The sequence below is a fragment of the Gossypium raimondii genome, chromosome 8 (genome assembly GCF_025698545.1).
Source record: "Gossypium raimondii isolate GPD5lz chromosome 8, ASM2569854v1, whole genome shotgun sequence".
NCBI lineage: Eukaryota > Viridiplantae > Streptophyta > Magnoliopsida > Malvales > Malvaceae > Gossypium > Gossypium raimondii.
This window is the reverse complement of record NC_068572.1, coordinates 61,440,425-61,547,791: the sequence shown is the minus strand read 5'-3', so window position 1 is coordinate 61,547,791 and position 107,367 is coordinate 61,440,425. Positions and strand designations below refer to the sequence as shown.

Here is a 107,367-nt window from a genome sequence, read left to right as displayed (position 1 = left end):
CAAAAATTTACATGTATGAAAGTACAATTATATTAATAAATTTAATGATCAAATCGTTTAAAATAGTAATCATACAAAAATATGCAAAAAAAAAGTTTAGTTTTTAAAGGTTTATCAAATTTTGACTTTGTAAAAGTAAAAAAAAAAACACTGATATTATTTTAATTTCATGTAGTGGGTTGTTAGGAGTTAGTCCAAATTTAGTATATGGTATGTGTATAAATAGAGTGTGGGTAGCATTTGAAAATCACACTTAAAATACATTGGAAATTGAATGAAATTATTTTCTTCTCCCTTTCAATTTCATGGGTCAGTAGCATTTTGCTTATTCATTTCCATTTCCTTGTTTCTTTAAAACGAAAAAATAAAGGGTAAATTATACCATTAGTCACTAGATTATGAATAAGTTTTCATTTTGGCCACTTAACTAAAAAAGTTATAAATTGGTCACTTAACTATTCAATTTTTTCATTTAAGCCACTGGGTTGTTAAAATCAATGTTATATGGCTTTCTCTGTTAGCACTGCCCGCACCAATCAAAAGCTCTCTTTTCCCTTCTCTTCTACAATTTAATTTTTTTCATTAAACAACTTTGGCGTCACAAATTTGCAAACCAAAACTCAGATAACTTTTTTCTCTGATCTTTGACACTGACCATCAGATCGACTTGGATCCAGGGTATGTTTTTCTACTCTTTGATGGATACTGATCTATCGTACTGGTCGTCAAATTGTTGCTTGGAACTCGCTAGCGGAACTTTTTGAAAAAAAACTTAACAATCGAGCGACTTAAATAAAAATTTTTGAATAGTTCAATGGCTTAAATGGAAACATTCAAATAATTCAGTGACTAAATTGTAAATTATTTTAGTTAAATGACCAAAAAAGAAAAATATGCATAGTTTAATGCCTAGTGGTGTAATTTACCAAAACTAAAATAATGCTAAAATGATGCAAATGTATGAAGTTACGGCAACATCAACAATAACCTTATAAATACTTCTTGCACATGTCCAACTCCCATTAGAGTAATGGGCTAATGGCACTTCAACAATTTGAATAGTTGAGTCCAATAAAGTATTTAAGTTTAAAAACATTTGAAATATTGAAATGTATAGATAGCATTTACTCAAATATTCGGTATGTTTAGTTTTCTTGTATTTTTCTATTCGTTTTTTGTTTCCTCATTTGAGAGTTTGCTTCCACTTTATTTCGGTGTATTAGAGAATTTTCTTTGTGAATTCTCGTTTTTTCGAGAGATAAGTTGACTTAAGCGAATTTGAAGCGAATGAATCTTCTAAAGTCGCACGGTTTGGCAGGCTAAAATTTTAGTCCCGTATCAATGACATAAAAAAGTCAACCTTATGTAACTCTCTTAATCTATTATAAATGATCTTTTTCTTCATCTGCTCCCTCCATTCTCTAACCACTTCCCCCTTTCTCTCTCTCTCTCGACTCCCCTTATTCTTCCTCGTGATTCTCCGCTTTTAAGGTGAACCAACATCTCTAACCTCCTTGTCACATTCTTATATCAATAGTATCATTGAGCGCAAATGATCTAATACTAAAAAGAAGTTGCATGCAGAAAATCATAAGAAATAATTTGAACTCGTGAGTGCTAAATACGAATCTGTATCCGACATAATAATCACAAAAAGACATTTCAAAGTTATTTTTATGTTTTTAAAGAGTTCTAAAAAAGTGTATCCATATACCCATGCACGCACACATTCCACACAAGCAAGAATAACATGAAATCTAATTCTTGAACCCAATAATTAGTTAACAGAATAAAAAGAGGATAGAATATTGAGTAAGCGTAGAACATACAAAATTCAAACCATAGAAAATGGAGCAATAAAAAAGAATATGCAATAGCATTATTCAACCATGAATGAACATGAAAAATCCTTTAATAAATAAAATAAAACCCTAGAGAATCAACAAATTAAAGCCTAAGAATACACTAGACATGAAGTCAAGAACCAATATATATATATATAGGAATTAAAATTTGAGAGAAATTTCATTTTAATCCCTTAGGACGAAGTTACTTTAGAGATTAGAAATGAACAATAAAATATTTAGACTCAAAGTGCAAATTCACCGTCGTATTAACTCGTGATTGTATAAATTTCGAAAGGAGCTGTATAATCATTTTACTATTTTTGGGTGCTGAGGCCACCGCCTGCCTGTCTTTCTCGTTGGGTATATGTATGACGGATTTGAATAAAATGAATAACTTTTTAATTGTTTTTCAAAATGAAACCCCCCCCCAAAATAAAAAGTTTAGGCACTCTATCTTTATCCTATTTGAAAATTTGAAATTTAGTCCATTTTTTTCAATCTATAATAATTTAATTCCTCTACTTCTTGCTTATATAGCTCCATGTGATTATAAATTGACCATGTGAACAATTCTTTTTAATTTTAAAACGACACATAATTCAATTTAACGAAATTTTTTAGCAGTATTATCAATTGAATTCTCAGTTATTAAATCACAAGAATAGAGAAATTACATTCCTAAAATTAAAAATAAAAGGACTAAATTTTAAATGTATAAGAAGTAAAAGGACTAGAACTTAAAATTATACCAGAAGCATTAACATTCGCTTTGAAACTAAGCTTGAGCTGGCAAAGATTGGTACGTTTTCAAAGATTACAAAATTCAAAAAGAAAAAAAGATTCTCTAAAAACATCTCTTAATTTATTTTGTTCACATGATAGTAAATGGACCCATGTAATGAGAGTCAACGGTTAAGATGCTATAAAAGAGAGGTAAAAGTAATCAAATCTAACGGTAGTGAGAGTCGCGTTGATTTAAAGCCAATATGGCCTAGCGCTAAGACCCCTGAAAAGACCCTCTTATATAAACCCTAGCTATTGCCGCCGTCTCTTCCCCCAATTCTCTACGTTCCATTCCTCTCGGTTCTACTTAACGCAAATAGTTCGAGTTTCGTAATCAATGGTGACTCCTCTCCCTTTCTCTTGATATTATAATTTTTTTGCTAAATTTTTGCTCTTTTTTTTTGTGTGTGTGTGTATTTTGCTGATTTGGTTTGATTTAGAATCTGGAATGGTAATTTATGATTTTAATTTTGATATTTTTTGTTCTTTTTTTTTTTTGCCTTATTTGTGGTGCAGGCTTTACCGAACCAACAGACTGTTGATTATCCGAGCTTTAAGCTCGTTATCGTCGGCGATGGAGGCACTGGTATTTTTCTTTTTTCTTTCACTGCTCGTAGATTGTTGTTTTATAAGTCTTTTTTTGTACGGAAAGAAAAAAGAGAAATATTTGCTATTTATTTTAGTTATTGAGTTCATTTATATGAATGGTTAAAACCTTGTAAGCAATGATACGAATACGAAATGATCATACGAAGCACGATAAAATTTGTTTTTATATAGTAATATACAGTGAAGATTTAGAATTTTTATTTTTGATTAAAATATTAACATGTAAGTAACTTTTGAAATCTTTAATCTTGAAAACACCTTAATATGATGTTAATGCTCTCAAATTTTGAATTATACAAAGGTTTAGATTACACTTTGTGATTCATTGGAATGAAAGGCTTTTAAGTTCATCCGAACACTATATTATGCATTGTTTTGAGCTTATTTGATCGTGTTACAATGGGGTTTTGCAGGAAAGACCACATTTGTGAAGAGGCATCTGACTGGAGAGTTTGAAAAGAAATATGAGCGTAAGTGACTACGTTGTTTTTGATAAAAAATCTTGGTTTGATTGGCTTGTTATGAAATTCTTATTGGGATTGCTTTATTGATTTGATTGTGCAGCAACTATCGGTGTGGAGGTTCACCCTTTGGACTTCTTCACTAACTGTGGGAAAATCCGATTCTACTGCTGGGATACTGCTGGACAGGAAAAGTTTGGTGGTCTTCGAGATGGTTACTAGTAAGTGGTTTTATGCATCATGAATGAGTTTTAACTTGTTGGTGTTTGTTTGCCATGCATCATGGGTTCATATCTATATCATGATGTTTGCTTTATTATTTTGTATGATCCTTAAATGAATGTTAACATGGCAAAGTAATTAGTTTTAGTTATGGTTTGAAGATTCTGTTTTTCCTTTTCTGCACCCATCAGCTTATATAAATTTAAATGTTTTATGTGTTGCTATTATTGCTTTATTAAGTGTTGTATTCTCCATGCACATCGTGTTGCAGTATCCATGGGCAATGTGCTATAATTATGTTTGACGTTACTGCCCGTTTGACATACAAGAATGTTCCTACCTGGCACCGTGATCTTTGCAGGTGTGTTGAAGTTGTCTTATTGTTTATGGTTTCGTTTTTGGCTTTTGTGGATGAACTTCACGTTAACTATGTTGTATCAAATGCAGGGTGTGCGAGAATATTCCTATTGTTCTATGTGGTAACAAGGTTGATGTTAAGAACAGGCAGGTTAAGGCAAAGCAGGTTACATTCCACAGGAAGAAGAATCTGCAATACTATGAAATCTCAGCCAAGAGCAACTACAATTTCGAGAAGCCTTTCTTGTACCTTGCCCGGAAGCTTGCAGGGTAACCTAACTTACCTTTTCGTGCTTGTAATAATGTTTATATGCCAATGTTTTTGATTGTTGCCTAATAATTATATCTGTTTGGATGATTTTAGTGATCCTAATCTTCACTTTGTGGAGTCGCCTGCTCTTGCTCCTCCTGAAGTACACATCGACTTGGCTGCACAGCAACAGTAAGTATTGCTTGCCAAAAACTTGTTTTTACATTTTTCATTTCGTATTGCTGTTATCAGCTTGGTTATCTGAGTCAGTTACAAAAACTTCTTTATTAGTTATAAAACTGCAGCTATCTGAGTCTACCAACTTGAACTGAAATTTGAATGACATGCTCGATTTACTTAAAACCTGAACCCACAAATAGTTTAAAATCTGAATTCAATCTAGATTTTTCTGATTCGAACCCAATCAAACCCGCTTAGTTGACAGGTCTTTGGATATGTACGTCCGGAAGATATGTGAAAATAAAACCATTACCCTCCCTCTTTCACATCATCATACTCGTGTCTAGTTTTATGTGTCGGACATATACTTGATGTTCAACACTGATATATATATCGGTATTAAATCGAACATTATGATATATTGATTGCTCCCCTTTTTTTATCATTCGAAAATCAAACCCTTTGATATATTGGTGTTAAACGGAAGGCTGTGTTTTTGATTAATCCGTTTTGATAATGACAGACATGAAGCTGAGCTTGCAGCAGCAGCTAGCCAACCTCTTCCAGATGATGATGATGATGCATTTGAGTAGAGAAGAGAATAACAATATTAGCTTTTTCACTGCCACTGCCTGAAGTTTGGGGTCTAAAAAAACAATTTCGATCTCCTTTTTTCATTAAAATTTTCGAAAAAATCATATGGGTGCAGGGTGCAGGGTGCAGGGTGCAGGCTGAGTCTGGTGTTTGTCAGCTATATTTGAGAGTACAGTTTTTACCATTTAGACCAGTTTCTTTTGTCTTTGTTTTTTTCTTTTGGGTTATTGGATTTGTGTTCCCTTCAGCATGGATTTTGCTTTTATAGTAAAATCCCTTTCCTTTATAAGAACCAACAAAAAGAATTCCCTATAAAGAATGTCCCCTTTCCTTAAAATGCTACATGGATTTTGTCTTGTTTTTATTAAGTTTATTCATCGTTTGTGCCTGTTATAATACACATTCATTAAATAAAAATATCGAATTTAACAATAATTTGTCTGATCGTATTTGGTTTTAAAATTTTAATTTATTAATTATTTAATGAAATTTTAATTATTGAAGTCTTATTAATAGTTTTTTATTAAAACATCTTCAATTGAAATTTATAGTTTTTTTTATATTTCGTTAAGATAAAATATTATTTTAGAGAATTAATTTAGCATATAATTCATTGAAGAAAATAAGAATACGGTGAAAGTAAGTTCAAATATAAATTATTAAAATTTAAGATAATTTGATTTTATTTAAATTTGAATGATTTAAACCTACATTCATTAGAATCAGAATATCAAATTAAAACAAACCAAATTGATTTATTGGAGCTGGGACTACAATATAATTATTAATTAAATAAAAGTATTTTCAATAAAATAACGACTGTAAATTAAATTAAATTCAGATAAAAATAAACTCAAAAAAACTAAATAAAAGCTCCTAATTTTTTTAAAAATAACCCCCCTAGTTTGAGTCCCCCGACTGTCGAAAGAAGTTGGCTCTTTAATCTCTATCGTTGTCGGTTCGGAGCACATCAAGACGACCTAATAAGGTCTATAAAAATGCTGTCTGAGTGAATTAAAACAAGCACTAGTCAAGATGCCCACCCAGCCTCCACATGGTTCCAACCAAAAGGTGAGGGGGCAAATGAGAGCTGGTCTTACCCATTGCCAACATGCTTACACAAGGTGGGGTTCTTTAGGGTATCCAAAACGACACTGTGTCCCCAATTTTCAGACGATTACTGTCGGTGCTACGATAATAATTTTTTTTTTAATTTTTGTACAAAAAACCTCTCGAAATCAATTGGCAATATTGACTAACCCTTTCGTTACAAATATTTTTCGAAATTGTAGACAGTTAGTCATGAGATATACTTCATTTCTATGAGCGGGTAGCAAACTCCGACCACACCATACCTCAGTTAGCATTGTTACTATTGTAACAATTAAGAATACATGAGTTCGAGCACGCTTAAATGTGTTTTTTTTTCAGTTTAAGAATTGAGAAGGGATTATAGTTAAAAATATGCATTGCATCAAAAAATAATTTTTTGTAAAATTTAAATTGGAGTATTACTATTTGAATTCAAATATAGATTAATTAAATTTTTGTTGGATATTCAAATCTTATAAAAATTTTCTAAAATTCAAAAACTAAAAAATTATGGATTTGGATATCCTACTTCGTTATCTGCAAAAGAAAAAATTTGATTTCAAGGACGAAATCAAAATCTTTTGAGGAATAAAGATAAATTTATAAATTTTAGGGATTGAAAAGATTTGTTTAAAAAATTAAATTAAATAATTAATTTTTGTAATGGCAAAATGTTAACTTCTCAAGGATTAAAAATTAAATTAAATAATTAATTATTACGAGAGGCCCTTAAAAGTTAATTATTATGAGGAGTCAAACTTACAAAAATAAAACGGATTCTAATAATAAATATCTAAAGGTTAACATTTACTTTAGTTTTTTTTTGAACAATCTCAATATAAGTTCGATCATATTTTTTTTGTTACACAATATCTAAAACTACCCATAATCACTCCTCAATCCATAAATAGAAGATAATACGTTTCAGCACATTTAAACCCATATTCTATTGCATTGACAAGAATGAATATCCGTATTTATCTGAACTTATGTTATTCATTACCGTCCTGATGGGTGCTCGAAGTTTTGGCATTAGGGATCCTCCAATCTCAAACTTGACAACATGCCATTAAAATTTTCTACTAAGATTAAGAAATAGACTTGACATAGAGCACATATGCCTGCATGTGGATGATTGCCTATATATGTTTTCAAATTTGGGAATTTATTAATATAAAAAAGAATATCCGTAACAATCCGATTTCAGTCGGTATAAGAAAAATACAATTTTTAAAAATGAATTCTATAAATTTAATTAGTGAAATTATAAATAGAAGGATTTATGTGTCTAGTACGAAAATATGTTATTAGATGGTCAAGTAATTATAGTATAGGTACTAAATTATAGAAATAAATTGGTATTGAATTTTAATTTACAAAATGTAAAGGGACTTATATAACAATTTAATCAAGGATCAAATGACTATTTGGCCTTTATTGGTTCATGAATTAGTGGGAAAAGATGATCTTACCCATTCATTATACTTAGTTGACTAACATTAAATTATGACTAATATTTTAAAGGTTAATTAAGCTTAATTAGCTTAATTATACCACTAATTATTTGTATGTGTGTATATATATATATATATATATTCTAGTGGAGGGAAAGAGAAGATATATCCCATCATCTTTTCCAAGTGTGCTGTACCAAGCTAAGAAAAATATGAAGAAATTAGGTTTTTCTTTCATCACATTTTAGCTAGCGATGAAGTGGAATCGTTGAGGGTCAAAGGTGAGGGCGAACAACGGATGGTGAAATTGATCTCGGATGTGACTAGATGTAGATTTTTGAGTAGTCAAGCATCTAATTCAACGGCTCAGCACGATATTCATTTACTACCTTTTTTTGTATGTGTATATGAGTTCGAGTTATATCGCATGCACTTAGGACATTTATGACATGAAATTGAGTGTACATTTTGATATATTTGGTAATTTGTTCTAAATGGTTTATAAAGTTGAATCTTACCATTTAATTAGTAACTAGTTATGTTAGTTAATATGAGTTTGAAAGTGGTAATAGGTTGCTCGAATATGGATATATGAATTTCTATAATTTTGTGGTGTTTGATTGTATGTATTTGTGTAAAATTAAGAATTGGAGATTGAGGTAAAGCTTAGATATATTTACGATATAAATTGGTATGTTTTGAATGTTTGAAATTGAGCATTTTAGGTCATTTTATCTTTAAGTCTCAAGAAGATCATGTCTCGAGATTTCATTAAGGAAATAGCACTATTTGATTTGTTGAAAATAGCCTAGGTCTCGAAACTACTCTTTTAAGTCTCGGGACAATGAAACATCTAACGCCAAATCTTGAAACATCTAAACATCAAAGAAACAATAAGAAAAATAGGAAAAACAGAGGAGGCATGTCTCGAGACTAAATCATAACATTGTCTTGTGACATAAAATAGAAATTTGAAAATTGAATTTGGGTTTGGGTTTGAGTTCTAACTTTGAAATTGCCCCCATAAATTGATGGAATGAAATCAATGAGTACTATTTAAATGCATGTATATGAATTCAATAGTTGATTGTATTGAATGTATTTGTGTCATAATAGTTTGAGTTGCTTTGATCTGATGATCGGGTCGGATATGGGATGTCACAATATCTACCATGTACATTATTATTTCTCAATGATACGGGTCCAAATCCTAGCAAATGGCTAAAGCCCAAAAACACAAATAAGCACAATAAATCGATTCACAACACAACCCCAACATGTTGCTTTAGCCCAAATATAATCGAACCAGGTTCAAGAGATGTTTGCACACGTGTCACCTAAAATAACAAAAGAAACTTCTACGAGCTGAGTAATGAGGAGTGGTAGTTAGATCCGAGCACAACTCTAAGTAGTCAAACAATACAATACAATTCACGCCGCCTGCACCAATTCAAAAACTCTCCCCCCTTCTATTTTTCAGTTCAGTTTTTTTTCATGAAACAACTTTGAACCAAAATCCAACCAACTTTCTTCTCTGATCTTTGCAAATAATCGTCAAAAATAACAGTATAATGACACTTCTGAATAGTTCAATCACTATTTTGTAATTTTTTAAAGCTGAATGGCTAGAACATAAATTTAATAAAAGTTAGGGACCTTGAATATAGTTTACCTTATAATAGAGTATGATATAGGGGTTGGGAGGAGGAAAAGCTTAGCACTTAATAATAGATAGTAACCCTTCGTGGCAATCCCTTATCAATGTTGAAAGATATCAAATTCAGTTAACGTACATAAGAGGGAACGTCAAATGTACATATACCTAGGTGTTAGATGATAGGATGGGTGTTATGCTACATAAATGTAAAATTACAATTTATGATTAAGTTTTTTTTTAACAATATCATTATAAGTTCTGATCATATCTTCATTTTTTTTACACACAATACTTAGAATTACTTATAACTTCCCCCAACTAGAGGTGTTTATGGGTCGGGTCGAGCCCAACAAAAATTTCAGGCTCATTTTTCAGGATGGGCTCAGGTATAAAATTTTGCCCAAGCCCGACCTGGATACAAATGCTAAAATCCAAGTCCTGCCCGGCCGTATTAATTTCTTTTATATAATTTTTTTTTAAAAATATTATATATAAAAAATACTAAAAACATTAAAATAAATGTTTCTCAACAAATTGGAAATAAGTTTAACACTAAGATAAATGCAACTTAACAAGCAAATGCCTTTAAAATAGTAACAAAATTAACAACAAAACAAGAGTTATACAAATATCCAAATAATAACAACAAAATAATAGCAACATAATCGTGAAATGGTAGCAAAATAGTGAAAAACAACAAAAAAATAGTAAGAAAATAATAAAAAATAAAAAGAAAATAGCAAGAAATATCTGAGGCCCCACCCATTTTCTAAATGGGCATTATTTTTTACTGAAATCAAATTTTTGAATTTATATTTTTACTTAAATCCTCTCACTTTTTAAACGGGCCATATATCTGTTTAATATCGGATATGGTTTGCTGGAGTGGCATTTGTATAAATTTATTATATTTTCTTCTGCCTCTAATTATTTTCTTGGCATATGATATGATTCCAAAATCATGATTCAACTTTTAATTATTTGCTTCTAAAAATTGTGTCTAATCATTCAAAAAAATCATGTCAATTCATGCCTTTTATAACTATATATTTTAGTAATATTTTGTCAGTCCTGTTATCAAGTGACAAAATTCAGTGCTACATCAAATTAAAATTTATTATATAATAAATTGATAATATTAGTATTATGTCATAAAAATTTAAATTTTATTGATTAAAATATAAATTTATTTAAATATAAATGATTAATTTTTAAATTTATTTAAAAATGTTTTTTTTACTTGAATAATATAAAATAAACATCTTTTTTTAGTTAAACAACATATAACTAATATTATTTATCAAAATGTAATGGATTCTACAATGTCATGGGGGACAGGGATGTGTCTGATACCAAATCGAACTCATTTGTGGTTATTTGGGTAGTAACCGATATTTGGGGAATCGATAAGGACAAAATATGTTTTTACCTATTCTTGAAGTGGTCGGTTACTCACCAAATCTATGTCTCACCATCAACACAAACACATTTTTCAAAAAAATTATTTCAACACCTAAATCGATATTGTTGGTGGCAATTTTAGGCACAAGCTTTTGTATTTGTCTAGATCGTCACCAACTATGTTGATTTGGTGCCAAACCCACCTCTCTTCATGGCACTGTAAAATCTATTACAATTTTTTATAAATAATCTTAGTTTTATAGTATTTAAGTAAAATTTATTTATTTTGCATCATTAAAAGTGACAAAAATAGAAGGAAAAAAATACTAACAAGTGATCTAGATGTAATGGTAAGGCACATTATACTTTTAAAAAGAGGATTCAAGTTCGAACTTTGAAGAAGACATTATTAGGATGAACAATTACGAACCTCGTATATAAACCGTAAAATGAACATAAATATACTAAAAAAAGAAGAAGAAGCAAATTGCACCATTATGCAGGCTTTTCCTTTGTTGATGTCCAGAAACGTGTTAAATGATTTTGTAGAAATAATATTTATTAAATTCTTTTTCCATAAACGGTATTTTTGTATCAAACATAATTTTTATTTATTAAAATTTGTTATTATTTTACTTATTAGGTCAATATATTTTGTTTTTGTTTTTCAAAATTTAAAATTTTAGTTTTTTTATAATCATAAAACGTTTACTTATTTTACTAAAACTTTAAATTTACCATTCAACTAAAGTTTTATATTAGTTCTAAAATTTTACGCATTAAATATATTATCACATGTGTAATGGTATATTAGCTTGTTATTTCGACATAATACTCACAAAAAAGTCACTTTGTTTTAGTTTATGGATTCAACTACTACAATTGAGTCGGGACTAAAATATCAAAATTGAAAAATATAAGGACTAAAATAATCAAATTGGAGAACAAAGGTTAAAGTTGCAATTTACTCATAGTATGAGACTGATAACAAAATTTGACTTAATGATTTAATTGCTATCATGTCGGTCAATATTGAAATTTTAAATATACTGAATATTATAATTGAAAAATCTCTAACTTACACATACTACAATCACCAGTAGCAAAATTTAACCAATTTTATTCATTTTTTATGCATAAATAATGATATTATATTATTTTGCTATATCCATGAGCCAAATTACATAATTTATAACTTTGATTTGTCATTAAATTTTATATCTATATATTATATATTTTATTTATTTCAACCATATAATTAAACAAAATCTCATAGGTAAAAGTTCCATGAGGATTGAACCTTTAAACTATTTCAAATACATATTTATTAAATGTGTTCATCATAATTGACTCGATATTCGATTCAGATCGATCCGATATTTTTTAGTCAAATCATGTAGTTCACCTGTATAAGTTCGTACCATCATGCAAGCGAACTAATACTTAAGAGACACGTGTTGACCCTGAAATAAGATACATATTGACATGCATGAGACTTATTTAATCTTAGTACGTCAAATCAAATGATCAGAAACTAAGCTCCAACGAAAACCCTCAATAAACCCATAATAAGAAGTATTTTCAAATTAACTTCCCATTTAATGTCTTAAATTGTAATTTTTCGGCTCACCTAAGAAGGGAAATTTCACAATTTTCCACTTACTAAATGCAGCAAACATTTGTTCATTTCCGTGATATGACATTTCTGACTCGAAATTTGAGGTTATCACAACTACTCCCTTTTTAGCACGTTAGTTAAATGGAAAATTTCAATTAAGTCATTTCAACATAATATTTTTAATTTCGCCCCTTCTTCAAAAATTTTTTCAATTTTATCTCGGCTTTCGATACAAAATTTTGAGTTCATCCTAATTAGAGGGAGTTGAGTCTACTCAGTTTCGAGTCGCACCACTCCCAATTACCATATGCGGGTCTTGTCTAATTTTAGTTTGAGTTTTTATCTATTTATACTTGAAAACTCTAAAAACAAGAAATAAGATCTATTCAATCTCGTTATATTAAAATATTTTTAAAAAATCAGAAAAAATATATAAAATAAAAAGAGAAATGGGTTTGAAAGGTTGGTTAGTTTGTCTAATCTAAACATATATTTAAACCTCTTAACTTTTTGTTCTTTTGTGTTTTCTTTTTAAGTCAAGACAACACATTTGTCACTAAAAAAAGAAAAAAGAAAAGAAAGAAAGACCTTTTTAAAAAAGAAAAATATTGTAACGGTTGAGTTATGTAATAAATTTTGTAGGGACCTAAGGAGGGGCACATGGCCCCAACATGTCTTGGGTGTATTAAGACAAGATTAAGAAAGGAGCCTTTCTGTGGGTACCCCTAATGTTGGGTCCAAGTAAAACATATTTCCCCCACAAACCACAATTGTGAAACCCTAAAATAGACACCCTTGTTTCCCATGTGGACCAATTTAAGACTTACATCCCCAAACTCAAATGGTTCAATTATAAAATTGGCCCTCGAATTATACAAAATTTTTATCAGAAGTGGTACCTAAACTACCAAATTTGTCTCATTTACCCTAAATCACGATACCAGCTAATAAGAATGTGTCATGTGTCATGTGTCATGTTTTTATTGGACGTCATATACTTTTTGGGCAAAGTACGATGAAATTGAAAGTTTAAGGATTTTTTTCGACAAAAAAAAAAAAAACTTTGGGTATCTAAGAGGAAAAAACGATATGGTTTGAGGACCCATTGTGAGATAAGTCAAACCAAAATAACTAACGAAGAGTTGCAGATGTTGAGATCCAATTTTCAAATTTGTTAAATATCGATTTTTAGAGATAATTGCAAAAACCGACTTTCCAAGTTCATCTTCCGAAGCTTTAATTGAATGATAAATTTGAGATTTGAAATTGGAGTTAGAAACTAGACTATTGATGTAATGAGGACTTTTAAAAAAATACATTAATTGGACCTTTATTCTAACACCAATGAATGAGAGAATGAATTTAAGAACAAGTTGGATGATTAATTAGTGAAGTGAGCTCATTAATTTGATAACAATAAATAGATATGAAATACATTCAATTATTCACAATTAATTATAGTGCTTGTGGGCCTCAATTTCTTCTGACTTCATAACTACTCAATTCCCAATTTGATGAACTCAGTTCTTTTGTTTTTATTGCTTAAGATGCAACATAAATAATATATATATTCACATATGCTATACATGCTCTTTTATATAATGGGGTGTCTTACTAGGTAAGGTTGACCTTATTTATCCAATCTCGAACTCAGGAACGAGATCAGAAAAATTTTGAGGGGTCGAAATTAAATTATATATTTTTATGATGGTAAAAACATAATTTTATTATTTTGGAGGGCCAAAGTGCAATTTTATCTTTAAAAATTTAAGAGGCCTAAATGGAAGGTTTGGCCATCCCCCTGGGTTCGCCACTGCTTGAAGGCTTGTAAAAAATTTGCTAGGGTTTGAATAAAATTATTAGACTCGAAAAATGAGTTTGATTGAAAAAAGTTAATATGGGTCGGACTCCAGCTCGAACATTCAAGGTCCGTGCTTGATTGGTTTTCTAAGTTTGTAAGATACCATATTATCTAGTTTAATATACAATACATTAAAAATCTAAATAAATGAAAAACAATAAATTATTAAATATTATATAAATATTTTTTAAAAATTTAAAAATAATATGGGCGGACCTAAAATGAGATTTGATTAGCTATTTACAGACATGAGTGGGGTTAAACAAAATTTTAATATCATATTTCCGTCAACGCTAAAGTTAAAAAAAACCATAAAAGGTATTAATATCGAGCTTGACCCAAACTTGATATGACCTAACCCGAAAACAATGTGAAACCTCAAAATACAAATTAATGTGATCCATTTGAATTCTTTTAAAAATTAAATTCCAATAATTTGAGAGCATAAATTGTTATTTATACTTTTAACGAATCAAAGATGACCATATATAGTAAATTATGTATAAAATATGTTTATGGTAAAAGAATATGTTTCTTTTATTAACTAAAACAACTGTTTTTTATTAAATCAATCAATTTAGTCCTCTGTATTATTAAAAAATCAAATAAAGTAAAGTTTTAACAAAATTAAAATTTACCATTTTTAAGTGTAAAATCATAAAAGCTTTTAATTAAGAACAGTAACTTTATTAAAATTTGGTTTTAATTATTTGATTGTTTTAAATAATTTAAGGACTAAATCAATCCATTTAATAATAAAGGACTAATTTGATTCAATCCTTATAATAGAAGAACTTGTATGGTAATTTTACTTTTTTTATTAAGTACACATACCCAATAAAGGGTTCACATGTACAGATGTACTTAATCCTTTACTTGTATATATATCCTGTAATACTGTTACTACATAGTTCACAATGAACATGTGAAAGGGCTATACAATATGGATGATCAAACGGTGAATGTGTTTTAGTGTTAAATAGATTAATTTAATCCTTACATTATTAAAAAGAATTAAATAATAGACTTAACATTTTCTTTTAAAAATACCACTTACAGTTTAACAAAGTTAAATTTTTAAAATTTTTGTCGCTCTGTAAATGAAATCTTTTGTTTTGGATTTGAACTACAATTGAAAAAACTAAAATTTAAGATATTTTTTTATACAGTAAATGTTAACTCTATTGTAATTTGAACTAATTTGATCCGATCCCTATAATACAGGGGTTTTTATAGTACTTTTTCCAACACCAAACTCGAATTTAACTTAAAATTTTAATTCAGTCGGTTCATACAATTCATCTTGAAAAATAGCATTTATGGTTCAAAATCTCGTCAGCAATCGCTCGGACCGCTATAAAAGTTCATGTATCGTTGTTTAAAATAATATTTAAAAATTCGGTGCTGAAAGACTTTACCTTTACATGCCGGATAAACCGCTCGACTCGTAAACAGGTCTACTAATAGGAGAAATAGATAAACCCTAAAAATAAATATACACCCAAGACACAGGTTGGCAATCGTTGGTTACAAGGGATTGACTTAAAAAATAAACAAGAAAACAAAGACATGCAGTGGGAAGCAAAAAAGGGCGGCTTTTTTCCCCCAACAAACTAAGCTTAAAAAACTTGAAAAAGTTTTTGTTTTTTTATTTATTTTTTAATTTTTTTTGCCTATGTGAGACAGGGAAGATATTGTTGTACTTTGTTTTTTTTTTTTTAATTCCTTGTTTCATGCCACTATTTCTGATTTTTTATTAAAAAATTATAATCGTAAAATAAACATAGAAAATAATTATATGAATTTTTTTGAAATTATGCTAGTGGTTCTAATAGAATCAATCGTTATAAATATAAGAGAAGCCTGAAACCGGAGCTATAAATTTTGTTTAAGGAGGTCGAAATAAAATTATAGAATTTGAGACGAGAGAGGAAGCTAAAAATTTTGTATTGAAAATGTTTGAATTAAATTATTTGCTTTTCAAAGCCGTCGTGCAAAATTTTCATTTAATTAAAGGAAAAAAAAACTTGAATTAATTGAATGTTTTAATTTCTGGAAGGCCTTTGAACCCTAGTTACGCTACCGGTGAGAACCTGCACACATTTATATAATGTGGAATTCGAATATGAAATGTTAAAGTTTTAGGGTCTCGACTTTGTTATGCAAATATCTTAGAAACCTCAAATGTATTAGATAGGGTGATACAAGAAATTTTGTTTAAAGTACTGAGATAAAATGTTATATAAAACCTTACAAGAAATGTATATTTCGTTGAACCAAAGTCAAAAAAGTTTAAATAAAATATTTTGATTTTTAAGAAGAATTACAAAGTAATTTTACTGTTTAACTAACGAGTCGATGCTCCTACTCGACTTTGGTTTACAGCATGAAATTAACAAGTGTTAGATATAATAATAAGACAGATTTTAAAATGATTAATCTTCATAAATCGGAATTAAGTTGTGATAATGATAACAATGGAGAAATCAAAGAGAAGTTGAAGGTTTTGGCTTCAACAACATGTGATATGCTTTAACACTTTGGGTCTTCCTTGTACGGTATTAATTAATTAGTTTCCTTCATTTTGCCTTTTTGTGTTTTTTTCTTTATGAATTTACTTCAACAACAATGGATGTTTATTTATATATCTTCAACACATTTGAACCCATATTTTCCTGTATTGACAACAATGTTCATGCCAGTCGAGCTAAGACTCAATCGGTAGATTTATTTTTAAATTAGTTAAGGTTAAATCATTATTTGTGGTTTAATTTTTTTTATTCAAGTTGGTCTTTAAATTTGGTAACTGTTCTCATATTGAGACTTGAGCTTGACAATTATTTTCACATTGGAACCTGAAGTTTAAGGTTTTCAAAGAAATATCAAGGACTGACTTGAACAAAAAAAAATTTCAAACCCTAATGTGAGAGTAGTTACTAAATTCAAGACCCAAATTAATTATCCGAGTTTCGTTAATTATTTAATTCAAGAAAATTTATTCTATAATAATATTTGATTAAAACCGATCATAATTCAAGAAAACATTATTTTAATTGAAAATTTAGTGGATGAAAGTGCAATTTTCAGTTTGAATGTTTTTAAATGCATTATTATAATAAATTAAAATAAAGGGACATTCTTACAAAAGAATGTACTTTCCAATACCTTGTTATTCGAAATATATATATACTAGCATTAACTAAATTTTTACATCCAATGGGGTAAATTTTTATTTTAACTCTATTTATTGAAAGATGGACCAACCAAAACTATTTCATTTTTATTTATTTATTTATTTATCATGTTTTGTGTAAATAAGATATCTTAAACATCATATAATAGACAAATTACTATGTTTAAATAGAAAATGAAAAAAATATGTATAGAAAGAAAATGGTTATATTTTATAGAAAGTCCTTGTACTGTACATTTTGACAAATTTAGTTCTTCCACTATAATATCATCATTTCTAATCCAAAGAACAAATTTTATTACATTAATTTTAATTACGAAAAATGTCGAGATGCATATGTCATTTCATCACATGTTTTAAAAAAATAAAAATCGAATTATATAGTAGAGAGGTGGAACATAATCGGAGCTGGTCCCTCAAGATTTTAGAAAAATTTCATTAACTCTTTAAATCTTTTAGAAATTCTCATTGATCCACTCAAGATTTTAAAAAACTTAATTAAATCCCGTATTTTTCTAAAATTCTCATTAAACCTCAATTTATAAAATTTTTTATTTATACCCTTTTTAGAATTTCAATTAAACTCCACGATACCGAACTAAACCCAACAAAGAAACACCCACACAATACATTGTCCTTCCATAAAATCAAGAAGGTAACGATAAAAGTGTTGTGGAGGCCTTTATATTAAGAGTTGGATTACATTTTTTCTTCCTACTCAAAAAATGGGTAAATAAGTCTTTGTATGTTAGATAAAAAACAAACAGGTTCTTTTATTAAAAATTTTATCTATTTTTACTATTAAAAATAAGTCATTGTACGTCAACAAAAAGGTACACGTAGCATGTCACGTGTAACTATCTAGTTATTTCATCAGTTACGTCAATTTTTAATAGTAGGAATGAATGATACTTTTAACAAAAATGACTTGTTTGCTTTTTTATTTGACATACAAAAATTAATTTACCCATTTTTTTGAGTAAATGAGGGTAAAACGTAATCTAACCTCTAGTATAGGCACTTTCATGGTAATTTTACCGAAGGTAACATTTATTCATATTGATATTTATAAAATTTAAAAAAAAAATACAAAATCCTCACGTTGATCCTTTATATGATTCCAATGGCGTCCCCTACGCCGTTGGCCTTGCCTTCCTTATAAAATCACTTTTCTTCTTCTTCTTCTCTTTCTCCTATAGCCAACTCAAAGGTCACCCAAAAAGCACACCAATCTCTCTCTCTCTCTCTCTTTTTCTCTTTTTTCCATGGAAGTAATGTTACAGTGGCCATCGAAGATTGTTTTCATCACTTCCATGGCGTTACTCATGGTGGTGATGATGATGAAAGTGGTGGTGTTGTTATGGTGGAAACCAAAGAAGATCGAAAGCCATTTCTTAAAACAAGGGATTAAAGGCCCACCTTACCATTTCTTCATCGGCAATGTTAAAGAACTTGTGGGGATGATGTTGAAAGCTTCTGCAACTCCCATGCCTGATTTCTCTCATAATATTCTCCCAAGGGTCCTTTCTTTTTATCACCATTGGAAGAAAATCTATGGTAATTTTAATCAACTATTTCATTCATTTATATATATATATGTACTGTAATTCTATGGTTTTTCAAGGTGATTTAACGCTTTGGGTTTTGATTATTATCATCAAAATTGATCGATTTCTTCAAAATTTTCACTTTTTTTTCCTGAATCTGAAGCTTGTTTTTCTTCTCTTTTCATCCCTTCTTTTCTATATATATAAACCTGCAGTGTTTTTGCACTTGTCTGTCACCTTGGTTTATATACATATACATATATATATGTCATCTTTGTTTTGTTCTTGGTATTCTCTTTGAAGGTTCCTACACTATAAATCTATAAGCTTAATTTTCCTTTTGAATTAATGGCTGCCATTTTTTAATTTTCTATCGTTTTTTTCTTCTTCTGCAAACTTTGTTCTTCCAAGCTCCAACTTCAAATTCCTTTTGTTGCAAAAGGAGTTAAATTATGGTTTTGATTGTTCAACTAGGTTCAAATAAACGATTTTGTCTCTCTCTCTCTCCTTTTTTTTTTTTTTTAATTATGTTTCTCAAAATCGTATTTATACAAAGGTTAAATGCCAAACTTGAGCATAGTTGAGGGACCAAAATCAGAATTTAACCAAAGAAAAACCTTCTTTAGTTTGATCACTTTTAACTCGTTTTTCTTATTATAAATCCAAATCTGAGCATAGTAGTGGGACCAAAACCATAATTTAACACACAAAAACTTGTTTAGTTCATCACTTTTAACTCGTTTTTCTTATTATACATCCAAGAGCATAGTTGAGGGACCAAAATCATATTTAACCAAAAAATTGTCTAATTTCATCACTTTAAACTCGTTTTTTTTTTACATCCAAATTAGAGCATAATAGACGGACTAAAATCAAAATTTAACCAAAAACCTTGTTTAATTTCTTTAGTATTAACTTGTTTTGCTTACTATATATTCAAATTTGAGCATAGTAAAAGGACCAAAATCATAATTTGACCCAACAAAACCTCATCAACTTTTTTAACTCCATGTTTTTTGCAGGTACACCATTTATTGTCTGGTTCGGACCCACGGTTCGGGTCACAGTGTCGGATCCTGATCTGATAAAGGAAATCTTCATCTCCAAGTCCGAATTGTATGAAAAAAATGAAGCCCACCCTTTGATTAAACAGCTTGAAGGTAATGGCCTCCTTAGTCTAAAAGGTCAAAAATGGGCTCATCATCGCAAAATAATTACACCCACTTTCCATATGGAAAATCTCAAAGTAAGATTCGAATTTCGAATTGTTATCGATTACTCACCCAACTGAATCAACCTGTATTCCATTTTTAACTTAATGTTCCTTTCTTTTTCTTTTAATTGTAGTTGCTTGTGCCGGTGATGACACAACGAATGACCGATATGCTAGACAAATGGTCCGCAATGTCGGCCAATGGCTCTAGGGACGTTGAAATCGACGTCTGCGAGTGGTTTCAAACGCTGACGGAAGACATCATTACGCGTACCGTGTTCGGTACTAGTTACGAAGACGGGAAGGCTATTTTTTGTTTACAAGCTCAACAAATGGTACTCGCTGCCGAGACATTTCAGAAAGTGTTCATCCCTGGCTATAGGTAAAAACCAAATTAGGGGCAAACCAATAAATTTTTTAAGGCCAAAATGAAAATTTTTTCATCAATCAAAGGGCTCAAACGATCTAAGAGGGACTAAAATTGAAGTTATACTATTTTACTAAGGGGCAGCTTCTACCCCTAGACCAAATTCTCGAGTGCTTAGATTAGAATTTGAATTTTGATTCTCAAATTTTAGGTTTATGCCGACGAGACGAAATATAAGGTGCTGGAAATTGGACAAAGAGATTAGAAAATCGTTGATGAAATTGATCGAAAGCCGGAAATCGGAGAATAGAAGAAGAGAGGACGGAGCGAAAGATTTGCTGGGATTAATGATCGAATCTTCGTATTCAAGTCCAGATATGAGTGTGGATGACATAATTGAAGAGTGCAAGAGTTTTTTCTTTGCAGGCAAACAAACCACATCCAATTTGCTGACGTGGACAACTGTTTTGCTAGCAATGCACCCACAGTGGCAGGTGCAAGCACGTGATGAGGTGTTAAAGGTGTGCGGATCACGTGACTTACCCACCAAAGATGATGTTGTCAAATTGAAGACGGTATCGCCTCTCCCTCTTTCAATTCAAAAGACAAAATTTAATGTCTTTGTCTCTTTATGCTAACAATGTTATTAGTGGGATTAAGATTTTTAAATTGAAAATATAAAAATATATATATAAGGATGGGTGGTATATTTTAATTAACTAAAAAATATTTTTGATATTGTGTTGTAAATTTTGGTATGCAGTTGACTATGATATTAAATGAATCACTTCGGTTGTATCCGCCAACGATAGCCACAATAAGACGAGCCAAATCAGATGCTGAGCTTGGGGGTTACATGATCCCACGTGGGACTGAACTTTTGATACCAATCTTGGCCGTTCATCATGATCAAGCCATATGGGGCAACGATGCTAATGAGTTTAACCCAGGCCGGTTTTCCGAAGGTGTGGCACGTGCAGCAAAACACCCGATCGGTTTCATCCCGTTTGGTCTTGGGGTTCGGACATGCATTGGACAAAACTTGGCCGTTTTACAAGCCAAGTTAGCCCTTTCAATTATACTTCAACGGTTTACCTTCCGATTGGCCCCAACTTACCAGCATGCTCCAACGGTTCTCATGCTACTTTATCCACAATATGGAGCCCCAATCATCTTTCAACCTCGATGATTAAAGGGTCCTAATTATGTTACTCGAACTCAGAGTTTAGTGTTCATTCTGAATATATGTCTCACACGGGTATATTTAATTTACTAAATCTTACATGTATTTAAATAATCACAAGAATTATCGAACACAAAGTTAAAAGAAAAGAATTTGAGTAACATAGCACATCAATACATCTTTTGTGTAGTATTCATTCGTGTGTCTCACTTGAAACCCCATGATCACAGTTTTCTTACCAAAAAGAAGGTTTAGCACAAAACTCTTGATTCTTGTTTAAGGTTAGGATTATTCGTCTAGTTTAATAAGTTGTGTATTCGTTCATGTCCCATTATTTTTCTCTTGTGTATTTATATGTATATTTTGTAACACAATTTTGTAATGTTGCATCGCGATTGATGATTTTCTTTTTCAATTTTCAGCAAAACCTAATTATGAAAAGAAAATATTTCTTATTGTATTGTATAAAAAATAATAATAATTGGCGATCAATAAAAGGTTTATTACAATTGATATAATTACTTATTGATAATAAATTACTTTCAAAGAATTACTTAGAATTTAAGCATCGACATTAACTTAATTTCCATTGTAGTTTATTAACATAAAAGTTTCCCATAACTCAATAGCTTTCATCACCAGAGCCAAAAATTATATGAAAGGGTTTAGGGTCTTAGACCTCTTCTTGCCTACTGACTAAGACTTAAGTTCAGTTTGACATAAAACTTGCTACATCCAAAGAGAGTTACCCAGATAAAAGACTACCATTTGCTCCCCAAAAAGTTCAAACCCGGGAGGATTCTATGAATAAACGACTCTAAACTATCAAACCAACCACAAGAGTTCAATGTAAATCAACTTAAAATCTCATTTTATTATTGAAAATAAAATTTTTATAGTAAAATTATTATTGAATATAAGTTTTAGGTGTAGATCTCGTAAATTTTATCACTAAAGATCTAATTTCAAGATCTTCAAAGGAAAAAAAAATGGGAAAAGTTATATTGTAAGTCGTAAGACCCAAACATTCTTTTTTAAGAGAAGGATTTTATGGGAAATGGTAAAAGATTTATGGGTTTCAAAGATCAAAGATGAAGTTTCCTAGTCATTTACAAAGAGTGTTGTTTTAAGTACAGTTTGACGTACCCAAGAAAAGCATGAAATTGTTCTTTTAAGCAAAGGTGACTGTAATCCAGCATGCAAATGCACTTTCTTTTTGGTAATAATAATATATAATTTGTTTTAATATTTGTCTTCTTTTATGGGGCTTAGGGGATTTGGGGTTTAATTAGATATAAATTGTCTCCTCATGCACCTTAAAGGACCTTTAATTAGTTTCATTAAGAATCTTGATCTTTAAAATTAAATAAAATGAAAAATAAACAAAGGGACTCTAATTAAGGATTTTGATGGTCCCTAAGAATCATGTGGTTTTTGGGTAGATTTCAATGGGACATGCCCTTCCAAGAAATTTCATATATTTATACGATGTTTTAAGTTAGAGAAGATAAAATGAGAACTGTTTGATGAATTTTGAATCACTCCGCTTTAAATGAAATGGATTTTTTCTTTTGAAAAAACAGATGAAAGGTGGGGCAGGTTCGAATGTAAGATGACACATCTATTCAAATATGAGATGATCATTCCATTTAGTAAGAAATTAAATTAAATTAAATTATAAACTTTTTACAAAATCTTAGAAAGTAGATAAAATTCAATTTTAGAACTTTAAAATCATGCTAAAGTTATTTAAAAATCGGTTTCTAGGTGTCAGGACCAAAATTGAACCTCGAAATGTTAAAAGGGTTTAAAATAAGGTCAAGTACAGCGCAAACAACAAACACAATTAGCACATTTGGGATAGTAAACATCCTTAACCATCAGGCCATCACATATATGCTTTACTAACCACATGAATAGATTATAAATAATATTTATGTACCCAATCGCATAAAACCAAATATAAATAATATTTTTATGTACTCTTTCCCCCATGATTTAATTAAAACCCGAATTATATAAGTAATTATTAATTAAAGATAATCCCCCCCCTAATCCTACTCTTTAATTTTTTTAATCCTTCTTTAATTCTTCATTTGTGTTGTTTCTTAAGCATATGCTCCCCCACCTTACTATAAGACAAATTTAACATTCTATTATATAATTTAAAATTTTTGTTAATTAATTATTAGTTTTTTCGTTCTTTTTTTTTTTATGATGTTTGTCAGATTTTTAATACTTAATTATCTTAATTATCTCTCTCTACCCCCTCGTCTTGATTTTGCATATGAGAGACCTCATATAATGAATAATTAAAGAGTTAAGAGTTCGATTTACTGGGTATAGTTCAATTGGCATCAATGATGTTGTAAGTTTGAGCGCATCTAAGGGCATAATATCCTCTAATTCAATTAGTTAGGATTTAGGGAGGCTACAAGTAATTTAAAATGTCAATTATGAACATTTGTTAAACCTTTTATGCTAAATTCAGATTCATTGTAATGTTAGTTTTTTTGTTTCGTAGCTATTAAGTGAGTGATTTTTTAATTTTAAAATATCACATAATGAATTTAACAGAAGAATTTTAATGGTGTTTACAATTAAACCTAAATTTTAAAATCTAAGCAGAGATGAATTAAATTTCAAATATGCAAATAGTACAAGGACTTGGAGCATATTTAACCTAAATGTATATTTATGTGCATATATATTTTGATTTCCAATTGTTGATACAAGTAAAGGGCAATAAAATAAATTTTATAGATCACTCCTTGTAAACAGTTAATTTGTAGTGGCAAATGAATTAATTAAATGTAACCTTACCTTAGTTTAATTCCAATTTGTCTCCATTTATTGCATTTTAATTTTATATTTTATGCCAATGTAATTGAGCTGGCTTTTGATTAAATTGTGAACTTGTCTGGCTTCTCTTGGACCAAATAGCAAACACCTTCTGCCTTCCCATCTTGGGATGATTAATATAATTTGCCCATTTTTATTTATATATATACATCCCCATCACCATGCCACCATCTCTCTCAATTACTCTATTATTTTTTGTATGGGATCATAATCTATTATAATAAACGTCGATAATGGTAGTAGAACGATCGTAAAGTAATAAGAAAAAAAAACATACAAATTTTACGTGAAAATCCTTTCGGAAAAAGTTCATGGGCAAAGGGCGAGAAATTCTCTAATCTTGAAAAACGAATGATACAAGGAGAATTTCGACTACATCTATTTAAGGGTTGAGAAAACCTGCTTTAATCAAAGTTAAATAGAAGAATAATAGTTCTATACGGATTCAACTTGTGCTGTATGGTTCAACCCCCGGCTCTTCACTCCCACATATCCCTTATTTTGCTACTGTATTTATTTCTTTAACAAGTGACGGGATTTTAGTCACACAAACTCTAACATAATCCATATGTGAGATTTTTAAATATATATGTATATATATTTTCTGGTATATTCTGCCATTTATATGATTGCTTGGGATTATTATTCATTATTCATTATTAATGTTATTAATTTTTTGGGTATTTGCCAGTTGTGATTCCTATGCTAATTATAATTTATTTTATCTTAAATATAATAATGTGGAAAAGCTGGAAGCCCTCATGCTTACTAGAGGCAAAAGCAATGTTAGTGTTATTTTAACCTATAGGAAATAATAATTTTTTATACTATTAGTATTTTAATATAAGTTAGAGTTATTTATGAGTTGAACCACGATTCTTAAAAAAAGTTTTATGCTCATGCTAGAATGAGGTTTAGTTGTCGCATTAGATCTTTCTTGTTAAAACAGTTGATTGCTATAGAAATCTGGCGACACACAATTTCGTCAGAAGAACTTGATTTCATTGTCTCGCATAAGAATCACACCTAGTGAGCTTATCTGCAAAATATATATTGAGAAGGGTCGCTAATGACATTCATGAATCTATCACATTCGACAGGTCAATTCCAGTAATACCTTAGACTAACAGTCACTACACTATCACGACATCAAGGGGGCTAGGGAACTTGATTTTAATTATAATTTAATTCATATCTGGTATGAGTTTAAACTTAATAACTTCTTATGCAATTCATACAATTAATTTTATTTTTTAATGAAAAAATTATTTAATTATTTGGGTAAGACTAGAATTGAAATGAATGTAATAGAAGTTATGAAAAAGATGGGGATACTTAAACATCTACAGAGTAGAAGCACTGTCATATGATGGTCACATTGAAAATTTTGGGACCAAAATAAATGCCCCAAAATTCATTTTTTCCATTCTTTAAATAAGAATTGAGGAAGTGACAAATTGTCATTTGTCACAATTATTTTGGGGTTGCCTTCACTGTTTGCTCATTTCTATGTCATAGAAAGTAGCATTGCATGACATTGTCAATATCTTAGTGTTGTTTGAAATTGAGCTATATCAGTGGGTCGGATTAATTGTATTAGAAATCGATTAGTACATTAATTTGAATAAAGAGATTGAACTGACTTTTGAGTCATTTGTTTAGAATTGATAAAAAATTAAAAATCGAAACAAAAAATCAATAGTTGAATCCGTTAAACTGATCCAACCAATTGAACTAAGAAAATATTTTGACAAACTCAATCGTCGGTCCTATTTTTAAAACATTATGAATACCTCGCCACGCAAATTCATCCTATTTGACAATAAACTAAAGTTGGATTTCTATTCACCTAATTTCACTCAAACTTCAATTCTTTTGTTTTTTGTTTTTAACATTAATCTGATTATAGGTTCTTATCATATCTGCTATTTTTGATACAATACCTAAAACTACTCATAACCCCTTTCTAATATAAAATTTCCTATAGAAACTTAATTCGAATTATATAAATAACTCTTATATGCAACTATATATTATAAGTGTCAAACCAATCTAATATAAAATTAGCATATGGTTCCCAAAGATGTCACAATCCACCATTACTTATATGGTTAAATTGCCTACATATTTATTATTTTACCTTCAATGTTTGTTGCAATTTAGCATGAAAAAAACATTGATGGAAGTGGTTCCTTTCCATGGGGACTTGCAAAAAAATAAAGAAAAGAAGTAAGAGGAAGAATCCAGTAAAGGGCCCAAAGGAAAAGAGAAAATGGTGTATATGATGGGGTGCATCATCACATGGGAGTAACAATGGTGATGAGAGACAAATGAGACAATGGCAGAGGATTTGGTGAGCCCCATTAATGCACAACTTTCTTTTTTATTTGAGATAAAGGGGTTGTTCAAGAATCCAACACGAATTGAAGAACTGATATGAAATTGTTTACTATTCTATCAATAATTCAATAATGTTTAAACAATAGAGCCATAATCTAAAACTATTTTGGGTATTATTACATAAAATCAATAATTTTGTATTAAGAGATTCGCCGACTCTAAGTAGATTTTTCGGTTGACCTCTTAGCAGGTTTTTTTTTTATCTCCCAACTCATCTGTAAATTCAAGTGCTTAAAGAGGCAATGTGTTCGTAAATTGAAAATGCCCCATCAGGTGCCTAATGAGGAAAACCGTACACATTGTGCATTGTTGTATTTTTGCATATAAATGCCTTATACACTTGTAAGTCACTGAATTCGAGTCCAACCATAAAATTATGATTAAAATATGATTGTATTATTAAAATAAAATGATAATTTATTTAAATATGAATGATGCATGAAATAATAAAATAGTTTAGATTGATAGTTCAGAATCAGACTGTCTTAAAATTGAAGTATATATAGGTGACCAAAGGAATGACACCTCAGGAAATATGCTGCCCATTTCAGTGACAAACCCACCTGTGCCATTTTCTTTTCTTTAATGCTTCCTCAACTACACCAATATCAGATTTTATTTTGGTTAAAATTTTCCTACAGTCCTTGTACTTTTCAAAAATTAGGAATTTAGTTCTTATACTTATATTTTTAGGAATTTAGTCCTTCTATTTTTTAGATCTCAAAATTCAAGTCCAACTGTAAATCCTGTTAATTTTTTTTTTGTTGAATTCAAGTTAATTAGAACATCTTTTTTAATTACATGGCTAGCAAGTGAGATTTTTTATTCCAAAATGTTACAAGAACAAATTTAACAAAAATTAAATTAACAATGTTAATAGTTGGACTTAGATTTTAAAATTTGAAAAGTATAGGGACTAAATTTTAACATTTTATTTTTCCTTAATGAATGTATATTTATGGGCCTGGATTAGACTTTTTTAGAGGTTGGGTGTGGTTTGTTTTCTTTTAATTATTTGGTAAAACAGCTATTTCATCTCTCTTAGTTTTGATATTGAGCAAACTAGTTTCTATTAAGAAATTAAAGTAATTTTATCTCTGTTAATTTCGAAAGTGAGTAACTAAAGATTGCTAATCACTGAGTTAATATTTGTTGTCTATTGTAGATGATTTGATTGATATCATAACAAATTTAGCCCTTGATGTTTGAATATTTTGTGTAAGTGTTAACAAAATGTGTAAATGTTGCGGGTTAAATTTGTTAAACCAACCAACACGGTAGAGTGTGTAAATGTTTGGGGCTAAATTTGTTAAATCAAGACCAAATTGATAGAATTTGTAAACTTTAAGGACTAAATTACCAATGAAAATATGTACAATTGATGAAAAACATTAACGCTATGATTAATTGTCACTATTTACTCACTTCCGAAATTGACAAAGATTAAATTACTCAAATTTCCTGAAAGATACCAATTGCTCAATATCAAATTTGAGAAAGGTTTTTTTTTTTTAACCAAATTATTTATATATGTTGATACACAAAAGGGTTAATGGAGTTCAACATGATTCACCCACTCCGGAGTAAGGACGAGCAGAGAGTCGTACAATAATTGAACTTATCATTTCTAATCCTCGTAAATTTAACTTTTTTTTCGTGTTAATTCTGTCAAATAATTTGATATGACTTACATTTTAAAACATGGGATTGTTTTTTATATACATATTAACATTTCTTGTACAATGAAACATTTTTTTACACATTAAAACAAGTGCTTTAGGAAGGACCAAAAATGAATTATAAATTTTAAAATATTCAAGTGTAAATTTATCATTATACTAACTTATCACTTCACAATTTTGAAGGGACTAAATGAGAGATTTACCATATTAGGAGCCAAGGACCTGCCTACGCATTTTAAAAAAGAGAGAGAGAACACATGCGACGTCACTATATGTTTTAAATCATAAATCCCATCAAATTATTTGAAAAGAAAATTGGTATTAGAACTGAAAATACACATTTGGAAAAGTACAAAAAACTATATATAAAAATTAAATTATAATCGAGGGACTAAATATACCAAAAATACATAATATAGGGACTTTCCATATAATTTAAACGTTTAAATATTACATAATTAAGCAATTAGTGGCGTTCTCCGATCATATTTTACCATCTGCAGGTAAAGAAAAAAACCAGAGAGTGAAAGCACAAAGAAACAATACGACCGGAATTAGGTGAATCACTTTCTCGCCCGTCATGTCGTGGTGGCGATTGTAAGCAATTTCTTTTTTGTTAGTCCCGGTGATCGGATCACCGTACTCCGGTAAGCGATCGTCGGATGTCGTGGTGGCTTTGAGAAGTTGAGACGTTGCCATGGTAGACGGCGGCAAGTTGACGAAGATTTCGTCGGAGATTAGCCGATTAGTGTTTGATAATGACGATGATCTCTGCATATTCTTCACCGTTGATAAAAAAAAAAAAAGCGTGGATTGAATTGAAGAACAAAAGATCTTATACATGCATATATATATATATATATATATATTGTTCAAAGCCTGGATTTCAGCTGGAAATTGGAAACTGAAATTGGCATTGCTTCAAGATCCAAGTAATGATATAAATAATGGGTTAATTTACTATTCATCCCAAACTATTGCTTAAATTCTAAATTAATCCTTAAATTTTTAAATACTTAATTGGGTAGCATATCTAACATGTGGTCAAAATTTATGCATGTAGTTGTCGTATTGACAACATGAATTAATTTAACGTGTTTTTAAATTTTAGTCACATTATTTGTTTTCGTTAGAAATTATTTAATAGAAAAGACGTATTAAGACTCGAGATTAGATATGTTCGTGTGCCGTGTCACTTGCCTAAGCATAAAGTACGAGGTTCAAAGATTTTATTTTATTTTTAGATATTATGTAATTTATATCATAAAATTCAATATATAGTAATAAAATTCTATGTAAACATTAAAAAATAAGTTAAGTTGTCTAAATTTAAAATTTTAATAAAAAATCATCTAAAATATCAAGTTAAAACTAATATAGTCGGGCCTAAGACGGCATTGAGTTAGTCATTTACAAATATGAATGAGCTTGGGTAAATTTTTAAGCCGAATTAAATTTGGGTAAGCATAAAATATACTAATATCTACTTTAGATGTGTTATTTCGTAACACTCTTTTAGCTAGAGTGGTGTTTTCCAAAGATGTTATGTTCTTTAGATTTAAATCGACATTTAACGCTTAAATTGATGTCGGGTTGATGCAAAGACTTTAACTAATACAAATATAATACTTTGAAGATTTAATTAAAACGGTTTATGGTTTTAGAAAACAATTTAAAATTTGAGATGTAGTTTGAGTACTTATGGTGTAATTAACCCATAAATACAAGTTGTAATTAATTAATTATTTATTTGCATGTTGTTTCAACGGTTACCGTATTTCGCTTAGCTGAAAATTAGCAGCTTGGAATGGAATTAAAGGGGGCAATGCATGTGCATGTGATGCACAGAAACGTTTACCGCAAGGGATTTTCTTTCTTTTGGTACCAAAGAGTGGAGCTTGATTGTTACATTAGTTCTCGATTAAATTCGAAGTTGAATCGAGTTTGATTTTTTAATGAGAATAAATCTTTCACAATATAATTATTTTTATTTATAAAATCTGAACTGGTGGTTATACTTTGTTTGAGGGAAAAGTCAACTTCTCCCGAAAAAAATTTCAAAGTGGACTTCTTGACAGGCTAGTATTAAATATTACCTCTCAACTCTGACAAAAGTTTGAGTGCCTAAGACTGCCTAAAGAGGTAGTGGGTTCAATAGAGTGGAGTACCCGATCTAATTGGTAAAATAGTAGCCCACAAATGACTTATATAGTGTAGAGCGCAGATTCAAATCTTACTAAGCGTAAATTTATATATATATATATATATATATATATATTTTTTTTTTTTGTGAAAGGTAGATTTATGTCTAAACTCAAAAGTACATTTAAAATATGAAATTATTTGAATAAAAGAATGATGCTTAAAATGAGTTTTAGCCAAAAAAAAGAAAGATTTATTTAAAATATGATTGAGTTTGAGTTTCAACATTCAAAATAAACTCGTGCTAACCTAGCATGTTATATATTTTTGTAAAATATTTTTATTTTATATATTACTTAATTTATATCACATAAAATTAAATATAAAATAATACAATATAATGTAAAATTAAAAATATATGTTAAATTGTCTAAATTTAAAATTTAAATAAAAACTATTTAAAATGTTAAATTAAAAATAATATATATCTTGAAAATATAATATAAGCAAACTTAAAATAAATTTAGGCAAAATTTTAGAACTGTATTTCGAGCTGAGTCAAGCTCGGGCAAACATAGAGTATACCAATATCATACATAAATCTAACATTTAATACAATCTGACATTTAATACAATGACCTTCAAGATACTTTTACCCAAATCCAGCCGATATCAATGATATTTTTACCCGAACCCAGCCCACAAACACGGTAAAAGGAGTATTCATGATCGAATCTAGACCTGATGTCAATCAACACTTCATTTCAATGAAAATCTTTACGTGAATATCATAACAGTTCTCAAATGAACTAGAAACAATTATCCCTCAACTGCTGTTGAATGAGAAACAAATTATTACAGCCATGAAGACGAACAAAGCAAACAACTACAAGATGTAGATTAATATGAACATGGAAAACACTTTGCGATTGAAACTCCGATGTTTGGACGACAAAAAGGATCCCTTACATGGCGCTGCCAAGAAATCAAACCACTGTCGCCTTACATGACGCCACTGCAAGGAATGGTAGTCATTGTTGATTGTCAGGAGTTGTCCGTCTCCTTACACGCCGCCGCCGCCAAGAAAACGAACCACCATCTGAAGAAGACTCATCATTGTCCTCATCTCCAATGGATCCAGTTTCCCCATCATAGCTTTCTCCCCAGTGTCTTGTCGATCTCCTCCTAATACTTGATTGAGCTCTCGTCCTTGATGTGCCGGACCAGCTAGACCCTGGTCCAAATGCTCGAATGAGGAAAAAGACGGTAAGTAAACTTCCATCGTCGATTGACAAGCTGTTGTAATCATCAGCCCTTTCCTCCCCAAATGAAGATTGCAGTGTGCTAAGCAAGTCCCCGAGGTCTCTCTGGCGTTCCAACCTCCTCCAATTTCGTTGTCGCTCAGGGTCAGCCTCTGATGGGCGCACAGCAGGGTGCTCGAGTCTTGCATGCTTCCTTAGGTCTTTATAAGCACCAGCGAAATTGCATGTTTCAGAAGAACAGCTTCTAGGTTTAGCATTCATGACTTGGCGAGCTCGCTCTACAACGACCCAATCTTTTATCTGACCACGACATAGAGGACACACTAATTTTGACAGCACTGGGTTCTCAAGTGAGACAATAGATGGGGTGGAGGGCCCTTCCTCGGTTCTTTGTTCCGGCAAATCAGTGATAGTTAATTCTAGAGTTGCAGCCGCCGTTGGTGATACAGTTCTAGTTACAAGCTGAGCTTCTTCTAGTTGAGGATCTGGTGGTGTTGTTGCTGAGGCATCCATAAATGACTTGCGAAACTGATCGAAACAGTTAGAGTGGCGATAACTTGTATCGCACATGTATGGACGGCAACCCTTCTCATGGGAAGAACATATGAGGAGAATCGCATTATGTGGATGCTCCATACAAACAGGGCACCTGGCTTCTTCCCATTCCTTTAGATTTTCCTTGATTTCTGAAGAGAGTTTCGGTGAAAATCGATGACTACAGCTGGAGCTATATGGAAAGGGAGATCTCTGATACCCATCAAAAGACAACGAACGCTCTCTTCTCTTTGGCATGTTGAAACCTCTAATGTACCAGCACAAAAGAAAAACATCAACATTAATTTTTACATGCTATACACAAAAGGATAAAACTCAACAGAAAACGAAATGAGCTAAGACGCATATGAGTAGAATAAAAGAAAAAACAGAAACCCAAAGATACAATGTATGAGAATGGATTAAAAGAAACCTCACAAATATATCATAGATGATCAAGGGAAAAAGGGGGGAGGATATCATATATTTAAAATTAATCTTAACATTGTCTAAGGTCTAGCAATAGCAAATAGATGTCACACAAAACAAACTCTATGGGCCAAGTAGCCTACATTCAACGGCTCTATAAAAGGGACTGATCTTGTTAGTTAAAATTGTAAAAGAGATTATTTCAAGACTCCATTACAATTAGATTTTAGAACTGTGACCACTCTCATGACATCATCCTTACAAGGCTAACATTGTAAGAACTAGACCCTAACAGCTAACAAGAAAGTCACCATTGGCTGCCAATGGCATAAGCAACAAAATTAAGCTAACCCGATTTAAGACCAAGACATTAATGCCGGGCCAAGTTAATAACATTCCGATGAAAGATTATACTGAACATAATCTAATTTGCTCCCCCCACATCAAAATCATTATTATATAGCAATGACAAATCAGGTCAAACATTAGTCTCCTACATAATTCGAGCAAAATTCCCTACCCATGGATAAATTCTCAGAACTCCAATTGGAAACTAGAGCCAGGTTGGTTCAAGAAATAATCCTATACAACTAAAAATAGCCTAAGCCACTTCGATTCAAATACAAACTCCCTTCCAATCCACTCTTCAAAGCATCATATAGCACCATATCTTCAGCTAACTAAAGATTCTTTACAACATCTTATTCCACATTTACCAGGCCTTAAACCAAATTCAGGAAATAGGTCTCTATTGCAAATTGAAGCTCAAAATCAATTTTAAAAAAAAAAAACATAATGCTGTTTTTCAAGTTTGCTTCTCTGGGTCAGTCATACTACTGTCTTAAGACTAGAACAAGATCAAATATCCATAAACAAAGCCACTTCCGACATAAAACACAAAATGCCCATACGCCATTACATAGTCCAACATATCTTTATTTTCTGGCCAAACAAGTAACTCGACATGATATAGAACTTATCAATCCTCGCACAGAAACTCAACAACAATGTTATCTCAAATACCCACCAATTATAAAAATGAAAATTGAAAGAATTAACTTCACATTTCACATTATAAGAACTTCAATTGAACTCACCGGACACTAGACTGGTTCACAAAAAAACCCTACATGATTTAAACAACTAAAATAGCCTAAACCACTTCCATTCAAATGCAAACTCTCCCTAACAACCCACTTTTGACAGCATTATATGGCATCATATCTTAAGCTAACTCAACATTCCTTGCAACATCTTATTCCTCATTCACCAGTCCTTAAACCAAATTCAGCAATTTGAAAAACCTTAATGCTGTTTTCCATATGTTTGCTTATTTGGGTCAGTCATACTACTCTCTTTAAGACTAGAACAAGATCAAAATATCCATAAACAAAGCACGGCCAACATGAAACCCCAAAATGGCCACAAAGTATCCGCCATTATATTTTCCAGCATCCCCCCCCCCCCGCCAAGCAAGATTAACCCGACGCCTAGGACTGAAGATTTAAGGACTTTAGATTCACATTTCACAGTATAAGCTCTTCAACTACTAAATTTCCAGTACCAAAATTAACAAATAAAATTAACTTCAAATACAACCAAAAATATCAAGCTCAAAACCTTCCCCACCCAAAAAAAGCCTTTCACAGTTTAATCGAGAACCCGATCAAGGAATAACAAGATAGGATGCAAAATCAGACCATTCGAAACGCGAATTAAAACGAAAAATTAAGAGTTTTTTTTTTGAATTAAGTAATTACCAGCTACTTCAACAAAGTGACTTCCGATTAGATTTGGAGGCTTATATTTATTCTTAAAACTAAATCCAACCTCTTTTCTTTTTCGAAATTTAAGAACTAAAAGATTTCAAATTTGGGTAATTAGGGATTTGAAAAGGGGAAGAAAATATAGGCAAACCTCTCTTTCGAGAGCCTTTCGTGTTCACTTTTATTGGTTTGGGCTCTCGAAAGTCGATAAATACGAAATTAAATATGTCGGTTCTTAAAAATTAAAAATAAATAAATTTCAAAAATAATAACAAATAAACCTTATAATCTGCCATTAACTTACGGATTTAGTCTAAATTAATTTCATATTTTTAATTTCTATATTTTTTAAATTTTAAAATTTTAAAATTTTAATCCTCGTTAAGTAAACTTCGCTATTTCTAAAATATGGTGTAACAAAAATATTATAGTATATATAATGTCATTTCATCATTAATTTTATATATTACTCGTTAAAATTCCAGTTAATGGATTAACATTATCATTTATACCAAGACTGAAATTTTAAAATTGAATCGTATTAGGACTTAAATATGATTTAGTTAGAAAATATAGACTAAATTTAACTCTATGCACAGATAAAACTAGTGATTGAATATAACCAAATAGATTTAACTAGTACTCTTTGGGTCAAGATTAAACTTTCAATTTGAAAAGTACAAAGATTAAAATTAATCAATTCAAAAATACAAAGACTAAAATCGATCGAAGTATAGAGACTAAATCTATAATTTTATTCTAAATTTTAGAATTTAATATGACATCAACAATTTCATTCTAAATTTCAAAATTTTCATTTAAATTTAATTTTTTAAAATAAAAATACTGAAATTCAAAATAAAAATAAAAATACATACTTCACTTTCATACAATCTTTTCCTGGAAAGTTCGGTTTATTATTATTAATTTTTGTTAACTAATAAATTCGGAAACAGGACAAGTTTGAACTTTGAATTTTCATCGCTCCAAAGCTCCTTTGTAATCATCTTCTTTTCTTCTTTGGTCGCCCGCCATGGCAATTAGCCTTAATTACCATCTATTTGCAGGCAACCCTTTAAGATCCAAAACCCCTAAACTCCATGACCCACTCTCTCTTTCTTCATCGTTTGAGTCCCTCAAATCCCATCTCCACCAAAACCCAGAAACCCACCCTCCAAATTCCCCATTTTTCAAGGTCTTGCTTTTCAAAAAGGGCAGGCCATTGGTTTCATCTTCTATCGAAGAGGAGGATGGTGTTGCACCTAGTTGGCATCTTGGGTGGATCGATTTAGCTGATTGTAAAACCATCTTGGGCAAACACGGGGTTCAACTCACTGAGTCGTCTTTGGTTTATTTAGGCTCAAGAGCTGAAGAACACGTTGTTTATTGGGCTATGGATGTGGTTGAAAATGGTGAGTTGGCTACTGAATTGAGTAATAGGAAACAGCTTTGCTTTGTGGAACTTAGGACACTGATGACGGCTACTGATTGGACTGATTCGTGGGTTATGGGTGATTTAGCCATTGCTGGTCATGTAAGTAATTTTATTCATTAATTGCATCATGTTTTTTTGGTAATTTTTAGTGTTCATATAAGTGAATTGATGCCATTGAAAGCTTTGTTAAATATTTTTATTAGGGAAGGGCATTGCTCGAATGGCATAATCAATCAAGATTTTGTGGACATTGTGGTGATAAAACAGTGCCCAAAGAAGCTGGGAGAATGAAACAATGTTCTAATGAATTATGCAAAAAGAGTGTTTACCCTCGTCTGGATCCTGTAAGGCCAATCCTCTTATATTGCTAAAAATGGTCAAATTCTGTTATTAATCCTTGTGGATTTAATGCTAAAAATGCTCAAATTCTGCTATTAATCCTTGTGGATTTAGTTTTCTGTATTCTAATTTGCTCAGTTTTAGTTCTTATTCTTTTTGAAAGCTCCAATGAACCATGCAAGAGGATTGTTACCCTTGTCTTGATCCAGTAAGGCAAATCCTCTTTCTATGCTTAAAATGGTCAAGTTCTGATATTAGTCCTTGTGAATTTAATGCTAAAAATGGTCAAATTCTGCTACTAATCCTTGTGGATTTAATGCTAAAAATAGTCAAATTCTGCTATTAATCCTTGTGGATTTAGTTTTTTGTACTCTAAATTTGGTCAGTTTTAGTTCTTATAGTTTTTGAAGCTTCAATGAACCATGCAAAAGGATTGTTTACCTTCGTCTTGATCCAGTAAGGCAAATCCTGATTATATGCTAAAAATGGTCAAATTTTGCTATTAGTCCTTGTGGATTTAGTTTTTTATTCTCTAATTCGGTCATTTTTAGTTCTTATACTATTTGAATTGGTTCATTTTAGTCCCTACACTTGGTGCAAGGACTAATAGCGGAATTTGACTGCTAAGAACTTTGAAAATGTTAACTAATGGATTCGCAGGGTGTTGTTTCGTTGATGTTTCTAACTAATGTTTTCTTTGACCAATATAGGTTGTAATTATGTTGGTCATCGATAGAGAAAACAATCGTGTGCTTTTAGGTCGACAGTCCCGATTCGTACCTCGTATGTGGAGTTGCTTAGCCGGATTCATCGAGGTAACCTGCTCTGGTAACTCTCCGAGTTCTTTTTCAAGTTGCTTGTTTTTCGTGATTATATTCTTGATATGTTCTATTGTCTTTAGCCAGGGGAAAGCTTAGAAGAAGCGGTGAGGCGAGAAGCGTATGAAGAGACGGGTATCGAAGTTGGAGAAGTTGTCTATCATAGTTCTCAGCCATGGCCCGGTATTGCTTTTGCAAAGATAGTTTATATGCATAACGTGTTTTCCGTTTTCTGTTGTCATATGATGTTTGTATTTCGTAATACTTAATGGCAAACCATTTATACGCCGATGGTAGTTTAGTTATCCAGCCGGACATTAGGCTACCATAGGACTAAATCCGGTCTGAAAATGGTCTTCGAAAATTCTCTCTTTTGTATTTTCTATCCTGTTTTTATCCGCATTCATGCCTGTTACTTTTTGAACTTACTAATCTGATCTGTTTTCAGTTGGTCCAAATAGTCTTCCATGCCAGTTGATGGTCGGGTTCTTTGCATACGCGAAATCTCACGAAATAAATGTGGATAAGGAAGAACTAGAAGGTACTTGAACATGCTGAAATGTAATGTCGTTTGCAGTTGTTTGATTAGGTTTTAAAATCATAATAGCAGTGAAACTTTATGTCTACGTAGATGCTCGGTGGCACAGCCGAGAAGATGTGAGGAAGGCATTGAGATTTGCCGAATACAAGAAGGCGCAAAGATTGGCTGCAGCTAAGGTAGATCAGATGATCAAAGGAGTTAAAAAGCGACGGAGTTCATCGGCAGGTTATCTTGCGAAAAGTGGGGAATTCGCTCCCATGTTTGTTCCGGGACCGTTCGCGATCGCCCATCATCTCATCTCGGCCTGGGCTAATCAAGATCCACCAACCGGCGCCAAAGCTCAAATGAAAAAACCGCCTAGCGGTTTTGTTTCGAAACTATAGCCGTGCCAATTCTCTTCCGAAAGCTGCAGAAGATCCGCCGTATGCCTCGTTCTAGTGCGTCTGTTAAAAGGCAAGTTTATATAATCGACATTCGGGGTTCAAGGTTCCCTCAGTTTATCACCATTATTAATACTTCGATGTCATGATCTTAGAAAAGAGTTGGGAATTCTACGATGTTTGTGTATTAGAGTTCAACTGATTATGTAAGTGTTCACCTCATCTTCAACTCGGAAGATGTCTTTTCTCGATAAATTTGTTCGTATAATCGTTTTCACCTGCGAACGAGTAAATGGATTATAGATTTCGAGATTTGAAGTTCAAACTTGTCAAATGCTTTCACCAAGAGTAATTGACACGAACCAACTGTTGCTGACGACGGAAGGAACATAGGATTGTCGAATACGGATATACATATGATATTACCCTTTCATATATCTATAAGATTTTACGTACTCGATACTCTTTTGAGAGTAAAATTTTGGATTTGAATCTTATGAACGGAAAATATAGCAGTGCAAGAGCTTGTTCTCGTAACAGGGTTCGAACCTGATTTGACTTTGAATTTGAGTCAAAGACATAAAAAGTAAAAGGGTCAAGTTACACCATTAATTATCTAATTATTATCGTGTTTTTGTTTGACCACCAAATACAAGAACTTTTAATTTCGTCACTAATATTTTCAATCGGTTTTGTTTTGGTCACCCTCAGTTAATGTGGTTTTTTTTAATCAAGATAATAACATATTTAGTTCTCAACACTTGCACGTTATATCAAATTAGTTTTAGTTCTAAAGAATTTAACAAAATTTAACCCTCCATGTTTACTAATTCTATCAATTCCAATTTATGATGAAAATGTGTTTGAGGATCAAATTGATTGAATTTATAATGTAGAGGTTAAATTTGTTGAATTATTTAGAATTAGAATTAAATTGATAGAATATGTAAATATTGAGGATTAAATGTGCTATTGTATCAATTAAAAATAAGTTAATAATCAAATGACTAATGAAGGAATTTACCGACAAGTGGATATGGGTGCAATGATAAGTTATATTGTACTACAAGAAAAAGACCTATGTTCGAACCTTAAAGACGACATTGCTAGAAGGAGCAGTCACGTACTTTAAACATGGACCACCGTAAAATGGATATAAAACTAAAAAATAAAAATGAAATTTACCTAAAAGAATATCTTAGAAACCAACTCTAGCAAGCACCATATCATCCATCTTTCCTCCATGGAAACTGGAAATTCGTTACATTTTCATTTTATTTTATTTTATTTTTATTTTCAAATTGCTTGCTTCATTGAACAACAAACAAAAATGGCTATTTTCTTTAAGAAACTGGCCAAATCCACTTCAGCTTCCTTCAACACTGCATTTGTAGGTAAACCCAAGTCTGGCTCTGCTGTATTTAGCTTCTCGGCAATTACAGATAGGGCTGGTGGATTCTCCACTTACTACTATATATCAGAATCAGAGTCAAATTTGTAGAGTTTTTTTTTTAAATTATAATCTGAGTTTTGTTTATTTGTATCTTTATTGCAGTGTGGGATGATTAATGGTAATGACCTAATGGATTTATTTATATTTGCATCTGAAATGATAAAAATGTATGTAGGACTCTGAATTGTTTTATGGGAAGCTTAGAATATCGAAATGCATATTTAGACTCTAGTCGTTAGAGGCGAAGCCAGAACAATGTTCTTTTCAAAGAGATTAAAAAGCTTATTTATCATCTTTGGAGTCAAGGCCATTGCCTACCTCCATCTACGCCCCTGACAGTCATGGATGCATTTTTCTATTAGTTTATCATAGTTGCGGACATAACGAGTGTTATTACGATTATTCGCGAACAGATATGAACTCATTTACAATTGTTGTGTTGTGTCCTAATTGAGCAACTTTGTTGTTACTTTGTATATGTAGGGTCATCTAGATCAAATCAATGAGGAGACGGGTCCAAAAGTTGGTGAGCACAAGTTTACTAGACTTGCTCATTATTTGTGAACCATTAAATTCTATGATACTTGAAGATACTGGAATGTGTATGAAATCGATGTTTTAAAGTTTTTCCCATGTATTTGGAGGGTCTTTAAAGAATTATATCCAAGTACTCGTGTCAAAAAACTTGCTTTGGTTTCTTTTGATCCGACTTAGGAGATCTTTTATGCAATTTTCAGCTTTTGTAACACCCCTTACCCGAGACAGTTTCCGGATTCGAGCACGAGGCATTACTTAACTTATCTTACTAATTCGGAGCATAAAAATTTACTTTTGCAATTTATTTTCACTATTTACAGCAAAGCTGTCCAATTACGCAACGGTCACTAAATTAATTATAACTTGAGCTACGAAACTCAAAATTTAACTCCGTAAATTTTCCTTGAAACTAGACTCATATATCTTCCTACCATAAAATTTTTAGAATTTTTGGTTCAGCCAATTAGTACAGTTTATTAGTTAAAGTCTCCCCTGTTTCACCATTCGACTATTCTGACCTCTTGTTACTAAAAATAACTTTTCTCATTATAGGATTTTCATATGCTATTCCCACTTGTTCCTACAGAAAATAGACTCATTAAGGAATCTAAGCATGTAAATTTCAACTCATAACCATTTTTGTACAATTTTTAATTATTTTCTAAACTCAGAACAGGGGACTCCAAAAACAGTTCTGACCCTATCTTACTAAAATTCACATATCTTAAAATATAAATTTCCTTTTGCTACACTGTTATTTTTCCATGAAAATAGACTCAACAAGATTTAATTCCATATATCATTCACCCTCTAATTCATTTTATACCATCCTAGGTGATTTTTCAAATTCACATCACTGTGCTGCCTGAATTCTGTTTCTTTGCCAAATTTTATCCTTTCATGATTTCCATGCATAATTTATCACCTAATCTTTCATAACAACAAACACCTTCATCCTTAACCATTTTAATGACCATACATCATCAAATACTTACACATCACTCATTAGCAAAATCATCATTACAAACATACAAAATAACTAAATCCCTATACATGCCATAACTCAAACGTGTTTTGACATAAAATACCGAGCAGTTGTGGTTGATAGTGTGGACGATCTCCGACTTCTTTAGGATCCTTGAAGTAGCTTTGCAATACTATAAGAGAAAGAGAAATAAAAGAAGCAAGCATAAAGCTTAGTAAGTTTACTAGCAAATAAATAACAACATTACACACAAATAATTAAACTCAAGTGACTATATCTCTAGTTTACTCTTTAGTTAATCTCATACTAGTTCTCTTACTTGTTTACTTAGAATACTTGTGTGCATAACTTACTCAACTCTTGCTGCATCGTTGAACATCAATTGATAGTATAATAATTTCTTAAGTCTTACAACTTACCTGAGCTTGCCATTTATGCTTTAAACTGAACTTTCATGAACATGATTCGTTTACAAGCCCGTTGAGCTACATTGGAATAATAAGGATATTCGGGTCTCTTCGATAATAACATGCCAAAGCCATGTCCTGCACATGGTCTTACATGGGATGTTCTCATATCAGTGCCCATGCCATGTCCCGGACATGGTCTTACTGGGACCTCTCATCTCGGTGCCAACGCCATGTCCCAGACATGGTCTTACATGGGACCTCTCATCTCGGTGCCAATGCCATGTCCCAGACATGGTCTTACATGGGACCTCTTTACCCAAATGTCATGACATTTGTATCCAGTACCATCCTTATGTATCAACGGGACTTTTAAATTTTAATTCTCCATCATTTCATGCTTGGATCATCATCAAATAAATTCATAAAATAAATTCATAATTGCTGGAAATTAACAGCATTAATAATAAATATTGAAATATTGCATTTATTTACCGTAAACTTACCTCGGTACCAATTATAGCCAAATTCACCAACTTAGTCTTCAACTTTATTCTTCCCTTTGTCTAACCTCGAGTTTCGTACTTCTTGATCTAAAATAGTAAATTTAACTTATTTAATAATCACATTCATCAAAACAGCCCTCGACTCTAACTTTTTCAAAATTACAATTTTGCCCCTAAACTTTTACATAATTACATTTTTGCCCCAAGGCTCGGAAATTAAACTTCATCTCTTATTCTTATGTTTTATAACATTCTTAACATTTTTCCCTTCTATGGCAACATCAAATTCCCACTCTAACATGTACTTATGAATATTAGGTATTTTTACCGATTATGTCGTTTTACTCGTTTTCACTTAAAATCGCTTAGCAAAAGTTGTTTAACATAATTTCTAGCTTCATATTCTATCATAAAACATCAAAATAAACACTTTTCACCTATGGGTATTTTTCCAAATATAAACCCTAGGTTAAATTATTGCTAGAATAAGCTAAATTAAGCTAGGGACTCGAAACGTAAAAACATTAAAACGGGACTTGGGATCACTTACTATGGAGCTTGGAAGCTTGAAAACCCTAACTATGGCTTCCCCTTGCTGATTTCGTCCTAATGAAGAAGATGATGATTTTGCCATCTTTTCCCTTTTAATTCATTTTAATTACTAGATTACCAAATTGCCCCTAACTTAAAAATTTTCTATTTCACTTATCTCATGTCCATTTTGTCTACCAAGTTACCAATGGTATAATTACCATATAAGGACCTCCAATTTAAAGTTTCATAACAATTGGACACCTCTAACATGTAGAACTCAACTTTTGTACTTTTTACAATTTAGTCCTTTTGACTAACTTGAGTGCCCAAACGTCGAAATTTTCGAACGAAATTTTCACGAAATCATTTTGTGAAATTGTAGACCATAAAAATATAAGAAAAATAAAATTTTTCTCATCAGATTTGTGGTCCCGAAACCACTGTTCCGATAACCTCAAATTTGGGCCATTACAGCTTTGAAGTCCGATAAGTGGCTTGAATTGCAAGATAGTGCAAGGGTTAGTCACAACAGTCACTTGTTCAGGTATATTTCTCTTTTGAACCGATCTTTTTCACATGTTGTAATGGCTTAATCTATATATACATACATATATATATGTAGTAACTTGCCATATGCAATACCCTTGTTTTGCACTTAAGGGTCTTTTCGATAGCTCTCATCGATTTTGTGCAAGATACCGCCTACCATCGTTATTAACATTCTTCTCGAAATGGCAGGTTTTCGTTTGATCCTGCTGCTAAATTGGGTTTAGATGTTGCTGCATGCATCCTTACAAGGCATGTTCTCTTCTTACAAACCGGACCGAAGGTTCTTATTTTGAATCCTTACGGTTTTGCATTTAAGAGGATGTATTAGGTGAGACTTAGAAGTACCCTGCCGCTACATTCAGTATTTTTGATGCATTCTTGCTATTGCAGGGCGCCATTAGGACAAAATGCTGAAGGAAAAACAAAATACGTCATAAGACCGTTAGCCTATGTATTGAACTCGTAAATGGTCTGATTTAGAGTTTCCCTTTTCATGTCTGATATTGTCTAAATCGGTTATTCGTTAGTCGTTCAAAGTCCCATTTCCTTTTTTTTTTTTTGTGTGTGTGGTGAATATCATCTTCTTGTTAGGGAATATAAGTTCTAAAAGCCTTGTCTCGTATGAAAATACTCCAGATACAAGGATTATATGCATTTGTTTTCGTTAGTCGAACTTGCTTTTGATGCAGAAATCGAAAGATTAAGATAAGGTTTCTGCATGCAAAATCATATTTAAACTTGCTTGTTCTGCAAGTTAACATCGATTATCAGGTATACTCCTGTTAGGATCGTCCCGATTAAGCAACAAACAAGTAAAAATAGTAGAAGAAATTGAGAAGATGAACACACAAATTTAACGTGGAAAAACCCCTCTAAAGAGGATAAAAAACCACGGGTAAAGATAATTTTACTATAATGGCAAAAGAATGAAGAGTACAAAAGATAGAGATAAAAACTAAACCCGAAAAACAAAGACACAAAATTCTCTGAATGTGTTATGAGTTCTAATCTAATGGGTGTGTCTTAATTCTAAGATTGTAAAAGAGCCTATTTAACGGCTAAATTAGTAAGTCAAATAAACTATACTAATAAATGCTAAATATATTATACTAATAAATACTAAATCTTCTAGAAAGAAAATATATTTTTGTTTAACTTGACTTGCAAGCAATCTCTTAGAATTTGGGTCACACAATTCTAACAACTCCTATATCAGATCCAGATGCTATGGGGCACTTTGACTTGTTAATAAAGATATGGGGCAATAAATGCCTACGTCTTCACCTCTTTGTCCTCGTATCAGTTCACACTTCCAAAGATGTCCTTGTCTCGTATTTGCGACACCAAGCCATGTGAATTGCTTTGTCAAACTGCTTGTAACAACAAACTTTGCAGGTCTATCCAGAAGGGAAAATGAGTCAGATTTTTGCTACCTTAAAACCGGGCGACGTACTTGAAGTGAAAGGGTAGGTATTTACATATAGTAGTTATCGTAGAGATCTCTCAAGACACCCATATTTAAACCAATTGCATTTATCTGTTGCAGGCCCATTGAAAAGCTCAGATACTCTCCCAATATGAAGAAACACATTGGCATGGTTAGAGCTGGTTTTCTAGATTTTCGGTTTATTTTCCCTCGAAGAACCAAAACCTGTATGGAAAATGTACACTTAACTCGAAAGCATTAGATTCTTTGTACAAAATTGTACTTATTTTTACTCGTTTAACACAATTAACCCGCCGAGGTCAACTATTACGGTTTTAACCAGATGTAGTAACGGCATTTTTTCTTGCTTTCAATAAATAAATATGTCCAATCTCCGTTGGGACTCAATCATGGTGCTGTTTTTCCAGATTGCAGGAGGGACAGGCATAACTCCGATGCTTCAGGTTATTGACGCAATTGTGAAGAATCCTAATGACAACACTCAGGTATATATATATGTATGTATGTTTGTATGCATGCATGTATGTATGGTGCTTATTGTAGATCGAATTTAAGCATGGTTCGGACTTTCGATCCAACAAGTTTCACTGCTTTATGCCAATGTCTCACCTGATGATATACTGCTGAAGCAGAAGCTCGATATACTCGAAGCTGGCCACCCAAATCTCAAGGTACCGATTATTGTCATGACGAAATAGTCACTCTGGAGGTAGACATTTCGTTTAAATAGTAACTTGTTTCTTTCCATTTCCGTTTTCTATATTTCCCAGGTATTTTACACTGTGGACAATCCAACGAAGAAATGGAAAGGCAGTACCCGTTACACTTCAAAGGACATGGTCACAAAAGGCTTACCTGGTCCTAGTGATGATACTCTCATCTTCGTAAGCTGCTCTCGATATCCTGAAATCTCAACCATTTGTGCATGGAATCTATTTCTTTAACGTTACTTCGGATCCAAGTAATAGTAAATACATGCTGCCATTGTTTGCCGTTTCTTGCTCTGCCTCGGTGAAGAACTGATATCATTTTCAACAAGCAGAGGCTTCGGTTTTCGGACCCTGTTAATAAACCATCATTCCAGCTCTCGTCCGGGTCCGTGTTCGTTTCAGCCTAATCACTTTCGGTTGTTTGTTCAGGTTTGTGGTCCCCCTGGGATGATGGAACACATATGTGGTGGTAAAGCTAAAGACCATTCACAAGGACAGGTACCGGTATTTACTGTCGTATTTTTACCGTATTTCTTAGCCCGATTTTCGTATTCGTTTTTCGTAACGTATAACCCTCTTTCGACATGTAGTTAACTGGCATACTCAAAGAACTTGGATACACTGAGCAAATGGTGTACCAGTTTTGAAACATGCAGAGAGCCATTCAAGGATTTGAAAGAGATGAGACTATCATGTGGTTTGAACATAAATTTTGTAGTGTAAATCATTTGTGTACAATGGGAAGAAAATTAGATTGAATTAGAGGTGTTCATGGCCTAGCCTACCTATAAAATAAAGTTAGGCTCGATTTCGGTTTGGTTTAGTTCATTTAATCGTTCTGTTTCATTGTTTAAAAAATAATAATAATAATTTTTATTTAAATTTAAATTTAATTATAATAATATATTAATGTTAATATAAAATTATTTTAAAATAATTAAACGATATATTTTAATAAAGTTTCAAGACCACATTATTACTACACCAATTTTGTAATACTTTCTAAAATTATTTTGGTATGTTCTTCAAAAGAACCCAAAATTTATTTTAAAAACTAAAATTAACTTATAAACTTTTAAAGGGATCAAAGTACAATTTTACCATCATATTAACTTATTATTTCAAGATTTTAAAGAGATTAAACTAAAATTTTATCTGCTGTAGAAATTAAAAGGTAATTTTACTATCATATTAACTTATAGTTTTAGAATTTTTAAATGGATTAAAATAAAATTTTACAATTTTGTAAGGACTAAGACTCTATCTGTAGTACCAAGGTAGTTAATACCGTATCGAGAGATATATTATTTTCTATTATATCGATACATATTGGTATTGATCTATTTCAATGTATCATTTTAGATTTATCGCTATTTAAAAAAAAACTTAATATACATATATAAAATATATTTAAAAACATTAGGCGAATAAAATTAAATAAACTTCAAATATAAAATATTAACCACAATCTCTATCTTTTCGCGGTTTCAATGCTAAGAGTCATAAAAAAATTTGTGAGAAACCAAATTCTTTTGTAGTGAGGAGGTTTCTTCCGAGCAGTTCAAGAACTTAAGAGTGGTTCACTGATGTCGAGCATACGGAAGGCGAAAGAGAAAAAAAATAAGAGCTTTAATCGAATCTCTTGCTTTGGTACCGCTCAATAATTCAAATCCAAGTGGAAGAGACGAAATTAATCGAAATATGACTAAACATTTAATACCTATCAAAATTTACAACAAAATAGAATTTAAGATTAAAGATTCCGTTGTTTTACTGAGACAGAATGTTCCATCCAATACAAGTGGTACCAATACAGAACTGACTTCCATGATTTGTACTTTTTGACGTTGTCCCTATAGCCACTACAATTATTCATGTGTTAGACCATGATTCGATTTTAAAAAATTTTAAATTCACCTATCTAAAATCTCATTTCATTATTCAAAAAATAAAAATATATTTTATATTAATATTGTTAAATTTTTATAATTAATGATTTTAAAAATTTTACTATTTAAATTGAATTTATGTATATTTTATATTTATCCCTTGAAAAATAAACCTTATTTTTATCAATTAAAGAAAATAATATAACAAATTATCTATTAGTCTAAAAAACTTGCTTTTAATAGAACAACTTTCATCTCTTTTATGAATTTATATTTTTTATCTAATCATTCAAAATAGATGGAAAAATATTTTTATTAATTTTACTGAGGTGGTATAACTACGCTAATATTAATTAAATTTAAAATTAAGATATTAAAAAAGTAAAAAGTTAAATAAATGATTAAAATAGTTATTTTTATTAAATTAGACAACTAAAAAATCAAAAAAAAAAATCTTTTGTCATCAAAACGACCCATAATTTTACCTAAAAAACCAAAGTATCGTTATTATTATTATTTATTAGTACACCATTTTTTTTTTGTTTTGGCAGTTTCCGCTTTTGTTTCCTTTGGCATTGATGACTAGAATCAGAGGAAACTGTTACTTGGGTATTGAAGAGAAGCTGAATCTGTATCTGGGGTTTTGAGATTTTGTGGGGTTTGTCGATCGGCTTGCAGCAAATCTCGTTTTTTTTTTTTCATTATTTTTGAAGATTTTTATTGAATTTTATTATATGATTTAAAAAAGCCTTAAATTTTCTGATTTTCTCTCTGGGTTTCTTGAATAATTTCATTTCCCTTCTGGGTTTCTTTTTTTATACAAATTCCAATTCAATTCAAAAAAAGATTGTGATTTTGACATTTAGAGTAGGGTTTAACAGTAAGATTCTTTATGGAAAAAAAATCCAAATTCCATAAAGTGGGGTTCTTTTAATTCTTGAAAAAAGAGGGATTAATCTTGTTTTAGACTGTGATTAAATAAAAATGTCTGGTGGGACACCAGTTGGTGGTGGATACATGAGGCAAAGGCATAGTCAAGGATATGCATCAAGCAATGAAGACCTTGAAGATGATGCTTGTTCAAGGTTACAACCATTTTCACCTTCAATTCCAAGAGCTAAGACTTGGACTGAGGTATTGGAAAATGTGCTTTGGGTTGCTTCAGCATTGTTCATTATCTACTTTGGTGATAGGCACTCCAATTTGATATATCTATTGTTGCATGATGAAAGAATTAGAAGGTAAATTGATTGGATTGAATTGAATTTACCTTTTTTTTGTGGTTTAAATTAGTCTTATTGTTTTTTTTTAATGTATGGTTTATGAGATTTTGTTGTTGGTTATGTGTGTTTATGAAGGTTGAATCTTTGTTCTGTATGTTGAATAATTGTTAATATCATGTTTTTAAATATGATTTATGGCACTTTACAAGGTCCTTTATTATGTTTGATTTGGTTGCTTCAATGTCAAAGTGCTGGTAAAAGTACCGAAGAGTCCCTTGTACTAAGAGTCAGATTGCATTTTGCACATTTTACGCAAAAATACGTTAGATCAAAGAGCAAACCGGTCATTTTGTTAAAAATTCCATCGATTTCTATTGTTAAAAATTGGTCCATGTACATTAGAATTATGTATACATGGATCGTCGCGTGTTGCTTTTTGATTATTCTGTCAATCACGCAGTTTTTAACCGTAAAAATGGATAAAAATTTTAATAGAAAGGACCATTTTGCTCTTTAATCTAACCTAAGACTAATTTGCTCATTTTTTGAATAGAATGGGCAAAATGCAATCTGACTGGGCCTCCATGGTACTTTTACCTCAAAATGCTTGGAAGATAAGTTACTTGGACTCACTTGGGTGTGAGTGTCGGATTCGGTATCATATCTCTATATCCATGTGTCAGACACAAGTAGAATGAAGAGTCCGAGCAACTTAGTTTGGAGTTTATTGATCTGATTATAATTGTAAACCACAATGGGAGAAACTATTTGAAAATAAAACCAATAATTTCAATGTCTCAAAGGGCTATTTAGATTGTTGGAAATGGTGGTTCACTTGACTTAAGTGCTTGAACCTCTAAAATGGTTGAAATACAAGTTGAATTACGCTCCAAGTATCCATTTGAAGTGCTTTGTACTTTGTTGAATGTATGCTTTGTTTAGTATTTTCACTGTGCATGAATGGTGTTTGCTTCGCTTTATCGTATATGTCATTGAATAAAGTCTTATTGTATATGTTAACACTCTTATCTATATGATTTCTTTGAGATGAAAGCTTTCAGTTGATAATTGCATGATGGATTGATGATATATAGAAATCACTTGTTCTGTTTTTATTTGTTTATAATAATCCATGTGCTTTCCTTGCGTGTGATGATACCTGGGGCTCCATGATGGATGTAACTCTAGACAAATTAAAGGGAAATAGATTTTTATCTAGTTTGTTAATATTCTGCTTAGTTTAATTTTACTAGCATCATGCCATCACCGTGTAAGCCTGTGCAGCAAATACGGTTCTTAACATTTATCCTGCTATCTCCGATGTTTTGAATCAAACATGACTGTTTTTTGTGTCTTTCTGATTTATTATGGTTTCTGTAAATTTTGTGATAGCATGATTATTTTTTATATGCATGCGTTCATTACCAAGATGGCTTAACTTTTCCCGATAATGCTGTTGTTACAAGCTGCAACGACGGCTCCGTTTGTAGCTTGCCCCAAATGACTTTATTTTTTCTCATATTCGGTTTAGGGTTACTAAACAGTACTGCATGTATATATGTATTCACGGGTGTGATTCAACTTAATAGTCTTTAATTCCTCTGCAGAATGCCGTTGTACCTTGGCTTGGTTAGCACCGTATTGAACGTTGCCATTTTCTTTTACATGAGCATGTTAACATGGAGTGTAAGGAGATTCGATGAGAAGTGGGAGTTGTTAAGCATAAATGCTTTGCCATTTCTTACCTTGCTCGGACTTATCTCGTTTTGCTTGTAAGGGAAACAATTGTATTATTTCTTGATAAGACTTGTTAGGTGGCATAAATACGTCTTTTTTCTCACGTTTATGCTAACATTTTTTTGTTCCGTACAGGCTCTGCTTTGCTTTATGGCCTATTTGGGGTTTCTTGACCCTTCCGCTTCTGGTACGTTTTGCATCATTTATTTTGTTATTTTCACTTGCTGAAACGGCATAATTATGATTTTTGTATTTCTGCAGTTCACGTTGTTTATGGCCGGTTTAGTTGTATACCCTCATATAATGATCGAGACCCTAAAGCAGCAAAATGATTCTTTCCGTATAGATTAAGTGATCCGGTTTAAAGACATAGTACTCATTTACACGAAGATGCAATGTAAAAAATGGATGCTAGCTCCTCAGTTGGTGCCGATGATGAGTCAACTTTGATCAGTCCAATTTTACGTTGAAATTGCCTCCTCGATGATGCTTTGATGCAATTTGTTATTGAATCTTAGGATTTTCAAAACACTATGATCAAATACAGAGGCTCCGGGTATCGTTTACTTTTGAAGCTGTCGTGTTCATCTGGTGATATTGAGACATCATTGAGTGATAGGATAGCATTGTCCTTTACAATGAAGAGTTTGGTTTTCATATTACAGTGTGAATTTATCATTCATTTTCCCTTTGTTGTTTAGTTGCAACATGCTATATTATTCAGATTTTTCGTTATGTATCCATACATATCTGACACCCCGGAAATACCGACATATCTGTATCTAACACTTGCCCCGAGTTCGGGTAACATAAATTATCAAACAGATTGAAAATGATTAAGTAATGGTGTTCATCTCGCATCCAATGATACATGTATGTATATATGTATATATTGCTAATTAGGGGAGAGCAAAATCAATCCAATAACTTCAGTCGAAAAAATTGTCCAAACCAAATCAATTTTGTTTTGGTCGGTTTTTTCGATTAATCAACTTTGAGCTGTTGAGTTGGATTTAGGATTATTGGGTTAATTTTACATGGTTATATATGTATTATATAATATAAAATATAAATATATTTTAAATGATTTTAAAATAATATAAAATAAGTCTACCCTTTGGATTAGTTTGATTTGAAGATTCAAAAACTAATAACCAATTAAATTGAGATAAAAATCGATAAACCTACCTCATTTGACTATTTCAAAACCGAATGGATCAGTTTTTTGTTTATTAAAACTGAAAATTGCTCTACCTAGGACAAACAATGTTTATGGGGAGGTGCTGCACTACTGCTACCGTTGATCAAATCTACTTGAATTTTAACTCGTCCTATAGTTCAAATTCGACACAATAATGATTTTTTAAACCAAAATTATATAACTTAGAAGCACAGATATCTCATTTACACGATACGGAGCCATTAGAGGCAGCTTATTCACTTGTTCTTTGCCTCTTTAAAAGTGAAAGGAAATACAATCATTTGAGTATGATTTTGCCTTGTTAGGGCTTAAGCTAGATTCTTGTATTTGTACTCAAGCTTGAACTCGGGTCAGAGCTCGAAATGAACTGTCGTCAATTATTTGAGCCAATGACTCTTTCTAATGAGCCTTCCTGTTTGCATTCTAATGTAATGAATGCTCGAATTAGCAGTCGAATGTTAAAGCAATCTGTACTCCAAAATGTCATATTCAGGCCATTGAGCTCAAACAATGAACCCAAGCACAAGTTTTCCGTGGTAAACTCATTAGTTAGACGTGACAATTCCAGACATGATACGGAAAAACACAACATAGATGTAAGATGACAAATAAACACAACAATTTCGAACATCATTGACTCAAATTGTCAATACCAAGTCTACCAAAAGCATGAATTAGGGTTGGTTCTTCAGTGAGGCTAAACTACTGCTAATGATCCGAATGGATCAGTTTTTTGTTTATTAAAACTGAAAATTGCTCTACCTAGGACAAACAATGTTTATGGGGAGGTGCTGCACTACTGCTACCGTTGATCAAATCTACTTGAATTTTAACTCGTCCTATAGTTCAAATTCGACACAATAATGATTTTTTAAACCAAAATTATATAACTTAGAAGCACAGATATCTCATTTACACGATACGGAGCCATTAGAGGCAGCTTATTCACTTGTTCTTTGCCTCTTTAAAAGTGAAAGGAAATACAATCATTTGAGTATGATTTTGCCTTGTTAGGGCTTAAGCTAGATTCTTGTATTTGTACTCAAGCTTGAACTCGGTCAGAGCTCGAAATGAACTGTCGTCAATTATTTGAGCCAATGACTCTTTCTAATGAGCCTTCCTGTTTGCATTCTAATGTAATGAATGCTCGAATTAGCAGTCGAATGTTAAAGCAATCTGTACTCCAAAATGTCATATTCAGGCCATTGAGCTCAAACAATGAACCCAAGCACAAGTTTTCCGTGGTAAACTCATTAGTTAGACGTGACAATTCCAGACATGATACGGAAAAACACAACATAGATGTAAGATGACAAATAAACACAACAATTTCGAACATCATTGACTCAAATTGTCAATACCAAGTCTACCAAAAGCATGAATTAGGGTTGGTTCTTCAGTGAGGCTAAACTACTGCTAATGTAATCCACAAGATCAGTCGGATTGAAATCGAATTAACACAAAGCTGACAATAAACAAATGAACACACCAAGCTTCAATCCCGTTACGCGGAGATGATCAAACGGAATTGCCAACAATTTGTACCAACTTGACACTAAGAGTTATAATGCTCCGACTCTTCATATCCTTGAAGTATCTGTATCTTACACTTGTGTCTTAACATATTTCACGACATAGGTACAGAGATATGACCCTCTGAAATCTAAATACATGAATAAACTTCTGAAAGATATAACAGTATTGGACTCAAACTCGTATCCTGGTAACATGGTTTGAGACAAATGCTCAACTAAACTAGGATAACCTATTGTTTTAGTTCTTTCAATCTTGTTTTCTTGATTTTGTTTCTTATAAATGGATATAAAAGAATTCTGCAATAATACAAACAAATGGAATCGAGACACTTTACAAATCCAAGACATACAGAATTTTTGTTATTAGCGTGTAAACTTACAATCTTATACTGTTCGAGATCCCGATAAGTGAGACTGTGCAAGGAAGAAGCACTTCTCCTTCTGCTTCTTGTATTCGTTGTACCGCCAGAAGAAATAACCAAGATAATCAAAATCAATCGGGGACATCCTTGCCTATGGTTAACAGGAAAAAATATAAAGAAGGAAGATGAGACTGAGATATATAGCACGGTTTCTCTGGCTTAAGGATAACTGTGGGAATAAAGATTACCTGGATTAGCCCCCATAAAGCCCAAATTAAGTGTGAAGCTAACCTGAATGTATTTGCCTCAACGTAAAGATCCTCAAGATCTTTTTCTGATACCTGTGATTAACAATGGAGCTTTAAATGTAGAGATTTTTTCAAACCAGAAATGCAGCATATATATATATATATATACACACCAAATTAGATATCTACTATTATCAGGCTACAAGATGTGTCATCTATTATAAACTCAAAGAGTCCTCTGGCAAGTAACGGTGCGTTTAGGCTTTGCTTGGTACAATAGATGGTAAAGAGTGCAGATGGAAAATTTATTTATCAAATGGTTTTGGTTGGTAACCATTTACATACTTCATAGCTTAACCATTAGATTAACAAATATTTCATCCTCACTCCTACTATGGTCATGACAATATATTCTATTTCAGAGGCACTCTTGTGAAACTTGAAACTTATTGTACAAACAATAAATGCACACAGTCAATATCCTATTTACCTCGTATGGTTTTTCGGGTTGCAAATAATGCCTGAGAAAATGATATTGTTCTTCTTTACTAGGATACCTATGGTCAAACCATTTTCAACAATTAGTAGGTGCCAATCCACACAACTCATCATTGTTGCAAAATAAAACACAAAGAATTGTAGCTTACAAGCTATAGTCACACTCATAGCCTGCATATTCGTTGAAGTGATTTCCAATGTCATAGCCTCTGTAATTGTATGACCCGTACTCAAAGTCTATTATGTAGAGCTTATCTGCACATTGATGAGATAAACGGAAAATTAAACATTCAACAAGATATCGGGACAACTTATAGGTATGCAGAACTATCATTGCATACCTTGTTCGTCATTAAGCATCAAATTTCCAGAAAGTAAATCATTGTGAGCAAACACCACTGAAGCGCTGAAAAGCTCTGTCAATTCCTGGTCCATCATCAGGAGACACTCTCATAAACAGGGATAAAGTGCTTGATCTTACAAGAATTAACATATAATCGGAAATCAAACCGAACAGCATGTGAGCAAAAGTTCTCGGAGACAATAAACATGTAATACCTTCCCTTTATCGGCACCAGAAGAATCGACTACATGTAAAATGGAAATCTTACCTTCAGCTGTGTAGCTTCCTCATGCACTTCCTTAAACGAAATTGTCTCATATATCCTCTGTTTATCAGGATCTTCAAACCGGAGCGCACATGCTGCAATAGAAGGCACCAAGCATTAGAGACGCACCATTTCCTGCTAGGTAATAATCTTGAGAAGAAACTAAATGAGCCTCACGTTACTGAAGACCATTGGCAATAGCAGACTCTAATCAGTCAAGACAAACAGTGATCTCTTAAAAGCCAAAACTTGGAAATAAACAAAACAAAGAAGACACATATTGAAGCCGCTGCAACTGGAAGACAGTCCATATCAAATTTCTTTTAGCGGCAAAAGCTGTTAAACAATACCATGTAGAAGAAGTTGGTTCTCGAACCTTTCTCAAAGAACTTGAACATGTCAACCCATAGCTGAGGTTCTTTAGGACCTGGAATTTCCACTTGATGGAATCGACGAAGCTGATTAGCGATTTCAGCAGCCAGCTTTGGCTTTCTCATGTCTGCCAAGCAATATGTTAAAATTGTATCAGAACAGAGCTTGCAGACCAAACAATAACTGCAATATGAGAATAGGTCAGGTATCAATAATGTTGAAATAAAGAAAACAATAAAAAGCTTCAAAGGAGGCAGTGAACTTTCATAAAGATGCTGGCAGCATGGAACATGAGATTAATATGCTTGAAGGCATAAACCCTCTCTAATTGCTAATGTCCAAAGAAGAAAACTTCATATGCAAGTGCTACTCCCACAGGTGAACTCTCTACTTCTTACCCAAAGGAGTTAATGTGCGCGCATTTATAAATGATTGAACCATGCCATTTCCAAAAACTCCAAGCAACTTGGCACCAAATCCTGCAGCTGAAAGGTATTTGATCGCCTACACATGATTAAAATCAGTGAATTATGAAGTAAAGAATGGCGCGAAAAAGCTTGACTAGAAAGGTGGCCATAATGAAACCAAAAAGAATTTAGTTAGTAAGTACATCGAGAAGACATACAATAGTATCATTTTGAATTTCTGTTGTACTTGAAAATTATATAATATATCATTGACCCGCCTTAATCATGCGCATGTAAGCAAGTTATTTCTAACAAAATCATAAGCCAACAATTCCTTTGGCTAAAGTAGATATTTCTCCATTAGGTCATTGATTTCTAAGGTGACCAAAACATTCTTGAAAAAGATTCAGCCCCCGGAAACATAACACTTAAAGCAAGATTTTAGCAATTTGAAGGTTATACTGTTGCTTTGCCTCACCTTTTCCTTTTTCTTTAAGTACAAGGATATGCCCTCTAATGTTATTATAAATACATGAGAAAAAGAACACTCATGTCAGATACATATCCATACTGTATACTCACACTCGAGTCAAAATAACATAGTATTATACACACAATATCCTTAAGCTGAAATGTGCAATTTTTACCAAAGGCAATTAGTAGCCAAAAGCAAAGGGAAATACCTGCAACTCACGTTCACGGTCAATGACATATTCTGTGTTAGGTCCATATAATCTAACTGTTACAGCCACATTATCTCCACTTTCTTCCTTCACAGACACCTTTAGCACTGCATTAAATTAAATTAAACTATTCACTCTTAGGCTATAAATTACCACAAAGTCAATCAAACACATAAAGCAGGAAATTGAGTTGAGAAACACAGATCTCTGCTAATAAATTAACTATCTAACAAACTTATCTACATATATCTAAGAAACACCAAAAAAAGTGAAAGTGCGCACGGAGATTTGTGATGCCACCGGATACAGTCTCGACAGAGAAGCAAGAATCATCCAACTTCGCCCATTTCCTAAACAGATCCTTACACAGCTCGCTGCAAGAATGCATTAACCAGCAAATAAGACTCAAATAATAACAATAACAATCATGATGATGAATGCGAAACTTATGACGTCATTCTTTAGCTTTAAAAAAACAAAGAAATGAAAATTTGAAGAGCCGGCATACGAGGAAATGAAAATCAAATGCTACGATAAGCTTAACAGAAAGTTCGAACTTCGAAATGGAAAAAAAATAACAGAGAAATAAAAATTAGAAGATCCGCCATAAGCTTAAGTAAGAAATGAAAATTAAATGCTTCGATAAGCTTAAGTAAATGTTCAAAATGAAAATTTAAAAAAAAAAAAAGAGAGAGAGAGAGAGAAATAAAAAAATTGAAGATCCGACATATTAAGAAATGAAAATCAAATGCTACGATAAGCTTAACTAAGAGTTCGAAATGAAAATTAGAAATAAAAAATTGATGATCCGCCATATAAATGAAAATAAAATGCTACGATAAGCTTAACTAAGAGTTCGAAATGAAAATTAAAAAAAAAGCAAAGAAATAAAAAAATTTGAAGATCCGCCATGTAAGGAAATGAAAGTCAAATGCTACGATAAGCTTAACTAAGTGAAAATTTCAAAAATAAATAAATAATTGAAGATCCGGCCTATAAAGAAATGAAAATCAAATCCTACGATAAGCCTAACTAAGATCTCGAAATGAAAATTAAAAAAAAAAAACAGAGGAGAAAAGAGAAGAGAAGACGAACATGATGCGAGGGGACATAAGGGGGAAAGGAAGTGCTGTATCAACAGAGAGAGAAGAGTGAGGGATTGAATCATCGATGGTCGAATTACTGTTTACTTTGGCGCAGTCGTTGCTGTTGTCGTTGGTAATTTGCTTAGCTTGGTTTGCTTCCACATCCATGGTGGCCCAGATGTTTTTCCGTTGCTGCCATTGGCGTGTGTTTCTTAAAAGATTTATATATTGAAAAGCTAAGCTTTTGGGCAATATTCGAAAGAAGCCACTTTCTTTTTTTTTCGTGAGGGTGCTAATTAATTCCTAATCCAATCTACCACTTTTGTGGAATATTTTTAGGCTTAATTAATAAAATGTCCTCGTAAAAAATTTATATTTTTTATTATTTTTTTACGTTTAAATGCTGAAATTTGTAAAAATAATTAAAACTAATTAAATCTTCATAAAATAATATTAAAATTAATTAAGTGATCACATCATATTCTTTTTCACCTTAATATCGTATCAATGGTCACGAAATCATCAGAATGTAGAAAACTTTTAGGAGGGCTAGAATTAAATTTTATTTTTATAATAATAAAATATAATTTCACCATTTGAATGGTCTATATCTTTATATTTTTAAGAAATTAAATCAATTTTATTATTTTTAAGTTAATTAAAGTACAATGTTATTTTATTAATTTAAAATTTTTAAAATTTTAAAAGCGTAATGAAAAATAATGATTAAAATTGATTTTTAATTGTTTTGTGATAATTTTTTAGCATTTAAGTCTTAAAGTAATGATTAATATTTACTGCATTTTGTACTTTTTAAAGATGGCAATAATTTTTATCATATATATTTCGTTATATTTATGGTTGGATACTCTATTTCGCTACTGATGTAATTATAAATATGTCTTTTATTAGTTGCTCAATTATAAGAACTTTCGATTCCATTCTAAGTCAAAGTCATATTTGTCTCGTTCATCATACCAATTGTTGATATTAAAAAGTGACAGGAAAATCAAAGTTAATTTTAATTTGTTTGGGCATAGAGTTGTAAAATAAATATGTAGGGATTAAGCTAGAAGGAGAGAGAAACAATGAACCTGATAAAAATAAGTTTGGGGCTTGAAGGAAGTATGCGTTAGTGGGATCGATAGTCACTTGCTCAAGGCACGAGGATATAAATATGTGTTGACATCTCTTGTCACATGCCGTCTCATGATAGATTAATTTGTCACTCGTTAATTTTTATTAGATTGACAACGTGATTTAAATTGAATAAATTGCAGTGTATAGATGATAAATGATAGATGTATTATCGGAGTAACCTATTTAGTAAGAGTGGTTAGTTTTCATGTTCCATATGATTTGGTGGAATAACACTCGTGACGGAAGAGACATGCTAGCTGGATGGAGTTAGATTGTTGCAGTGCTTTGCCAAGGGTGTCCTGGTAGCGTAGCATATATATCATATATGTTTAACAAGGAGTTATTATTCCATAATATAAATATGATACAAATGTATATATATCAAGTATTAAATTTAATAATAGAAATTATTAACATGTTAAAATTTATATAAATATAAAATACTTTTAACATATTTACGAGGTAGAAAATTACGTAATTACGATATGGATAGATTTTTTTAAGTTTCTAAATTAAACAAGGGTAAATTGTATAGAAGGTCACTAAATTATTAGTGAGTTTATGTTTTGGTCACTCAACATTGAACTATTCAAATATTTTCATTTAAGTTATTGGACCATTACGCTCGTTGTTATATGGTCTTCTTCGTCCACACTGTTTGCATCAATGAAAGTTCTTTTCCCTATTCTCTTCTGAGTTTAGGTTTTTTTTTTCTTCATAAAATAGCTTTAAACGTTATGAATCTACGAATCAAAATTCAAACAATTTTTTCTCTAATCTGGGACACTGATCGTCACATCGACTTAGATCTAGGGTATGTTATTCTACTTATCAATAGATACTAATTCACCATACCAATCTTTGAATCATCGCTTAGAACTTGCTATAAATAAAACCTCTTAACAGTTCAATGATTTAAATAAAAGCTTTTGAACAGTTCATCGATCAATTTATTATTTTTAAGTTAATTAACTAAAATGTAAAATTTACTAATAATTTAACAATATTGAATATAATTGACAATTTATATATTATCTTATTTATTGATTTCATGATTGGATATATTGGTCGTTTAGGTGAAAACTAATTGAAATATCAATTCAAATAAAGACAAAAATTAATTGATTCATGAGCAGATCTGATTGAACGAATCAACAATTAATCCAGTTGAATTAAATTTCACTGTATTTTTAATTTTATAATTTTTTAATAATTATTTATTTTAAATTCAACAAATCAATCAAATCGAAATTCAATAATCTAATTCATTCAAGCTGGTAGCTGTGAATGTGCTATAGCAATTGGCATATTGATGGCAGTAAAATTTTCAATTTATTTTTATTTATTGTTTTTATTTTTTTTAAGAAAAAGGTTTTCAGGTCATTTTCATACTTCTTTTCAACTACCCATTTTAGATTACATATTATGGCATGAAATTATTACATACCTTATATGGCACGATTGATTAAATAACATAAATATTATATAAATAAAATAAATAAAAATTGTATCACGTTTTATTTTATATATATTTATTTATTTAATCAATTTAACTTGTAGAATAATTTAAATTGGATTTAAATATTTTAAAATGATTTATCTATTAAATTCTAGCTTGACTAACATGGGTATTATTACCAAAGTAGGAGGACGTGAATTTGATGCGTTAAAGCGCATTATTCTCCTATTTATAAGTTGAGGAGGGACTACGGGTTGTTCTAGACATTGTGTCTAAAAAAACAGATATGATCGGAACTTATAACGAAATATTTTAAAATATTTTTGGAGTTAAATAAATTTTAAATTCCTTTTGAAGTAATAACAGTTTAAAGATTTCATTATAATAAGATGTTATGAGATTTTTTAAAATTTAAGGATTGAAATAAAAAATAAGAAAAAGAAATATCAATTCATCGTTAGTCATGTCATAAAAAATTTGCATAGAGAAATGTAATTTTACATTTTAATTAATTTAATCGATTTCAATACTAAATGTGAGAAACTGATTTTCAGGAAAAAAACAACACATCCATTAACTATTTAACAGGTTTCAGGTCACCAACATAATTTTTTAATTTCCGATATGGCTTGATCAAGCGACTATATTCTCCTCGTTGTTATCTTTCAACCACAGTTGTTGATTTAAAAACGATCCCATGATATCCTACTATAATAAAATATTACCTTTGACGAAACTTGCTTTTGTGTTGCTTTTAAATATGTAATTTTTCGGTATGACCCATGTACATTTATGTTTGTTTACGGTGCATGAAGAATAATTATTTTAAAACTTGTAGTTGTCTCTTTTAACAATGTCATCACTAAAGTTTAAACTTAAATTCTCCCACTGAAAGTGCAATGTGTTATCCCATTACACCTGGCACCTGTTATGCAGTTTAAACACGAGTAAACATGATTGATAATTTTAATTAATTCTACTATTAATTTTTTAAATTTTAAAATTCAATTTCAAACACATAATAGCTATTGAATATAGTTGCTATATAATCATTTAACAACCTATCCAAAACTTGGAAAAAAACTATATTTTACAAGTTGAATTAATTGCTAACTTCAAATAAAACATTAATTGAGTGCAATATTTTATTGATTTTCAATTATTTTAGGATAAAATTTTTGGCATTTAATCCTTATTTTAATAAATAAAAGGAGTAAAAATTCTAAAAAATTTCAAAAAATTAAGTCTTTATTTTTTCACTCAATTGGGTACTTAAACTTTTAAAATACATAAAAAGACCCTCAAACTTAAAAAATAAAAAATTAAGCCCTTGTTTTTTTTCCACTCAATTAGGTACTTGAACTTTCAAAATGCATCAAAAAAGCTCTCAAACATAAAAAATAAAAATAAAAACAATTAAGCCTTTGTTTTCTTTGCACTCGATTGAGTACTTAAATTGCCAAAATACATCAAAAAAACTCTTTGACCGTTAACTTTAATAGTTAACCTTTAAAGTTAACCGTCTTTAATTTTTTCCAATTTAAACCATCACGTGTCACAACTACAACATGACATGTAACAAAAAAATGATAAAAAAATAGAAATCAATAAAAGTTATAAAAGTTATTAAATTTTAATAAAAAATATTAAAATTTTATTAAAATTAGAAAAAAATAAAAAAGAGTAAAAAATTGCAAAATTTTATAAAAAATGTAAAAAAATTATAAATTGCATCAAAAAGGCTCTTTAACAATTAACTTTAACGATCGTTAAAGTTAACGATCCCCTAGTTTTTTTTTCAGTTAAAGCTATCACGTGTCGTAACACAGCGCGACATGTGGCAAAAAATGTTAATAAAATATAAATCAATAAAATTTATAAAAAAATTATAAAATGCTTCTTTTGGTATGATAATTTTTATAAATTTTTTGCTATTTTTATATTTTTATAATTTTAATATTTTAATATTTTTATTAAAATATAATAACTTTTATAACTTTTATTGATTTTTATTTTTTATCATTTTTTACCACAGGTCATGCCGTGATTGTGACATGTGGTGGCTTTAATTGAAAATGTTAGGGGTGGTTAACTTCAACGGTCAAAGGGGTTTTTTGATGCATTTTGACAGTTCTAAGTATCCAATTAAGTGAAAAAAAGAGTAGGGGCTAAAATATTTTTTTGAAAAAGTTTGAAGTCTTTTTGATGCATTTTGAAAGTTCAAGTACCCAATTAAATGTAAAAAAAATTAGAGGCTTAATTTTTTTTTAAGTTTAACGGTTTTTTCACCCTTAAACCTAAAAAAAAAAAATCAGGCAATTATCACCTAAAAAAAAAAGTCAGGCAATTATCAACCAATATGATATTGAAATGCAAATAACTACATAATAGAAGGACCAAAATCAAACTTATACCTTTGTAAATGAAAAAAGACCACAAATAAGCAATTATCATTTATTAACCAATACGATCTCGAAATGCAAATAACTGCCTAAAAGAGGGATCAAAATAAAAATTATATTTTCTTAAATGAAAAGAACAAAAATTGGCAATTAACAACCAACGAGATCTCGAAATGCAAATAACTGCATAGCATAGGGACCAAAATTAAAATTATACCTTTTAAATGAAATGAACAAAAATCAACAATACCTCGAAACGTGGATAGCCTCCATAGATATTTCATTTCACCAAAAAGAAGAAAAGAAAAAAAGCTTACAGTTTTCGCATTCTTCTCTCCCTCCCCTTTCTATAAACCCCTCCTCTGTTTCTTTTCATCTCCCACGTAACCCCTTCTTCACATGGAAATGGAACGTTTATAAAAAATAATAATAACCCTTCCTTTCTCTGTTCTCGTAAATCCGCCATTTTCTCCACCTTCAGTACCCTTATAAATAGCGGACAGTGGAGAGAGAGTTAACAGAGAGTTTCATTAGAGTTTCTTTACAGTGTTTTTCTTTTCATTTGTTTTCATTGTTGGGAAAGAAACAAATAAAGAAAACCAGAGCTAACTTCTTATTTTTTATATATAAATCAAGATACCCTTTTCGTTTCATCATGTTTCTCTGCGTTTAAATTGCTTTCATGGGTGTTTTTGAGTTTTTGGGGGTTTTTTTGGGTTTCTTTTAAGCTAGGTGAAGGTGAAAACGAAAAAAAGGATGACTCGGAATGGTGTGTTTCCTGAGTCAACTTGGAAACCGACTCGCCCAACTAGACCAAGGTACCTTCCTCCCCATTTGAGACCTCAAAATGACAATGCTGGCTTTCTTGACAATGTTACTCTTATCCCTGAGTTAACTCGCTCACGTTTTAACTCTCACCAACCCGCTCGTTCCACCCGCGGTCGAGGCCGTGGCCGTGGACCACGGTTCGCTGGTCGCCGGAACCCGAACTGGGAAGATGAAAAGTTGGACGAGCTTGAAGTTATTGACGACGCGTTAGAAGGAACAAACGAGACTAACAACAACTTGGAAGCTTACGAGGACATTCCGGTACAAGCGAGCGGCGACAACATACCGCCGCCGGTGGCGACATTTGCGGAAATCGGTTTGGGGGATGGTTTGAAGAAAAATATAAGGAGGTGCAATTACGTGAAGCCAACGCCAATACAACGCTACGCTATACCCATAGCGGTAGCCGGTCGGGATTTGATGGCTTGTGCTCAAACAGGATCAGGCAAAACGGCTGCCTTCTGTTTTCCCATCATTTCTGGGGTTTTAAAGGACCCATCCTTGGTTTCCGGTCGTCGTGGTGGTGGTGGCGGTGGCGGAAGTGCGGCGGTGGCGTGTCCCCTTGCCCTTATTTTAGCTCCTACCAGAGAGTTGTCTTGTCAGGTGAGATCTTTGCTTTTATTTTTTTCTTACTTGGAGTTGGTGAAAATATTATATTATTTTTATTATGAAGAAATAATATTGCCTTTCTTTAACTATTTGTTTATTTTTATTTTTTAATGGTGTGTTATTAGATATTCGAAGAGGCAAAGAAATTTGCTGATATGACTGGTGTTAAAATCTCTGTTGCATATGGAGGGACTCCTATTTATCAGCAGGTATTCTTTATATACACATATATACATACTTACATGCATGCACATATATAGGTAAAAACTTAACATCGTAAACTGAGTAATATAGATAAAGAAAAAGGGGATTTGGGTGCTTTTTCTGAGTCTTGATTATTATTCATTTTCATCAAATTGGTTCGATCATTCTGTATGATCTGATAAGCAATGGCCACAATATTGGTGTTTTTTTTTTTTGTTCCTCAGTTGAGAAGCTTAGAAAAAGGTGTTGATATATTGGTTGCTACACCTGGCCGGTTGGTGGATATGATTGAGAGAGCAAGGGTTTCACTTGGGATGTTAAAATATTTAGCTTTAGATGAGGCAGATAGAATGTTGGATATGGGGTTTGAGCCTCAGATTCGTAAGATTGTTGAGCAAATGGACATGCCTCCACCTGGAACAAGGCAAACCATGCTTTTCAGTGCTACATTTCCAGATGATATACAGGTTTCAATTCTATGCCTCTATTTGCTTTTCATTGGATATCGGAATATGACCATTGAACACCTTCTAAATATATAAAAATCTTGAAAAAACTTGAACAAATCCATGTCTGATGCACTCGAGTCCATATAGCATAGTTGATACATGGTAATCTTGATGTATGAAGTGTCAGTGTTTGAACCTATATCCAGATGTGGGTATAGGGAAATGGTCCCTGAATTAAGAACATATCCGTGTTTGATGCATCCAAGTCCATGTAACTTGAAAAAATTGGACACACTTGTGTCTAATGCACTCGAGTCCATGTAACATGGTTGATATGCGGTAATCTTGATGTATGAAGTATCCATGTTTGAAGTATATCCAGATTTGAGTACGGGGGGATATGGTCCTTGAATTAAGACCCTCCAAGTTGAATATATTCATGTTTGTTGCATCCAAGTTCAAGTATGTCTGTTGCACACGAGTCCATGTAACATAATTGATACATACATGGTAATCTTGAAGTATGAAGTATACATGTTTGAAGCATATCTTGATGTGATTAAGGGGATATGGTCTTTGAATTAAGGCCCTCCTAGTTGAACATACTCGAATTCGGTGCATCCAAGTAACCTAGCTGAAGTATCCATGCTTGATGCATATAATCCTTGAAGACTCTCCAAATACATAGAAATCTTGAAAAAAAACTTGAACATACTCGTGTTTGGCACAATTGTTTTCATGCAACCTTTGTTTTGCAGAGACTTGCTTCCGATTTCCTTTCGGACTATATATTTTTGGCTGTTGGAAGGGTTGGTTCCAGCACTGATTTGATTGTCCAGAGAGTTGAATTAGTTCAAGAAATGGACAAAAGAAGCCATCTTTTGGATCTTCTTCGTTCTCAAAGGTCCAATGCAACCCCCCATAGCAAGGTAATGTTTCCAGCTGCCATTATGATGTTCATTATGTTATATTAAGTTGAATGTCGTCATCATATGGGAGCCTCATCATCACCGGTATTCTCGGGGTCCTGACAATTACCCTTCTGCAGGCTTTAAAGCAATGCCACCACCAATGCATTCCTTTATGTTTAAACATGTTGATAAAGAGATTCTTTTTTAATGTTTTGCAGCATGCTTTAACTCTTGTTTTCGTGGAGACGAAGAGAGGCGCAAATGAATTGGAACATTGGTTATCGAGGAACGGTTTTCCAGCCATTGCAATGCATGGTGACAAAGTGCAGATGGTTAGCTTCATACCTTATTTCCTACCTTTCTTAATATGCCTAATTATATTATGCATATTTCGAGGTGTGTATCTCTATATTCATGTCCAGATATGGCATCGGATTAATGTTGTCAGAGATGGGTATTTCAAGAAAAATGAAAAGTTGGAGTAACGTAACATGTATTGATCTTTCAAATTTGTAGGAAAGAGAGCAAGCTCTGAGATCTTTCAAAAGTGGTGCTACTCCAATACTAGTTGCTACTGATGTTGCTTCACGTGGACTTGACATCCCTCATGTTGCACACGTTATTAACTTTGACATGCCAAAAAACATAGATGATTATGTGCATCGGATAGGTCGGACCGGCCGTGCCGGGAAATGTGGACTGGCTACCGCGTTCTTCAGTGACAAGAACATGCCTCTAGCAAAGTCATTGACTGAATTAATGAAGGAATCAAACCAGGAAGTTCCATCTTGGCTAGTCCAACATGCTGAGAATCACTCTGCCGGCGGTTGGGTTAGACACGGTGGACCCGATTTTGGTGGCTACGACTTCCGAAAAGGCTCAGCATCTTCAAGCAATTACAATGATACTTATGCTGTTCCTGCCATTGATGGTTACCATGCTGCTGCAAGTGTCAATGCTCAACCTTTTCTTAGCAGTGGCAACTTTTACTCCGATCCTTCTGTCAAAACCGGTAATGTCGATTATCTCTACACGGATGCTGCCGCCGCTCCATACGAATATGCGTACGGTTACGGATCGGTTATTGCCAGTGGCTGGGACTAGATTTGAACATCCCTCCAAAGTTGATGGTTTAGAGATTGGGGCATAAACATGAATTAAAAGACAGTTTTAGTTGATTTTCCAGGGAAATATGCAATATATAATCTTTACCAGATTTTGGTTGCTTTTGGGGTTTTTGGGATATTAAAAAAAATTCAAAATCTGTGTATTTTGATCTGATAAACTTGCTGTAATCAGATTTTAGACTGTTATGAAATTTTAGCATATTCCAATTGAGTCTTTCAGGGCTTTGTTAATTTGTTAATTTTTGCATGTACCTCACGAACAGGCCCTAAATCACGAGCCAACCCTCGTCCTCATGATTGACTACTTGACCTCCTTGGTTACATCACAAGCCCACTACATGCTCTCACTCTTTACCTCGCTAACAACCATACATATATTGCACTTACTAAATTAGATCTCTACATATCAATCAGCGGTGGATTCAAAAATACAAGTGAACATAGAAATTTTTAAAGGCCGAATTAAATTATATATTTTTATCGTAATTTTATCGTTTTAATAATTATATTTTTATAATTTTTAAAGGATTAAATTATTTTTTATTATTTATGAGGGGGTAAAGTATAATTTTATCATTACCAATTTAAAATTTTATAAATTATAAAAGGTTTAAATGAAAATTTTCATTTTAGGGGGGTCGAGGTTCCTGCCAACCCCCCTTTAAATCCGCCCCTAATGACAACTAATATCTAAGAGAAAGAGATATCATTAGATCAACTGAGCTCTAGAAAGTACGAAATCAATAATGAAACAACGCCTTGAGAAAGGCTGACTTAGTAATGGACTTCCTTGAATTATTTCTTAGTCTTAGATGTCCTTTCATAGGTTATCGAACCTCCGAGAGACAGAATCTCCATGCATGCGTTCTTTCTCTCCTCCCCTCCCTAATACCTAATACATAGTTCCGTCTATGGAGCCTAAAGCTTAAACCATGGCAGTAAGAAGTAAGTTGGCCTACAGTGTTGAATATAAGATGACTCAGGACATAGGACTAGATCTTTCTCTCTCATCCACCATTTTCAGTCTCTATAACTCCACCCATCGAATAAATCATCTCAAATCACCATAGTCTCCATCTTATATCAATAATATTTAAAATTAAAAATATTATATTAAATTAAAAATGGAATTATGAATTTTAATGACCGACAACCCACCTTAATCATAATCCAGACAATAACCAATTAAACCAATAAAATGGAGTTAACCGAACATATTGGTTATAACAAATTTCTTCTTACCCTACATGTGGACAAATCTAATTTGGGCTTTTAGTTCAGACCCAATCCAAAGAAAAAATGCGGGTCAGATCCATGGGCATAAACCATGTAACCCGACCCGACTCACACACCTTATAAAATCATGTCGATTATCTTTGCATTAACTTACTCTCTTAAACCCTAAATTTATTACCTCTAAAAGAAAACCCTAGCCGTCTCTCACAAACCAAAAATGGTACTTCGTTTTCTCTCTCAATTCGGTTAATGTTTGCTAACCCAAATTGATATTTATTCTTTGCATTAACCCAAATTGGCGTCTTATTTTTTGCAGACTGGAGAACCGGTGAACCCCAAAGCATACCCTTTAGCAGATGCTCAATTAACGACCACGATTTTGGATCTCGTTCAACAAGCTGCTAACTACAAGCAGCTCAAAAAGGGAGCTAATGAAGGTTTGGAACGATACCCATTTTCCTTTTTTTTTTTTTGGTTGTGTTCTGATACGGGGGTTTCTTTATTTTGTTGGGTTTCAGCTACTAAGACACTTAACAGAGGTATATCGGAGTTTGTTGTGATGGCTGCCGATACTGAGCCTCTTGAGATTCTTTTGCATCTTCCTTTGCTTGCTGAAGATAAGGTAAATTAGTTTTATGGGATTTATTTATGATATTTTCGTTTATTTTCTTGTTATGTAATGTATACAGTATAGTATGATAGTAGAAGGTAGCTAAAGGTTTGTGCATAAAACTATATGAAATAACAGGATTTTGAACATTTTTGGAGCGTACCTTTGCTTGTTTCATGTTTATGGTTGACATGCTAATGGTTGTATAATGTTATGTTGTGTTTCTTGAGTTAATTACTGGAACCGGTCTTGCAAATTATGTAACTTTGAGAGTTTTTTTGACAAATAGTTTGATATTGCCTCAAGTTAGTAATGTCCCTAGCTATGGATTTGGAACTTTGATTCTTCTGCAAAAGCATGAGCCAATATAGGCTGAGGAATCAGTGAGTATGTATATCCATATGTATCCAACATGGGTATACCCAATTTATTTCAAGTTTTTTCCTGTATTTGGATGGATTTTGGAAGATCATATACCCGTACTCATGTTTGGATATGCATCGGGAAATGAGTGTTGAACAAGGGTATTTCAAGAAAAAATGAAGAGTCAATGACATAGGAATTTAACATAAGATTATTGCACTCTATGTTTTATATGACATGTTTTCCATTCTTGAGCTATGAAGCATTCCTATGATATTTTGCTGGTTCATATAGCTCATTATAAAGTTTATTATGGAAACAAACATAGACTGCCATGACTTTGATTCCTTTCCATGGAGGAAAAATTATTTTCCAATGGCTTTTGCTTAAAGATTACAATGATAACCTCTCTGTTTGAACTCCTGCAGAATGTCCCATATGTATTTGTTCCTTCAAAGCAAGCACTTGGCCGAGCATGCGGTGTCACAAGACCTGTAATCGCATGCTCTGTCACATCAAATGAAGGAAGCCAGTTGAAATCGCAAATACAGCAGCTCAAGGTATACTTTCCTTTCCGAAACAAACTTCTTCCATTATAAAACTTATGGTCGTTTGCATTTGCTTATGTTCTTCATTTGTGAAATGCAGGATGCCATTGAGAAGCTCCTAATCTAAAGATATTACGTAACTCGTATTCGGTGTGATGGGCCTCTTGGAATGTGGTGGTCGCTCCTTTAGAGGCTTTGACTGATTAAGTCGTGCCACTATCGAGCCGGTGTTTTAGTATTCGACCTTAAAAAAATGTCGTTGTGTCCTATTATGTTTTCTTATGAACTGAGGAAAAAAGGATAATCTTGAATTGATCTTTTAGCACATCTTAGTATCAATGAAGTTTTAATCGATGTTTTAACAGAACTTGTTGAATATGTTGTATTAGTGCTGTTACAGGTTCATAGTATTGTCCCTTAATTGCAAAGCTCTCCTACCATAATCAAATCATAAGTCAACCTGGTGATAGTAGAGAAAAGTGCAAGAGTCGACTTATGGAAGGATGGTCCATGGGTTCAATACAAACTTGGTAGGGAAGGCAATAATGCCGCCAAGGTTATTACCAATGCTAACTAGTTGCAAAGCCTGTAGCCTGTCCTATACAAAATTCACTAGTCACTATTGTTATTGCCACAAACAATAGATAAGATAGATAAGAAAATGCGATAGATTCATTAGAATCCACAAAATGGGTGGGCAGCTAGTTAGAGACATCATGATCAACATCAACATCAACAATCTGCGAATTTATTATGGCCAAATTCTTTTATTAAAGTACCATGAAGGTGTTTATAATAAGAGTCGTATTAAATTTATTTTATTTTATTTACTTAAATAAATAGGTAAATTTGTTAGTATAGTTGAATTAAATAGTAAATTGGCTTCTTTTATTAATTTTTTATCTATTTTACTGTTAAATATGGTTGACAAAATAGTCAGATAATTACATATAGTGTGTGAGGTATACCTTAGTTTGATGTATAATTTTAATTTTAAGAATAAAATAGAATTTTTTTAATAGAAGAATTGATTAGCTCTTTAATTTAACTTACGTTGATTAATTTACTATTTTTTAAATAAAGCTAAAATATAATTCAAGTCTTAGTACAAATATTTTCATGGTACTTTTATTGTGTGTAAACTTGTGTTCTAAAGTAACATTATGCTCTCTAACTCTAGTTTCCAGGAGTCCTATGATTTTCACCTACAATTTGTTAACCCCTCTTAACATTCTTTCTTTATTTCTTTATTGTTTAAGGGAACATTTAGACCCCTTGTGTTCCATACAATGATGATCTTGGAACTTCAGAAGGGGTGGTACTACCTTTGTCGCTTGACTTTCTTTTCACCCTCTAGCCCTTAGCCTTTTGGTTCAGCTGTGCCATCAACTTACATACATCCCTTGGTGGAAGTCTTTTCTTTCTAGGGTAATCCTCTTTTGTACCGCCATACTGTCCCTTTTCTTCTATATAGCCTAGTTTCATTCTCAACACATCGGATGCCATTTCCTCAGAACTATTATTAGTGTATGAACTTGAAACAATGGGATTACAAGCTGCGGATGGAAAGACACTTCCTTTATTTAGAAAGATTGTCCTTAAAAAACCAACTAGGATTAAGCAATTGGAAAGCATTCTGACCCGAGCTTGGCCTTCAGATGGCTCCATTGAGTTCATTTTCATCTTTGAGAAGGAAGATGACAAACTCCTTGTCGTGAATCAAGGACCCTGCTCCACAATAGATAGCCCCTTGATAATCAAAGACTAGCCAATTCAAGCCACCTTTAAAGAAGCAATTTTCTCCATTGCCTAATTGATACATATCGAGGAGACAAGGCTAACACCTTTTGGGAGGGAAGATGAAAAACAAGGTTGAACTCAAAGTTGAAGAGCCCCCGAAGGCTGACTTTAAACTAAAAGGAAAGATCTTGATGATTTCGGCTTTCATGTCAAGTGCGAGAGACTGCTAATCGTGTGTTATGTTTAGGCAAGCTTAGCAACTCTGATAGAGAATGCTCATTCAAGGAAAAACTCTGAAATATCTCCTCTATGGCCCATGGGATTCGAGCTGGCTCTATATTTTGATTCGTGAAATACCTTGCAATATAAAAAATTCATTGCCCCAAGGCAAGAACACTTATGCTGCTCGAGTTATTGGATTTAAATTCGAGATGTTCAAATTTGACTCATTTAATAACTTAAACTATTTAATTTGATAATAATTATTTAAATTTGAGGGTCGAGGGTCAACTTTGTGCGCATTAAAATCTAATTTACATTTAGAGTTGAGTGAAATTTTGAATTTAAATATTTTAAAAAAAATTGTATAATAAAATTTTATAAAAAAATTAAAGTAGAAGACAAGGACGTGGTCGCTAGAGATGAAACCTAAATCTTTATACGTCACAACATCCAAATTTGAAAACTTTTTAAATATTTGAAGTTATTGCAATGTGTTTAAATGTCCATTTTCTTAATCACTACAACAAAACAACTTCCGATATTTAGAATATCGTTAATTTATTGAACAGTATCTTTGGATTAAGTTTATATCATGGACTGAATCAAGTCCATAAATGAAAATCATATCACTTGGAGGAACTTATTTTGAAGATCGAATCGGATCACTTATATCGAATCCCTTAAATTAAGGAAGTTAGATTGGATCGAAACATTGAAGACTTATCTACCAACATCTTACCTTGGTTGTTAATATAATATTGTTTCCAACTATTTTAGTTGTTGTTTATTATATTAATTGAGAGAATTGTATAGGTTGTTGTACTAGTTAATTAAGAGAACTTGTCTGTTAAAGTGATGATCGTTATTTGTGAGAGTGCATTTGAGATTATAAAAGTTGTGTCACGGTTTCATAGATTAAGTTCTTGGGGAGAGAATTTAGTGGCGATAGATCTAGTCTTCGAAAGCACAAGAGTGATGAATCATCACTGGAGAGTGATAGGTTTAGGTTCATTAGTTGTAATTGTTTAAAGATAGTGAATTCTTCTCATTAAGTTAAGCTTGACAGACGTAGGGAAACCAAACTATGCAAATAAACTTTGTTATCCCTTATTTTGTGCTATCGCAGTGCTTGCAGGAGTGCTCACTTCCGCCGTTACTTTTGTTCATAACTTACTTATTACTTAACAACTGTCTCAAGTCAACAAAGTCCAAAGTCAAATCTAAATTTAAAAATGTTACTTAGATGCTTTAATTGATAGATTTTAAACATATTGACTAGTATGGAAAGATAAGTGAATGACAATTAATTTTCTAAAACAACATATGATTAGAAATACCGTCTCATTCATGATTAATAATTATACTGTAAATTAGTATTTTTGTTAGTACTATTATTTTATTAACAGATCATAACCCCTCCTCAATTTATAAATACGAGGTTAATACCTTTTAACATATTTGAACTCATGTCCTCCTACATTGAAAATAATGCTTATGTCAATTGAGCTAAGACTCAATCGACAAAAAAAAAATTCATAAATATTTTTATTCGATGATATCAATAATTTGACTTAAAATTATTCTTTTTAATCTAAAGATTAAATTATTTTTGTTGTTATGGTCGTCATTAGTTATTATAAAAAATTATTATGCCACCTAATTGGATTAAAAAAAAAGGTGGCGGATGAATCCCGTTTTCCTATTGGCTAGTTGGATATCCCACGGATTGTAATCCATGATTTAGTCAATGGACGGCCTAGATCCTCTCTTACACTCCTCGAACAATAAAAAATTGAAAGGAGCCAAAACTTTAACAAAAAAGCCGCTTAATAGAACGAATCTTATTGGCACTTTCCATCGCACATGGATAAACACAGGAACCGTCGATAACTTACGAAATCTACGGTTCAGATTTGCCCATTTAAAAATCTTTACTTACGAAGCACAAAATTCAAAATTTTCACATTTCCCGCTGCTCCGGACTTCCACCTTTTATATATGTAACCCAAAATCAATTAACTCCCACCATCAGAATTTTCTCTGCGAAAATTTCTTAATTTCCTCGCAAGTCAAACAGATTTTACCTCTTATCTCCGAACCATCTCATCTATGGCTCGTACCAAGCAAACAGCTAGGAAATCAACCGGAGGAAAAGCTCCGAGGAAGCAGCTAGCTACAAAGGCCGCGCGTAAGTCCGCTCCGGCGACCGGTGGAGTGAAGAAGCCTCACCGTTTCAGGCCAGGAACTGTTGCTTTGAGAGAGATCCGTAAGTATCAGAAGAGCACTGAACTGTTGATCAGGAAGCTTCCTTTCCAGAGGTTGGTGAGGGAAATCGCGCAAGATTTCAAGACCGATCTGAGGTTCCAAAGCAGCGCCGTCGCTGCTCTTCAAGAAGCGGCGGAGGCTTATCTTGTCGGACTGTTTGAAGACACTAATTTGTGTGCAATTCATGCTAAGAGAGTTACAATCATGCCTAAGGATATCCAGCTTGCTAGGAGGATTAGAGGTGAGAGAGCTTAGGTTGCCTGTATTTACTTGATTGATTATAAAATTTAGAAAGATCTAGATCTTGGATTTAGTTTCTGGAATTTGCTTTCTCGGCAAAATCTTTATGTAAACGGAGGTGTATTTCAATGGAGGTTTAGTATTTTCGTTTGTTTAAAGTTATCTATACCTTCTAAATTTTATTGCTAGTAAATTGAACATTTCCAGTTGTGATTAAGAATTTTCGCTAACAACGTTTAATAAATTCTAAAATTTGCAAATGAAGCGATTCTGAAGTTCGAATGCGACATCCTTCATATTCAGTAAACAAATTTATTTTGAACAATCATATTATTCAAACCTCAGATGAATTTATTGGAATTATTATAAACAAATTTGTTTTAGTCTATTATATTGATTGGCTGTAAAATTCATATGGATAAATAGTGAAGGGAAGGATTTTCCCCCCTTAAAATAATGGCAGCGGTTGGAGTGATTTTGGCGGCAGCCGTTGAGGCTTTGTTGTTTGTTACGTTTTAGAATTTTGTTAGGGTTTAGACTTGAATCTCGTTTGATTTGTGTTCAGATTTATAATGCTTAAATTATGTGTATAATTGATTAATAATAACATTACATCTTATAAATAATAGATGTATTATAAATAAATATTAAAATTTTAACTTTAATATTTTAAATTCGAAAATTATTAATATTTATTTATATTAATTATGTTTGAATAAAATTATTAGTATATATTTATAAATCTTTCGTTTGTTTGTTTAATTCAATAATAATACGTCATTTTATTATTTATTAATAGTACATAAGATTTATATAACGATTGTGCATCAAATATTATTCCAAACGCTAAATACGCATTAATTAATTTCTTTTACTAACGGTTTTCATTGTTGGCCATTTATGTTTTGATGTGGCCATTAATATTCATTGAGCTAATCATTTTGATGTTGTCTCGGTGGTCTATGTTAGCGATGGTTGTTTATGTAGCATTGTCAAAAATTAGTAAAGTTTTAAATGTATAACTATAAAAGATATTAAAAAATTAAATTTGGATTTTTTATTTCTATTTATATGTTTTTTGACATAATACTTAAAACTATTAATAATCACTTCTAAATCCATTAATTAGAGAATAATGCACTCCAACACCCTCGAATCTACGTTTTCTTATATTGACAACATTATTTATGCAATTTGAGTTAAGACTTAATCAATATTAAAATCTAGAATAAACTTAAATAAATCAATGTCAAAGTTTATTTGAATATTGATATCTATATGTCCAAATTTGTCTAAGTAGTATTTAAAATTGAAAAATAAAAATATAAAATAGTATTAAATAATTATATTAAAATTTTAAATTATAAAAAGTCAAAATAAATTTATTAGGATCAATATTTTCCTCCAATGAATTAAAATTGTTGTGTGAAATAAATTCAAATAGATTTAAAGAAAATTATGTAAAAGGTGAAGACTGAAAATCCCATATTCCCATTGCCTAGCTGGACATCCCACGGATCGTGATCTATGATTCAGTAAATGGACAGCTTAGATCCTCTCTTACAATGCCGCTTGGAATGAACGAATCATATTGGTCGTTTTCAATCGCACACGGATCACGACATTTACAAAACTCATTAGCCGTCGATAACTCAACTACTCTACGGTTTCGATTCATCCGTTTAAAATTCTTCAATCGCAAAGCACAAAATTCAAAAATTTCACTTTTCCCGCTGCTTCAGAATTCCCCTTATATATATAATCTAAAACCATCCAAATCCCACCATAAGAAATTTCTCTACGAAAATTACTTTAATTTCTCATAAATCAAACAGATTTTGTCAAATCTCGAAATCATCACATCAATGGCTCGTACAAAGCAAACAGCTAGGAAGTCGACTGGTGGAAAAGCTCCAAGGAAGCAGCTAGCCACGAAGGCCGCTCGTAAGTCCGCTCCGGCGACCGGCGGAGTGAAGAAGCCTCACCGTTTCAGGCCAGGAACCGTGGCTTTGAGAGAGATCCGTAAATACCAGAAGAGCACCGAGTTGTTGATCAGGAAGCTTCCTTTCCAGAGGCTGGTGAGGGAAATCGCTCAAGATTTCAAGACTGATTTAAGGTTCCAAAGCAGCGCCGTCGCTGCACTTCAAGAAGCGGCGGAGGCTTATCTCGTCGGATTGTTTGAAGACACTAACCTGTGTGCAATTCATGCTAAGAGGGTTACTATCATGCCCAAGGATATCCAGCTTGCTAGGAGGATTAGAGGTGAAAGAGCTTAGATTGTTTGTATTTACTTGATTGATTGTGAAATTAGGTTAGATCTAGTGTTTGGTATCCGTTTTTGGAATTTGCTTTCTCGGCAAAAATCCTTATGTAAACGGTCGTCTTTCTATGGAGTTCTAGTACTTTCGTTTGAAATTTGGCTTTACTTTTGATTTGGAGTTTCACATTCTTCATCATCAACCGATGAATGATTTTGAAATGATTAACTAAATCTCAAAATAATTTTGTGGAGTTCTCGTCTAGAATTTGTTATTTGAGATGGTGGTTGAGACGGTGTTGGATGGGTGGTCGTTGAGACTGCCGATGAGGCTCCGGTGATGGTTGATGTAGGGTTTTGGTTCCGGTTAAAAATAATAGTTCATAACATTTATAATTTATATATAATTGATTTAAAATAATATTTTGAATCGATATTTTCGCTTAATCAATTAAGTATGGGCTCCGGGGTCACAATAATATTATATTTGTTCTTTTTATATTATTATTAGAATTACATATAGTTTTTTAATTTTTAAATAAAACGATAATATGTTTTAATGTATTTGATCTTATATATTTTTATATTGATAACAGTATAGATACAATCGAATTATAACTTGACATAAATTTAACTTTTAATTATTAAAATATTTATTATATTATATATAGGTTGTAGTAACTTTTTTAGTATATAATTATTGAGTATTTTTAATAAAAATTCGTTCGAATAAATTTAATTGTTTTGATAATTCAACATGATTTTTGAAATCTAAATAAGATAAATTCTTGAAAGTAAAGTAATTTCTAAATCTGAAAATATGAAAATTAAAATTTTAAAAACACATAAAGTGCTTTTATATTATATTTATATTTTATAAAATAAATATTTATCGTATTTATGTTCTATTTAAAGTAGTGATGGTTAAACCTAAAGTGTGAATTAATTTTAATTTGAGATATTAAAATTACTATTTTATTTTCATATTCTTAATTTTAATATAATATAATGTATGTAATAATTTCTAAAATATTTAAATGAAATATTTAAAATTATTTACAAAATGTACATTAAAATTATTTTTTATTATCAGTTATTTCTGTAGTGAAAGAATTAATCATTGTTGTGGATAATAAATATCTTAATTACGACATTAAAATCTATAAAAATAATATTTTTTATTTTTAATATCTATTACGAAAATAAAATAAAATGCATTTTACCTTAAACCTAAATCATCATCGTACTTCGGATTTTTTTATTTCTCAAATTTTATCAGATTAAATTTTCGTATTTATAAATTGCTTAAGGATAAATGTCAGCTCATAATGGGTATTTATTCCTCACAATAATCAGCCCATTGAAATGACCATTCACCTTACAATTTTGCTTAATGCCCTCCAGCTTTAAAAATATATATATTTACTCTTTTTTTTTACCAATTTTTATTTTTTTAATAATTAAAAAGCAAAGCATTCAAGTATCATGCCACCGGCAGACTTCACTTTCATGAGGTTCATTATTACTCAGCCAATTCCCACTTTCCTCTCACAACGTCTTTAACCACGCGCTCTTTGCCCTTATTTAGAATATTAAATAATTAATAATTAAAAATATATATATTTAGTTTAATTTTAAAATATTATTATATTCATTAAATTAATTGAAAATTAGAAAATTGAAGCAAATTTTAAATAAAGAAGCATAATAATTAGTTTACTGATTTTTAAAATATTTTTTAAAAATAAACTAAAAATAAAATTTGAATTAAATGAAAAGATCATGTAACTTTCATGTACCCAAAACATTGATCATGTGTCCCCTAGAGGTTGGCTCTTGTTAAATTGGGTGGTAATCAGTTGAGAAATTGGGATAATAACATTTAGTCCCTAAATTTGGTAATTTTTTGATTTGGTTATTAAATATCAATTATGTTAAGGTATAATGATGTGACACTCTAAGATGTATTTTAATTTTTATGTGATGACGTGACATAGTCTTTGAGTTTCACATAATTATTTTTAAATAGAATCCAAGTTCATAGACCAAATTATAAAATATTTTTAAGTTTTGAGATCAATGTGGACAAATAAAAAATAAAAACTACGTTAAAAATGTTATTAAATTTACGGACTAAACATTGTTTTATCCTAAAATTTAAATTTAATTTAAAATGAAAATCAAATTATTTCAACTCACCCAATTTAAATAGTTTATCCAAAAAGGATAAGCTAAAATTTTTAAAATAATTAAATTGAGTTTAGTTAGATAATAATTAAATTAATATTTTATTTCAAAATAATTAGTTTTAAATGGATTAATTTGCTCTATTATCTAACGATATATGGATTAGTTTGCACATTTTTTAGTAGAGCGAGATGAAAGCATAATCGACTTCTAGTACAAAGGTTTCTATAGTATTTTTACTAGTTGTAATCAGTTGAGTATAAGTAATAAAAATTGGGATAAATTAATATTTAGTCCCGAATTTAGTATTTTTATAGTAGCATCTAAACTTTTTTGTCAAAATTAGTTCTAGAACTTGGTAGATTTTCTCATTTAGGTCATTGAACATAGATTTTGTTAAGATACGATTAGGTGACACTTTGAATTGTGCTGCATCATCATCACCTGACTTTTTAAAAAAAATTAAAATATTTCTTTTCTAATCATTTTTTTATTTTTAGATTTTATATATATTTTAAATTTCAGGCAATGACATGGAGCAACCTCAAAGTGCCACATTATCACAACTAAACATAATTCAAGTTCATGGATCAAATTAAAAAATTAAGAACCGAGTTAAAAAATTATCAGATTTAAGAACTAATTCAACTAAAAATTTGTTGTGATAGAGTTTTATTTTAAATTAACTTCTAATTTAAGATAAAAATCAAATTATTTGAATTTAATCTATTTAAATAGTTTATCCTAAGAAAAGGCTGAATCTTTAGTGTTTTTTTCAATTGAAAATTTGGATTAATTTTTAAAAATAATTAAGCTCATGAGTTTATCCAATAAAATTTTAAGATAATTAAATTAAAATTTTATTTCGCAAAATAATGGAATGATTTTTTGACCTTTAGATTAAAAAAAAAAATTTCCCTCCATTAAGGGCGCGTGCATTTCACTCATCAAACAAAATTGACAAACGACATGAAATTCTTTTTCTCCTCCCCCATGACTTTTCCATGGCTCTTATTTTTTCGTTTCATTCATAATAATGAAAAAGGTTTAATTTGTCTTCACTCCCTTTATTCTTTATATATTGAAATCTAATCCCTTTATTTGTCTAGTTTAAATTTGAATATGTAGCATTCTAATATTCAAAAAGATCCGAATTAAAAATTTAAATCCAATTGATAGTGTAGAAAGAAATCAAGAACCCGAAAATTGATTCGAACTGTAACTTCGATTTAGCTTTGTCAAAATCAGTTTGATTCATGCTAAAATTTACTCGATTTAGTTTTGTTTTCGATTCACATGTTAAAAATTGTAATTATTTAAGCTTGAGCCAAATTTTTAAAAGTTAATTTATAATTAATTTTTATAAGTGGAAAATAACTTAAAATACTGTATAAAATTGGAATATATTGCTTTTACTTTAATTTCTAGGAATTTAATTCTTCAATTTTCAAATTTAAAATTTTAAGTTTAATTGTTAATATTGTTAAAATTCTATTATTAAATTTGAAATAAATATAATTACAATGGACTTGGATTTAACAGAAGAATTTTTACAGTATTAACAAATTGTACTTATAATTTTAAATTCAAAAATAAAAATAATAAATTCTTGAAAATAAAAATAAAATGACAAAATTCTAAATACACAAATAGTGTAAATTTAATATTAAAAAAGTATAGGGATTAGGACTAAAATTAAACCTAATAAAAAATGAGAAGACTTTCATATTCATTTTCACTTCCATTTCTGTTTCTCTCTCTTTCCACTGAAAAGCTTGAACGAGAGATTCACACCCTCCAACACTCACAAAAAAAAAAAAAGCCATAAACAATAACCAAAAAGGATTCATCATTGAAACCCCAAAAATCCTTCTTGATTTCAATACCCCTCACCCCATTGTTTTTCTTTGTCAAAGGAATCAATGGATTCCACCTCTGGAACTAAGCTCCAGCTTCACAAGAAGAAAACATGGTTCCTTCTCTTAACATTTTCTCTTCTCCTCTCAACTCTCCTCATCACCATCTCCATTACTTCAACTTCTTCAACAACCCCTTCTCTTTTAAACTACGCCCACAATCGCAAACCCAAACCCCCACTTCCTCAGTTCGTGGAATCTAAGCTCCATGTTGCTTCGATTTCACCGAACCCGATTCCTAAACTGGCTTACCTCATCTCCGGCTCAGCCGGTGATGGGGTTAGCTTGTTGAGGACTTTGAAGGCTTTGTACCATCCAAGGAACCAGTATGCCGTACATTTGGATTTGGAAGCTTCGGCTGAGGAGAGGTTGGAAGTGGCTGAGTTGGTTGAAAACGAACCGGTTTTTAAACGAGTTGGGAATGTTAGGATGGTTACTAGAGCTAATCTAGTGACTTATAGAGGGCCAACTATGGTTACTAATACTCTTCATGCTGCCGCTATTTTGTTTAAGGAAGGTGGTGATTGGGATTGGTTTATTAACTTGAGTGCTTCGGATTATCCTTTGGTTACACAAGATGGTAATTGTTATTAAGTTTTTAAAGATTTTTTTGGGCAATTTATCGATTTTGGGTTGGTTTTATTTGTGAGTTTGAGCTTGAGCAATAGTGGGAATTGTTTTTAATTGTTACTAATTTTAGAAATTTAAATTCTGGGGGTAATTTGATTTTAATGTTTGATTGCTTTAATGCTGTTAATTTTGATTAATCTTCAATCTATATATGTATATGTGTTTTGTTGACTGTATTAGCTTTGTTAGGAATTAGATTTTGACTTCTCCAATTAGATATAACCATTTGTAGGGGACTACCTTTTAGAATTTAACTATAATTAATTATTATGTTACTCGAACTCAGGTGAGTATAGGTTTTTCTTAAAAGTTTTTCTATATATTTGGAGGATCGAGCATGGGTATTAATGGTTTATGATCCTTTTTGTATATATATGTGCCTTTAATTTGTATGTTTATGAAAGGACTTGTCTTTTTAGGGTCTAATTTTAATTAATTAATATGTTACTTGGATTCAGGTAAGTACCAAATACGGGTACGTGTCTAATACAAATATGCTCTATTTTTCGAAAGTTTTTCTATCTATTTGAAGGGTCATATATCGAACATGGGTTTTGGGCACAATACTTGATGGAAAATGAGGAACAGATAATTGTTTATGATCCTTTGGTCTATATATATGTACCTTTAATTTGTATGTTTATGAACAGATAATTATAAAATTAATTAGCATGTTACTCGGACTCATGTAAGTACCGGCTACGGGTACATGTCCAAAGCGAGTATGCTTTATAGTTTTTTTTATCTATTTGAAGGATCGTGTATGTATATGTGTGTGTGTGCCTCTAATTTGTATGTTTATGAAGAGACTGTCTTTTTAGGGTCTAATTATATAATTAATTAACATGTTACTCGGACTCATGTAAGTACAGGCTACGGGTACATGTCCAAAGTGAGTATGCTTTATTTTTCAAAGGTTTTTCTATCTATTTGAAGGATCGTATCTATATCTATCTATATATATGTGCCTTTAATTTGTATGTTTATGAAGAGAATATATTACTCCGACTTGGGTAAGTACTAGATACGGGTACGTGTCCAATACGAGTATGCTTTATTTTTCGAAAGCTTTTTCTATCTATTTGGAGGATCATTTTGTATGTTTTCTTTTTTTGTGACAGATCTGCTTCATACATTGTCAACTATCCCAAGAGACCTTAATTTTATCGAACATACCAGTGACATTGGATGGAAAGAGTTAGTGGTTCATCCCTTGATGTTCATATTAGCATCTAAAATTTCAATATTTTGTTCTCATCTTTGTTGATTTTTTGAGATATTCGATTTATAGGTAGCTGTAAATAGCAAGTGTTCGTTGCTTGTGTGCCAATCCGCTTAAGGAATGTTTTTTTGCTCGATTTTCCAGGTATCAAAGAGCAAAGCCTGTTATAATCGATCCAGGGCTTTATAGCCGGCGAAAATCAGATGTATTTTGGGTTACGGAGAAACGGAGTGTACCAACTGCATATAGGCTGTTTACAGGTGAGAAAAATTTCCATTTCTGTGCTACTTTATGCAGTGTCAAAATGCTGATGTTGATTGTGGTTTAATGCTATTAGCCACTCATTCGCCTTGGTTTTATGCACTGCTATGATGCATCAAATACACGATGTTGCTTTAGTCCAAGAATTAGATAGGATTATTGCTCAGATCATATAGAATGTTTTGGTTCCTACTGCATATGTTCAGAATAGGTGATTTCATGAAGTCCTGGAATTGAACATTTCGTTTTTGCTGGTATCTCCCAGCTTTTTAGATGATAGTTACGTTCTACAGCTTATGTTTAGAATAGGTGAAATCTAGGAATCGAACGTTTCATTTTTGTCGGAATCTCCCAGCTTTTTAGGTAAGATGATAGTTGCTTCCCATTGCATATGTTTAGAATAGATGATTTCATGAAATCCCGGAGTCAAACATTTCAGCCAAGATGATAGTTTCTTTCCACTGCATATGTCTAGAATAGGGGATTTCATGAAATTCCATAGTCGATCATCTCGTTTTTGTTGGAATATCCCGGCTTTTCAGCTAAGGTGAAGTTGCTCGCCATGCATATGTTTAGAATAGGTTATTTCTAGTAAAAAAAGAATCCTCTACCTATCTACAGCCCCGGACACCGTTTCTTCTCCTTTCATTCCACCATGGCACTGGTCCAGATCAGTTGATAAGTTTTGTCTAGTTGAAACTTGGAAGCTGATCTAAGATACACTTATACATGCATCTGATTCTCGGTTTTGCTCGTATTCATTAAGTTCTGCTTGGATGATGCTCTCACGCATCGGGTTGATAAGTTTTGTCAAGTTGAAACTTGGAAGCCGATCTTAAGATACACTTTATATATATGCATCTGATTCTCAATTCTGCTTGGATGATGCTCTCTCATCCTTACCTGGGACGCACTCTTTCTTTTTCTCCTTTCATCCCACCATGACACTGGTCCGGATTGGTTGATAAGTTTTGTCGAGTTGAAACTTGGAAGCCGATCTTAATATACAGTTATATATGCATCTGATTCTCGATTCTGCTCGTATTTCATCAGGTTCTGCTTGGATGATGCTCTCTCGACCATTCATCGAGTATTGTTTATGGGGCTGGGACAACCTCCCGAGGATAGTCCTCATGTACTACGCAAACTTCCTTTCTTCCCCTGAAGGCTACTTCCATACTGTTATCTGCAACGCCAAGGAGTTCCGGAACACCACCGTTAACCACGACCTTCATTTCATATCTTGGGACAACCCGCCGAAACAACACCCGCATTTCCTTACTGTAAATGATTACCAACGGATGGTTGACAGCAACACACCCTTCGCCAGGAAATTCAGCAAGAATGAACCGGTCCTTGACAAGATCGATTCAGAGCTTTTAGGCCGCAGCACCAATGGATTCATCCCCGGTGGATGGTTCAACAACAAAGGAAATCCTAACATAACGCTACCACAGCACGTCCGAGCAAATACTACAGAGCTCAAGCCAGGTCCCGGTGCCGAGAGGCTCAAACGTCTCATAAACAGTCTGTTTTCATCAGATGATTTTATTGCCAAGCAATGCAGTTGAGTTGACACCGGTATTTCGAGAAGCAACGGCATACTAGTAACCGGACACGGCTGAAGACACTGTCGAATTAATAACCGAAAACTGCCGATGATGATCAGTTGACAAAAGGCATAGGATTTGATTAATACAATATTTTTTTGTAGCTCATTTACATAATTATTTATTGGTTTAGATGTAGGTACTTTATGATCTATCTATCTATCCTTGTGATAAAATCATGTGTTATATTTTTTGCTTACATTGGCAAAAAGAGTAATGATTTTAAAGGGAATCCTAATTGTAGATTTTTGCAGAAAGATCAAAGCTAAGGAGATCAATGATATTTTTTCTGCAATAGTATGTTGCTTTGGTGGTTACCTCAGACATTACAGTTACAGATCAAGCTGTATATATATAAATGCATGTATGGGTGAAAAGTTCCATGAATATTTTTATATTAGAAATTAGATTACATGTTGTTCTCTTTACTTAAAAATTGATGTGGTTGATAGATAATCATAGTGGGATGTCACTTATATCTCATGCAGGCGTATAGTAGAGTTGTTCATGTATAGGGTCAGGTTTAAGCATAATATTAACACACTTTATGTTAGCCCAAGCTTGATATGGGCTTAAAATTTTGTCAAGCTTATTCATATTTGTAAATAGCTAACCTAAGTCCATTTTAGGCACACCCATATTATTTTAAAAAAATGAAAAATATTTATATTATTTTTAATTTAATATTTTTTATTTATTAAAATTTTTATATATAGTCATATTAATATTTTTAATGTTTACATTATGGAGGTATTATATACTACTATGATTTAATTTTTGTGTTATAAATTACATAATATATAAAAATTTATTGATAAAATATTACAAATTTAAATCTTCCATTTAAATGGGTCAAAATTTTTGCTCAATTCCATTTTAGGGCTTAATATTTTATCTAAATCTTCCTAAATTTCAGATAGGCCTTTGACTTGGACGAATAGCCTAACTTATGAACAAGTCTAACGTACAAAGATTAATTTTTACCATAGAAATGGATGTACTTTTTAACAAGAGGACCGATTTACTCTTTTATCTAATGTCTAATTTACCTATTTTTAAATAAAAAATAAAATGTAATCAATACTTCATACAAAAACCTACTAAATACTTTTACCAAAAGAAGTTGACCTAAATAAGCTAATAAGGCCCAAAAATAGGATATGAGTCCAAAAAATTCGTGATTATTGTACCATAAAAAAATTAAAAGACGATTTAATATAAAGTTAATATAATATATAACATTTTAAATACAATTATAATATAAAAATAACACGTATAATATAATCATCAAAGATTATTTCAAAATATCTTAAAACTAGGGATGACAATAGAGCAATGCGAAAGTAAGTGCTGCTAAAATTCATTGTAACTCTACAATCAATATGCTTTGCTCTACTATTCGTCCCGCTTCACTGTAAATGTGTAATCTTAATAACTATCACCTCTATAGATGTTGTATGTAAGAGTATTTAAAATGGCCAGTACCAATACCGAACTACCATTAATCAGAATAACCAAAATTTTAAAACCCTAATTATTAATCGAATCAAATTCTTTAGAAGCTATTAATAGACCAAAATAATTTCGATTAATTTGAGCAGTTAACCCAAAATTTTTACATGTTCCTTTTCTTTCTCTTTTCACTTTTTGTTCACTAAAACTAAAATAATTTTAGTTTTCATGATATTTTAAGCCCATTGTAAGAATGTATATATATATATATATAAATCCATTAATTTTTATACTTTGGGCTTATATAATGTATCAGATGCTTATAATATATTACTAATAATTTTGAATAATTCAATTAATTATCCAATTTCAGACTTAATTAATCGATAATTGAAATTTAAAAAAAAAACCTTTAACCAACCCGACCAAATTAGATTCGGTGGTCAATCGATTACCTGAACTAATTCGGTTTGGTTGGTAAACTTAGTTAAAATGAAAAAATGCACACCTCTAATTGGATGCATTCATTTCGTTTCGTTCTGTCCCACTTCAATTTAACTTTTTCTAGTTATTTTTAAAATTTTCAGTCTTTTTAAAGGTAAATAAATATTTTAAAAAAATTCTATAAGAATATTTAACATATGGATTTTTTATAACAAGGTTAAGGGTTGAAAAGTGTCTATAGTAAAATATTAAAAATATATATATTTAAAAAGAGAAATGTATGACAATTTTTTAAGACTTGTGAAATAAAAAAAATACACTGTCAGTATACCAAATATTCCCCCATTTTTATAACATTTTTATATTAGTACCATTAGAAAAAAAAATTGATTTTTGTGCTTTGACATATGAGCAGTTATAATTGAGGCAACTAACAACTAAATAACACCACCATAAAAAAATTGATTATGCAGTTCGGTTTCCACCTATGTTTGGGGTTCTTTTCCAGAGATATAACTGGCTATTTCCAATCACGTATAAGTGATAGTTTAAGTTCTACCACTCACCATGTGGCAACCTTATACTCGTATAAAGACCTAGATCACTCACCACTAATATTTTTTTCTCTTGAAAATTCAAATATAAAACCAAGTGACTCATTTGTGTTTTACTTATAAAATGCATTCGGAAAAATGGCTCCTAATTGAATATTATGAAGTGTTAACTCTTCTACCAACCAACCAAGTTAATCCTCTCAAATATAGTTGTTTTGGGCTTGCTAAAATACAAATAAATTTCAATACTAATTTCCACCAAACTAGCCTAACAAAGTTAAGGACAAACTCGATCCAATCTCCATAAAACAAGCAATTTGGATTGCTTGACATGCTTGGATTCAATCCTTTGTGATTGTTACTTTTTTACATCAATCTTCAAAGATGGGCCATAAAGCTTCCAATAGTATACGAGAATAACATCTAGAGGCGAATCCTGATTTGGGCTTAGGGGATCTTCGCTCTGAAAGTTTTTGAAAATTTTAGTTATATCCTTAAAATTTTTAATTAAGCCTCCAAAATTTAATGCCAAGATCCGCCAATGACAATATTCAATTAGATTTAAGTCAAAGGATTGCCAACTCTAAACACGCCTAAGTTATGGATGTGGATGTTGCAATTGCTTTTGTAGTTGGAACCATAATTGCTCCAACACCATTTCAATAGTTCTATATACAAGGGTAAAATAATAATTTCAAATAATCCATACTCACTTTATACCTACGATCTTCTCTCACATTCGAATTTCAAAAGAAAATCCACTCCATAACCTATTGAATGGTTCAAATTTTGTCATTCCTACCTAAAACGAACTGTATGATTTATAGGTAAACTACATTGGTAATCACTCAATTATTAGTAAAATTATTTTTTAGTCACCCAACTATGAAAAGTTACAAAATGGTCATTCAACTATTTAATTTTATCTTTTTTTGTCGCCAGCTGGCCAACAAAATAACAGTGACAACTTTTAAAAATTGTATAATAGCAATTTTAACCCTGTATGAACTATAAAATTGTAGACCCCTAACCATAGGATATATATATATATATATATATATATATATTCTTACAAAAAAAAAAGTCAAAAATAAGCAAAGAAAAAAACTTAAATCTGTCCCCCCTAAATATAAGAGCGACAATGTTCCAATTCTGTGAACCAAGAAAAACAAAGGAGATACCATTTTTGCTCAATAAAATTTCACTTTCATTTATTCATTCACGTCGGTCCATAATTTAAAAAAAAAAAATTCTTCGATAGATGATTTTGGTTGGACAATTTATCCAAAGGGTCAGGTTATTTATTTAGTTGAGTTTGAACCGAATATTTAAAATTCATTACATTTAGTAATTAAAAAATTATTTAAATTTAATTATAAAGCATATAAACAATAAATATTGACATTGATATTAATATAAAAATAATTTGCTGTGTTTAATTAACAATAATTCAGACTTTTGAGTTGAGAAAATCATTTTGTTAATTATATAAGGTTAAAATGTAATTTTAACACAACTAAAACTATTCATAGCCCCTCCCTAACCCTTAAATAGGAGGGTAATGTGTATTGATGCATTCGAACTTACGTCATTTTATATTAACAACAATACTAATACCAATTGAGCTAAAACTCAGTCAACGACTTGTAACATATCTTAACCATCATATATTACGTAGATAATTCATATATGATCTATAGTATATTGGATTAAAATATTCAAAGTATATACACAACATAATCATAAATTTTAAAATAGAATATAATAAACTTTAAATAAAGTAAAAGTCCTAACTTTAAGAGGTGCATGAACGCAGTAGGTAAACATCACAAAATTGATGACTTGTGACCGAACCGGACCGCACCTTCCACATAGTACTTGCAAAGGACAATTAGGAATTGGAAAGCAACATTTTTATTAATTAAATGACTTTATTTTTGGCCAAAAAAAAAAGTAGTTTATTTCGGTTTAATTTAAATTGGCGTGAGTTCTAACGTGTTAAAATGCATTATCCTCTTATTTATGGGTAATTCTAGACATTGTATTAAAATAATAGATATAATCAAATTGTTCATATATATATATATGGTTTAATTCACTTTGATTTATTTTAATTTAATTTATTCAAATAGAATTTTATTTTAATTATATAAATATAAATATTTTATTTCTAAAATAAAAAAATCAAGATAGAGAATTACAAAATTAATGAACAATTTTCAAGACAGATTTGTTAAGATTGTTTATCTTTGACAAAATCAAGCCCACCGTAAGGAAATAATATTTGGAGAAATAATATATACATATTTTAGTGTAAATACAATGAATATTTCAAAACCCCAAAAAGTAAAAAATATGAATAAATTAATTTTAATTGGTAAAGGATATTGAGATGATTGCATGAATTTGTGTTGTCATGGACATATTCGTTTCACCATGCTATTTTCTCGGAAATGATATGTTATCTGTATTTCTTTTCAATAGATTAATGTTACATCAATATTTTTATCTTGAAAAGAATAAAATTTCTTGAAATTTAAGATGAAATTATTGATATAATATCTCTATGTTATTCGAAATTGATAGTGATATTTAAGCATGCCTTTGTCATGTTTAATTTTATATTTTATTAAACAGTGCAAAATTATAAACCAAAAAATTGATAATTATGAAAAAAACATTTTGAAAATTACAAATACAATAATACTCTTTAATTTAACCAATAATTCCATCTTATTAGTGTTGATTTCTCTTTTGTAATTTTGGGTAGGCAAAACTATAAAAATTAATTTAATGTGTAATTTGATAAATAAAATTTGATTTAATTGGTGTAATTATATATATAAAGTTTTATTGTGGATTAAATATATATATGAAATTTTAATTTTAATTTAATTATACACGTTCAAAGAAATAAATATATCAAATTATTTTTATATTGAATAAAAATTATGAAAATTTAATAAAATCAATTTTTTGTGTACAAATTTGTAAATTAAACTAAACACATAGGTTTGAGAATTTTCTCTTTCGATTACGAAAAAGAAATTATAAATACTAACATTTGAAATAATATTTAAATTAAACTTGAAAATTTTGATCTGAATTACCAATTTAATTCGATTAATTTAAATTTAACACAATTTTATTTTCTGATAAAAAGTTAGCAAACTTGTCCAACCTCTTAATTGGGAATTTTTCAAATCAAGAATGACTTGAACCCAAGATAACTCGGTGAAAAAAAAAGACACAATAGGCAAAGCTAAATGGCCAAAACTTAAAAACAACCTAAACTTGAAGTACTCAAAAATTGGAACAGTTCAGAGCTTAATTCAAGGCCAGACCTAAAATGACTTGAACTCAAGATGATTCAACTTTAAAAATTAGTGCAAAAAAATAAACAAAAACCAACTCGCGAAGCTAGATGGCAAAAATTAAAAAACAATCCAAACTCGAGATAGCTTGAAATTGGAACAACTCGAACTTGACCCAAATCCAAATCCAAAATGACTTGAACTTGGATGACTAAATTCGAAAAACAAAACTTGTAGAGCTGAAAAACTCCTACTTAAAACCATGGAAATAGTAAACTGACATAGTAAATAACAAAATTCAACAGCAACTATTTAGGTTAGGATTGAAATTTTAAAAACCAAAAAGTTCAAGGACTAAACATGAAAAATATTTAGAGCATAAATACTAAATCCACGACTTATGAATAATACATGAACTAATAGTAAAATTTGACATTAAATTAGTTGTTTTTTTTCAATAATTTAATTTAATTTAATTAATATTTTCAAAATTGATATTTAATAAATAGGTTAAGTTTTGGTTTTGATCCTTTTATTATGTTTAAACTTAGTATTTAGTCCCGGTACTTTAAATAAATGATTTCTACATTTACAATGTCATTAGTTAACCAAATAATTAACATTATTATGTGATTAAAACACTAACATATTAACATTTGAATCGAAATTATTAGACCAATAATAAGGTGAAAATGGAATTTTGATAAGAGGAAATGAAGGAGGACCAACCTAACATTGATTCCATAAGGAATACTAACAACAAAAAGCTGATGAGAAAGATTTCAATAGATCCAAAATCAAATAATTTAACTAGTTTTGATCTGTTTTCATTTTAAATCATTTATTAATAATTAAAAGTATCTTTTTTGAACCTCGTGTGTTACCCTGATGATTATAGTGTTCATCACCCTAGGTGTGGTTTTAGTTTGAGTCGTGCTAGTCGCGTTGCTGTTAGGGCTTTGTCCTCCTCTTATAATTCACCAACAAAAAGAATACCTTTTTATTGATTAAATGATATCAATTTTGTGGGTTGGATTATAAAAAATTATTTCAAATTCGAGTTTTTTATAAATCCGAATTTTCTTCTACATTTATATGTCAAATTTTATTTAAAAAATAATTTAATTTTAGAGTTCAGATCAATTTAAATTATGGAAACTTTATTACGATTTTATTATTATTTAGTTAAATTTGACACTTCTTTTAAAATGATCGAATTTGACTACTAATCATTCAAAATAGTCGAGTTATTAATTTCTTTTAATAAAATGCTTACCAAAATGTATAGGAACCACATGTACTTCATGTTAATTTTTTTAATGTTTATGAACTTCATACATATTTAAATTATTTGTTGATATGATATATAAGACAAATAGTGATGTATCGCATGAAGTACACGTGAAATGTCATACGGATTACCACGCAAACATCGTTAAAATTAATGTTTTACTCAATATTTTCACTAGAATGTTATTTGTCTCTTTTCAAAAAATTAATAATTTAATTTAAAATAAAAATCAAATCAAGATTTAATATTTGAAAGAATAAATTAATGTAGGTGAAAGGTGACAATCATACATTTAAGAGAAAATATTTTCTTTCTGAATTTAATTTTATTATATTAAAAAGTAAATGGCAAGGGAGTTTTTATACAAGATAGACAGGGCATGCTGGAGCATTGGTTAAATGGTATAATTCTCTTTTAGTCCTAAAAATTAAGAGTTCAATTTTAATTATTTTTAGCTTTGGGTCAAATAGGAAATTACATTTTGACCCTACAAAAATTATTTATTCAATTTAGATCATTTAACTTGGAATTATTTTTATCTTTAGCCCTAACTTTTTAAAAAATTATCTAGACTTTATTAATGTTTCTAATATAAAATTTCTAACTTCGTCTTTGATCATATACCCATTGTTTATTATGACAATTAATGGCGATCCCGGAAAAAATGTCTTCATTAAAAAAATAAATGAAAAAGGAAAATATTTTGGTGACATTGAATTTAAATACAAGATGAGACCCATAGATTGGGGATTTTGGACCACAATTTAATTTTGGGGGTATCATAATTGAAGCTATAGACTTTTAGCAAGGGATGGACCAGCAAGCACAAGATTTGAATGCGGCCACCTAAACAACCTAATGCATCACTTGAAAAGCTTGTGGCAACAACTTTGATTGATTTTATTATGAGGATTCAAATCAAGAAGAAAATATCCAAGCTTTTCAAATTTTGATTGTTACATAAAAAGATTTTTGGCTTGATTGGTTGGTTAGATTTAATTAAACAAATTATTAAAAAAAATTAGTTCAACCGATCCGATTGGCCGATTCAATTGGTTTGTGAGTCAATTAATTTAACACTTTATTTAATTTAGTGCCCTGATTGATTTATAATTCAACCGGCTCGACCGATAGATCTGGTCCAATTTTGAAAACAGTAGAAACACCCCTTTGAAAAAATAAAAATAAAGCATGAAAGGATTGATAATCGGAATATATCCAAACTTGAACTAAAATAAATCTAAAAAAATTACTCGATAATAAAACTTAAATCAAAATATATTTTAAAAAATTACACATTATTTATTTTTATTTTTTTTGAATAATTTTATTATAGGTTCTGATAATATCTGTTCTTTTTGACACAATGTCTAGAACTACCCATAGCCCCTCCCCAACTCATACATAAGAGGATAATATATTTCAGCACAATGAAACTTATGTTTTCCTATATTGATAATAATACATATATCAATCGAGCTAAAACTCAATCATAAAAACCTCAAAATTGGAGACGGTGGATGCCGAAATAGTTGATAAAGTCTATTTTTATATTATTCTTGAATATGTTTTAGGAGTTTGTGTGTTATTTTGTAAATATTTTAGGTCAAAAGTTTAAAATTTTTGTTAAATGAGATCATATTCATATTATTATCAAATATAAAATAATTGAAACCCCAAATTTCATGTTTCTAGAACTTACAGTTCAATGTTCCTAACCCATTTCTTTAAGAAAAAAAACACTAAATTTGTCAAAATATCATCGGCCATGCATTTTTGGACCTACATAAAAATAATTTCACAAAAATATGACCCCTAATGGAAGGAAGCTAATCAAATTCATTGTACATAAAAATCATATTCAACTTGAATTATTAACCGATGAATAAAGTTTTTTTATTTTTATTTTGGTGAATTACAATAATAAGGTAAAACTCGAATAACAAATACGACTAGTGCAATTCGAATTCAAGTTACATCTAAGATAACGAACACTTTTAACCGTTAGGCCACCACATGGGTGATTATTATTTTTAATTCAAATTTAATTTATGAAAAATTCAAACAAGCAATTTCTAAGTGATGGGTGAATATTTATTTTGTGTACTTTGGTGAAATTCAACCATTTCGACCGTCACCAAAAGTTAGCTCAAAAGGGTCAAGCCTAATTTGACTTCATGTTATTCAATTTTGAGGCATCTTCCTCAAATTTTCAACTTACTAGTGATATTTGTGCTTTGGGTTATTCAAGCTAATATTGTGTGGGTACAGAAATAATTTATTTAATTTAATAGAAAATTATAAAATTAGTTCAATCGATTTAATTGTTGGTTTAATCAATTTTGAACGATTAATTTAAAATTTAGTTTAAATTTTTGTTCAAATCAATATATTGATAAATTTATATTTCTAACTTATCAGATTCCAACAACACTACTAAATTATATATTTTTGCATTGGCAAATTCTATATAACTTAAAAAGTTGTTTTGTTTACTAATCAATGAGAATGATTGAGTAAAGATGTGGATTTAGAAATTAAAGCATAATTTATTTCCAATTAGTGGTTAACCTGCCTTTATCAATATCTTCAATTTAATTTAATTTCAATGAATTGACTTACTTTAAGCTTTACTTAGGGTGAATTATTGGTGTGATATTTTGCAAAACTCCAAATTTTATAATAAAATTATAAAAAAATTCGATATTTATTGATAAAATTTTAGTATTGTTAGTAAAGGTTTAAGTTTTATATTTTGAAATTATTCGAAAATATTTGTTTAAGTCACTAGGTTGTTAATTTTTTAAAAAGTTTGACTAGTGAGCTTTAAGTGATGATCTGATGATCAGTACCGTGAATTAGTATCCATTGACGAGTAAAAGAACACACCTAAGATCCAAATTGATCTGTCAATCAATTCTGGAGATCGAAGAAGAAAATTATTTGAATTTTGGTTCGTAAATTCGTGACATTCAAAATTGTTTCATAAAAAAAAAATGAATTGTAAAAGAGAAGGGAGAGGAGAGCTTCCAATTGGTGTAGGTGGTGTGAATAGAGAAAGCCACATAACAACGATTCTAACAACCCAATGATTTAAATGAAAACTTTCGAATAGTCCAATAACCACTTTATAACTTTTTGAAGTTGAGTGGCTAGAATGTAAAATTACTAATACTTTAATGATCTTTAGTATAAATTACCCTATAATTTAATTATTATTTTTGTTTAATGAAAAATTTTCGGATCACTTTAATCCTTTTAAATTTAGTTAAATTATTATCTTTGATGAAAAAACTAATTAGATAAATAAATTTTTAACAACACCGACTTGATAACAAACATGACAATTCACGTGCACTCCATAAATTTTTTAAAACTACATAAAAATTATTTAAAAATCATTTTTTAAGATTATCTACATCAACAATGAAATATATGTGAACTACGGAGATAGCTATGATATTAGTGTTATTAAAAACGCAACAATAATAGTCAAAAATTTCAATTTAAAAAATTAATTTGGTAAAATTGATTAAAATAATTAAAAATAAATTAGAACCAAACTTAGGGCCTTTTTAAAATAACTTAGGGCCGATACTACTGGAAGGATTCCTCTTTGGATAATAGGTACGGTAATTGGTATTCCTGTGATCGGTTTAATAGGTATTTTCTTTTATGGTTCATATTCTGGATTGGGTTCGTCCCTGTAATATGGAATAATGGATAATGAGACGAACTAAGTTATAGGCATGAAAGTGTAAGAACTCAACGGGGCCCGCCTCCTCTTTCTTTGTCTGATTCGCGAGGAAGGGTCCCGTTGAATTCTTAATGATCATGATCATAATATTTTGGTCGTATAAATGACAACAAATAGATCACTTTTTCCGATGATTTTTTTGAAAAATGAACTCAATTTCAATTAATTGATTCATAGCATCTGCTCTTCGATAGTATCTATCGATACTTTCAAGGTTAGAAGAAAAAAAGGAATCACTCAATTGGATGACACAATATATATTTAATATTTCTTCTTCTTTTTTTCTGTCGACCAGATATCAATCAAACCTTTTCTAGACTAGTCTAACCTTACTCGATTTATTTTAGTATTTCATCAAAGTTTGAAATTATTTTATAAGTTTATTGCCTTGATTCTATTTTATCAAAAAAAATCGGTAAGGATTCCTTCCCTTTTTTTTGGTTGTCCATTACTTAGTATATTATACTTATTTCGACTTATTTTATACTTATTATATTATCCTTATTACTTATTCTATTATAAGTAAATCGAAAAAATAAAGGGTTCTGAAAAATCTGGAAAAATCGAAACTAAGAATAGAAATCTTTGACTAACGGGTCGCGGAATTGGTATTATTTCGACACAAGAAAAGGGTGTATAAAATTCCTTTTCTTGTGTCGAAGGCTAGAAAGACGAAGAATACTCCCTGTAATTATTTGTTCCCCTCATTTATCCTTCCTTTCTATTCTCCACTTACTTATCTTATGTTTTGTATCTACTCAAATTAAATTTAGAAAACAAAAAAAAACCTATTCTGTAACATTTAAATCTGACACTGACAATAGGAATATAATTACACCCCCCCAATTTAGTCCAATTTAGATTGAAAAAAGAAAAAAAAAAGAGGTAAAGACAAATAGTGTTCTTCACAATATACATATTTTGTTTTGAATGCGGTAAAAGCAATTCCTAGAGAAAGAATAGAAACAAGCAAAAGACTTTTCATCCTTTTTTTCATTATACCTAACGTAATTGACAGGAAGAATTTGTTCTTTTTTACAAATTTGATGTTGATAAATCCACAGATCTAGAAATTTATTTCGGACACTTGAACCTTCTCAAACTGTTTCTTTTCAAGGACCAAAAAGATTTGTGCAAAAACAATAGATGCCAAGAAGAACAAAAGACCTTGGAGGCGTAGTGGGTCTTGAAGTACTATTTCGCATCCCCGACCAAATCCACCCACATTAGGATTAATTGTTAATGGTTGATCGAGTTTGATAGATTCACCCTCGAAACAAGAAGTTCGGTCCGGGGATAATATCAACCACTTGATGTCCATCCAAGGCATCCGTTATGGTTATTTCAGTATCCCACTTTTTCTTTTCGTATGATTTTGCTTACTATACTGCTGTAGTAGCATTATAAATGATATTGTTACTTTTGTTCCGTCGGGATAAATCGGCCCTTCCCTATTGCCGCCTACGTATATGGGATATTTTAAGAAATGAACATCCTTATTACTAGCAAGGTGCAGGGAAAGAATAGGAAAGGTGATTTCACTATATTTTTACCGAGAGCAGGACCTATCACAAGAATATTTTTCTTAGTGGGGTGTAGTTACGAAAAGACAGATTGCCTATCTTTTCTTTCATCTCGGCGAAATACGATCAAAGGGCTAACTCAAACCCTCGGTAAAATAAGAACAGACCCACATTCAAAGCCCTTTTCTTACCATTAGCAAGAACTTGTTTCAGCTTGCATATGATAAGGAATTCTAACAACCGCTTCAAATACGGTATCGGGAAGTACCGCTTGTGGAACCTCAATATCCACGGGTTTATTCGCTAAATGGCAATTGGCACATACAATACGCCTTGATTGCTTCTCGTGGATTTTCATACCCCTGCTGCAAAAATGGGATATGCATTTGAAATGGAAGCCCGGTTATTATATAGATCATGAGCGATACTGAAATGGATCGAGTAATCTCCTCATTTATCCAAGAAAAAGTATTTCTAGTTTGCATGGTCCAATCATTGATCCGAAAATTTCTACAATAAAATTAGGTAGGTCACTAGTATAGTTCCTAGCCACGATTCGCTATTTACTTTTACCGAAAACGAAAAAAAATGATCAAACAGAGGAGAAATTGTATTCTCGATGGGTAGAAAGAGTAAAGTAAGTACGACTTTGCATGCTTTGCTTATCCCGAAAGTAAGAAAGATTATAATTGAATCCGTGAATCATTTTTCAGTCATTCATTGAATGATAAATAACTACAAGTGACGGAGATACACGATTTAAATAACGAAATATCCAATACTTAAAAATTGTATCTAGAATAACTGGAAAGGTAGAAACAAGACCAGATATAATTTGATCATTATGAGCAAATCCAAAATCTTTGTATATAGAGCCAATCATTAGTTCCCAACCGTGGGGCGAATGAAATCCTATACATAAATCTGTTAATATAAGAATAGAAAAAGCTTTTATTGTGTCGCTTAAATTATATAAGAATTCTTGAACCCAAGAGTTAAGAATAAGAAGTTCTTCATTCCCCAAAATAGAATAACCACTTAGAATAACTAAACAGATTAGATTGGTTGAGAAGTGCAAAATCGTATGGATATGATCCTCATTGTGCAGCTTGATCAATTGGATCGTTTCTTTTTGGATTCCTATACGAAGCTTTTGTAGATGTGTTTCCGGGTATTCTTTTATCATTTCGTCCAACAGGAAGAGTTCTTCTACTTCTATGAATTGTTCTAGAATACTCTTTTCTTGAATATCATTCAAAAAGTTTGGATTGCCTAATATCCCACCAATTAGTAATCCAAGATTTAGACTTTTATTAAATGAGAGAGATCCACCAGGCAAAAATACTATAGATGCAAGATATAGAAGGGAGTGAATGCTTTCTTTTTCGCCATTTTTCATCTGTGAGTTGTTAATGAACCCACCTCATTCGCTGACTTTATGTGATCTAATCTTTCTATCAAGCATGCCTTTCATTATATTATAAAGTAGGGGCCCATGAATCTATTCTCTGTTTTTTTTTTTGATTGCTTAGCCCTTGAATCTAATTGAATATAAAAGAATACGAATATAGAAAATAAGAATCCACTTTGAATTGAATGAAATATATATATTATTGTTATAGTGATATTGTTTCCAGATATCTCAATTGATCAAATTCAAGCAATTGCCCTCTTTTGATAAGCGCCGAAAGAACCGCTTCAAATAAGAAAGATTGTTCTATTCAGATTTTGAGACGAAGGAGCGCCCTGTCTATATCAAGATCGCAATCAAATATGTCAAAAATTTGCGCGAGTTATCTAAACTATATATAGTCTAGAGTCTAGCAATAATTGAAAAAAATAGGAAAAATATTATCTTGATAAAAATGAGTGACAAAAAAGAGAGAAAATGTATCATTACGTTTATCATTATGTTATAAGAAAGAAATCCACTTGTTTAGTTCTTTAGTTCTTAAGGAGCACAAAAGAAAGGATAAAAGGAGGGCCGATTAAGAAAAGAAAAGTAGAGAAAATTTACAAGATATGATCTATCGTATCTCACGTATCAACTCCAAATATTGCAAATAAAAGCGAAAGTCTTTATTTCAAATACTTTGATATATGAGATGAATCCAGATTTCGATTTCTTGCTTATTTTGTTACTGAATTAAGTTGAGCGGTTTTACATTTACTGACGTATAAAAACTATTTTGTGGACAAAAACCCGTTTTTTATGTTATGACTCTTCCGTATCGTCCGCTTTGGTTTGAATGGGCATTCAAGAAACTTCAGTTTAGTTCTCGCTATAGAAAAAGAGGATTCTTGGATTGAGCTTTTCCTCCCGAGAAAGCTTTTATTCGCAATTCATTTCAAAAGACTTCAATCGGTACACGCAAAAAATAGGCCAATTCAAAGACTTTTTGTTCAATTTCACGCGAGTCAAATTCTCATCAAGACGAAGTCAAGGAACGGCCCCCGGCCTCGATTTCCATATAAAGGACATGACGAGCATAAATACCCTCTTTAACTTCTATTCGATGGATGAATATCTTTCATAAGGAATCGTAGAAAGATGCGACGATTTTTCCAGAAAACCCCAACGAAAAATACATACTATTCCTCCTTTCTATGGAATCGATCATAACCACACCTACATTCCAAAAAATTGTGCACCACAAATAGGAACTAATAAAGAGGCTGCGATCCCATAGAAAGACATCACGATTCCTTATGGAAAAAAAACTATTTGTTGAGGCGAAATAAAGATATCAAATTCCTACCAAGATAACTAGAAGTTCCAACTAATAAAAACCCTAATGAACCAAAAAAAAGGATAAAGGCCCAGCAGAAATTGCTTGTTTTTCGAGATCCCACTATAAATTCTATCCATATGGATTCTGATCGCCAACTCATACATACTAGATCCAGTTGCATTTTATTCGAATTGAGAGAATAACCAAAAAAATTCGACTTTACTTTTTTTGTTTCCGAAGTAACTCTCATCAACTAGGACTATTTTGATATGAACTTTTAGAAGGAATTCATCAAATTGCTTCGATCTAAAATCATCCACTTTATATGATCGCCTATACGGATCTACTAGATATATAGACTTTAATTTCATACATCCGTTCGGTACCGATCCACTTACTATAATTCATTTAACCCTATACCATGTTTACGTATGCATAAGAGGGGCTTTTTCATTTATGTTCGGTTCGGGTAAGCCGAATGTTCTACAATATTTTACTAAATAGGTATCCATGACATCTAAGTCTTGAAAAAAAAATAGATAAGATTTGGTCTTGGCCCCATCGAATCTAAAAAATCTTAGTTTTTTGAACATACAAAGATAAAGAAGCCATTGCAATTGCCAGAAATACTAGGCCTACTAAAGACACAAAAATAGAGGGAAAACTGCTGAAAGTTGTCATAAAAAGGGTACCTCAATTTAATATTTGTACCTGTTATTGTTATATTGTTTAGTTAGAAATATATCTTATAACGATTATATTCTAATTCATATATTATACTAATTATATCTAAATACTAAGTATATCTAAGCGAGTCTATATATCTAATAGATATCTAATAAGTGCAAGGAAAGTAGAATTAAATAAAAGGACTTGCCCATCTTTTAAATCAAATAAAATAGGTGTATATGATAAGATAATCCACTTTCTTTATTATCTTACTTTATTCTTACTTTTCTTATTATTCTATTGTTCTTGTCTTCTAATTTTAATTTTGAATTTACTAAAGAAAGAGTTTATTACAAATTGTCGAAAGATTCGATTCGTTAGAATCCGATCCAAGAACGAGGATTATTAGTAAAATAGAATTTTCGGAGATATAGAAAGATGCAAAACTCTATATTTCTATTCTATTTTTCTCTATTTAAATTATATATACATACATAATAGAGGAAGATAAAATTGTTTTATTTGTCTCTCCAAATTTTCATTTCACGAAGGAAAAATTCGCTTTTATCTTGTTGCTAGAGGTTTACTTATTAGTAATATCGGATAATGATAATAATAATTATCCACATAATTTGTTTTTCGACAATTCCTTTTTTGTCACAAAGTCAAAGCCCGCGTAATGGGCTTTGACTTTGATTCGATAAACTAACTAACTACCTTTTCACTACAAATAAAAAATTTCACTTAAGACTCTACTTGATTGAATTTTGATTCAAAGGAAAAAACCGTGGAGTGAACTAACTCACTCAGAACACCTTTTAAAGGATTACGTGGTACGATTTGATCAAATAAACCCTTATGGAATAAATATTCAGCCGCCTGAGAACCTTCCGGTATTGTTTTGTTCAATGTTTGCTCAATTACTCTTTTACCCGCAAATGCAATATAGGCATTGGGTTTAACAATAATGATATCCCCCAACATACCAAAACTCGCGGTCACTCCACCAGTAGTAGGAGATGTAAGAATTGATACATAAAATAACTTTTTATTTGATTGATAATCATATAAAACGGAATGGTGCACGTTTATGTGTGCTAAGTGTAAAAACAACAATGACAATAAAATTAGTTACTATAACGATACTATAACATTAAGTAAAAGAATACTAAATAGATCTTTTGCAAGTGATTAGAAAGACAATAAATCTAAAATTTATGTGTGTCAAAAAATTATTGGTTCATAAAAAGGTAATGGTTCACGACTCTCTTGGGGTCTTTTCAATAATGTAAATCATGAGTAACTTATTCTCCTTGGAAGATTTTCTTTTCCATTTTAAAATATCTCTTAGAAAATGGCAATTCAAGTTGAACAATGATGAGAGAGAATTGTTTGACAATATTCTTCAATTCCCATATAGAGTGCACCATCTAATTTAAGAGGCATGGACTTTTCTAAAATTAATTAAATTTCCCATTTTAAAATTTGCATTTCACCTTTAATTGGCCTTATACTAAAATTATTGAAATTAATTTTGTTTATTTTATTTTATATTTACAAGTAAGATTAAGGTTCGTATTTATTTTGGATTAAGTTTTGTTATGTGTAGGTCTTGGTTTAAGTCTAAATATATTCCGTTATAATAATTGGTTATGATTGTAGTTATTTAGATGTATTAATTGTGTTTAAATAATACTAATAACCTCTTCAAATATAAACTCAAACTAAAGCTAAATAAATCCTCCAAACCAAGGTTTTCAAAATCGGATCAACGGTAGAACCAGTTAGGTCAATGGTTCGTAGGTCCAATTGGTGTAATCGTTTCGATTGGTTCGATTAAATAAATCATTAAAAAAATCATAAAAATATTAAAAATTCAATTCAACTAGAACAATTCCCTTTTCTAGACCAGTACCCTAGTTGATTCTCGATCCAATAAATTTGACTGGTCAATCTGATCTGATTTAAACAAGCTTAATTCAAACTAAAACTTTAAAACTCTACACAGAAAAAAAACCATATAAGTGCTATGGGTTGTTTTCTAAAAATATTTATAAAAAGTTTTTAAAATTTTCCTAAATAATATCCAAAAACAATAAACTAAAATTAATTTTATAAAAAAAAATCAAAGAATGAAATCGAATTATCACAAACAATTTGAAAAATCAAAAAAAAAAAAATCAACCGAGTCCAGCTCACTTCTATATAATTACCCTGATTTTAATTTCATTGATTAAGTATGATTAGTTTTTCTTAATAATAATAATATTATTATTTTAAGATCAAGTTGGCTAATTATGTGACATAAATATGATAATAAAGTAAAAAAGGCAGCTGGATTTCCAAATTCCAAAGTTGGCTTAGTTGGGAAACCTTGGAGACTTGTCTGAATTTAAAGGCTAAATACAGTTAATCAAACATGATAAAAACCACACACTTTGTTCAACTTGTTCCTTTAAACCATCAAACTCTAATTCATATTCCCATCTTTTTTCTTTTTCTTTTTTTTCCCCTAATTAACCCATTGTTTTCCTATTTTAAATTATTGTAATGATTTAATTTTAGATCTAGTTATTTAGACGTGTATTAATTATAATTTTTAAGACATATTAAAAAATAAAAATAATTTGTATATATATATGTTAATTTTATCTATTTTTATCAGTAATATCTTGGTAAAAATATTATAGAGGTCCATGCGTTAGGAGTTAAATTATTCATTATACGTTAGATTAAAGAGTAAACTGATTATTTCTATTAAAATTTCATCTATTTTATTGTTAAAACGGCGTGATTAACAAAATAGTCATACTGATTACATGTGTGTACCTCATTTTGACATACAATGACCAATTTTAATTGTAAAATGAATAGAAATTTTAACAAAAGAACCAATTTTATTGATCTAATATACAAGGACTAATAGAAGAGACAAAATATAATATAACTCCTAATAAAAGGACTCCATGATATTTTCATCATCAAATCTTCAACCCCATGCATTTTATCAAGACTGAGAAAGGATTGTAATGCTAAAATTCAATTTTTAATTTTTAAAATTTTTTATCGATTCAATCAGTTCTTCCAATTAACTAAATAAATATATTAAAATTCAAACTACTTATTAAAAGAAATGTATAAATTAATCGAAATAAAATACCAATTCAAATTTCATTTTTTTGTTGAAACACAAGAATAAGATAAAACTTGAATAATAAATATGATTAGCGTGACTCAAACTCGGGCCATACATGAGTTTCGTTTTATTTTACCTAGTACAATTCTTTGCTTAAATAAGAATTTCCATTAATCAAACTCATAATTAAAGAGAAATGATGTAATTGAAAATGATATTCTCCACTTGAGAAAAAAATAATTAATCATAATTGCAAGATACTTCAAGAATCTTGCATGCAAAGTCCTAAAATAATTACTTATGCACCGCCCATAATTAAGTTCAATGTTACTTGAATGCAATATTAGCCATTTCTTTATTCTAAAGTTAAATAAAGTAATTATCAAAAAGTAGAGGTTTATGTTATCCAATTTTTTAAAACAAATATTCTTTACTTAATTTTTATATTCTGAATCAATATTATTTATTGAAAATTAATGTCACAAATAAATCGGAGGTTAACTCAGTTAATTTTTTTAAAAACTATTAATTAAATATGTTTTAGAATAATTATTAATATAAAAGTATTTTTATTTTTATATATTTTATAAAATATTAATAAGAGGATATTTTTAAAACTCAAATAAAATTTTAAGATTTTCGAATCAATTTGGTTCGAGTCATTCTGTGTTTAAGTCACTCCAATGTGTAAGATAATTATAAATTTAAATTATTTAAATTTCTTCCTTTAAAAGTTAAGATTATATTAAGTTCTGGTGGTTTATATATATATATATATATTTAATTAGAAATTAAATATATATATAAAAGAAAAAGAAAACCAAACAATTTCAAATCCACCACCACATACAAAGTTTTATCTTAAAAATTGGGCAAACATAGGCCAAAAGGGGTTAACCGGTTGTTTGGTTAGAAAAGAAAGTGAGAGAAAATAATAAAAAAAAGAGAATAATAAGACAGGTTCTATGGAAAGATACATTGCATATAGCAGAACTTGTCAGTTAATGTATCTGCAACAAAAACATAAAAAAAAAAAAAATTCTAAGACATGACATCTTCCTAGTTTTTTCCAACCAAATATATACATCCTCTTATGTTCTGTTTCAGTTCAACACAAAAAACAAGTTTCTCCTTTTTTTTTTTCTCTTCTTTCAATCTCTCTTTTTTTTTGCCCTACTTGTTGGGGTTTATGAATTTTTTCTTCTAAACAAATTTCTTAGATGCATTCAAGCTTTCAAAGGGTATACTTGGTTTGCGTTTTGCTAGCGTTTTGTTGCGTTTTGGTGTTGGTGGATTCATTGAAAGATTCTTTGTTTGGGATTATTCAACCATGCCTGCTCTTGTTAATTACGGTGGTAAGCTTTTTTTAATTTTGTAGATCTGTTTTTCTTTTTTTGCTAGATTGAAAGGTTTTGTTGTTGTAGTTTATGTGTTTGATGTTATTTCTAACTGAAGAGACATGGTTTTTTTTATTTTTAAACTATGGGTTCTTATTGTTTTAGCTCAGGCAAGATTTGAATATATGATCTGAGAATTGGATTAGATCCTTGAAGATTTGTATCAAAGTGGGAAATTTTATGGAGCTTTGTATGATCTTTGGGTAGTTTTAGGTTATTGATTGTTCTTTGTTGTTGTAGTTGATGTGTTTGATGTTATGTCTCACTGAGGAGACATGGTTTTGATTTTGAGCTACGGGTTATTTTTGTTTTAGCTTAGGGTTAGCTTTGAATATATGATTTGAGAATTGGATTAGATCCTTGAAGGAGCTTTATATGTTCTTTGGGTAGTTTTAGGTTATTGATTTTTCTTTGTTGGGAATTTCAGGTGATGATGATTTCTATTCTGGGGGTTCTTTTTATACAAATTCCACAGATTTGGGTAGGTTGTGTTCAATCAGTTCCCAAGTGGATGTCTACTATCCTCCTCGTAAAAGAGCTCGAATTACTGCCCCGTTTGTTGTTGGAGAAACTTTGTTTGAGCAGAGCAAGCAAGCTTCAATCGATGTCCTTCCTGACGAGTGCCTTTTCGAGATCTTCAAACGACTTCCAGGCGGCAGGGAAAGGAGTTCTTGTGCTTGTGTATCAAAGCACTGGCTTATGCTTTTGATCAGTATTCGCAAGGGTGAGTACGAATCCTCGAAGGCGGTCAAGGAGAATACTGATTCAGTTTCTGATGAAGATGATGGGTATCTTACGAGGTGCTTGGAAGGGAAGAAAGCAACTGACATGAGGCTAGCTGCAGTTGCTGTTGGAACGAGTGGTCATGGTGGGTTGGGAAAGCTTTCAATTAGGGGAAGCAGCTCTTCAAGTGGAGTAACCAACTTCGGGCTATCAGCCATTGCTCGTGGTTGCCCTTCTCTCAAGGCACTTTCTTTGTGGAACGTGCCTCGTGTTGGGGATGAAGGTCTCTCTGAGATAGCTAAAGAATGCCATTTGTTGGAGAAGCTTGACCTTTGCCAGTGCCCTTCATTTTCAAACAAGGGTTTGATTGCAATTGCAGAGAACTGCCCTAATTTGACCTCTTTGAGCATCGAGTCTTGCCCCAAGATCGGGAACGAAGGCCTTCAAGCTATCGGAAAGCTTTGCCCTAAGTTGCAGTCTGTCTCCATCAAGGACTGCCTTCTTGTTGGGGATCACGGAGTTTCAAGCCTGTTGTCGTCAACATCTTCTGTCCTTTCAAAGGTTAAATTTCAGGGTTTGAATATCACAGACTTTTCTCTTGCTGTGATCGGTCACTATGGCAAGTCGGTGACAAATCTAATGCTTAGCGGCCTAGAAAACGTGAGCGAGAAGGGATTTTGGGTCATGGGGAATGCTCAAGGCTTACAAAAGTTGGTCTCTTTGACGATCATATCCTGCCGGGGGGTAACAGATGTGAGTCTTGAAGCCATGGGAAAGGGATGTGCAAACCTGAGGCAGATGTGCCTTCGCCGGTGTTGCTTTATTTCGGATGACGGATTGGTGGCTTTTGCCAAATCTGCAGGTTCTCTTGAGTCCTTACAGTTGGAGGAGTGCAACAGGATCACCCAATCCGGGACTATTGGTGTCCTCTCAAACTGTTCGTTAAAATCCCTTACCGTAGTAAAGTGCATGGGAATTAAGGATATATCCTCGGAAGTTCCTTTGTCGTGCTGCAATTCCCTTAAATCATTGTCAGTAAGGAACTGTCCTGGGTTCGGGACTGCTGGCCTCGCTGTGGTGGGCAGATTGTGCCCTCAGCTTCAGCATGTAGATCTGAGTGGGTTGTGTGGGATCACGGACGCAGGTCTTCTGCCTCTTCTGGAGAGTTGTGAGGCTGGACTCGTGAAGGTGAATTTGAGCGGATGCTTAAATATAACCGACAAAGTAGTTTTGGCCTTAACCAGGCTGCACGGTGGAACCCTTGAGTTGCTCAATCTTGATGGTTGCAGGAGGATTACGGATGCAAGTTTGATGGCAATAGCAGAAAGTTGTGTTTTCCTCAGTGATCTGGATGTCTCAAGGTCAGCAGTTACCGATTCTGGTGTTGCTGCCTTGTCTCGTGCCGAGCAACTCAACTTACAAGTCCTTTCTTTTTCGGGTTGTTCCCGAGTATCAAACAAAAGCTTGTCTTCCTTGAAAAAACTAGGCAAGACATTGTTGGGGTTAAATCTCCAGCACTGCAATTCAATCAGCATTCGAACCGTTGAGCTGCTCGTTGAGACCCTATGGAACTGTGACATCCTTTTCTAATCATGGATACAACTCCGTTGAGATCTGAACATTAAACTCATATAGTCGGCTCACAAGACCGGGTAGTAGCAAACATTCGCTGCAGTTTTTTTTTTTTTTGGTCCGACAAGGTGGTCCTGCCGGTTGCTCTACACTTGATGTTTCCCAGGAACTTTGGCACAGTTTTAAGAGATGGCCTATAAAACCATCCCTTTATTTTTTTTACAGGCTCTCCCGACACATGAGCTAGCCTGTTTCTCGATAGCCATGGTTCCCGGTTTTAGGTTTCCACTCATGATCACCACCACCACCACCACCACCATAGCTTTTTCCGTCCTGCTGCTACCCGGTGTTTTAGCTTTTGTTTTCAGTCATAAAAGTCTGTTGGTTTTAGATCAAATCTCATCTTGCTTTTTTTTCAAAGGGTAGGTCTTGTCTGTATTTCCTTTTGTCTCTGTGTTATGTAATGGTGGCTTTGAACAGTTCTATGTTTGGTGTGGTCACACTCACAGATTGATGATCTTTGGTTATGGCGGATGAGTGACTCATCCACCATTACTACAACCTTAGTTTTGGTTGTGTTTTTTTTTTTTTTTTGTAAGTTTTTTCCAAGTCATCATATCTTGTAGGCTTCTCCTTGTATATGAACTGTACAATTGCAACTACTCTATTTTTGTAAATGAAGCTTGAAATTTTACCCTTTTTTCTTTTCAAGTTGTGTTCATGATATTTAATTATTTACTTTTTATTATATTTAGAGACTGAATCCCTAGATTTTGTCATGCTAAAATCTGAACCCAAAAGGCGTCAACTTGAGGAGAAAAACCTTATTTTGATCTTCTATACACAAGTGCCATTATCAATCTTATAGTTACACCTAAGGTTCTCTTTATGATCTCATCTTATCCCCCCCCC

The 107,367-nt window shown here is 31.3% G+C and overlaps 13 protein-coding genes, 1 long non-coding RNA gene and 3 pseudogenes across 17 annotated transcripts; 11 read left to right on the top strand and 6 right to left on the bottom strand.

Moving 5' to 3' along the window:
- The first annotated feature begins 2,710 nt into the window (after nt 1-2,710).
- LOC105792874 (GTP-binding nuclear protein Ran-3) lies at nt 2,711-5,640 on the top strand. Its single transcript, XM_012621704.2, has 8 exons — nt 2,711-2,970; nt 3,147-3,216; nt 3,653-3,709; nt 3,804-3,921; nt 4,194-4,283; nt 4,370-4,549; nt 4,644-4,721; nt 5,233-5,640. The coding sequence occupies exons 1-8, from the start codon at nt 2,968-2,970 to the stop codon at nt 5,300-5,302; spliced, it is 666 nt and encodes a 221-aa protein (XP_012477158.1). The 5' UTR covers nt 2,711-2,967; the 3' UTR covers nt 5,303-5,640.
- Nucleotides 5,641-18,704: 13,064 nt separating this feature from the next.
- On the top strand, nt 18,705-22,304 carry LOC105792873 (cytochrome P450 734A1). The gene is made up of 5 exons (XM_012621703.2): nt 18,705-19,136; nt 20,149-20,372; nt 20,474-20,721; nt 20,918-21,281; nt 21,470-22,304. The coding sequence occupies exons 1-5, from the start codon at nt 18,845-18,847 to the stop codon at nt 21,893-21,895; spliced, it is 1,554 nt and encodes a 517-aa protein (XP_012477157.1). The 5' UTR covers nt 18,705-18,844; the 3' UTR covers nt 21,896-22,304.
- Nucleotides 22,305-31,717: 9,413 nt separating this feature from the next.
- LOC105792870 (uncharacterized) lies at nt 31,718-35,162 on the bottom strand. Its single transcript, XM_012621700.2, has 2 exons — nt 34,961-35,162; nt 31,718-33,039 (listed from the first exon to the last, which is right to left on the bottom strand). The coding sequence occupies exon 2, from the start codon at nt 33,027-33,029 to the stop codon at nt 32,007-32,009; it is 1,023 nt and encodes a 340-aa protein (XP_012477154.1). The 5' UTR covers nt 33,030-33,039; nt 34,961-35,162; the 3' UTR covers nt 31,718-32,006.
- Nucleotides 35,163-35,912: 750 nt separating this feature from the next.
- On the top strand, nt 35,913-38,804 carry LOC105792869 (nudix hydrolase 19, chloroplastic). Of its 4 annotated transcripts, none has more exons than XM_052635228.1 (6): nt 35,915-36,500; nt 36,605-36,745; nt 37,451-37,568; nt 37,646-37,741; nt 38,007-38,099; nt 38,190-38,804. In XM_052635228.1, the coding sequence occupies exons 1-6, from the start codon at nt 36,000-36,002 to the stop codon at nt 38,480-38,482; spliced, it is 1,242 nt and encodes a 413-aa protein (XP_052491188.1). In that variant the 5' UTR covers nt 35,915-35,999; the 3' UTR covers nt 38,483-38,804. The 4 variants fall into 4 exon arrangements, with proteins under 4 accessions (XP_052491189.1, XP_052491190.1, XP_052491188.1 ...); XM_012621699.2 differs by having other exon boundaries at nt 35,916-36,500; nt 37,451-37,555; nt 37,642-37,741; XM_052635229.1 differs by lacking the exon at nt 36,605-36,745 and having other exon boundaries at nt 35,913-36,500.
- Nucleotides 38,805-39,809: 1,005 nt separating this feature from the next.
- On the top strand, nt 39,810-46,254 carry LOC105792871 (NADH-cytochrome b5 reductase-like protein). Its single transcript, XM_052634911.1, has 14 exons — nt 39,810-39,976; nt 40,305-40,365; nt 40,416-40,458; nt 43,376-43,445; nt 43,640-43,699; nt 43,841-43,903; nt 44,656-44,702; nt 44,844-44,916; nt 44,997-45,048; nt 45,305-45,398; nt 45,480-45,568; nt 45,668-45,781; nt 46,037-46,105; nt 46,198-46,254. The coding sequence occupies exons 1-14, from the start codon at nt 39,810-39,812 to the stop codon at nt 46,252-46,254; spliced, it is 1,059 nt and encodes a 352-aa protein (XP_052490871.1).
- On the bottom strand, nt 41,401-42,588 carry LOC128032069 (uncharacterized). Its single transcript, XR_008188197.1, has 2 exons — nt 42,368-42,588; nt 41,401-41,626 (listed from the first exon to the last, which is right to left on the bottom strand). It is a non-coding gene; the product is annotated as an uncharacterized LOC128032069 (long non-coding RNA).
- A 1,771-nt stretch (nt 46,255-48,025) lies between the features above and the next one.
- On the top strand, nt 48,026-51,296 carry LOC105792872 (uncharacterized). The gene is made up of 4 exons (XM_012621702.2): nt 48,026-48,737; nt 50,327-50,491; nt 50,592-50,643; nt 50,718-51,296. The coding sequence occupies exons 1-4, from the start codon at nt 48,481-48,483 to the stop codon at nt 50,805-50,807; spliced, it is 564 nt and encodes a 187-aa protein (XP_012477156.1). The 5' UTR covers nt 48,026-48,480; the 3' UTR covers nt 50,808-51,296.
- Nucleotides 51,297-53,219: 1,923 nt separating this feature from the next.
- On the bottom strand, nt 53,220-57,680 carry LOC105792867 (probable ethanolamine kinase). Its single transcript, XM_012621694.2, has 11 exons — nt 57,466-57,680; nt 56,653-56,744; nt 56,371-56,477; nt 55,679-55,784; nt 55,285-55,407; nt 54,912-55,003; nt 54,642-54,726; nt 54,450-54,555; nt 54,293-54,359; nt 53,803-53,895; nt 53,220-53,705 (listed from the first exon to the last, which is right to left on the bottom strand). The coding sequence occupies exons 1-11, from the start codon at nt 57,621-57,623 to the stop codon at nt 53,577-53,579; spliced, it is 1,158 nt and encodes a 385-aa protein (XP_012477148.1). The 5' UTR covers nt 57,624-57,680; the 3' UTR covers nt 53,220-53,576.
- A 5,058-nt stretch (nt 57,681-62,738) lies between these two features.
- On the top strand, nt 62,739-66,795 carry LOC105792866 (DEAD-box ATP-dependent RNA helicase 52C). Its single transcript, XM_012621693.2, has 6 exons — nt 62,739-63,887; nt 64,019-64,102; nt 64,322-64,564; nt 65,305-65,475; nt 65,676-65,789; nt 65,974-66,795. The coding sequence occupies exons 1-6, from the start codon at nt 63,213-63,215 to the stop codon at nt 66,559-66,561; spliced, it is 1,875 nt and encodes a 624-aa protein (XP_012477147.1). The 5' UTR covers nt 62,739-63,212; the 3' UTR covers nt 66,562-66,795.
- A 1,132-nt stretch (nt 66,796-67,927) lies between these two features.
- On the top strand, nt 67,928-69,708 carry LOC105792865 (uncharacterized). Its single transcript, XM_012621692.2, has 5 exons — nt 67,928-68,040; nt 68,137-68,257; nt 68,339-68,442; nt 69,222-69,353; nt 69,442-69,708. Exons 1-5 carry the CDS (start codon nt 68,038-68,040, stop codon nt 69,466-69,468), a joined length of 387 nt encoding a protein of 128 aa, XP_012477146.1. The 5' UTR covers nt 67,928-68,037; the 3' UTR covers nt 69,469-69,708.
- Nucleotides 69,709-73,317: 3,609 nt separating this feature from the next.
- Nucleotides 73,318-73,966, top strand: LOC105792863 (histone H3.2). The gene has a single exon (XM_012621689.2). The coding sequence runs from the start codon at nt 73,413-73,415 to the stop codon at nt 73,821-73,823; it is 411 nt and encodes a 136-aa protein (XP_012477143.1). The 5' UTR covers nt 73,318-73,412; the 3' UTR covers nt 73,824-73,966.
- A 1,616-nt stretch (nt 73,967-75,582) lies between these two features.
- LOC105792864 (histone H3.2) lies at nt 75,583-76,223 on the top strand. Its single transcript, XM_012621691.2, has one exon. It carries the CDS (start codon nt 75,674-75,676, stop codon nt 76,082-76,084), a length of 411 nt encoding a protein of 136 aa, XP_012477145.1. The 5' UTR covers nt 75,583-75,673; the 3' UTR covers nt 76,085-76,223.
- Nucleotides 76,224-80,008: 3,785 nt separating this feature from the next.
- On the top strand, nt 80,009-84,186 carry LOC105792862 (beta-glucuronosyltransferase GlcAT14B). The gene is made up of 4 exons (XM_012621688.2): nt 80,009-80,748; nt 81,920-81,995; nt 82,165-82,280; nt 83,335-84,186. The coding sequence occupies exons 1-4, from the start codon at nt 80,175-80,177 to the stop codon at nt 83,850-83,852; spliced, it is 1,284 nt and encodes a 427-aa protein (XP_012477142.1). The 5' UTR covers nt 80,009-80,174; the 3' UTR covers nt 83,853-84,186.
- Nucleotides 84,187-95,461: 11,275 nt separating this feature from the next.
- LOC128042862 (cytochrome f-like) lies at nt 95,462-96,711 on the bottom strand (annotated as a pseudogene).
- Nucleotides 96,712-96,850: 139 nt separating this feature from the next.
- LOC128042854 (chloroplast envelope membrane protein-like) lies at nt 96,851-97,618 on the bottom strand (annotated as a pseudogene).
- Nucleotides 97,619-98,574: 956 nt separating this feature from the next.
- Nucleotides 98,575-99,611, bottom strand: LOC128043117 (photosystem I assembly protein Ycf4-like; annotated as a pseudogene).
- A 4,071-nt stretch (nt 99,612-103,682) lies between these two features.
- On the top strand, nt 103,683-107,166 carry LOC105792860 (EIN3-binding F-box protein 1). Its single transcript, XM_012621685.2, has 2 exons — nt 103,683-104,118; nt 104,588-107,166. The coding sequence occupies exons 1-2, from the start codon at nt 104,094-104,096 to the stop codon at nt 106,471-106,473; spliced, it is 1,911 nt and encodes a 636-aa protein (XP_012477139.2). The 5' UTR covers nt 103,683-104,093; the 3' UTR covers nt 106,474-107,166.
- The last annotated feature ends 201 nt before the right edge of the window (nt 107,167-107,367 follow it).

Bases quoted from the DNA above. Each gene is read 5' to 3' on its own strand.
- LOC105792874 (XM_012621704.2), top strand. The intron at 3,217-3,652 runs GTATTTTTCTTT...GGGGTTTTGCAG, and splicing joins CGTCGGCGATGGAGGCACTG to GAAAGACCACATTTGTGAAG. The intron at 4,722-5,232 runs GTAAGTATTGCT...TGATAATGACAG, and splicing joins GACTTGGCTGCACAGCAACA to ACATGAAGCTGAGCTTGCAG.
- LOC105792873 (XM_012621703.2), top strand. From the start codon at position 18,845: ATGGAAGTAATGTTACAGTGGCCATCGAAGATTGTTTTCATCACTTCC. The intron at 19,137-20,148 runs GTAATTTTAATC...TGTTTTTTGCAG, and splicing joins CCATTGGAAGAAAATCTATG to GTACACCATTTATTGTCTGG. The intron at 21,282-21,469 runs GTATCGCCTCTC...TTTGGTATGCAG, and splicing joins ATGTTGTCAAATTGAAGACG to TTGACTATGATATTAAATGA.
- LOC105792870 (XM_012621700.2), bottom strand. From the start codon at position 33,029: ATGCCAAAGAGAAGAGAGCGTTCGTTGTCTTTTGATGGGTATCAGAGA.
- LOC105792869 (XM_052635228.1), top strand. From the start codon at position 36,000: ATGGCAATTAGCCTTAATTACCATCTATTTGCAGGCAACCCTTTAAGA. The intron at 36,501-36,604 runs GTAAGTAATTTT...TATTTTTATTAG, and splicing joins ATTTAGCCATTGCTGGTCAT to GGAAGGGCATTGCTCGAATG. The intron at 36,746-37,450 runs GTAAGGCCAATC...TGACCAATATAG, and splicing joins TTTACCCTCGTCTGGATCCT to GTTGTAATTATGTTGGTCAT.
- LOC105792871 (XM_052634911.1), top strand. From the start codon at position 39,810: ATGGCTATTTTCTTTAAGAAACTGGCCAAATCCACTTCAGCTTCCTTC. The intron at 40,366-40,415 runs GTTGTGTTGTGT...TTGTATATGTAG, and splicing joins ATATGAACTCATTTACAATT to GGTCATCTAGATCAAATCAA. The intron at 45,049-45,304 runs GTTAGAGCTGGT...CTGTTTTTCCAG, and splicing joins TGAAGAAACACATTGGCATG to ATTGCAGGAGGGACAGGCAT.
- LOC105792872 (XM_012621702.2), top strand. From the start codon at position 48,481: ATGTCTGGTGGGACACCAGTTGGTGGTGGATACATGAGGCAAAGGCAT. The intron at 48,738-50,326 runs GTAAATTGATTG...ATTCCTCTGCAG, and splicing joins CATGATGAAAGAATTAGAAG to AATGCCGTTGTACCTTGGCT. The intron at 50,644-50,717 runs GTACGTTTTGCA...GTATTTCTGCAG, and splicing joins TCTTGACCCTTCCGCTTCTG to TTCACGTTGTTTATGGCCGG.
- LOC105792867 (XM_012621694.2), bottom strand. From the start codon at position 57,623: ATGGATGTGGAAGCAAACCAAGCTAAGCAAATTACCAACGACAACAGC. The intron at 55,004-55,284 runs GTTCGAGAACCA...CTTCTATTGCAG, and splicing joins GTTCAAGTTCTTTGAGAAAG to CATGTGCGCTCCGGTTTGAA. The intron at 54,556-54,641 runs GTATGCAATGAT...ATCAATGTGCAG, and splicing joins GATGCTTAATGACGAACAAG to ATAAGCTCTACATAATAGAC.
- LOC105792866 (XM_012621693.2), top strand. From the start codon at position 63,213: ATGACTCGGAATGGTGTGTTTCCTGAGTCAACTTGGAAACCGACTCGC. The intron at 64,565-65,304 runs GTTTCAATTCTA...TTTGTTTTGCAG, and splicing joins CATTTCCAGATGATATACAG to AGACTTGCTTCCGATTTCCT. The intron at 65,790-65,973 runs GTTAGCTTCATA...TCAAATTTGTAG, and splicing joins ATGGTGACAAAGTGCAGATG to GAAAGAGAGCAAGCTCTGAG.
- LOC105792865 (XM_012621692.2), top strand. The intron at 68,258-68,338 runs GTTTGGAACGAT...GTTGGGTTTCAG, and splicing joins CAAAAAGGGAGCTAATGAAG to CTACTAAGACACTTAACAGA. The intron at 69,354-69,441 runs GTATACTTTCCT...TGTGAAATGCAG, and splicing joins CGCAAATACAGCAGCTCAAG to GATGCCATTGAGAAGCTCCT.
- LOC105792863 (XM_012621689.2), top strand. From the start codon at position 73,413: ATGGCTCGTACCAAGCAAACAGCTAGGAAATCAACCGGAGGAAAAGCT.
- LOC105792864 (XM_012621691.2), top strand. From the start codon at position 75,674: ATGGCTCGTACAAAGCAAACAGCTAGGAAGTCGACTGGTGGAAAAGCT.
- LOC105792862 (XM_012621688.2), top strand. From the start codon at position 80,175: ATGGATTCCACCTCTGGAACTAAGCTCCAGCTTCACAAGAAGAAAACA. The intron at 80,749-81,919 runs GTAATTGTTATT...TTTTTGTGACAG, and splicing joins TCCTTTGGTTACACAAGATG to ATCTGCTTCATACATTGTCA. The intron at 82,281-83,334 runs GTGAGAAAAATT...GTATTTCATCAG, and splicing joins TGCATATAGGCTGTTTACAG to GTTCTGCTTGGATGATGCTC.
- LOC105792860 (XM_012621685.2), top strand. From the start codon at position 104,094: ATGCCTGCTCTTGTTAATTACGGTG. The intron at 104,119-104,587 runs GTAAGCTTTTTT...TGGGAATTTCAG, and splicing joins TGCTCTTGTTAATTACGGTG to GTGATGATGATTTCTATTCT.